The sequence below is a fragment of the Mangifera indica genome, unplaced genomic scaffold (genome assembly GCF_011075055.1).
Source record: "Mangifera indica cultivar Alphonso unplaced genomic scaffold, CATAS_Mindica_2.1 Un_0016, whole genome shotgun sequence".
NCBI classification, from domain to species: Eukaryota; Viridiplantae; Streptophyta; class Magnoliopsida; order Sapindales; family Anacardiaceae; genus Mangifera; species Mangifera indica.
The window spans coordinates 185776-295770 of NW_025401108.1; the positions used below are offsets into that span (position 1 = coordinate 185776).

The window sequence follows — 109995 nt, forward strand, 5'->3', positions numbered from 1 at the left end:
CATGAGCCTTATATTTCATTCAACTACAAAGCTAGTAAATAATTAAAGTAAAACCAAAAAGTCTTTTCCCAATATATATTCTTATTTCAACATATAAACCAAATTGCGTCAAACTAACTTTCTTTCACAAATAATTACACCATAAAACACAAAACTTAAACCCCACTTTTCTTTCACTTTCTTCAACTTTCTCAATAACCAAACACAAGCCAGAACACCGAAAATAAAAACCCCCCACAAACTTGCACCAAATCAGCAAATTTAATACTACCCAGATCATAAAAGAACAGAAAACACAATACTTTAGACTATTCGTTATGTTTTGGAGCAGAAGAACAAATGGGCAATAAAATTAAACACCACTACCTTGAACTGGACGCTTGAGAAGGTCAGAAACTGAGACGTCTTTCCGGGTAGTTATAGTGACAGTTGGTGTCGAAGGTTTAGTTGTGTCAGTGTTGGCGTTAGCGTTGTTGCTCTTGAGTTTTCTTGGGGCGTTGGGATTGTAAGAAAGTCTCTGCTGGGTGTCATAGGAAGCTCTTAATCTTAGTAATGGTGAAGAAACTGAACACGCTGTATTTAGAACACTGTTCAGCATTTTTGTTCGAGATGCTGCAGGCCCTGCCCCGGAGGACCGTGAAATAAAGAGGATGATTTTATCCCAAAAAAAAAAAAGAGGCCAAAGACTTGATCCCACCCCAGGTGTAGTGACATTCATTTATCAAAAAAAAAAAAAAAATTTTAATATATAATTCATCGTATTATTCTTTTTAAATTTTAAAAACTAATAATTTCATCTTAATTTAAAATTTTTAAATTTTAAAAAATAACATTTTTTTTTTTAAATTAGAGTTTTATTTCTCTCCACTCTGGCCACCAACTTCGATAAATGATAACTAGTCTTTCTTCCTCCTAACTATGCCTCTCGATTCGAGGCCCTCTCCTCATGGACAAAATCCAGATATCCTTTGCTTGAATTTTTCGAAGGAGCCTAACGACGAGACCAAGGCGTCGTCATCATTTGGGATGATACTCATCTAGATGACTCTTTCGTCATCTAGACGACGGGGTCCTTCATTTGGATTTTTCAATCCAGATAAAAGAAATTTGGATTTTTTGATCCAAACAATGTCCGAGGGCTTCAGACCGAGAGGCATCACCGGAGAAAGAAAGACTGGCTGTTATTCATAAGAGATGGTGGCTAGAGTGGGGAGGAAGAAAACCCTACAGGGGCCTTTGATTCAAGGGATAGAAAAATTACTTTGGTAATCTAACTTGTATTACTTACATTACTTTATTTTGTTGATAAGTAATAAAAGATTTCGATAATCTTCTATTACTAATAGTGATGTAGCAGATAATATAAGAGGTAATCTGATTAATACATTCACCTTAAATATTAAAATATTATCAAGGTAATTTTGATTTTATTATAATTATATAATTTTTTTTAGGGTAAAAATCATCTCATTTTTAATTAATACAACAAATAACATAAAAAATATTTTAAAATAATTAAACTCAAGGGCATTTAAGTAAAATAATATACTAGTATTTTTTTATTCAATAAAACTATGTATACCTATTTTTGATACACAATTTATGTACATATATGAGGTGTTATCATATGATTGGATGTTTCTTTATCATATGATGACACATGTGTTAAAATCACCTAATTACATGATGACACATCACTGTGTATATGAATTGTGTATCAAAAATGGGTACACATAGCATTGCTCTTTTTTATTATATCTAACCAAATACAATAATTATTTATATCTATCAATTTTTCTCAAATTTTATTAAATATAGTAATAATTTATACTCAGTCATTTTTAACGTAATTTATCTTTAAAATAATCTTCTAATTTTAGTAATAAAACATTCTCCAAACTAAACAGCCCCTAAGAGAAAACTTTAGGTAAGAGTAAAGTTGTTAGTTTTTAAATTTTATAGGAAAATATTTCAAATTTTTTATTCAATGATGATTTTACCCTTAATTTTAATTAAGTTTTTTAACGAAATTTTGTTCATGGATAGATATTTGGGTTTTGAAAGTTAGAGGAGGCCACTTGGGTGGGTTTTTACTATGCCTTATGTGAGAACAAGTCTTTTGGCCAAAAAATAATGTGATAATTCTTGAAGATGGTCAATTTAAGAATGGTTACTTCGGAAAATATGTACATGTAAAATTATATATGAAACGGTTGTTCCCGAAATTTGAGTTTTAATATTTTTTGAAATACAAGGGTAATTAATAAGTCATTTCTTAGGGTTGATAGGAAATAGCCAAATATTGAATATTCCATTGTTGCCAACATATTAGAGGCTCTTTGATTCTTAGTAAACAAAAATTTTTTTGGTAATCTATTTTTTATTATTAATATTATCTTATTTGATTTATCAGAAATAAAATATTAAGATAATTTTTTTATTACTAGTGGTGATGTAAAAGGTAATATAAGTATTAATTTGATTATTACATTTACCTTAGTTATTAAAAGATTATCAAAATAATTTTAATTTTGTTATAATTTTATTCTTACTAATTAATTTTTTAAGACTAAAATACCCTTAATTTTAATTAATATAACAAGTAACATGAATATATTTTAAAATAATTATACTTAAAAACATTTAAGTGAAATAATATTTTAGTATTTTTTTTATTACCTATAATTAAACACAATAATTTTTTATACTTACAATTTTTATCAAATATAGTAATAATTTATACTCAATAATTTTTAAGGTAATCAATCTTTATGGTAATTTTTTATATTTGATAATAAAATATTACCTGAACCAAATGCATGTAGGGTTTGATGAGTCTACCCTTGCATAAAGTAAATTTGGACTCACTTAACCCATTTGCAAAAATTCATCTGAGACTCTCCAACAAATTTTTCGACAAAAATCCAACCACTCTCAGTGTTTCATGCTCTCTTTCTCATCTTGTGGTTCTTCTTCACACTAGATGAGACAATTGTTGTTTGCAATAGTCATTATCATTAACGTTGATGTAGATCTAGAAGAATTAAAGTGATTGTAGTGTTCAAAATAAGAAAAACAGTTAATACAAATTTTTTTTACATACATTGTAGAAATCGAATGATAATATGATGTTAATCGAGATGTTAGGTTCAAAGACTTTTAATGAAGTTTCGATTCTAGGGTTAATTATGTATTTTGTTGGAATTTATTGTTGTATTGTTGAGTTACTTGTGAATGGGATTGTCAATGAAAGGAGTAAGAGTCAAAGATAGAGCCAATTGGACAAGATTTCAATGTTTTCAACAACTAATGCTTTTTACCTAGTTTGAAAACCAATGAAGGTAAGGGGTTATATGTAATTTTAACTTACTGTTTCGGGGGCCTTATATATACATATTAAAATATGCGTAATACACTAAGAAGCAATTGAAACTTTAAATAAGCGATGTGGCCCTTGTGGGGGTTCTATGTAATTTTTACCTAGAGTAATATACCAAGGGGTACTTGAACATTTACTAAGTGTTGTGGGGTTATATGTAATTTTCAAAAAAATTATACCCTAAGGATGTTATTGAAATTTTATTAAGTATTATGGGGGTTACATAATTTCACCAGAAGTAGTATACTATCGATGTATTTGGTTTGGATAATATTTTATTATCAAAATTGAAAGTTAATATTACTATATTTGATAAAATTTGATAAGTATAAATAATTATTGTATTCGGTTAAAAGCAATTGAAACTTTAAATAAGTGATGTGGCCCTTGTGGGGGTTCTATGTAATTTTTACCTAGAGTAATATACCAAGGGGTACTTGAACATTTACTAAGTTTTGTGGGGTTAGATGTAATTTTCAAAAAAATTATACCCTAAGGATGTTATTGAAATTTTATTAAGCATTATAAGGGTTATATAATTTCACCAGAAGTTGTATACTATCGATGTATTTAGTTTGGATAATATTTTATTATCAAAATTGAAAGTTAATATTATTATATTTAATAAAATTTGATAAGTATAAATAATTATTGTATTCGGTTAAAAGTAATAAAAGAATACTAACATCTTATTTTACTTAAATGTCTTTAAGAATAATAATTTTAAAATATTTTTTATGTTACTGATTATATTAATTAAAAATAAGGTTAATTGTGTCCTAAAAAATAATAAATTATAATATAATTATAATAAAGTAAAAATTATAATTAAATTATCTTTTATATTACCTGTTACATTACTATTAGCAATAAAAGAGTATTGAATTTTTTTATTATTCCTAAATAAAATAAAATAATATAAAAATAAAAAATAAATTATCAAAATAATTTTACCTTTCCTTAAGGGGGTAATTAAAATTTTACTAAGCATCATTGGTGTTATATTATATGTAATATTTGCAATACACTAAAGGGGTGATTGAAACACTAGCATAATATGTTAAGGGGGTAATTGATAGTTTCTACACAGTATAGTAGATATGTAGCATAATATCGATATTGATACTCTTTATAAATGTATTTAATAGCAACTATACTAGATTGTATCAAATAATACAATAGACAAAAGTTCAAATTTCGATCCCACAAGAACTAATTGATCAAAGGTTGTGACAAAAGTTCATACGCAAATAATGGTTTTGAATCACTAAGGCAAATGTGTTAACCTAACTATATAATGTAAGTTATAGATTTCTTGTAATTGAAAGAATACTTTGATTTCGTAATTCATTTGTTACTCTCTCTCTAGGGTATAACTAGTATATTCTTATTTGACAATTTTTTATATTTTTATCAAATTGGATTAAATGAAATATTTTTTGTATTTTCAAAACTTTTAACTTATAATAAGACTTGTGGGTCATCTTATTATTAAAAACAAAACAAAAAAATTGAATTTTATCTCTAATCAATTTTATTTAAGTTGAATGATAAAATTAATGTTAAATCTTCCTTGAAACAGCCCAAGACACGAATCTTGTAGATCTAGCCTCCTTTTATCTTTACAAGTCCTTAGTCCTTGAAATCGAGCACAAGAATCAAATAAAAATATAAGAAAATTTTCATATTTCGCAGTCTAAATTGGAAAAAAAAAAAAACAAAGTGTGAATAGTTCAATATATAGCCCGAATGGAAAATGCGTCTTTGGCCATTGAATCTCATTTAAACTTTATTAATATTGAAAGCAGATCTCGATGCCCATAAATTGAAGTTGCAGTGGAAATCCGACATGAAAACAAACAAGAACAAGACCCAAATGTCCCTAGGATCAAAGACTTATAACACTTATAATTATATTGAATTTAGAAGCAATACTTATGCTTGGAGGCTCTACCAAGTTGATTTTTACCCTGAATCCATTTAGGGGGCGTTTAGTTTTAGTAATGTTTCATTATCAAAATAGAGAGATTACTTTGAAGATAGATTACTGAGAAGATTATTGATATAAATTATTAATTAATGTGTTTGGTTAACTGTAATAAAAAAATACTAATAAATTATTTTACTTAAATGTTATTGAGTGTAATTATTTTTAAATATTTTTTATATTATTTATTATATTAATTAAAAATAAATAATATAATTATATAATTATAATAAAATCAAGATTACGTTAGTAATATTTTAATACCTAATATAAATGTAGTAATTAGATTACTATCTATATTACCTGTTACGTCAGTATTAGTAATAGAAAATTACTATAATTTTTTATTACTGACAAATCAAATAAGGTAATGTAAATAATAAAAGATAGATTATTAAGATAATATTTAAAATACTCCAACCAAATGACCCCTTATAATTTTCTCGCAAATCTACAAGGTTCCCACTCATCCACACAGAGGAACTATGACACCAATAACAATGGTGGTGTTAGAAATGTTGCATAGGTGTTAACCTATGAAATTGGGTGAGTGATTAAATGAATTGGTTGTGATTAAAAGCATATTGGAAATATATAAATCCTATAAAGGCATCCTATATAAGGTTTTATGGTATACATGTTTGTGATATAGTTGTATAATGTTAGAATTTTAAATATTAGTTTCGTTGCCTCTTAATGTATTTTAATGCCATAAACCCTAATAGGTGTTGAGACTAAAAATGTTTTCTAAATGACTGAGTTTAATTAAGAATTTTACATTATCAAAACTTAAAGTTTGACTAAGTTTAAAGGGGACTAAGTATGAGAATGAAACATGATAAGTATTAAATGTATAAGACTAAGTCTTTCTATTTGTCATTTGTAAATTGTTTTATGTTTATATTAAAAATAAAACTATATATACACATTTTTTAGTACACAAATAGGTATACACATGATGTATCATTATGCGATTAGATAATTTTAAATTAAGAATAAAATAACATTTAATCATATGATAATACTTTATGTGTGTATTTATTTATATACTAAAAAATATGTATATATAACATCACTCAGATATTAATAAAATGACATTCTTCCATCATTGTTTTACTCCATGTAATCAAATAAATGCTTTTAGAATGATAGAACTATAACGAGGGAATCAATGTGTAACACTGATCATGAAAAACCTATGTGTACACATGATAACCATTCTAGAAACATTCATACTCTATGTATTACTCTAAACCAGGGCACAAATAATGCTACTTAGAGTATCATACTGTTAAACGATTTTTTTAAAAGATAGTGGTAAATCTCATGTGTCAATATTGTTGATTAACAATCTAACGCAATACATGAGTGCATGTTAAATAGATATGTTTGCCGAACTAACTTGCTAAAAAGATTTTATATTAATGATAATTCTAATGTCTATAAAACACATCTTTTAACAAAAAATAGTATATGAGATCAATAATCTTTTAACTTAAGAGTATCAGGTTGTTTTGTACAACGATCGATATAACATAATTTTCTTTCATTAATGTCAAATAACCACAAAATAGTTTAGATGTTATCTAGAGTATCAGAGTTTAAAAATTATTGCCACATTTAGTAGATAAATATCCTTTATACCTGTAAGTATTTCTTCGATCAAATGATTATGTATTGCACGTGGTTTGATAAAATGAAAATTCTCACTTTCAAATTTCAAAAAATCAAATTCTCACGTATTATTCATTTTTGTTAATAAATTTGTATCTTTAAAAATGACTATTTTGCCCTTTTAAAAAGTTACAAAACAATCATTAACACTTAATATAAATATTAAATTATCAATATATTTGTACTAATTATCAAACAAACTTTAAAATATTGTATTTTAGTTAATTTATTAAGGACATAAATATTATTTTTAAAACTATTGATAGATATATTAAAATTTTAAAAAATTTGAAAACCCTTAGGAACGCTGTCATTAATTTCTTTAATATTTTTAAAATTACAATTTGACCTTCAAAAATTTTGAAAAGGGCAATAAAAAAAAAGAGGAAATGAAAAATAAAAATAACAAAGAGAAAAATAAAAATATATGTAAAATGATTTTTCTATCCTTTTACTTAATATAATTCATTAACAGAAGGGGATAATAAGTAAAAATTTTGTTTTCTGAAGCTTATAGGGTGGAAAATGATTATTTCAAAAAACCTTTGGTGAGAACTAGTCTTTTGGCCTATTTTCTATTGTTACATAAATATTTGTAACAATAAATTATATACACCATTTATATATATAAATAATAATATGTTATTTTATAATTAATGTTAATTTATTTTTATTTTTTAACGCTCTAAATAAATAATGAGGCGGGGCTAGTATTACGCTATTTGTAAACTCTACTTCCAATAATATCAACTAACCCGGTAACCCCTCCGGTTTCATTTTTAAAAGGATTATCATTTAACACTTGTCCACTTTTCACTGGACCGTCTTATCGGCTTGTGCAACGAACAGCAGGCACCCTAAAACGGCGACTTCGCCCCCTTCTTCCTCCCGCATTGATTGCTTTCACTTCTTCACTCTTACAGAGCTCTCTTTCGGAACCAACTCTACACTCAAAAGGCATAAATAAATCAAAAGCAGATTTGTTTTTTGGGTTTTTGATTAATTACAGCTGATAATTTCTCTAGGTTAGCGCAAACTCAGAGAGACACGTCATGAGCCGCTACGATAGCCGCTCGTCGGACCCCAGCTCATATCGTGACCGTCGAAGGTATGCCTCTTATTTTATCTCTTTCGCTGTTGTTTTATATGTTTTTTTTTAGGTAAATATAGGTTTTTGTTGGGTTTTTAGGTCTAAGAATGTACACAGAGTGAACACAATTGAATGTTGCATTAGTTTCGGTGGATTTGATGTGAATTTGGTTAATTTTGTTGAAATATTAGTTTTTTATTGCTGTTTGTCCATCAAGGAAATATTTTGTAGAACTAGAGTTTGGATAAGTGTAGGAGTATTTGTAATGTGGTTCGAGTGCTTTATGTTAAAAATATAATTTACGAAAGCAGTTTTGAGAGCTTTCTGCGAAAGTATCTATCCAGTGATATGTTCAGAAATAGTTCAAGTGCTTTTCTTATTTAAAACATGCTTCTCGGGAAATCTCATCAGGTGCATTTTTAATCTGAAAGAGCAGTTAAAGCTAAGCATTACAAAATTGTCCATTATGGAGGATGAATTAATTGAAACGAATTTATGTTGTATGTTATCTTAATTGCCTTTGGCAAAACTCGGAATAGTGGGGATACAAATCTTGATTAAAATTACGAGAATGTTGCCTTTGTTAAGCTTTAGAGACCAATTCGTTTATGGTTTTCATTTGTTGTTTGTGAATGTTGTGTTTTTTTAGTGATACAGGGTTTGGTGGCTCTTCGGGCTATGGCAGCTCAGTGCGGTCCTCTTCAAGCAAGAGCGAGCATAATAGTGCTGAGCCACCAAGGAAGTTAGATTTGGATGGATTGACTCCTTTTGAGAAGAACTTCTTTGTCGAGTCATCATCAGTGGCTGCAATGTCACAGAGGGAGGTGGAGGAGTATCGACAACAGAGGGAAATTACAGTTGAAGGCCGTGATGTGCCAAAGCCTGTCAAGAGTTTCCGTGACATGGGGTTTCCAGGTACCTTTTGTTTGATTTTGAGATTTTCTTATGTGTATCTTTTTTTTCTTTGTTTATGCATAAGTTAGAAAGTATTGTGCGGGAGAGGCTTCAATAATGGTTGTATCTGCAAATTGTTTACAAAATAAGTGGGAAGTTAAAATTTGCTGCCATGTTTTTTCATGGCATGAGCTCTGATTCGGTTGTCTGTTTACTCTATAAGCAAACACACTAGGTTGCTATTTATTCATTTGTAAATTTGTTTGGGACCCAACACAAATATTATTAATATTAAATAAAATAACAATAAGAGGTGTCAACTCTCCCCAAAGGTCGTAGCCTCCCTATTAGTCAAAGGTTGTCCAAAATACCAAAGTAACAATACTTTTCTCTTCCTTCAATCAATCACCTCTATGTATTCTATCAATATCTAACTTTCAAATCCAAATAATATTCAAATCAAATGTTTTATCCTAATATCAAATATCATATCCTAATCTCAAAGATCTTATCCTAATTAAATATTTTTATCCAAATCATATATTGTTTTAATTAATTATTATTATTATTGAATCCTAACAAAATGCAAACAGTGATGCATGTGACTGGTACATGTTACACGAGTAGTAGTTCAAGTGCACTTTTTCACACCTTTGATGAACAGAATACAGTTGATTCCTTGTTTATAAATTCGAAGTTATGCCTTTGTTAGCAGTAGTTATTAATGGAAATTTTCACTTGTAGTGTCTTCTAGGCATTCCATTGATAAAAGAGTATTTCTAATATCTGACTGCAACATTATACGTGATCTGTATTTCATAGTTTATAAAAATAAAATCATTACTCCAAGGCATATTATGGTTAAGTTTTCATTAATCTATCATAATAGAAGAAGTTAGTTAACTTTAATTGTTGAAAAGTTTCTCTATCAAATAAAAGAATATTTTCTTAAAGGCTGTTCATTTGAGTGCACCTACATGGCTGCAGATTATGTTATGCAAGAAATTACTAAAGCTGGCTTTGTTGAGCCAACAGCCATACAATCTCAAGGATGGCCTATGGCTTTGAAGGGTCGTGATCTTATTGGAATTGCTGAAACAGGCTCTGGAAAGACGCTTGCCTATCTTTTACCCGCAATTGTTCATGTTAATGCCCAGCCATTTTTAGGTAAGCTTGTATCTGAGATGGCAAGTATCTTGAATGCTTTATTTCCTTTCATGTTTTGTTCATTAGGTAGGCATAAATGTGGTTATTTTCCCTATATTTTCAGCTCCAGGAGATGGCCCTATTGTGCTAGTTTTAGCTCCAACTCGTGAACTTGCTGTTCAGATTCAACAAGAAGCTACTAAATTTGGTGCATCATCACGGATTAAAAGTACATGCATCTACGGAGGGGTTCCTAAGGGACCTCAAGTGCGTGATCTCCAGAAAGGTAGGTGACCTCTTCATTGTATTTAGGTTGCAACTTTCTTGCATTATATCCCTTAATACATTCTAATTCAGTTAAAGCTGACTTATTAAAATTTCATGTATGAGTTATTGTCTTTTGTAGTTCTTCTACTTGATGGGATGTTTGTGGGGTGTTGATACCATTATTATATTGATTTTTGGGTTCAGGTGTTGAAATTGTCATTGCTACTCCTGGGAGGTTGATTGATATGTTGGAGTCACACAATACAAATTTGCGAAGAGTAACTTACCTTGTCTTGGATGAGGCTGATCGGATGCTGGACATGGGGTTTGAGCCTCAAATACGGAAGATTGTTTCTCAGGTTTTGTCTTTTTCATCCTAAGATTTTCTTCCCTATATTTATCTAAGTATGTTGTGATGTCTGTCATGGACATATATTCCGCTCTTATTCATCTATTTTCCCTTGCCTATCCTCTTTTTGGTATGGATATTAATCTTATGTTTCCCTCTGCACAGATCCGCCCTGATCGTCAAACATTATATTGGAGTGCCACTTGGCCTAAGGAGGTTGAGCAACTTGCTAGGCAGTTCCTTTACAACCCATACAAAGTAAGATACGTTACAACTCTAGTAGTATTCAATGGGCAACTCTAGTAGTATGTAATGGGCTTCTGTTTTTTGGAAACATCTTCTGTTAAATTGTTTTCAATTTATATTTCAACATCAATGCACTTTCAATCATGATATACCATCTGTATTGTTATTGGGCTTTTAGTTTTAAGGTATTTAGGCCTTTTTAAAGAGATAATGTTCTTGTCTATTTCTACATGATCTTGTTGAGTGGTGATTATTCTTCACAACTGTTGCTTTTTTGGAATTCCGCTCAATTGTTGGCAAAGAGCACTTATTTGTCTTTCCGTTGGCATACCTCAGGTGATTATTGGTTCACAGGATTTAAAAGCTAACCATGCAATTCGCCAGCATGTTGATATTGTTTCTGAGAGCCAGAAATATAACAAGTACTGTGCCCTTGATCTTGTTCTTAAGGGATTTTTCTCCTTTCATCACTTGTACATCACAGGGGGCTTTTTTTAATTCTGAATGATCTATCTTGTACTCTAGATTGGTAAAGCTGCTGGAGGACATCATGGATGGTAGCCGAATACTGATTTTCATGGATACTAAGAAAGGTTGTGACCAAATTACCCGGCAGCTTCGCATGGATGGATGGCCTGCTCTCTCAATTCATGGAGATAAAAGTCAAGCAGAAAGGGATTGGGTCCTCTCAGAGTTTAAAGCTGGGAAGAGTCCAATAATGACTGCAACAGATGTTGCAGCTCGTGGTTTAGGTATTTACTATCTATCAACGTTATGCTACTGTATGTTGGTTCTTTATCTTACTATTGGACCCTTATTTTTAACTTGACTATGAAGTTGGGTTAACAACCAACAAAAACTTAGCATCTTCATCTTTTGTGCCATTGTTCAAGCCTTCTTGTGTCTTATTGGATGGCTTCCACATATTTCTCAACCAGTCCAGTAAAACTAGGCTTCACTGGTTCTTTGTGTGTACTCTTGGGTGACCAGCTTTAACATTCGCATTCCTCATTGTTCTGGTCTGCGGCAGATGTCAAGGATGTAAAATATGTGATAAATTATGACTTTCCGGGATCTCTTGAGGATTATGTTCATCGCATTGGTCGAACTGGAAGAGCTGGGGCAAAGGGGACAGCATACACTTTCTTCACAGCAGCAAATGCTAGATTTGCTAAGGAACTGATTACCATACTCCAAGAGGCTGGACAGAAGGTCAGTCCTGAATTGGCAGCTATGGGTCGTGGCCCACCTCCTCTGTCAGGTCAGTTGATGAGTGAATTTATTGTTACAATGCATGTGTAATCAATATAGGTTGAATTTTTTTTAGTGATTTTCGATGAACTTGAAGTATAAACCCAACTAGATTGGCATTATGCATGTTTAAGTAATCAAATGAGTTTACAGTGCTTTAATTTTTGCTCCCTATGTGATAGCGGATGTTCTCTTTTGTGGCTTAATTTGAGGGGAAAGATTTTTGTTGTATAATCATGGATGATTAGTGCAATACATGAAATGGTCACTTTTGACACTTGTGTGATTTTTGCCTATGCTTTCCTAGCTAATAAACTCTTCTTCTTTGTTATGTTCTTTATGAAAGCAGGGCATGGGGGTTACCGAGACCGTGGGAGAGGTTACAGTGGTGGTCGCTCATGGAACTAAATTTCTTAAGAGGGCCTGTGAGTTTGGTTACCAACATAAAAAAAAATCGTGGCCATCACAGCATGCAGATGGGGGAAAACTTGTATGTTTAGAGGATAGATTTTAGATGATATTATTCCTAATATTTGAGGATTTGTTTTTTCCCAATTACTGTTTTATTGGAACCAATGCCTTGTAGAATCAGAGGCCAGATTCTGTAAAATATATAAACCGTCAAACTCTCTGTACACAAGTGGTGAAAGACCATTTTTGTTTCATCAAAGAATCTTGACTTTTGTTATCAAACTATTTTCTTGGGTTCTATTTGTTGCCATGGGGATTTTCTCTTTATAAAATGGAATGCATCACAGAAAAGCAAAACGGTAGGTGAGGAGTTGGGGTATATTCACACAAAATATGAGGTTCAATTTTGCATTGATAGTTATTAGTTGGTATGTTGATGGCAGATATGCTAAACCATTTAATATTTTGGACCAAACACTTTTGGGCCTAAAGCAATTGCTATGAAGGTAAGCTACAAAATTTGTGATGTGAGACCAATTAGAAGGGATTTTCCAATATTTTAAATTGCTTTCAAAGAGTGCAAGGTATTTTTCAAATCAGAAATTGTTTTTTTTTCAATTCAATCAGGAAAAATGACTTTTAATATTCTCTAGAGAAACACTTATGGGTTATTACTATTGAAAGCACATTAGGAGCTACTAGTTTGAAGCTCTTTTGATACCCAAAAAAATGGGGAGTTGCTTGCAAAATTTCAGTCCACTAACATCTTTAACAAAATGGGTGATAATAGAAAAAGCAAAATAATAGCTCAAAATATGTCACACAAAAAAGGTTGTTTTATCATGTAGGACCAATTGTGTCTTGGAGTTTTGGATATGGCTCCCATTAAGCACCTTATTGAATATGTGGCAATCCAGTCCCTAAATTAAGATAAGTGAAACCCTTCTCTTTCTATCTATCTATTTGCACTTGGCAAGCTTGTGGGCAATTTTATAATGTCAAACTAATTCAATTTAACTGCTTATCGAATTAGGCTACTTCTTTTGATTTCATTAAAACTCTATTAACAATGACTATTATTAATAACTTATAATTCTATAATTAAGTTATTTTAAATTAATAATAAAATAATATCAAATTATATGATAACACGTATTTTCATTTATATGTAAAAAAGAATTTCATGTTTGTCTTCTTTAGCCATAAAAACATAACAAAACTAATTGTTATCATATACTTTTATGTTAAAAAAGGGGCAAGCAAGGTTGTTAGCTATCTCTTTCTTTTATTCTCAAACAAAACAACAAAATAAAAAAATGAGTGGTAATAGTATTAAAAAAGCACAAAGTACTAACAATATTGCATGCATGTAAGCAAATCCATAAAAAAAAGTGATGAGAGGAAATGGATAAGGTGAGGTGTCATACTCATCCTCCACATGAAGCTTGTTCTAATGAAATTATTTCACAGTTACAAGCAATATCAATCATTCATGTGGGTTTATCCATTTTTCAGTAAATTTCTGTGCAGAATACAATATTTTTTAGATTTTAATTCATGGTTAATCAGTATTCATTGTGTTATAAAATCTGTAAAAGTTTAAGAAAGTTTGAATCTAAAGTCACTCTCTTAATTATAAAGAACTGTCTTCTTGTGATCTTGAAAGGGATGCTCTTTGCAGAGATTGAAAGGTACCCAAGGTAATCTAACAAACGAGAGCTTGGACCCATGTTAGTTATAGTGGTCCAAGAGGAAAAGGGCACCCTAATTTGCCTCCCTAAGTTGCTTCAAAGATGTTCAAGTGGAGTCCTAGTAAGGACCCTTTTGCAGGCAAATTTGTACTTGATGCTACATTGATTGTATCCTTGACCAAAAGAGGGAGAGGTGTGTGGATGAGGCAATGGGTGGACCCAAAGGGCTCTTGTGTCCTTTACGTAGGTGCAACCATGTTAAGAACATGGGTTTGGTCCCATCCCAACCAGCATCAGCATTAGAGATACCTTGATGCCAGATAAATTTGGTCATACAAGTTGAAAGGCAAACCTTTGTGTTTTTTTGTATAAGCATGTGTTTGTTAATTTTTGTGGTAGTAGCAGGTGAACAAATCATTCATCATGGCCTCAAGTGGCAATAAATGGATCTCACACAACTACCCTTGCGTTGGGGGAACTCAAAACATATCTTATTAGCTAAAACAAACTTTCAGTATAAATTATTTGATTAATAATTTATTTAATTTTAAGTATCTAATTAAATATTTAAATAAAAAATCATCATACGATTGGATGAGTTTAAATTAAAAATAAAATAATATTCGATCAATTAGATATATATATAACATTACTCTATATTTATTGTCAAAACTAATACTTTTTTAAGATAATAAACTTGTTTAAAAATAAAGATTGGTGAAATATCTTGATCATAAATTAAGATACTTTATGTTGTTAGTTAAGTTGTCAAAATTTACGGATTTTACGAAGTTTAAGATTTATTATAAAGGCTTAAATTATACATTTTTATGAAATCAATAAATTAACGATGTTGATGAAATTGATACCAACTCAATATGAGCCATGAATTAATGATAATATAAATAAAAATTGAATTAAATGATGAATTGGGATTGGTTGAATTGATATTACTTTGATAAGGACATGAAATGATGATAATGAAACCCATAAGAATCCAAACAAAAGTTGATGCATGAAAGCTGAGAAGAACAGTTTGATTTGAAGACAATCACAAAATAATCCCTATTGTTAGTGACAAATTATCAATTTAAGTTTGGTAGGAAACCAAAAGGAAAAAGGCCTTTACCCAACACTTAAGAAAGTAATTAGTTAGTGAAGAAAATCATTATTAAATTCATTAAATAGCCCTGTAAAACTTGTTTACAAGTCAATAATTTCAGGTTTGTTAGGTATTTTTCGGTAGAATGAATAATGACTCTCTCAAATTTGGACACTTCTTGTTGTCGATCTTCCACTCAAAGAAAAAAAAAAGTGATAAAAGATTTCTTTCTTAATCATAAAACAATAAAACTATATATACTTATTTTTAGAATATAAATTAATAGATATTTATATGTGTCATCTTGTGATTAGAGAATTTTAAATTAAAAATAAAATAATATTCAATCATTTGATAACACAAATAAGTATGTACTCATTTATATATTCAGAATAGGTACACATAATATTTATCAATATCAAATGGGTTTGTTTTTCTAAAGCAAAATAAATTTGGGTATTCGATTTCATATATATATATATATATATAAAAAGAAAGAGTAATTGAAATTTTGATAATTAAAAAGACCCACAAATTATCACTTTTAGAACCCACAAATTCTCTTGAAAAATTCCACTATTGCAATGGATAATTGAAGATGGATCCAAAAAAAAAAAGGAATCAAAAAGATAAAATATCAACATATTCCTAAATTCATTGAATAGATTTTTTTTTAATTTCAAAAAATAAAAAACCATTTTTATTTAAAAATAATAATGAATTTGTGAATCATTTAAAATTGCATGAATTATGATAAGTATCCAATGGATTGGAGAGATAGAATCTAATAAAATAAGATAAGGAAGATGAAAATTGAAAGGTGGTGGTGACAAGTGACAACAATGGCTAGCCAACATATGTGTGTGTATGTGTGTGGCTTACTCATCCACATCATACACAAATAAAATGCCTTCTCCACATTTCATCTCTTTCTCTTTTTGCTATTACATCCAATTAATTTTGGTATCTTTTTATATGGTCCTGCTTTTTTTTTTTTTTTGCTGACGTGTTATTTTCTTTTTTTTGGATTGGATAAAATAGTCCCACTTTCTTTGCTCATGTGTCATCTTTATCTTATATTTTTAGTCCATTTTACATGGGCAATAATTAATTTTTAATATATATATATATATGGCCTCATGAGACAGAAAATATTATTTGAAATTTCTTAAAAATAAAGAAATTATTAATTGAATAAGAAGCAAAGCGTTTTAATTATAGAAATTGGATTCTAGGCCCAAGTGAGTCCAAAAGAGCAAGGAGATTGGCCCATGAAGCAGGACAGGTTATAAAGGCAGCCAGCTGCAAGTGTCGGTGACAAAATAAATTTTAACTGTCCAATGGGATTCAAAGTTTCAAACAAAGGACCCACCAACATTAGAGGCAGAGAATTAAGAAGAAAAAATTGTCAGCATGATGTGATTAAAAAGTGAGACTGAAGATTGAGGATGTTGGTGTTGGAGATTCATTCGGATTTTCTCGAGAAAGTGCTGGAAAATTTTGACCCAATTTTCTCTCTTTCTCCCCTTTCTTCTTAGGCTTCGATTTATGAGAATTTTCATTCTATAGGTTTTTATAAATAATTTTAATTTATCGAAACTTACAAATTCAGAGACAGATTTAACATTTTACTTTATGGTAACATCCAATAATATAAATTAAATAAATAATTATATATAATTATTGAAGATGTCGGTGATAATATTAATAGATTGAGACATGACATGAAGGGCATTAATATATATAAATAAATAAATAAATATATTAATATATATATTAACCAAAGTTTGTCCTCATCTATGGCTTTATTGCCCATTGACAAAGGGAAAAAAACAGAATCAACACCCAAATATAAAATTTTAATTTTAATTATATAGATAATATATTATTATATAATTAAATATTATTTTATTTTTAATTTAAAATTATGTAATTATATAATAATATATTATTTATATAATTAAATTATATATACATAATTTTATTAATTAAATATATATATTAAATAATTCCTTTTAAATAAAAGGATGATGTCATATATAAAAAAGGCAGATAAGGGATTATGTAATCAACTTGAGTAATATGTATACTTCAAAGCATCCATGATTTAAAGGTGATTGTCCTTGTTGCCGTCTTAGAAAAATATTCCTAAAACATAAAAAAAGGTGAATATATAAAATAACAATAAATATTTTTTAATACATATAATAATATATTATCATTAATATCTAAATTAATAATGATGAAAAAAAATATTTACCCAATTCCACAAAAAAAAAAAAAACTCAGATAGATTTAGAACAAATGTATATTTTACATTGTTTATAATACAATTAAAATTGGTTTTCATATAATAAAAATATTTTTTATTTTCCTTTTTATGGTATTTGGGTATATATAAATGACAAAAAAAATTCTTTTGGGACAGAAAATTATACCACATATTACTTTTAAGAGTTATTTTAAGGAAGTACTTTCAAGTACTTACTTTAGAAAATGAAAAAAAAAAAAAGTCTAACATACCAACTTTAGAAAAAATATATAATATATATATAATTTTTATATTAAAAAATTACACAAATTAATATGATATTGATGTAAACTTGACATGCTAGATATTTTTGACCGATGACATCTGCCATATCAATGTCATATTAGTTTGTATAATTTTTCCGTGTATGAAAATTATATATATAATATTATTGTTTGAAAAAAAAACCCTAAATTTAATTACCAAATTTTCAAATCCCTTTGTGGGTCTTTAAAAATTATTTATTTGGGTCAATGCAAATTAAAATTTCTCAAACTATCTATTAATTGACCTTCTATCATTTGAATTCAATCAATAATCAAAGCAAATATTGAATTTTGAAGCAATAAAATACAATAATTATTATGATCCTTGCTTTGAATATTCACCTTGTCTTATCCATATTCCAAAACATTAAAATGAAAACAAAAATTCCCACTCAAGTTTGTGGTCAATTTTTCACATTGTAGAAAATAATTAAAACAAGATTGAGTTAGTGGGGATGTTGCAATGCTCCTTCTCCTCTAATAATGTGAAAGGGCTTTTTGACAAATCAATCTTGCTATTATTGTTATAGCTGTGATGAATTGAAAGACATTAGCTGGCTTTGTCATGTTTTGAAAAGTCTGCCTGTGGAGGTGGCTCAAGAAGTGGGTTCAAGGTGGACAATTCATATAGGCCAAAGGGCTATTTTCCATCAAAGTTTATATGTATTTTTAAAATTACATTCATAAAATTTAAGTAAAATCTCAGTCGAAATTAAGAGTAAAACTATTATTTAATTTTAAAAAATTTAAAAATTAAAGTTTTATTATGTTTATCCCTTTAATTTGAAAACTCACAATTTTTTCCATCAAAAATTTAAAAAATCAATATTTTTCCACCTTGTTCACTCTCTCTCTTAGTTTATCTCTCTCTATCGATCATTTATATATCTAAATTATATATAAAAATGTGTACGTATAGTTTTATTGAATTTATTTAAATGTTTAATCACAACTAATTAATAAACATAATTAAATTTGATTAAAAGAACAAAATATCCCTTTTTAGATGTTTGCTTAATGTTTGGGTTATTTTTTGGTGCAAATCTTGCTACAATTTTTTAGATATTGGATAAATGTATTTGTACAATCAAGATTGAGGGAAAAAAAAATCGGATAATTGATACAAGTACTATCACTTGTCCAGAATACGTATACCTGTTATATGTATACATTTGAAGTATTTTATTGACTAATTATTTATACATTGACTTTGAATTAATGTTAAAAATGTGGATTTTCTTTCAAGTATTTTTATGATCTTTTAATAAACATAAAAATGTCTCCTTTGTTATTGGATCAATGAAATAGATGGAGAACATTTTATGGGGTTTATTTGAAAAACATTCAAAATGCTCGACATGTTTTCTATTTTCCCTTTTGTACTTCTATGAGAAGCACTTTCAACTAATAACACCCTTTTTTTTCCAATAAAATTACGGATAACCATTTTGAATATACAAATAGATACATATATAAATATATAATAATTATATATATATATATATATATATATATATATATATATATATTTATTTATTTATTTATTTATTTATTTATTTATTTACATACTCAAAAATAAATACACGTAGCTCAAATTGGCCATAGCACAACATTAAAAGTTGATTTGGACTACTGAGCAAAATGTTTGCATCAATGTTAGTTAGAGAATTAATTAATAAGATGCTTCTAATCCTTGATTAAATAATGACATTGAGGCCATCATCAGAATACCATTTATTTTGCTCAACAAGTTTTATACACATTTTAATGTGATGATTTGTCCCATTTTCTAAGACAAAAGCCAGCAAAAAGAAACCAATTTAGTTCTTTAAAATTCAATTAAAAAAAAAAAAGAAAAAAATTAACCCATCACATCTTTCCCACAACAAGAATATTAATTAGATTAGTTGGTTGGTTGTTTGTAGGTTAAGCAATTTTGGTTTCATTTGCAGTGACAATTTGTTGTTATTTTTCCTCCCACTTTAAGGGATATTAATTGGACCCGTTTTCATACAACCATAAACTATATAGAAAGATCATACCTATATGGGCAACTCATTCATTTGTTTGGTTATTGGGATGCATCAATCTGCGCTTAGGATTGTGTCTTAGTATTTACATGAAACACAAACTCTAAAAAACTCAAATGCACACGAAAGGTTTGTCATCTCTTTATATAGAGACCATGCATAGTCATTCATGTTGATGTACAACTATACAACCAATATTTATCTTATTTGTACTATTTGTTATTATCTAAATTTCAGGAAAAATTAGATTATTAGATAATCCTTATTTAAAATATTTAGAATAAGATAATTCATCACCTTTTCTCAAGGATATGAGAGAGAAAACGAAATGTGGCAATGATGAGAAAAGTTTTAAAAAGGAGCAACGTTTGAGGTTTTTTTAGTAATGAGAAACTCTTACTTAAGTTAGAGTACTATTTTTACGTTTAATTAAGAATTATTCTATTGACCTAATCAAACTTAAATAGAATATATCTTAAATATCGATGGTATAATGATTATACCATATAAGTCAAAAATTTGATCTTAATATATTTTAAATAAGTTTCAAATTAATGTATTATTGTTTGAATACCCCTATTTTTATCACACGAATTACCATTTGAGGGTACACATTTAGACTTCTTTCCTCTATCCATACAATTTTTTTTATTTTTTATGTTGATTTTATCTAAATTTTATGGGCATCACGCAAAAGCACATTGGATATTTTTGCCCATCTGTCATACATATTTCGGTGGAAAAGGTATGGTTAATGTATTAGTGAAAAGGGTTTTTTTTTTTTTAGGTCAAAGCTTAGGTGGTATATGTTAACAAATCTACCAATAAAAATGTTGACCTATCACAATGGTGAGAGTGTCACATTTACAGGTAATGGAAAGAAGAGTGGTTAATGCAGAGCACATGCCTAACCAAAATATTTTGAAATCCATACTTCACTTTTCATATTAAAATAATTTGCCACACGCGTCCACTTGCGCCGTAGAATTACTGCACTATTCCCCTCTTTTGCTTTCAATAAACCAAATCCTTCACGTGAAACGACAGTGCTACATCTTTCGCTACCATTCACTTCACGCGCTTTTAAGGGTCCCCCGAACTAGTACCCACTTTTAGAGTTAAAATTCGAGTTAAATTTATTTGAATTTAAAGTCAAATTTAAATTCAAGTTTTAAAAATATTTAATTTATTAAATTTATAAATTTAAAATTTTTATATAAAATAATATTATTTTAATTCATATACATTAAAATGATGTTATTTTAGTAATAAATTGAGATCAAAACTCAAATGAGTTAAGGTATTTTAAAGCAAACCGAGTTCAAGGTTAGACAAGCTCGAACTTCACTTTGCTCAAATCTAATCTTATTTGTTATTAAAAAGACCCAAATAAAAATTTATATACACATAATACTAAAATTTTTTAAAAATTATTCAAAATCCTAAGAATATAATTATTCATTAATTAAATACAACATTTTTATTTTTATTCATTATATAATATATATTTAAATGTTATCTTTCATGTAATATTAAAACCCATCCCTTCTATAGTGGTTTTTTAAAATCATTTTTTTATTTTTCTATTTTAGCCAAATTTTTTTTTTAATTTTCAAAAAATCATTATTAACAATAAAATTTATTTATTTAATGATATAGCATAGTCTAAATAAATATTATTAAGTAATACAAAAATGATAAAATAGAAAAAAAAAAAACCCTCTTATGTTTTCCGCTTTAGGAAAAAAAACGAAGGTTAATTTAGTATAAATTGCATAATACTGGTTTAATTAATTTTTATTAATGGTTATTTTTTAATAAATATATTTTTACATATATAGAATTTAATTTATTTATTGATAATAAAAAGATGGAGGCGCGTGGAAGCAAAGTTAAGGTGATTTGACAAGTTTGCTTTTGTCGTTTGTACACTTGCTCCGAATGTCAAAAACACAACCGAAGGCATGTTAAGTTGCCGACGATTTCACTGTTTAAATCTTTTATAATATTTTATGTGTAATGTTATTGGTAGATAATGATATATTATTATATAATTTAATATTGTTTAATATTTAATTATATAATAATATATTATTATTTGAATATAAAATTATATATAAAAATAATTAATAAAAGTCATATTACAAATTAATTAATCATAATTTATATTGTGTAAAAAGGAGGATACGTGACTTCAAGAATTAATAAATTTAGTAAAGTATTAAAATTTTTTAAGAGAAAATCCGGATTTAAATTCTATCATGTTTGTCAAACATTGACTTACCTAGTCAGTTAGTTTAATAATTATGAATCTGATCATTATATTTTAAATTTATCTGTTCAATCAATACAAAGTTTTCAATTATTAAAAAAAAAAGATAACTTTGCCATACATGGAAGTGTTTGGTTAAAGTGAAAAGCAATAATGAAAACTTCTCCTTGCAAGATTTGTATTCCTTATTATAATCCACTTTTCTAAAATCACATGTACCATTCAAGCTTATCATAGATAGACTACACTACGGGCTTTTCCTTTTCTCTCTCAATCAATCTCTAAGAGTATATAATTTTTGTTTTTTCTTTTAAAATAAATATATTAATTTTGTATAGATATCGTAATTGCCCCATACCCACCTCAATCATTGAACATTAAACTATGATTTATCTGGATTCAATTTTTGATTCCCTTCTTTACTAACATGTTTAACACTTGGGTATTTAATGCCCCATTAGGTCATTATTTATATATTAAACATTATGCGTAAGACTTTTCTTAATATAAGAATATTAATGGTTAGATTCAGGGATTAGTAGATAATAAAACTGATAAAATATTAAAATTTTTAGAGAAAAAACTTAGATTCCATGTATATGAAATCCTGACTTATTCAATATAATAATTATAGATCTGATCACTATATTTTAAAGTTTATCCGTTTAACCAATTCGGATAAGATTCCTTGAGAATTTTCTAATTTCAGGGGGGTTAGGTGTTTGTAATAATGCATGCAAGTATAATCTTTTTTTTTTTTTTAAATATATATTTGATTGCTTAATTTAAAGGACTTTCAACAGAAATGCCAACAAACATGAAGAAAAAAATGCATTTTTTTTATAAGTTTTTAGATCTCTTTCTCCTCCCGGCAAGTAAACCATCTATTCTTCTTTGATTCTTGAAATTGAAAGTTTTCTTCTTTTCTCTCTGATTGCTCATGAGTTGGCAACAATCATCCGACATTCATGCATCATTTTAATTTTTTTAAATCTTTAATCAGGGAGTTGATGAGAAAAATCTTGATTTTGTTCATATTTAATTTGGAAATTGACATGATAATTCAGTAATAATTTATATATATATATTTGAATGCATATTTTCAATCACACAATAAATATTTAATTTATTGACAAAATATTTACTCTTAAGAATACATTTTTTAAGAATAAACCCAAGATAAGTCCATCATTTTGTTTATTTTATAGCATTTGTCGTTCAATCAGAACGTCTCCTCGATCTAACTCACGGATATGCACTTGACAATGATTAACAATCAATAATCAATGAACAAATATCGTTTTAGCTCACAACCTATAAGATAAGCTTCGACGTCATTTCTTCTTGCTAAAAGCTATAAAACAAGATGTAAGGACCAAATCCTTCGTGATCACAACATGCATCTCAAATTAAATAAAGGTATTCTATTGTAGGAGAATTGTATTCCTTATTTTTGACCACTACAATTGAAGTATAATTATTTTCTTACCACTTTAGGATCATGACGATACTCATTAAGTTATTAAGGTTATATCCTATACTTGTATAAATGTAACTCCCATTGTTATAAATTCAAAATAGTGAAAAAATGGATGACACGTTTGATATATGCTTAAAGAATTAAACGTTGGACATTGCATCCAAATACATTACTTACACATAAGCACACATTATTTCTATTACTTCTTGCTTAATTTGTAACTTTGTATTATTATGACAATAACAACACAATGAACGAAGATTATTGAGTTTTTCGTCAAACCATGTAAAAAAAGTTTGTCTACTATTTACGTCATTATATATTTTTATATCCTTGTATTACAATCATCTAAATTAGGGTTAAATTCGAAGTAAACTTATTCGAATTTGAAACAAACTTTATTCGAACAAGTTCAAATCAAATTTATTCTAAGCAAGTTTAAGTATGAACGTGAGTCTAGATTTTAAACGAAAAACGAGTTCAAGCTTGAACTCGAACATAGGTTGAGAGAGTTGAGCTCAACTCGCGAGCCACTTGCTCAAAAGAAAAAATGATTTTAACTTGGAACAAATTTACAATATATATTTTTCATAAAGAATATCATGAATAATCCAAAATTTGATATGAGCCTAAAGTTGAGCTACTGAGCTTGAAATGCAAGCCCAACACTGATCAAAACGAATCCGAATCAGAATATATAAGCTCGAACTAAGTGCGAGTCAATTCCAAACACTAAAATTATGAAGCGAATTGAACACAAACATATATTCAGTGAATTCGATGAGTATAAACCTAAGCTCGAGCAGAACTTATTAAAAATAAGTCAAAAATGAGTTAGGCTCTGTTTAGACTCAATTCGATTCGTATCCAACTCTAATCTAAACTTAATATATTTTGTATTAGTGCAAACTTTCATACCGACAATATTAGACAAGAAAATTTATAAACTAGATTAAACAATAAACGCATCCCAACAACCATGCACAATATAAATTAATAAACCTATAATAATATTATTACATGGAAGTGCTTTTGACACTTTTTCAAAAGCACTTCCAAAGTTTCTTAAATCATAAGAAACCTCAAATGACATTAGTAGGCTGTAATTTATGACATGCATAATATTTGTTTGATTTGAAGTCTATGTTTCTTGATTCTTGCTTCATTTGCTTTCACTTTTTTGAAAACATTTCCACCAAACATTACCCATTTTGTGTGGATTTAAACATCGAGTAACATTATATTATAATTTTATGTATAAACAACGATGTGTCATTATGTAATTGGATAATTAAAAATTAAAGATAAAATAACATCAAATTACATGATTACATATAATTATTTATACATAAAATTATACGTAAAAATTGTATACATAATTTTATTATTAAACATTGCCCATGTTCTTATAATAACATTAAATTGGTTAGATCCAAAATGAGGGAATCATTAGCACTTTGGTTTTGGCAGGCACTCTTTCATTTAATAAATATAAAGAATTATTAAAATTTAAACTTTATATATCTTGAATTTCAAGCAAAATTTAATGTTAGATTAGTGAGCTTCCTTCACAACCATGCCACCAAACCCTTCATTTGATTTCATAAGAGTAGTTTTGTATGATTTTTTTGACCAACATTCTAATAATTAAAAATGACTTGTAATTTTGATGAAGTGAGAATTAAACTATTTGATTAACATAATTGAGAATTTGGTAGGGTTTTCTGGATGATGCCCCATATCCCATATGTTGGTTGGCAAGTTTACAAAGTTTAAACATGGTCATTTAGTAATTAATTATCTAATTATTGAACCAAAATGATTGTCATAATTATTTAAATATAAATATATTTAGAAATAATTTTATGTTAATTTGTATAATTTGTTTTTAGAGATAAAATATTTAAAAAAATGGGATAATAATATCTATCTCTTTGTTTCAACCCTAATTCTGAGTAATTAGTATGAACAAATACTTGACGCTATGAGATATTTTAAATAATTAGGGGCGTTTGGTTTGAAAAATATTTTATTATCAAAATTAAAAAATTATTTCGAAAATAGATTATTGATTATAAATTATTACTATATTTAATAAAATTTGATAAAAATAAATAAGTTTAAATAATTATTGTGTTTGATTAGAAGTAAATACCTTAGTAAATAATGATATATTATTTTTGTCTTAAAAATTTAATAAATAATGATATATTAATAATAAAATCAAAATTATCTCGATAATATTTTAATAATTGAGGTCGAATTGATACTCAAATTATCTCTTATATTATCATCATATCATTATTAATAATAAAAAATTATTAAAATATTTTATTATTTATAAATAAAATAAAATAATATAAATAATAAAAAATAAATTACTAAATTTATTAATTAAACGCCCTTAACACAATAAAATATAATTTCATTAAATGAAAATACAAATAACAATCGAAAATATAAGCTCATAGGAATCCGATTATATCATTACAATATTTTTATATCATATATAATAATTAATATTATAAAAATAATTTTTTTTAGTCTAAAATAAATAAATTATTTAAAAAAAAAACTTGAATTTAAACCTCCGGACATATTGGTAAAATCCTAATTTAAATTTAAAAAAAAAAAAAGACGGCGATAATTAATTTACAATAAATTACTAACCAAACCCACACGCGTAATTGTAAAAGCCCCATATAAATGTGTAATAATGACATTCAACAAATTTACCTGATAAAAAAAATTCAAGTTCTTACATCTTTTCTCCTTTAACACGCGCCATTATGGAGCGTGGTAACCACCGTCTTTGCCATGCCGACGATGTCGGAGCCGACCGTACGCGGATTGAGTTTCGAATCTTTGTGTTTTTTAAAACAGAAGGAACCGCAACCGCCGTCCCATTTTTTATCAAACAGCCAATTAATTATTATTTTTATTTATACAAAAACCAAATTTTATTTCTAATGGAATTTCAATATTAACTTACAAATAATAAAAAAATTTAGGAAAAAAATAAAATTTTAAATATTTACAATAAAAAAACTTTAAATACTTTCATTTGATATATGGTTTGATTACATTTTTTAAAATTTATTTTTGGAAACAAAAAATAGAAGAAATAAAAAAATTATTTTTCCAAATACTCTTTTTGAAAACATTTAATGTAAAATCAGAAAATAATGATATTTTCCCCTTACTTAGTTCAAGTCCAAGTTTTGGATTTGGATAATTTTTTTTTTTCATAAAATCACAAATTTTAAATTACCTTGGAAACAAGATTCAAATTCGTGATTGACATTACCCTGTCAATAAAATTATGTATATCTATTTTAAATATATAAATATTTTACTTGATTGAATAATTTTAAATTAAAGATAAACTAATATTCAATTATATAATGACATATATAAGCATATACATATCATTATATATTTAAAATAAATATATATTATTTTATTGTTAACCAATTATATGCCACCAAGAAGAAATGTTTTATTAGGACAAGAAATTTTAGTGAGAAATATCTGAAAATTCTTTTTAATTCAAATAATTAAAATTTTTTTATTCAAATTAGATCATTACTTTTGATAAGATTGAATTAATCATATTAAATATAATAAATTTTGGATTCAATAATTGATTACATAATTACTAGATCAGATAAATTAAAAATTAATTTTTATATATCATTCGAAATAACTTGAATTTATTCTCTTGCATACATTTTTATTTTATCATTTAAATTACCATTTGGTCCAATACTATGCAAAATGGGTCCGCACTCATCCTCAAAACTTCTATTTTTCTAATCTATAAAAGCAGCTGCAAAACACTTGTTTTGGGCAACGTAAAAAAATAAAATAAAATAAAAACACTGGGGCAAGGCGGCACTTTGAAACCTCCGCTACCAGCACTATTTAGTAGAGTGTAAAAACCAAAAGAGAGAGAGTAGAAGAAAGAGAACCAGAAGGAACAGCTAGCTGGGTTGCTTCTGCTTTGCCTTTCTTTTCACATAAACAAACAGAGAATAAAGTGTGTGAAAGAGAGAAGAGAAGGAATAACAAACAAAAGGGCTTTTTCCTTTGTTGCAGGCAACCCATAGAGACGGCTCATTTACTCCATTTCATTAAAATAAATGGTGGTGATGATGGGGTTCTTCAAGAGAGAGAGCCCTGCAATGTGTGATGCATTTTTGTTTCTTCTTTTGTTGGGTTGTTCTAGCCTCCTTTATAGTGCTGTTGAAGCCTCCGTGTCTTATGACTCCAAGGCTATTACCATTAATGGCAGGAGGAGAATCCTCATTTCTGGATCCATTCACTACCCCAGAAGCTCTCCTGAGGTAAATGTGCTTAAGGGTGTTTCTTGTTTGCTTAAAGTTCTCAGCTTTTCTGGGTTTTTTTTTTTTTTTTCCCTTTTTGCCATCTGGCTGGGTTGGTGTAAATTTTGTTCCTTTTTATGTTGTTGCAGATGTGGCCAGATCTTATACAGAAAGCGAAAGATGGAGGCCTGGATGTGATTCAAACTTATGTTTTTTGGAATGGTCACGAGCCTTCTCCTGGCAAAGTAATCAAAACACTTTCACTTTCTATTTTGGTAAAGATATGTTTCAGATTTGTTAATGGTTCTTGATTTATTGTCTTTTTGGTTGCAGTATTATTTTGGGGGGAATTATGATCTGGTGAAGTTCATTAAGCTGGTGAAGCAAGCAGGCCTTTATGTGCATCTCAGAATTGGTCCTTATGTTTGTGCTGAGTGGAACTTTGGGTAAATGCTTACATTGATACAATTTTTCAGAGAAAAAATAAATAAAGGAACTCAATTTTTGAACTTTTGGGAAATTAAAGCAAAACTTTCCCTTTTTGTTCTCAGTGGATTTCCTGTTTGGCTCAAATACATACCAGGAATTGATTTCAGAACAGATAACGGACCTTTTAAGGTTTGTCTCATTCATCCTTACACCTGCATTTTCTTTGTGTCTCATTTCATTAATGTGTTTCTTCTTTATTGTATTGGTCCCTAACATGGTCTCTGAATTACTGTAATGAAGGCACAAATGCAAAGGTTTACAACCAAGATTGTCAATATGATGAAAGCTGAGAATTTGTTTGAGACTCAAGGCGGTCCGATAATCCTATCCCAGGTAGTTATATAACCATGCTTTAATTGTTTCCCAGTCTTGAAGCTTTCTCATTATTTATAAAACATGGATATTTTCGTGTTCTCGTTCTTTATTTGATAGCATAAGGTAGGGTGCTAAGCAGAGTATCTTCTCTATCATTTTTTTTTTTTTTGATAGATAGAAAATGAATATGGACCTATGGAGTATGAAATTGGTGCCCCAGGTCAAGCTTACACCCGATGGGCAGCTAAGATGGCTGTGGATCTTGGGACTGGTGTCCCGTGGGTCATGTGCAAGCAAGATGATGCACCTGATCCCGTGGTAAGTATCACTGAACTTTTTCTTCTTTTATTCTCTCATGGTATGTTGCATATACAGTGTTGATGGTTCTGATGCTATTTTTCTTATTCTCAGTGGGGTTGCTAGTTTATAGTTTGTTGTCTCTTTTCTGGACATGGATGAATCAATTATTATTATTCCTTGCACTCACATGGATCAGCTTTGGGCTTTCTCACTCACATCTGTTACACTTTGTCTTTATTTTATTCCCTTTTGCCAATGAAGATTTGTAATTATGGATACATGGCCTTGTCTCCTCCCTATTTATTAAGTCATACTGTTCTTTACTTCCATCAATACTGCTGGATGTTAATGCTAATAGTAATATTTTTCTTTGTTGCTTTTGGGATGCTAGATAAGTAAACTATGTTTAACCCGACAATGCAAAATCATATCGATTAAGCTTTTTGGCTATTAAATACATAAGGTCTTAAGTCCTGTCATTTTATTATTTTTCCCTCTGGCATATGCTTCTAGTTGTTATATTTTATTTCAACAGATTAACACCTGCAATGGATTCTATTGCGATTACTTCTCACCAAACAAGGCTTATAAACCCAAGATGTGGACTGAAGCCTGGACTGGCTGGTAAATTACATGTTTTGTAACTTGGATTCCTCTTTGTTTGTCTTCTTATTCTAGAACACAAGTTTATAATCTACAGGTTATTTGTGGGTTAATAATCCAGCTATTCCTTTATTCTCCCTGAAGGTATACTGAATTTGGAGGAGCAGTTCCTCACAGGCCAGTTGAGGACTTGGCTTTTTCAGTTGCTAAATTTATACAAAAGGGGGGAGCATTTATTAACTATTACATGGTAATTCAATTGGTTGCTCAATTTTGCCTAGCAGTTAAATCCCTGGACTAGTTGATTGAATTTTCACCTACTGCATTTGACTTTTCAGTATCATGGGGGAACAAATTTTGGCCGGACTGCTGGTGGTCCTTTCATTGCTACTAGCTATGACTATGATGCTCCTCTTGATGAATATGGTATGCCAGAAAAATTCATATGTTATTTCCTGAAGTTATCCAGTTCAGCAGTCTAAAATCATAAATACATGATATGAATCTTTTAGCTTCCTAAGGTAAGACAACCCTTTTGATTCATGTCCAGCTTCTGTGGATTAGTGATATGGCCAGATTGCCATAAGGTCACCTTTTTAGTTTCTCTTTTTTGGTTATAATTTTTTTTAGAATTTTACTAGTCAAAATGGTATCTAACTGAAAAAAGGTCTCCTGTTATACTGATGAGTCCTTCCATCATCAAACTAGAAATCTGCTGTTACAATACAATTGAAAAAATTAAATGTCTTTATTAATGAGGCTTTTAAACTATTATACTATTAAGTGTTTCCCACATTAACGTGTGTCTAGGATTGTCTTTTTTCCTTCCCAAATATGTTTTTGAACCATCCTTGAATTGTCTCATTTGCAATAATTAAAATGTTTCGCATGTGTGAATAATCTCTATGATTTTATCCTTTATCCAGGACTATTGAGGCAGCCCAAATGGGGTCATTTGAAAGATTTGCATAGAGCAATAAAACTGTGTGAACCAGCTCTAGTATCTGCTGATCCATTTGTGCTGTCACTTGGAAACTATCAAGAGGTCAACTTCTCTTTTCCAATTAATAATGTATGTCCTCTTTCTAATTGTAGTATTGTTTTGGAAATTAACCTTACTCCTGAATACAGGCTCACGTATTCAAATCAAATTCTGGCGCTTGTGCTGCATTCCTTGCTAACTACCATCAGGAGTCTGTTGCAAAAGTATCTTTTGGAAATCAGCATTACAATTTGCCTCCCTGGTCTATCAGCATTCTACCCAATTGCAAGAACACTGTTTATAACACTGCAAGGGTGAGATAGCTTTTGATAAATTGAGTTTCTGTAGTTTAGTTAGCTAAGCTTGCCCACACTCGTTGATCCATTTTAGCACTTCACGATAAACCATTTGTTGACAATTACAACAATTCTCTGTCTAGGTTGGTGCCCAAAGTTCACAGATGAAGATGACTCCTGTACCTATGCATGGAGGATTCTCTTGGCAAGCATTTAATGAAGAACCAGCCTCATATGATGACAGTACATTCACAGTGACTGGGTTGTTGGAGCAGATTAATGCAACTAGAGATCTTTCTGACTATTTGTGGTACACAACGGAGTAAGTGACCATAAATAAGTGCCCCTTTCTATTATTTTCTTTTTTCGTGCATTTATAACTAAATATATTTTTGTTTAAACTTCTTGATTACATTTGGTTTTCTCGTCTTTTACCACTTTATTATTCATTTACAGTGTTAAGATTGATGCCAATGAGGGATTCTTGAGGGGTGGAAATGATCCTGTTCTTACTGTCTTATCAGCTGGCCATGCTTTGCATATTTTTGTCAATGGTCAATTCTCAGGTGGGTGCATATTTTGTTTTAATGGTGTTCTTGCTTGTTTTTGTCCTGGAACCATCTCAATTCTGCTTTCAGGATTCAGTAAAAACTCAGAGTCTATGAATTGAAACATGACTAAATTTTTGATACACTAGTAAAGCATGCTATAAAAGTTTAAATTTCTTTTTCTGGTAATCATGTCGTAGGGCATGTACTACTTTTTACTCGTTCAATCACCTTTTCTTCCTCATTTCCTGTCTTAAAATGCGCTTTCTTTTGGCAGGAACTGCATATGGGAGTCTAGAATTCCCAAAACTAACATATAGTCAAGGTGTGAAAATGAGAGCTGGAATCAACAAAATTGCACTTCTAAGCATTGCTGTTGGTCTCCCGGTATGTTTCTCTCTTCTCATGCATCTTATTTCTGTTAGCAACATCCACAACAGTTTGGATTTGACTATACCATTCTTGCTGCTGCTTGTGCTTTGAGTTCAGAATGTTGGTCCACATTTTGAGAGATGGAATGCTGGCATTCTTGGTCCTGTTACACTGAACGGTCTCAACGAGGGAAGGAGAGATTTGTCATGGCAGAAATGGTCCTACAAGGTTTATATTCAGCCACTGAACTGTATCTTCTCTCTTTGCTCCAACACCCTAGATATCTCATAAAATTGCATGTTCTGGCCCAGGTTGGCCTTGAAGGAGAAAGGCTGAGTCTTCACTCTCTCAGCGGTAGTTCTGCAGTTGAGTGGGCACAGGGATCATTTGTGACTCGAAAGCAACCGCTGACGTGGTACAAAGTGAGTGTCTTAAATCTCACCCAAAGCTAATTTTTTAATTCTATGGGATCAAACTTAGTTTATACAAAGCAAGTCACAAAAGACTGTCAAGTCACCAATTGATGTCTTCATGCCCTTTTTCCAGACTACCTTCAATGCTCCTGCCGGAAATTCTCCACTAGCTCTAGATATGCGTAGTATGAGTAAAGGTCAAGTGTGGATAAATGGACAGAGTCTTGGACGCTACTGGCCTGCATATAAAGCGTCCGGTAATTGTGGTTATTGTAGTTATACTGGAACTTATAATGAGAAGAAATGTGCAAGCAATTGTGGAGATGCCTCTCAAAGATGGTAGGGGAAACTACTTTGTATTATAGCTTTGTTCATATGGAAGTTGATTTCACCTTGTTTTTTCATTAAATTGTTGATTTCTTCTGGACTAACTGGTCCATAATTTCAGGTATCATGTCCCTCAGTCATGGCTAAACCCAACAGGGAACTTGTTGGTTGTGTTTGAAGAACAGGGAGGAAATCCCAATGGAATTTCTTTGGTTAGGAGAAAAATAGACAGCGTATGTGCTTATATGTACGAGTGGCAGCCAACCCTTGTTAACTATCAGATGCAAGCCTCTGGCAAAGTAAACAAACCCCTAAGGCCTAAAGCACACTTAATGTGTGGCCCTGGGCAGAAAATCTCATCGATAAAGTTTGCTAGCTTTGGAACACCACAAGGGGTTTGTGGAAGCTACCGACAAGGAAGCTGTCATGCTTTCCACTCCTATGATGCTTTCCAAAGGGTATGCCATAATATTTATTACCTTATGCATAAAGTCCTTGTGGTTTTTGAGTCTGAGATACAGGGTTCTTAAGTTTCTTTGTTTCCTTTTGGCATAAAATTTCTTGTTTACTGTTAAGGTCCTCATTGTTATTATTTCTAGGCATGAGTTTCAAAACTCTATATGGTTGTATCTGCTGGTCTTACTGATTTTTCTTTTTGCCTCATTTTCTCCAAAGATTTTAAATAATGACTTTGATTTTATTGCTGCAGCTTTGTGTTGGACAGAACATGTGCACTGTAACTGTAGCTCCTGAAATGTTTGGTGGAGACCCATGCCCCAGTGTCATGAAGCAGCTGGCCGTGGAAGCTGTTTGCAGCTGATGAGCTGCTTCATCTCAACTTAATGAAATGGACTAAAGAAGGTTCCATTTCTTACCCTGCAATGTAGCATTTTTGGGTGCAGTATTCTTTGGTAAACTTACTTTACAAATCCAAGATCAGTCCAACCATTTGATTTGGCTTCTTCCACGGTGAAGTTGTACAAATATACAACACACCACGTGGTTTAAAGCCCCAGTTAAATTGTGAAAATGATTGAGGATAAGCTTAATGTATATAAACTGGCTTGCTTATTGCTGCCCTGCGTATTTTATTCCAAAAGTAAAAGAGATGGAAGAAGATTTGTCCTAGCACATTGAGATGATCCAATTGAGTCCATGTGCCAATCTTTTAGATTTAGAATATGGAAAACCTCTGGTTCCCAAAAATTATAATACATTTCATGTTTGTAATGTTCTTGGAGGCAATTAATTCTTTCCATTGCTATGTTCTTGTAAGAAAGTACTCTGAAATGGTAATAAGATATCAAACTTATCCAATTTCTCTCTAGTTTTCTTTCCATTGGCACAACCACTTGCATTTTTCAGATATTTTTAGCTTTGAGCTATATAATCTGTAGGGATATAAAGAGCATTCACTGAGAAAGTAAGATTTGTATATCTTGAACTCTCCTAGTTCTCTTACACTATTAAATTTCACTCACATGGCACATGGTGAGCGTCAAAAGGCATATAGATATATCAACACCGCGTGTTCTAAGGATTTAGAATAACAAGTGGGAAATAAAATACCATTGTCGGCATGCAGGAGAGGAATGTAGGTGAGCATGTGCAGCAATAGTCTTAATTTCTTTCACAGTCGAAGCCTCTCTGTACTTCAAAAATGGGCAGTAGTTGGATAGTGTTTTGGTCATTTGGACATCGTATAGGTCAGTTTTTGTCGTATTATATGTTGATAAAGTGAAACTGTCTAATTTTGTCTTCCTCTTGATCATTGTCAGTGTAGTGACAAACTTTGTCAGAAAGAATCGTTGATCATTCTAACACACCCAAGCTGTGCCAGCATGATGGTACAGAGAAACCAGTATTCTGTTATAGATGTTTGGGTAGGATTAGTTAAACCTTATGTTTCATGTGTTGTCATTCAACAATATGTATTGATTTGGCCTATTCAATAACATCATCACATCCATATTATAACCATCCTCGTTTATAATGTGACAGATGACATTTTATAATGTTATGTATGTATGTATGTATATACAAGTCAATGTGATCCATGAAAAGAATACAACAATAAGTGACAAAATGGACCATATGGGAATCTTGCTAAAATCATTCATCTTCCTTGACAAAATTTGCATTTTCTAGTACTATGAAAAAAATTGACCTTTATCTAACTCTGGTATTGTCACCTAACACTTTATTCAGACTAGAACTGTAGGCATCGTGTGGGAAAGAATCATAAAGGAGGAGCAACAACCCAGCACAGCCCAACCAAGCCCATGGAAAATTTTCAAAGAACCTACCTAATGCCTTTACCGACTTTTCTTTTGGGTAAGATTTACTGATATACATGGGTAAGATTACTCATATATTATTTAAAAAAGGGAAAAGGACTATTTCCCATCAATTTTTTAGGTCATTCTCAAACCTATACCCATGAGAGATCAAAAATCTTTTTTTTCACCTATGACCAAACTGTCGTCTAATTTTTCAGTTAGAAATATGGGCAAAATCATTATTTTACTGTTTATATTAAAAAGTTATAAAATTTATTACTTTTCACCCCCCTTAGGTTTTAGAAACTAACATTTCACCTTTATCTAAAGTTTTTAAACTTTGAAAACTAACATTTTCACCCCCAAACATAGGATTTTCATATTTTTCAAAACGCAGCTGTCCCCTATAACTTTCAAAACTAGTAGTTTCACCCTCATTCTTCAACTTCATCTTCCGACGTTGTCTCCGGCGTCGTCACTGACCTCTTCCTTTTCCTGGTGCCATGACAATGGTGCGATGAGGAGACAGAGATCTCTTCGTCGCACCACCGTACGACGAAGAGGTCTCTTCGTTGCTCCACCCAGAGAACGAAGGACGATGCTTCATTGTCCTTCGTCGCTTGTCGCGTTGTCCAGACGTGACGACGAAACGTTGTCCTTCGTCTGTTCTTTCAGATCTGGACGACGAATCGTCGTCCAGATCTGGGCTATGAATGCGTCGACCATCGGTGGTGGCTGAAGAAGGAAACAAACTCTAGGGGTGAAATCTAAACTTTTCAAACTTTGAGGATGGGTTAGTTTTTAGTTTTTAAAATCTGAAGGGGGGAAATGGTGAATTTTAAAGTTTTAAACAATAAAATAACGATTTTATCTCTGTCCCTAACTGAAAAATTGGACGGCAGTTTGGTCATGGGTGGGAAAAAAAAGTTTTTGATCTCCTGTAGGTATAAGTTTGAGATAAGCCTAAAGAAATGGGTGGGAAATAGTCCTTTGCCCTTTAAAAAATGAGTAATTTTGTATGAGTAGTGTTATATACATAACTTTTGTATATAGACAATGACGTATCATCATATAATTAGATAGTTAAAAATTAAAGATAAAACAATACTATGCACACAAATAATGATATATCACAATGTGATATATGGTGATACATCGTTGTTTCTACATAAAGTTGTACATATAGTATTATTAAATAATACTATACACACAAATAATGATATATCACTATGTGATTGGATGTTGTTTTATCTTTAATTTTTAACTATTCAATCACATAATGATACGTCGTTATTTGTGCACATAACATTACACTATTGAATCATACCCTTATCAAAATTTTATTAAGATTTTATATAAGGCAAGAGTTAAATTATGTCTTTAGAGAATCATAATCTAATATTCTAATTTAATTCTTAATTCTTAATTTATAAAATCATAAAAGGTTAGTTCCTACTTTAGCATAGGATTATTCTCCCTTCCTATCACGTCAGCCCTTTTTTTGGATTTGGTAGCCCTTATAATACCTTTTTTATTGCAATACTTTAAAATCATAAATAAACACAGAGAATAATTATTTTTTATGATTTTTTTTTTTAATAATTGAGGATCCAATACATATTAATTGGATGAGTAAACCCAAGACATAGTTATTAGAGACAAAAACTCGAACCTAAACTTATTTTTTTGAAAATTTTAATATTTTAATCTTTTTAATAACTCTTAGAATCATTATTTTTATTTTACAAATAATATTTTAAAAAGTAGAGCTATTAAACCAAGGTATAACATTTGACATAGGCATAATACATTCTATATTGACTTGACACTTAATTTTCCTATATATAGCATTCTAAGTTGACTTTCCTCTTGAAACCCTATTTTGATTCCTTTAGATTAAAAGGGTCACCCATTTTTAGCCATAATAAAAGAAGCCCATGAATTTTATAATATGATAAAATTATGAAACACAAACAATTGTCCTAAGCAATTGATTGAGACATAATCTTGACTTGATGACCTTATCATCGATGGTCTATTGAATAAAATCTACTTTTGATTTTTGTGTACCATATCATATAAATGTAATGATAATCTATCATAAATTATGGTTCCTCTGACATTTTATAATATCATACAAATGTAAAGACATTTTATTTATTTATTCGGATCAATGAATACTTGAATACAAGAATGTTTTTATGGTTTGTAATAATTACCATTTATTGCATAACATCAACTAAAATTCAAGGTTAAATTATAGGGTTAAGATAGAATAAGGGATATTAATTAAAACTGACAATAATTTTTTCGTCTAAACTTTTTTAGGTAAATGTACAGTGGTTTTATTTTTATAAGCAAATTTAATTTTAACTCTAAAAATACCCTCTCAATTAATTATGTCACTTTCCGTTAATTACGTTGAATTTGATGTAATTTTTTTAAAGATTTAATAAGTTATGATTCGAAGATTTAGTAAGTCATATTTTAAGGATTCAAAATATTTTTGAAAATTGATAAATTTTTGCTCAAATACAGATAGAAATGAAAAGATTAGCATAAGTAAAGAGAATGGTGAGTGCAAATGAGCGGTGCATAAGGTGTGTAAAAATTATATATAATATATAAATATAAAAAAAAGACAAACAAAGATGCAAAGAAGTGCATGCACCCGCACGCACCTCTTTCGCACCCAACATATATATATATATATCCGGTGCGAAAGAGGTGCATGCGAGTGCGTGGACTTCTTCACACCTATGTTTGTTTTTTTTAATATTTATATATTATATATAATTCTTATACAACCTTTGTACACTCTACGCGCCCGTTACTTACCTTACACACCCTTTATGTATTCTACGCACTTTACGTATCACCCATTCACACTCACTATTCTCTTTGCTTATGCTAATCTTTTCGTTTCTATCTGTATTTGAACACAAATTTATCAATTTTCAAATATGTTTTGAATCCTTAAAACATGACTCATTGAATTTTCGAATAAGAATTTATCAAATTTTTGAAAAAATTATGTCAAATTTAACGTAATTAGCCAAGAGTGATGTAAGTAGCTGAAAGTAATCTAATTAGCCGAGAGGGTACGCTTGAAATTAAAATTAAATTTGTTTATAAAAATAAAACCGCTGTACATTTGCTTAAAAAAGTTTAGGCGAAAAAATTATTGTCGATTTTAATTAATATCCCATAAAATAATGTTATATATATATTTTTTGAGTATATAAAATAAGTATATAAATGATCAGTCATTATTGACTTAGAGGTTATTTTATTTTTAATTCAAAATTATTCAATCATATAATGATATATTATTAATGTACTTATTTTGTATAAATGATCAGTCGATCTCTTCCTCCCAACAGTCGATCTCTTCCTCCCAACAGTCTCTCTCCCTCTCCCTCCAGACGTCATAGATGATGACAAACAACAATTGGATTTGAAATCCATGATTGGGACAAATCATTGTTACAATTGGGTTTTATTCATCCTCTACCTTAGTTTGTGTGTCGTCTGTTGTTTGTTGTCTGTCGTCCTCTTTCATGTGTTGTCAATTTGTTAATGATTGTTTATCGTTGATGATGGAAATTGACAATGTTTGGAGGGAGAGAGAGAGAAAGTGTTGGGAGGAAGAGATCAACATTGACGATGATGGAGAAGCTCTCCAAAAAATCTAAGAAAAAAATTAGAACCTTAAGGAGAAAATAGTCACTTTTTAAACTTAAGTGAGGAGAAATTGTTAAATTTTCAAACTAAGAGAGAGAAAAATATAATACATTTTTAGTTTTTTAATATTTTTACTTTTAATCTTAACAGTGAATTTTAATAGAAAAGTGAGTATTTAGATTTTTAAAAGTTAACAAATAGGAATTTCAAATTTCATCAAACCTTTAGTGGGATTTGGCCTTTTATAAAAGGAAAATAGTCAAAAGACCAAAAAAGTAAAATATATTATTACTAGAAATCACATAAATAAAAAAAAAGAATTTACCATGGTTATGACAACTCCATAAAAATAATATTTATTAAGGAAACATAAAAATTATATACAAATTCTTCTAATAAAATATTTAATGTCACTCTATTATTCATCTTTGTTAATTTGATTGATGTGGTATATATAAGATTTATTTCTAAAATTAGTTTTACAATGATAATTAAAAAAAAAATTAAATTAATCATTTTAGTGGGTTTATATTATTTTAGCCAACCCATTATGAGTTATATGAAGATAACCAAATATTTCAAACAATATTGAGATTGCCTTCATCTCTAACCTTTGAATACTATTCATTGAATCATTTCCAACTCCAATAATTAAAATTTGACTTAAAATCATGAAATTAGTGAGAAACTTGAATGAATTGAAGGTATGAAAATGTATTTTTGGTTATTTTGTTATTGGTATTAAAGATTTTGTATCACCCCTTTGAAAATCTTACCTTTCTAAGGAAGCTTAATAGACATACAAGGTAATAAAACTTTCAGCATAAACCATAAATACTCTCAAATAAAACAAAATGTAAAATAACCTCAAATGTTATAAACGAATTATCAAAGTCAATTTGAGGAAAGTGTGTGTACATAATCCATAAACAAATGTTAATAACATCATAAAACATAAAATATTTTAAAAATCCTCATACTTCTACCTGAGCTGAATTGTCGCCACACAACCATCAATCATATCTCACCTACAAAATCAAATAGAGAGGGGTGAGTGACAAACACTTAGTCATTACACAACTACCCCATATCTCATCCCTTCTACATGGCGTTTATTATATATCAACCTACGTGTTACAAATGGATGCATGAGTCCTCTGTACGATCACCCTTCGGCCATTGGTATCTATAACCTAATCAATGAATGGTTGTGCATGCTTTATACATGACCATTTATTCGCACTTAAAATTCATAACAAAATCATTACACAATTACCCTATACCATGGTATAATTGTGCAGGAACTTGTCATGCATTATAAGAGATTAGAACGGAATAAAAATAAAAATTTGTATGAAAAATCCGATCCTTAGAATCAAAGGTCAAATTATGCATGTTAAAAAAGGATAGAAACCTACATACATGTGTTTGGTAGCTCATTCTCTTCAAATCTACCTCAAATCTATCCCATATTGAAAACACTTCCTTCATAATCTCTACAAGGTCTTACTCATCCACACATGAGCTCTACGACGACAAGGGGTCTTACAGGTGATAGTCTATGGAAACTTGTTAAATATATTGAAAGATTAGAGAAGAAATTTTGAAGAAATATAAAAACTAAAAGAGCGGCTAGGATTATGTTATGTCATGAATTTATACTATAACCCTAATGACTCCTTCATACACTCCAACCCAAATCATTGGATATTTGCACAATTGACCCAAACCTTTTAATAATATTATTGAGCCTTTAATTATGTTTTAAATATTTATTTCTAAATATTTTTAAACATAATTTTAGATATCTAAATTTACCAACCCAAAGTGATTCACTCTTTGTGTTTTACACTTTAATATTTCAAGTCATAACAAACATTCACTTATGTGCGTGACCCCTAGGTTCCCTAATATACTAGTAATGAATAAAATTCACGATTAATTTACAATTAATCATCATTTTTATTCATAAACCACAAACAATCTTTAGCAAAACATCATAATCTCCTAAGATACTAAAAGTCTATATTAACTAATATAACCTTTTAGTGGTAGAGTTTATATGTAGTCAAATATCTTATATGTTGATATCTCATCAAGACCGAGGTACAAAAGTAATGTCAATATTAGTTATCTTGACTTCCAAGACAACGATTGGGTTGAATTGGATTTAGGCATTGATCCTTATCAACACCGTGGCCATATATTCCATTGGTTGTAGTTGTCAATCAAACATCATATGATATCTTTTTCCTATACTAGGGGTGATGAATCCTCTAATGATCCACTATAGTCTTACTGCACTTTTCGACATAGTTGATCACTATTGCACTAATAACTCTTTGAAAAGATTATACTAGAGTAGTGTCAAACTAAACTAATTGGTCTATGAAATATTTCAATAACCTCAAGTCTAGGGATCATATGGATTACTATCTATTAAAGAATATATTTCATAAATACTAGGGTTACCATCAATGTGGAATCATGTTGGGAGGTTTGTTTAGTGGACATGTAGTCAACATGCACTCACGTATTGTTCCAAATTGACACTGACAACATTTATGTATGATTGTTTAATATTATAATAACCTTATTGTGTTATTTGTGTCTTTGTTTAAAATAATACTAAGATAGACGTTTCCAGATTTACCATCATATGTACTCATAGGATTTTCACAATCAAATGACACGTTAATCCCCTCGTTATAATTATACTAATCTAAGGGCATTCATCAAACATATATCCAATAATACAAAAGACTAATAAATGAATAACTACCTTTTATTAATGATAAATAAGAACATCCTAAGATGATAATTACATAAACAACCTAAATAGACTGACTTTAAAGCATATACTCTAACAAGTCATACATGATGGATTGGAGATAGGTTTTAGGCCATTCTCAACCATTTCTCTGTAACTTGATTATACCAAATCAATTCCAGGATGTTTATAACATGTTCTAACATCACATAACATATAAAAACAACAAAAATCCTAATTCTCTTTCAAACCTTTAACTAGGGGTTTGATCGGGGTGAACTATAAATTGAAGTGTTATTTCGCTCTGACTAACAGTTGTTTAAAAAACATAAGAAAATCCTAATTTTGACTCTCAAACCTCTTCCACTCACAATTAGTCTAATCCTAAGGATTGCTAGCACTTTCCTTGTGTCCCTAATTACCTTTTCCTTGATTGTAGTAACTATGGTACCCCGGACAAGTAGTGGCTTTCCTTTCCTTATGGTAGATTTTATCACAAAGAGATCTTAGAGCGGAGACAACAACGTGGATAGAGTTTTCTAAATCGTGTATGTTTCTTCTCAATTTCATATGCATCGATTCATTGCCTTAATTTAAGGTTTGAATTTTGTGTGCTTTGTATGAAGTTTTAAATATTTATTCTTATGCATTTATTCAAATTTTTGCACCAAACCTAACAAAATACCAATTTACCCTCTCAATTTGATTGCATTAAAATTATATTTTGCCCTCTTTTGTTGAAATCTCGCTAGTAGATATGATTTGTTGCATATTAGTTAATTTATGCCTACCAACAAAAAATAAACCATTTCATAGCCAAAATTTGAATTTCAAGCCAAATAATGCACCTTAGCCTTACCAATTTCAACTTAATAAACACAACATTCATAATTAAAAAATTAAAAAAAAGAATCTTAAACACCACCTTGGAGTAAAACACAAACCTATCCTTAAAACCATCACAACAATTATAAAAAAAAAAAAACTCTAAAAAAATGAATTATATACTTTCTACATGCCTTTGAACCTATTTCAAGCGAAATGTGATTATTGAGTGATAGATTTTTTGCCATAATGGTTTGGAGTTTGGCTTTAAGTGAAGTTTGAATATAAACAACCTCGATCAAAACATCCTTTATATATTGGGGCAAATTCATCAAACTTTATTCTATTGGTATAACCCTTGAAATATCATCTAATTTCATATACACCCCCTTAATTTTGAATATTTTAATTAACTACCCCAATATCAATATGGAATATTCAATACAGAATATTAATATTTATTTCTCTATATGATTTTTAAAACTTTAATTTTTAGTGTTGGTAAATATTATTCTTCCAAAGGATTGTAGTAAAATCGCTCAGGTTTTAACATATAAAATTTTTATTCAATTTCAGGAGAAAATTGATTCCTCAAACAATGTTTCTATTTTTTATTTTTACGATTTAGAAATCCAATACACTTGCTTCTCAAAGAAGTCTGTTTTGGAGTAATATTTGATTATTGTAATAATCTATTTATTATTATTATTATTATCTTATTTAGTTTGTAAAATAATAAAATATTTCAATAATTTTTTATTATTAATGATAGTGTGACAAGAAAGATATGAGATAATTTGATTACCACATCCATTTTATATATTAAAATATTATCAGTGTAATCTTAATTTTATTACTATTTTATCCTTATTTATTAGAATTTTAAGACAAAAATACCCTTGATTTTCAATTAAAATAATAAATAATATAAAAATTATTTAAAAAATATATATTGCTAATTGGATAACAACTAGAAAATAATTTAATTTATTTATTTCATAATTTGATAATATGAAAAAAAAAATTAGACTATATTATTAATATGGAGAATATTTTATAAAATACATAAAACAAATATTTTAATATAAAATATGCTAGTTTAATTAAACATAATGCTAATTTATACCTAATAATCTTTTAAAGATATTTAAGTAAAATAATATATTAATATTTTTTTGTTACTTCAATCAAATATAATAATTACTTTTACCCGTCAAATTTATAAAATGTAGTAATATTAAATATCCAGTTTTTTTAGATAATTTATTTTGATGAGAATTTTCATTTTTAGTAATAAAAAATAATCTAAATCAAATGTACATAAATTAGCATACTACAATGTTTGAAAGTAAGAAACAAACAATGGTATTGAACCATGATAGAAATCTGAAGACATTTTTATTAATTAAATATAATATATATTGAATATATATTTTTGGCTAAACTAATTACTATTTTTAAATTTAAAAACATTGTAAAATGATGATTCGATGTAAAATACTAATGGTGTGTTTGGTTTAGATAATATTTTATTACTAAAAATAAAAATTCTCATAAAAATAAATGAACTGAAAGATTACTAAGTATTAATTTATTATTATATTTAATAAGATTGGTGTATATAAATAATTATTATATTTAGTTGAAGGTCATGAATAATAATATATTATTTTTCTTAAATACTTTTAAAAGATTATTGAATATAAATAAATGTTGTATTTAGTTAAACTAACATATTTTATATTATAATATTTGTTTTGTATGTTTTTTAAAATATATTTTATATAATAATATTTTATAATATTTTATTAAGAAATAGAATAATTAAATTATTTTTTAATTATCATCTTATTATCAATATATTTTTTTATGTATTATCTATTGTATTTATTATTTTAATTGAAAATTATAAGTATTTTTGGTTTTACAATTTAATATATAAGGGTAAAATAGTAATAAAATTAATATACCTTTACTAATATGTTAATATCTAGCTGAATAATATGGGAAGAAAAGTTATTTTTCTTAGCGATTAAAGAAGTGAATTGAATCACTCTCGGGTCTAAGACTACTTAGTGGGAGGAAGGTCAGTGAATAAATCAAGTAGGAGTGCAACTACTTGATTAGAGTTTAGAGTTTAGGGTTTAGAAGTTCAAATATTATTTATTATATTATCATTAATAATATGAAAATATTGAAATATTTTATTATTTTACAAGTCAAATAATTAAAACAATAATAATAATAAAAGATAGAGTATTTCAAACTGAACTCCTCTAATAACATTGATGACATAAGATAAATAGCAAAAAATGTGGATAAGTGAATAATCAACATGACATGATTATGTGGTAAGGTGACGTGACGTGACATGATATGATAAGGTGAGATAGTCTGATGAGTTGAAGTCGTATGTATATGAAATTTCTAAATCGTATGAGACAATTTTAGCTAGAGTTTTAATTTAAGTTTTTTGTTATTTTTTGAAGTCTTTTTTTCTAAAATCAATTTTCTATTGACATAGAGTTTCAATGAATAGAATAATATTATATATATAAACAAATAATTCAAATTTATTTGTATAAATTGAGATAATATTATCTAATTAGGTGATTTTGAAGTAAGAAAAAAATAAACAGTCATATCACTTAATCATGGGTTATCACTTTAACTTATACAAATAAGTTTATACAATTTATTTGTATATATAATTTTATTCTAAAACTAAGTCTTCAAAGAGTTTTAATTTGATTTAAGAAATCAAGAATTTTTAGGATTAATTATTCGAGAATTTAATATTAGTAAAAGTATATTAAAATTATTTACTTTTAAATATATATTATTTAATAAAATTAATTAAATTATAAGTAAAACTATGTATAAACAAATTCTATAAACTAATATGATAGTATCTAATTAAGTGATTTTTATATGAAAAAATAAACAATTACATCATTCAATCATAAGTTATCACCTCAAGTTGTACACATAATTTTACTCATAAAATTAGAATTTTCTCTAACATAATATAAATATATAAAATAAATAGAGAATATATATATATATATATATATATATATATTAAAAAATATAATTTATGATTTGATTTGATTTAAAAATTATAGAAATCATAATCCAAACTAAAAATTGTATTTTAAAAGTTTATCAATTTAAATTAAATTATTTTACAAATAAAATTAAATAAAACTATAATTTTTAAATAATTCGATTTGATTTTACTATTATAATCAAATTTTACAAAGTTCTCATTGAGATGAGAGGACAATCAAATTATGTTAATCCATGTCTAATCAAAATCTTTTATTGAGATGCTTAAGGCATATTATTGGTGTTGAGTGGTCATGAGTCAGCCATTAAACCTAGAGTTTTATTTGATAATATAATTGATTCGTATCAAGATAATCCGAGTCAGGGGTAGGACACTGAAAAAAATAAAAAATGAAAAACTACCGGGGAAAAATTAGTGCGAACTTTCGATTTACTTTCACCTGCACCTGCCCCAATCTCCACTCCACCTTCCCCAATCTACACTCCACCTTTCCCATTTCGCCATCAACGGCCATCAACAAGCCAAACCACTCACCAAAACTCATCTCATTGTAGCATCATTATCATCTTTTTCTTCATCTGCGTCTTCGTCTCCGTCGTCTTCCTTTGCTTTCTTTATAGAAAAACCTTTAGCCAACACAAACAAAAACATTTAACACAACCACCTCACTTCCAACACAAACAAACGAGCTCCACCAACCTCCACTACACTTTGGTGTTCGTGATGATGGGTGTTGTGTAAAAAGATTGTATTTTTATATTTATATTTGTTTAAGTCAAGTTACTTTTGGCCCTCATGTTGTTCTTGCTTTTAGTTTTTTCTTTCTTGTTCTTGTCCATCATCTTCGTTGTGTGTGTCATTATTACCCTCAAGAAAACTGATTGTCTTGAACAAGTGGAGAAGGAGTATGCATTAGCTTTGAAGAATGCTTCGGTCAGTCAAGAGCGGGAAAATGACCAGAACCCATTGGCAGCACAGCTGTTGCTTGAGATCCTGCCGGCGAAAACTGCTGCCAAATGGGCGAAATTTTTTGCCAAGAAAAAGTGTGAGAATCCGGACGGGAATGGGTTGGGTCACGAGAAGGAGGTGGATGAGAGTAGTGACGGTGCAGGGTCAGGTGGGGATGATAGTAAGATAGTGAAGAAGAAGAAGAAGAAAAGTAAGAAGAAGAAATTGGATTCCAAAGGTGAAGAAGAAAGTAATGGTGAAGAGAAGGAGGGTGAGGAAAAAGATAAAAGAAATTCGGATTCGGATAATTTGAAACACGAATTGGTTTATTTATATCCATTTACAGGATCAAGTAGTGCAACTCAGAGGAAGATCAAGCAACAGTATGATCATCTTGTTCAGTGTCATGAAAGCAAAAAGTTGACACTTGCCCAGGTTAAATTTTGTTCTTTTATTTCCTTTTTGTTTCTGTAAAGTTTATGTTTTTGTTTATTTATTTTGGTTAAATTATAAGTTTATTGAGGGTTGGAAACTGATTTTGTTGAATTATTATTATTATCGTGATCATCATTATTATTATTATTTTAAATTTAGATCTGGTTTGTTATGCCATTTGGAGAAAAATACTCATTTAAAACGTTTATTTTTCCCTCTCTTTTGGCGTGTGGGGGAAGGCACCTGGTTGAGAAATTACTTGTTCATGCTAAGCGGCTGTTAACATAATTTGCAGAACAAAAACTTTTGTTTTGAGTCCAGGGTCCATTAATGAGTGAGTTTTTTTTTATGAGATGGTGAGCTGATCATATCCAATAATATGGCTCATCAATGGCACATAGAGATGAATTTGTAATTAAACAATTAGAGGTGTGCAAGAAAACCTTCATGCTACAATTAATAGTGCTTATCTTTTCGAAGTGGGTTATGATTTTATACCAGTGGTTGTTTGACATGATAGATTTAGAGATCAAGCACCTTTACCTGTTTGACAATGACCTTGTAACCGTAGAATTTATGAATGGAAGTGCACAATGACATTTTTGTTAGTAAAGGCTTTATTTGTTGCATATGCTAAGGGGACATAAGGAGGATTTCTTTTACCAGGTCTAATGCTCTGGAAGAAGGCTGCTTAAATTATATGTGAATCGTGCTCAGTGGACTTGTTAGGTGTGTAGAAAGCATGATTAGTTTTCTTTTTCGTAAAAGTTGAGGGGATAGAGTGCAGCAGTTAGTTCTAATTACTTGGATTACAAAAGGACTGGGTAGAGAGGAGAAGTGTTTTCTGTGGATTTTAGATAAAAAAGTAAAATATTAACCAGTGGCATCTATGGGCTGATGGAGGGAGGAATAGTATCACTTTTGTCATAACATAACGTAGATTTTAGGTCACACTATGATCTCCTTTACTAACTTACGATGGAAAAGGGGTTGGGGAGTGGTGTTGGAATTCCAGTCTGTTCTAGAGTGGTTCACTCTGTTTCAAGTGGTTTTCTTTCTCCTGTTTTGTGTGCATGCATGTGTGTTTGCTTTTCTTGGTTTACATGTACTAATACTAATGAAAAAAATATGCACCTTTTGTTCAATGATAGGATTGACCTTTAATGTTGTAAATACAAATCACAGTTGTAGTTGATTATCCTGTTACTTTGGGGCTTACTGATGTAAAATTGATATTAGGTGGAAGTTTGAAATGCATTCTACTGATAGGATAAAAGCCTTTAATGTGTTACACATACAACTAAAATACTTTAGGACCATTTACTTGAAAACTTGTTAATGTAAAACTGAGATTAAGTGAAAATCTAAAATGCCTTCTCCTAAAATTTTGGATCAGACTATCTGAGCTAAAAAGCTGTACCATGTTGAGTCTAGATTCAACAGCGAAACTTTGCAGGCTTATAATTTTTAATTTTCCCTCAAAAAGTCATGCATGAGGCAGATATGTGCATGTGACATCACATGTTTATGAAACAATTTATGGTGAAACTTTCCTGGGAGAATTGAGATATAACCATTATGAACTTGTTGTTTCCTTTTTCTGATTCTCTTGTACTGCTTGATATAAGTAGACTTTTGAGTTGTCCTACCTGGAGAAATGATGATGAAAATTTGATAAGGTTTGAGTTTGTATTGTAATCACTCCATGAATCCCTTTCTATCTGTTTTTGCTTGAGCTGGTGCAGCACAAGAAGGTGATGATATGTTGTATCACAATGCAAAGCACGTGTTTATAATCTCTTTGTGCAATTTGTTCTTTTTGCTATATTTTATTTTAATAAGCTAAGCCTGCAATTTGGCTCATGCTGCACTCTACTAGATATCAGAATGTGCAAATTTAGAAGAACTTTGTAGTTCAGTTTGTTCTTGTCTGATGGATAGATTGATCACAAAGTTATGTGAATTGTTCTGGGTATCATAATTAGAAAATCCTTGCATACGTAAGCTGTGTGGCGTTTGGAAAACTAAATATTGCTATTATATTTACATATTAATACTGTTACATCTGCAACATAACAATTCTTTATTTTATTGCATAATACAGGTGGCAGAATTTGCTCATTGTTTGACAGAGGCCAAAGATGATTTAGAGCACAAGTCAGTTTGAAAATAATTTTCCGAAAGCAAAATATCTATTTATTCTAATTTTTTAATATTCGTGACAAATCACCATCTTTTGTTTCTTTTGAAGTCTTTATTATATTCTATTTCCTCATTGCAGTGAATAATTTTCTTTTCTGCTGTTTCGTTGTTTGTAACTTAATTTTCTGACCTAATAGGTCCAATTAGTTTTTGATCGATTGTGCTTACATGCTTTGTGTCTCCTATGTGACCTCGTACTACAACTTTTCTGTCCTCAAGACTTCCATTTAAACTTTAAAATTTCTTTATCCTCTGACTCCCTTGTTTTACGTTGTAGTTTTCTACGAATTTCTGATCTATTAACTAGTCCTATCTAAATTTCACTTCCCCAAGCTTCTCCTGAATCAGAACTTAGATAATTCTTCAAATTTGTATTACAGGTCTGAGGCCATTAACCGCAAGTTTACAATAACAAAGGCTCTGTTAAACAAGGCAGATAGATCATCAGTTGATCGCATTTGCCAACAGGTGATTTCTAGATTTTATTTGATATAGTTGTAGAATGGAGTAGGTACCATGTTTATTGGTCTTTTCTAAAAGAGGATTACTTCATTGATCCCATTAGTTATTCAAGCTAGAGAAGGAACAAAAGAGATTAGAGGATGATGCATTTGTCTATAATTGGCTTCAACGACAGCTTAAGCTTTCACCAGTATACAAGAAGGTAACAAGTCAAACAGTTAAGCTGGGATTATAGTTGATTGCGGGCTTTTAATCAAAGTTGTGCTTGTTTTGGATGCTTTCTTGTGCTTTAAGAATAAGTTCTTCATAAATTTATATGCATACAGATAATATTGAATAACTGTAATTACAACATGAAGGAACACCATCATATTTATGTATTTCTGTATCTGTTGCTGTAAAAAATATTATCATAGATTGTGAGAGATGAGCTCAAAACTGGACTTGTCATTTTTTTTTTTTTTGCATAACAACAGCAACACTCATTTAGAATGATGTAATATACATGGATTTTTGCAGGTTGGTGGTTTTCATCTCAGATACTATGCACAAAAGAGTAAAAGTTAATATTTTGTTTAACGATTATTTGATTAGATTGTTTGACTGATTCTGTCTTCATACTTGCAAATATCTCTTTCTCCTGTATTCTCATAGTTGTGATCTATTTATTAAAGATGCTTGAAGTTCATGCTTCCATGGAGGAGAAGGCCAAGTCCACTGAGTCGACAAAAAGCACAGACACAGAAGAATTTACTGACATTTCTTTTGAGGAACTATTAGCACAAGAGAAGAAGGATTCGTTTTGGTTTGTTGCTTATCTGAAATTCCTATCTGCTAACAAAATTTTGATTTTATTCCAAATGTTCTTTTCCCATTGCTTATCAAATTACATTTTTCTTAAATTTCTACACTCAGGCAAAAGAATGGGAGATCGAGATTGTCCCCCGGCAGATGACATTGTTTAGCAGCTTTAGTTAACTGTACTTGTGGAATCAGTTTTTGTAGTATGTATTTCTAATACCTAAAACTATGCATCATTGCAGTAAATTTTCTATTTTCGGTTGCCTATATGCTTCCTTTGGTTGTTTTGTTGAAGAAAATAATGGTCTTGACATCTTCTTTTGATTTTTCTGTTTAGGTTTTTGAGGCGGCAACTACTCAATCCGATACACAATGAACCTTGATGTAGTATACCATGTTCTTATGGATTTTGGCATCTATAATTACTAACCATCACAAAATTGATTCAGCATCCTGCCAAAACCCTATTTACATAGCTTCTGATGTATAAAATGTTTTTCATGGAATTGCAACTTGATAAAAATGTTTATCATGACAATAGAACTCCAGGGCCATACCGACCGAAGCTTTGAACTTGACAGGGTGGTGCTTTCTGCTGTTATTAGAGGTCTGAGAAGTTTTTGCCGAACTACCAGGAGCCCCTCTTTGTTTCACTTGTGGGTTGGGTAATTTTGGCTATAGTAGAAGCCAATTATAACAAGTGAAAACATTCAACCATTGCAACAATTCCCCGTTGGTTGGTTTTGTTCTGTACTTCTTATGATTTGGCATTCTTGTGTTGATCAATCAGCAGGAAAATCTGTGTTAGTTTTATTGGTTCCTCGAATGAAATGGTCGTACTTGGCCCATGTTTGTGGGTAATGTTGCCAAGTGAATGCCCACAAAAACTGATATGTCTGTGCCCAGTATGTGCTTTAACCCAGTGTGTGCTTATCAGTGATATGATGAATGCAGAGGCGGGGAGCGAGTTGTTCAAATGAATATGACTGCATTCCTTGTCTATTAAGTCTGCAGTACTAATTTCACTTCGGAAATCAACCGTCATCCACTTGCTTCGATATCTCCAACAACTAACTTTCATCATAATATCATGCTGAAACTTACTGAAATGAAATTAAATGTTAGTGAACTTCAAAGGTTAGTTTGAGTGGTGAAAGTAAAAGAGACCGACTGATGGTGAAAGCGAAAGAGACCGATTAGCTTGACGGACCAGTACCCTTGTTATTACTTGAACCACATTTAATTTTCTTGGTTCAGCTGCCTCTGCAACATCACATCTTATTAAATTAACATGGGATCTACTTGCCTGAATTAATTCTTGTACTGCGCGGTGGGTGATTACTTCGGTCAGTAATGACCACAATTTTGTGGCTTAGAAAATTTCCCAAAAAGTGGCAATTGATTTTTTTTTTTAATTTTTTGTCGGACCAATACATTATCTTATAATTAATTACATCGAACAGAACAAACTCTAAATTCAATAACTGATTATATAATTATTAAATCAAGTAAGTTAAAAGATTCATATATTTTTATACATGAAACTTTTTCTTTTACTATGCAAACTATCTTTTAGAGTAATGGTAATTGATTTTTTCTTTTTTCAGTACATATAGACAAAAGAAACAAAATAAAGCATATGTATAAAGAAAATTTGGATTTTAATTAGTCGGTTGTGGTTTTTATACTAGTTCTTTTGTTTTTCATGCTTGTTAGGATATAAAAAAGTCGTACTTTTTATAATTTGAATATTTATACAACTTTGTGTCTTAGATGATGGTGAGATAGGGGATTCACATCAATTCCTCATTAGAGGGTCAAACTCTAGATACTACAATAAATACATAAGGAAATGATACTATGGAACTTGATGAAATACAAGGATCAAGTAAGTTGGATGTCATAGTTGTAGGAAAGAACAATGTGCCAAATAGGTCTCAGGTAGGTATGTCAAATGGTCAAGACAACTCGGCTCGCACAAAAAAAGCACGACTTGCATTGGCACAACTCATTGGTCGTGTTGGGGGCCTTTGGGTAAGGCCCACAAGCTACTGTAACATTATTCATAAAAAATAAAATAATTTTAAAAAAATAAAAATTATATAATATGGTTAACTAGTCTGCAAAGCATGTGGGTTGACCTATTAAAGGTCTACAAAGGCACAATCTATGAAACCCTTGTCATGCCCCAAGCCCTGCCATTCCAATAGGATAAAACATCCTACAAGGCCCATCCTTTGGAGGGCCTCGGCACCACACGAGTTGTGGTCACGCTGAATTTATCCATATACATGTTTGGTCTCAAGTTTGGAATTTCTTTGATGCAATTTCAAAGATTTCCAAGGATGGTAACAAAAGGTGCAAATGTAGAAGTGTAAAGAAATATATGTTCGTGATGAAAAATATGGACCATGTAATCTCATTAGATATTTTAAAACGTGTGTTAGGAGTCATATTCATGACATTGCACTAGAGGTGGCAAAGGAGTTTGGCCGAACTGGCCCGAAGCTTAGCCTATGATCTTTTTTTTCACCTTGGCTTGCGAGAGCACAACTCATTACTGTGACAGGTCATAAAAATCCTAATATGACATTATTGATAAAATAAAAAGTTTTCTTTAATTAGAATAGATAATAAATAATAAAAAATGATTTTATATCATTTAAAAAATAAATACAAAATATAATTTGAAGGATTAGGTTACCATTTACAATAATTGGTTGTATCAATTTGAAAGTACATATAAATTTGTAAAATTTAATAATTAATTTATTAACCGAATACAAAAAAATAATTAAAAAAATAAAAAATTGTTTAATAAACGGAACTAAGTTGCTAGATAGAATTAAAATTTAGTTGAAATTTGAGAGAGTTTGAAATTAAAATTGAATGAAGAATATGTAGAGATAGATTGAGAAATTATATTTTGGATATGGTTTCGAGAGTGGGAGAGAAGGGTTTATATAGAAAATAAAAAAATAAAAAAAAATTCAACCCAACGACTAGAGACTAAGCAAAAGCCAAGCCAAGAGATGTTTTGCTAGTGTAGGAACACATTTTAAATTTAAATTTTTTTTATTTTTTGGCACGTTTCGTATAACAAGGGGTTTTACTAGCGCGTGGTATAGTCTATCTAACCCACGAGCTTGGCACAACCTATTGCAGTAATGAATCGTGTTCTCGTAAACTAGGCTAAAAACAGAGGGTCCAGGGCAGCCCAACCCCCTCCCACCTTTAGATTCACTTAATCTCAAAACTTGCATAAAGTACATTTTGTGAGAGGGCATCTTTCATCAAGCTTTAACATTTCCTGTGCAGGCTCCTGTATCAGGCTCCAAAAGCCAGCGAAAGATGGACAACTAATATTTCTTACTGCCGGTAAGCTTTTGTCACTCATCACTAGTATGATTTAGTATTATTCATTTGCCCCGAAGTTAGTTATTTTGGTCAGAAAGTAAGGCATTGGCTTCAATTTTTCAGGTGACAAGTCTCTCTATGAAACAGTTGAGGACTCGATCAAATTTACCAGTTGAGGTAGTGTCACAGGGTGCCATCAGTGCTCCAATGTACTCACTTAAAGGTCCATCAATGGCTAAATCACTCTACCCTACTGCATTTCCTTTGAAGCATCAGCAGAAGGTTTGTAATATCCCTGAAATCTCAAAATCTCTGAAACATATGCTATATAATCTTACAATTATAATGTTGGCAGGATCTGAGGATTGCCTTAGGATTCGCAGAATCTGTTTCTTAGCCAACTCTGATTGCAGCAGCTGCGAATGAACCATACAAGATGGCAAAATCTCATGGCCTTAGTGATCGGGATTTTTCAGCAGTTATTGAAGCATTGAAAGCTAAAAAGTGACGGCAAAGCAACGAACAAAGAAGATTAACGGTCCAATTTTTTTCAGAATAAAAGGTAAGTTTTTCAAGAGCCATTCATTGCGCCTCAATTTCAAAATGGGGCTACTTGAAGCCCCGTGAAAATAATTGTGTTTTTATGTGAAAGACAGCTTGGTCTTTTTAAAGCAGGCATATCACATCCTTTCTGGTGATTTTGCAGTTATTCTAAAGGCTTGTCTCACAGTGTTGGGAGCCAGAGGCTTCTCTTCATTCACGTGCTTGTTACTCCATTTATAAACAAATATTTTAGCATCCTTTGAGATATCAAGAATACCGAAATCTTTCAGCATCTATGGGATATTAAGAATGCTGAAATCTTTTAGAATCTAAAGGCATGAGTCGTGTACATATCAGATTCAGATCTAGCTTTTCGAGAATTTAAAATCATCCAATAACATACCGATAACACAGTTATACGCACAAATTAACACAAACTAATGCTCAGTTAATAAAACCCAAATCAATACTGACTATTAAATCCTTTCTAAGGAGTCAAAAGTACCACATGAATTGGCTGTTAACATAAATGCAGACCATTCATTTCAGTGTTACAGAGTACTAGTAACCAAGCCACAAACAAGAAGTCAAAGAACTGAGAAATTTAAGATTGTGACAGTGAGAGTTGATATATTGATTAGTACTATAATGACATGGCAACTAACTCAACAGCTCAACTTCTTGCATAAAAACTAATAGATGTACGTACACAAAGTTCATAACTTTCATATTTGTAAGCATAACAACATATTCAGTGCTAATCCTACTCCAAAATATAAATGTTTTCACAAGATCGGGTAACAAACTCCCACGGTGTAATTCTCCAGATACAGTCAAAACAGTAACTCCTTTGTTTCATCTATTTTCATCTAAAGTTTCATAGTAGTGCTCACCCTTTTTCTGCAATATTTTGATCAGTCGATTTTCACAGAGGAATAGATTTTCCGTACAAACCAGAAGCAGGCATAGAAGCCGATAGTCCCAGTCAAGACAAAGAAAGCATATGAAATAATGATCATGTAACCAAAGTAAAGGATGCCAGAAACAAACTTTGTGATCTCCAACTTGGTGAAGAAGTAGAAAATTGAGTAGAGGAAAAGGTACAGCGCTGAGGAGCCAGCAGTAAGGTAAGATCTCCACCACCAGTTGTAGTCTTCACTGCATAACTGGAAGTAGCAGAGCACTATAGTAATCTCAGCGCAAGTGATCAATAGGATGATAAATACTATGAAAAGGAAGCCAAAGATGTAATAGAACTGGTTCAGCCATATTGATGTCAAGATGAAGAAGAGCTCAATGAAGACAGCTCCAAACGGAAGAATGCCTCCAATTAGTATGGAGAACACAGGTTTCATGTACCATGCCTGCTCTGGTATCTGCCTAGGAATCTTGTTTGTCTTAACTGGATCTTCAATGGCTGGCTTTTTGAAGCCTAAGTAACTACCCACAAAGACCAAGGGAACTGATATACCAAACCATAAGAAAACAAGAGCAAACATCGTTCCGAATGGTACTGCACCAGAAGATTGTTCTCCCCAGATTAAGGCATTTAGTATGAAGAAGATAGCAAAAAGTATACCCGGGAACATAAAGGCAGTTTTCAATGTATTTCTCTTCCACTCTGTGCCCTTGAACATTTTGTACAATCGTGCTGATGAGTAACCAGCAAATAAGCCCATGAAAACCCACAAGAGAACCATAGCAGTCATAAGCCCTCCCCGGTTGGATGGAGATAGGAACCCCAGTAAAGCAAAAATCATTGTTACCAGTGTCATCCCGAAGATCTGGACTCCTGTACCAATATAAACACAAAGTAAACCAGCATTGACTGGTGCCCTGAAGACATCTCCATGAACAAGTTTCCATCCTGTTTCTTCTTGAGCCTCATCTTGGGTTTCCAACTGATTATAGTTTGCGATATCTCTGTACAGAGTTCTCATCATGATCATGGCCACCATACCAGAAAGGAATAAGACAATCATCAGTGAGTTTATGATGGAGAACCAATGGATCTGATCATCATTCATGAGGAGGTATGTATCCCAGCGAGATGCCCATTTGATATCACTCTCCTAAAATGTTCAGAGTAAGCTGAGATAAAACTTGCCAATATGTTGGAGGAAGAGATGAATCAAAGAATTTATAAAGACAGTACCTTGAAGGTAACATCATATGTGAACACAACTTCCTTATCTTTGTCAACTTCTTGTGGAACAGCAGTTCCTTGAACTAAATTTTTGGTGTCTTTATTGCAAGTACTCAACTGAGGATTCTTCTCATCCCATTCCTTGTACTCATGATTAATACTGATTGCAAGGATCAATGAAAAAGCAAATGCATGAATAAGCTAATACTTTGACAACCAAAAGCAAATGAGCATGTGGCAGAAAAGTCCCTACTTTCTCTACATATCACAAAGTGCAACACATGCACAGTATACAGCGATGAACAATAAACACTTAACAATTTTAAAGATCACATAAATTTACATAACTCCCCAGACAAACAAATTAATGAAGACAATTAACCGAACACCAAATTACAACAAAATGCCAGAATTAAACAAAAGCAACGTGAAGGAGAACAGTACAAACCTGTTTGGAGTAACTTCAAACCCAACAATTCGTGCAGAATCAGTTTCAGGATCCTTGTGATACATGACTCTGAAGCTCAAGTGGTTATTGATAAAGTATTTCTCCTCCTTGCTCTGTGATAATTAAAAAAATAAAATAAAATAAAATACTAAAAAGAAGATAGGCAGAAAACTATTCTACAGTAGCTATTGCTTTCTGCTTGCTGCATACCCCTTGGTAGTTTCCTTTGAACCCAACACGAAAACCATGGTCATATGTGGTAGACTGGCTTCCATCCCTTCTTTGTCTACGTACTGCAACTGGAAGGTTGTCAAGAATCCTGCAAATCCATTATGGAGCTTTCAGTGCAAACAAGCAAGATTTTTTAGTGAACCATTAACAAAATATATGTCCACTGGAAAGATAAATAATTAGTGCATAACATGGACAAATAGTATATAAAATATCCATCACTTACAAATTAACCCGATATTCATCATCAATCTTTTCCCTGAAATTTTTTGTGGCTTCAGCATTAAGTTTCACTCGACAGGCTACTTTGCAGGGCATATCCTCTCTCATTTCAAACTGCAGTACAATTACGTACTTAGATCCAAATTTAAAAGGTAAAAGAATGATGTCAACAACACAAGGTGTTTTCATCATTTCAGTTTGCTATTAAATACAAATAAACAATATAACACAAATGGGATACTTGCTCACCTGATATACAGAATTTTCAATCCTATCACCACGAAGAACCTCCCCCAAATTTTCTGCACTGTTCAAAATCTTCTTGGGCTTACAATATTTCAAGAAGTAGTAGTCATATGGCAGTTGTGTCTTTGTAGAAGACAACTTGTTAACTTTGACGTTGAGTGGATCCCTCTGTTCAGCACAAAATGCATCAAGAATAGTCCATCATGACAGGTTCTAGGATAACAATTGCACCATATCATCTCCAAAATTACAAGCTAAGACAACAGAATCTAAAACACAGAAGCAACAGAACTTGAAAACCAAACTAAATCAAGCCCAAATCTTTACACACAAACACAACCCACAACAAATAGTAACCAACACACAAACAATCCCAGATCCAAAACAAACCCAGAAACCATAAACCAAAACGACCACGTATCACAACAGATCAAACACTAAAAACCTCAGATCCAACTCTACACAGCAGAAGGAAACAAAACACGAAAAGGGCAGAAGCAAAATCACAAGACAAACAAAACCCACCAAGGAAACGAACAGTAAAACGACAATGATGGACTTAAAGACGACAAGAAAATGTAAAAGAGAGACAGGTCTAGAGATAGCTTACTCGTTGAAAATTACGAGGGGCAACACCGGGAAGATAAAAAGAGTGAGCAGAGGAGATAAAAAGGAGAGTGAAGAAAAGTGTTGCCATTATTTTCGTCGTTGGGGAGACTTTGGGTTTCTCCATTTTTACAGAGAAAGATGAGCCAAGAGAAGAAAGTGGTTTATGGAGTTAGAGTGGGGTCTGGGTCTGGCCTTTTATCTTGCATTTCCAAAAATAAAAATTTCATTTTTTCAGTTAATTTTCGGGTTAATAAATTGATAATTAAAATATTCCTAAAAAAAATATTGAAACTTATTTTATAAATAAAAATCTAATTTTGTAAGTAACAAAATTAAAATTCTAATAGTACAAGTTTTTTAATGTAATTTTATAAATCAATATTATTTCATTAAATAATAAAAAAAATAATGGCCAAAAGACATAATCCCACCCAGGGTTTATTGCAAATCCAATTAGTATTTGTTAAAAACTGAAAATCAAAATTCCCATTTATAGAGTATTAAAATTAACAAAAGTAATTAATTTTAAAAATAAAATGATTATTTAACAAAAAAATATATTAAAAATAATAAAATATTATTAATTTCTCCTTTAAATTTAAAAAACTAATAATTCTACTATCGCTCCTAACCTTTAACCTTGTTCTCGAATTAAACTTAAAAAAAAAATCATATTTTCCTTCCTTTAAGTTTTGTATTTTTAAATCCTCTCACCCCCCTTCATCTTCTCCGACAACAAAGCCTGGATCGTCTTTGTTAAACTCTTCATCTCCAACGAAAAGGGAGAAAATCACTAAAGGGAGAGAAGGTCAAAGAAAATTTACCCAAAAAACAGAAAAACATAATTTAAAAAAAAATTATTAATTTTCTAAACTAACCAAAGAAATAAATAATATTTTCTTATCTTTAATATATTACTTATTAAATAATGATTTTACCTGAACCTAATAATTTCTATTAATTTTAACACCCTATAAATGATAAGTTAATTTTTTATTACTTAACGAATACCAATTTATACTTATAATAAACCTTGGGCGAGAATGTCTTTTAGCCAAAAATAATAAAAGTATAAATACATATTTTTAATACATAATTTAAATACACAAATAATATATTATTATATGATAAAATAATATCAAATTAAAGATAAAAAAACACATAATCATATGATAACAAATCATCTGTATACCTAAATTGTGTATTAAAAATGTGTGCATATAACATTACTCTTTAAAAAAAAAAAAAAATCAGTCATTCAATTTCCCACTTTTTGGTTTCCCAATTTGTAAACCTTGAACAAACACACCTTAATATAAATACTTAATTGACCCTTCTAAATCCTAATTAAAACATTCAAACCCCCACAAAATATGAACTTTCTAATTGCGAGTGTCTAGAATCTAAAGGTTGAAAAGCATTAGCACAACATACAACGAAACGACTTAATTTTTTTCACAACTGAGAATGTGAGATTTGAACGTGTCCAGCTCTGCCAAAACCTCATCCTCCGGCCGGTAGATCAGATCAATCATCCGCCATATCTGCACAGCAACAATGGCAACACCAATTAAAAGAATGAAGAACAACTTTGCGCTGTTTTAGAAAAAAATTGGAGAAAATTTGTTACCTGAAGTGTGCCACCTCCTCCAGTACTCTCACAATCATCAGACACACTGACGATTGTCCATGGATCAGATGCATTCCAGTTGAAGTCGACAACCTTGTCCCTGAATCATATACATGAAAATTGTTAATCATATGAGAAAATCTTGTTTGAATGTAACAACGATGAATGTTAACAGTTGCAAACAAACCGGATATGTTACGTCTGGTATACACCAAAAGATAATAACATGTCTGAAAGATACAGGATCCATTACCTATGCCCAGCATGTCGGAAGAATAAGCCTGGTGGAGAATTTGGCGTTCTTGATCCAGTAGAGTCTTGCTTTTTACCAATCTGAGAAACAAGAAATTCAGGAAGGCATCAGGCATGGCACTGGTTGCTGGAGTACATAGAATGGGGTGGAGACCGAAAAAGGAAATCCAGAAACATGAGACATAGATAATGTACAAGTGGACGATTGTGATACATCAACGATGGTCCAATTGGCAACTTAACATTCATAAAACACGCTATAACATGCTTAAATGTCAACACTTTACTCTGAAACTCATGATTTAAAGAAAACTGTAATATAATGCTAATTTATACTTAATGAAATAGTCTCAGTCCAAAGTAGGCTCACTCGTGAATGGAATCCAACAAGGTATACTAACGGTACTGATTACGTGCTAATTCACATTTTATTACTTAAGTCTCATTGAAGCTTTTGAATGTTGTAAACAAAACATTTAAAGGATTAATATATCAGTAATATAAACTTACACTTCTTATCACATTCTAACTCAGCATTTCTCCTCTGCCTTTAAAAATTATTATTCTTAAAAGACACCATTTTGCTTAGTCTAGTTAATTTTCTAGTTTATTATCCATTTCAAATGCCATTTCTATAAATGTTCACCCACAGGAGAAAGAGATAATATCGTTGCCATGGACAAAACTTCATTGCTTCTCACCTTCTCATAATCCCAGATGTTTAAAATTCCATCCTCTGCTGAACTGCCAAAGACGGATGACTTGTCTGGTGACCACTGGAAACAAATGCATATATGTTAGACAAGAAGAAAAATAATGGACTACATTCCTAAAGACATAAAAGGAAAAGCAACTGGAGTTACCTGCACACAAAGGACAGCAGCACTGTGACCCTCAAATACATGAACAGGAGTCCCAACTCCACCAGACACGATGTTTCGACGGTCAAACATGTGAATTGTGTTATCAGCAGACCTGCAGTAAAAGCAATGTGCATTAAAGACAACCGAAAGAAAAACATAGACCGCATTTCCTGAATATTAAATTATCAGTTCAGAAAGGTGAATAAATATATGTAAAACAAAATGGCAGAAAATCAATATTCATTCTGTTAATTACAGTTTCACAAAAGGGTACAACCAAAGAAAGAATGTCTCAGATTTATTACCCTGTCAGAATGAGATTTACATCATGAAGGTTCCAGTCAACACAATGAATATCAGCATTATGAGCTTTTTCAACCTGCCCTTACAACACAATAGAGCCAATACAAATCAAAGTCAAATTTGAAGATGTGGGAGAAAAACAGTATTCATTTGTTAGTGAGGACTTCTATTCTGGGTCCCCAAGACACCACATTCTCTTAATAAATCCCTTCTCGAAAAGATAAAATTAATATCTAATTCTCTGGAAGAAAAAGATCAAAACAGAGCAGAAAACTAAAAGAAAATGGATAGATACGCAGCAAAGAACAGTTACCTTCAAAGCCGGAGTAGAACCAGTTCTGGCATCCCATAGTACAAGGCAAGAATCATCACCTACACTGCAGAACTCCTGTGCACTACAAATACAGAATATACAGAACATATTCAGTAAACATGGAGAGATTCTTTACTGCTTCTACAGAATATTGCATAATAATTTCAGTGGCAATTTCAGCAGATCACTTAAAATAAAAAAATTTAACACATAACCCATGCATTTTTAACAAGATCATTCCAGTTACCTTGATGGGCAGAACTGAACATCTTCAACAGTGTCCTCATGCCCTAGGAAGATACCCCGCGGTCCAATAGAGCGGCTCTCTGTAGGTTTATCAGTACTCCCACCACCCTTAGATGAGCTTTTAGTATTGGCACCAGCAGATCCTGGAGATTTTGTAGAAGCTGGTTCCGCCGCCAAAGTTGAGACATAATCTTGAATACTCCATAAAACAACTGACTTGTCCTTACCTGTCAAAAAATTCTCAATCAACAAGATAATTTGGCAAGATATTCCACAGGAATACACAGTCCTACAATATTGACAACCAACCTTACCAATAAAATACCAAAAAATAATACAACATATATTACTGCTGGCAACTTTAGTGATTAAATCACACAAATACAATAAACCTAAAGAAATAAGGAAAAAAACCTCCAGAAAGCACAAATGGCTCAGTTGGACTCATAGCAAGAGCAAATTCAGCATTATCTTGGTGCCCAGTCAATATCTGCAAGATGACATGCTCTAGGTTAGCAAGGCTCAATTTGGAAAGTGGACAACCAATACCAAAGCTATGGGAACAGCTGAACTCTCTCTATGTCTCTGCATATGTACACTTTGGGATTAAATTCTAAGTGGCCAAATACCAGCTAAACGCTTAATTTCATATAAAATCATAATTGAAAATAAACAACGGTGATAAGAATCATTCATTAACAAAATGCACCAGATCAGGACGAGACTCTGTAGCTCCCAGGACAGCATGACGGTTGGGTTGAGCCTCAACATCCCAAATGAGTACCTGTTTTGAATATCCAAAGAACTTTATTTACATTTGGCTTCATCAATTTACAAACCTCAAATTCAAATAGAATTTAGACCCTTGATTCTCTTAAAGTAACACAAGAGATGGATGCTTACATCAGGACTGTCAGTGTGTGTGGCTACTATTTTACTGTTTTGTGGGAGTTCCCTGATTCTGTTCACCTGTGAAATCATAACCATAGATACTAATAAGCTTCTATTGAAAGCTAAATTACCAAGTCATGCTTCCCATTGAAGTCAACAAATTACCCATGAGAACTCATAGAGTCACAAAGACCAGAAAATGACAAAGAAGAGAAGGTGATGATACCTCGCCAGGATGAATAATTGTTTTATACTTCTTCACAAAGGGAGAGCGTGCTTCTTCATTGAACTATAATAAATCAAGAGAGAAAAGATACCACAAGTATTCAATAGACCAAGCAAAGCCAATGCAATAAAATAGGGAATAAAATGATTAAGTGGGCAGCCAGAGGGGAAAAATTAACAGCGGTTATTTATAAGAACATCACCTGGGCTATGTGCTCTGCAGCAGCAACCCTAGGTTTAACAATCTCACAGTTTGCTATTACAAGTGTATTTGGAACACTGCCATCAGTCTAGGTACAAAAAAATGAAAACAAAACAAGAGGAATAATCAAAATCCCACAAACAGAATATGAAGAAAGCTGTGCAATGAAAAAAACAAGAGACGCATTTATATAAATTATGCCACCTAAATAAGGCAGGCATTACAATACCAAAGAACACAAACATGGCAAAAATCAATGCCAAGTTCAGTAATGTGAAAATTGCAGATTGTGTCTACCAACATGCCACATATTATTGTTTAGCCGCACAAGAGCACCACATTTCCAATTCTTTGCAACTAGATCTGGCTTTATGCACATCTAACTCTGAAAGCCACAAGTTTTCAAAGAGGACAAGATATTAACCATACTAAATGAAATTTCTGCCAGGTTCTTTCCATTCACAGTATAAATCCTGAGTCCGAAGAAGACATCAAGCAACTAAACAATAAGCAAAAGTAGAGTTAAGTGCTTTTCAAAAAGAGTCGCTTGCCTGTTCAGAAAGGTAAAGACGCTGACGATTCTTGTAGGTAGCTTGATCAAGTTGTGGACCCCATCTATTGGTACAAATTTAGACAATGATTAGATATTCACTTTAAGAATGAACTTCCGTTAGAAAGAATATCAAGAATTTTCAAGTGTACCACCACCAAAAAATGCATATATACAAATATAAACACACAAATCAATTAAAGAATGGCCAAATGATATCTAGGGGGAAAAAACTTCAATTCAAGTTTCTTCTCTTTCCATCAATATGTTAGGAAACAACAGATATGTTAAAGAAATAATTGAAGTTTGTATTGATTGTGGCTGTGTTTAAGAAAGACAGCAAGTTACAGATTAAGAAAGTAGCAAAGACACTCCCTAATCAGTCTCTTCAAAAGGCTGGAATCTCTCCCAGAATTGTTTAGCTTTCGAGATGCTAAACTCTCTCCCTCAATCAGAAAAATAATCCCACTCTCCTCTCAGGCTCAGATTCCCTTTTTATTCTATTTCTCCTCTAACCACCAAGATTGCTTCTGCCACATGTCTACCCTTTTTCAAGTACTCCTGACTTGTTTTCCTGCCCAGCTTTTGTGTTATGCCACCATGCCAAGAATATATTCCATAAATTACTAAGCAAATTGAAAACTGAGATCAAGAGTATGTTTTTCTAATAATTTTAAAGAATAAACCATGTACAATATATGGAGCTATACAACTCTAGGACCCTAACAGAACTCTTCCACTAAACCAGGAAAGAAACAACAGAAAAAACAAAGAATAGAATAATCAAATATTTAACCTATAACTACTCCTATACAACTGAAATTGGATAATGGAATAACAAGATAATATAAATATGAATAAAAAACAAATTTTGAATTTGAAAACTTTCCAGTTTCCAACACTTCCCCTACAGTTGGTGAATAAATACTAAACAATCCCAACTTGTCAACCAAAGCTTCAAAATCTGAAATATGAAGTCCCTTTGTTAGAACATCAGAAACCTGTTGCTTTGTAGAAATCTTGCACACAACCAGAGATTCAATCTTCTCTTTAATAAAATGTTTATCCACCTTCATATGCTTCGTTCCATCATGATACACAAGATTATGGACAATAATGTCACAGTATAACTTTATAGGACCCCGCTTAATCACCCCAATTTCTTCTAAAACTCTTCTTAGCCAAATTAATTCACACAACCCAAAAGCTAAAGCCTTGTATTCTGCCTCTGCACTACTATGAACAACCACTAATTGATTTTTGCTTCTCCAAGTCACTATGTTGCCCCAAATTTTGGTACAATAGCTAGAAGTAGATCTTTGGTCTCCAATTGATCCAACCCAATCAGTTTCAATAAAACTTTCTACATTTCTTTGAGAAATCTTCTTGAATTTCGCTACCTCAAGATATGATTACAACATTAAGATGTTCCTGTCGAGGTGAGTGCATGTATTGACTTACAGTACTTACAACAAAAGTACGATCTGGAGTATGTGAAAGGTAGATAAGTCTTCCTACCACATGTTGATAGCTCACCTTATCCACAAAATTTCCTTATCACCCCTTTCCAAGCTTAGAGCTCAGGTCTATAGGAGAGAATGTCAGTCTACAACCAAGCAATGTTTTTTTCTTTCAATAGATCAACACTGTACTTCCTCTGAGAAATTACAATTACATTTCCACCGTTACCCCTGGCAACCTCTATGCCGAGAAAATATTTTAATTGCCCTGAGTCTTTTTTTTCAAATCCCTTCCCAAGAATCTCTTTTAGTAGCTTCACTTTGTCTTCATCACATTCTGTCACAATAATATTGTCTACATACACCATCAAAACAAATTTTTATCACTTGGTGAATGTTTTAACAAAAAGAGTATGATCAACTTGACCTTGAGCAAATGAATGCCTTTTTAAGAATATGGAGAACTTGTCAAACCATGCACAAGGTGACTATTTAAGGCCATAAAAAGACTTCTTTAGCTTGTGCACCTTGTTGTAATCCTAAATAAAACCTAGAGGAGGATACTTATAGACTTCTTAAAGATCTCCATTTAGGAAAACATTCTTTACACCAAGCTGATGTAATGGCCAATCAAGATTTACTGCAATAGATAGAATAACCTATATCATGTTTAGTTTCGACACCAACGCAATTGTCTCTATGTAATCTACCCTGAATGTCTAGGTAAAACCTTTTGCAACTAAACGAGTCATGTATCATTCTATCTTACCATCTAAATTGTATTTGATGGTAAAACCATTTGCATCTGAATGTCTTCTTTCCCTTGGTAATCAATAGTTTCCCAAGGATCATTATGAATCGAAGCTTTCATTTGATTCAAATTAAGCTAGCTTGAGCTTGATTTCCAACCTAGCTTGAACAAGTCCGAATTGAGCAACCATGGCTTGAGCCTGAGCTCAAGTCATAGTTTTAAAATTTTAGTGAGCTCGAGCTTAGGGCCGAGCACAACAATTTTTTTGAATTTTAAAAAAGATATTATAAAAATCATGTTCTCTAATAAAAGACAACATGTTAAGAAATTGAATTTTTATTAGAAAAAAATGAGACTTATTTATAATGAGTGAGGTGAGTTAAAATCAATCTCACCTATACAAGAGAGATACAAATTTGAAAGTTGATATTTGGTTAAGACTTGAGTCTTTATTTATAGTGGGTGAAGGAAGTTGCTATCTTTCTAGTGTGGGACTCTTGCACTTCAACTTCTCTCATTATAACTTTTCATGTTTTCTTTTATTAGAACACATAATTTTTAAATTTATTATTAAGTATAAAATTTATAATTTATATATATATATATATATATATATATATATATATTTAAGCTATAGTATCGAGCTAAGTTGAGTTGAGCTCAAGCTTAGCTAATCAAATCGAGCTCGGCTTTGTTAAAACTCATCAAGCTCAAGTCGACTCACATGACTCTAGCTGAGCTCAAGTAAGCCCAAGCTTAAACTTAACTTGGCTCGAATCCACCCTTACTTTTCTCCAACACTACTGCTTGCCATTAGGATCCTTAAGAGCATTCTGGATAGTTGATGGACTTTTTTCTTCTTCAATTCTTTCGGTCATAGCATGAAAGGCACCACTCAAACAATCAATGGTCATGAAATCGACGATTGAGTGTTGGGTACAACTTTGGAGTTCTTTTCTTAGTGCAATTGGCAAATCAAGATCCTCAACATCTATTCCATCCTTCTCAATCAATGGTACAATTGTTTCACCTCTCTAGATTATGGGCACTATAGGATTTGCATTCAGGTCCAACTCTTGACTGTGTTGTTAAAGATTGATTACTTTGGCTTCACCTTCCATGAATGAACACCTAGCTTTACAGATTTGAGATTACGGGAATTTGTTCCTGTTTCCAATTCATTTTCTACTTTTGGCATATTCAGAGATGATTAGGTAGACAAGGACAAAGGAGGACAAGGTTGAAGTAGGATTAGGGAAGACTAAGATTGGAACAAAAGAGATGTTAGGACACAAGAAAATTGCCAAACACTATTTTCCAATGAATTATCCCCTTGAATGCTCGAAAAAGGTGACATCTAAGGAGACAAAAGATTTCTTTAATTCTGGATAGAAACATACATATCCTTTTTTACATGGAGAATAACCAATAAAACACATTTAATTGATCTAGGTTCTATTTTGCTTCAAGTAGGATTGGTATTACAAAGAAAAGCAATACAACCAAAGATTTCAATGGAAAGAGATGAGGCCAATCTATCTTGTGGAAAAACAGATAACAAGGCATCTAATGGAGTTTTAAATTGAAGGACGCGACCATTTCTAACAGATGATAGCTTTTTTGTTCTTCAATCTCATTTTGATAAGGGGTAAAGAGGCCCAAACTTTGATAAATAACCCCTTTTTTCTAAAAGAAAACTACTAAGGATGGATGAAAATATTTGAGGCCATTATCTTTTCAAAAAATCAGTATTTTGGTTTCAAATTATGTTTCAACCATTCTGCAAAATTGTGGAACAATGAAACAAATATCAAAATTTTCTTTCATAAAGAAGACCCAACATACACATCAATAAAAGTAATACACCAATGTGCCCCTATAATATTTTTTTCATGAGAAGGTCCACAAATATCACTATGGATCAAGCAAAATGGTTTAAAACTTTTGTAGGGATGACTGGGATAAGTAGTACACAAATGTTTTGCAAATTGACAAATATCATATGACAAAGATTGAACATTTTTATTCATAATTTTATTTGAAAATATGGAAACAAAGTTCTTAAATGAGAAACACTAGGCTGACCAAGATTATTGTGCCATAACAGGATTTTATTGAAAGTAGAAAAATATTCACTTCCCAAAGTTAGTGCTTGTTTTTTCACAGATGATGTCTCCAATAGGTAGTATAAACCTTCTTTTTCCTTAGCATTGCCAATCATCTTCCTTAAATGTAAGTCCTTGAATTCACAGCATAAAGAAAAGAATTTAGCAACACTATTGAGATCCTTGGCTAGTTTATTGATTGACATTAAATTGCATGTAAGCTTGGGAACATGTAAAACATAATTTATTGTTATATTCAAAAGTCTAGTAGTGACATTCTGCAACTAAAGAAAGTGAACCGTCTGCAATTTGAATCTTAAAGTTTCCAGAATATGGGGTTTATGTGCAAAACAGGTTATGGTTACTAGTCATATGATCCAAAGCTCCAAAATCTATATTCCGTAAACAAGCCTTTCGTGAAACAACACTTAGAGCTGAAGAATGTTTACCTTTCTGAGCAACAGTACGTGGTAGGATTGGGGTCCAAGAGCCTTGGCTAGGCGTTGTTGATAAGAAGTTATACTTGTTCAAGTAATTTTGTGGTAAACACGAAGATTTATGATTAATTGTCTTATAACATAGCTTTGTAACCTTTGGTTTCATGTTAATTCCATTGTGGATTCTGACTGCCTTGGTTCCTTGTTAATTCCATTGTGGATTCTGATTGCCTTGGTTTCGTGTCAATTCCATTGCCAATTCTGAATGCCTTGGTTTCTAGGCTTTTCCATGAAGTTTCTAGCATTTATCTTTATTGTGATTAAATTGTTAACAAGATCACACCGCATTCCTTTTTTATTCCACTGAGTATCACCGCCAATCTGCTTAGTATTCTGTAGTCACATTGTCTTGGCTCCCACCAAGCATCACTTCTTTCAACTGTCATCCCAACAAACCTTTATAAAGTTCTAAATATAGAGAAGGGGTTTGGTCCCAAAGATCCACCCTTCTACTTCATCAAGGTCCTTGTGACCACGGAAAAAGGAATGTCTTTTTTCTTGTACTAGCACATCTTGTTGTCTACAATACTGTGCCAATCAATGTTGACAAACGAGTCCATCTCTTGCCACAATCCTATTAAAGTGTGGTAATAATCTGTTACGATCTTGTCTCCTTGTTTGCACTCCTTAACTGCAGATTTAATCTAAATAAACTATGTTGAGTTTTCAAGATCAGAATACTCTATCATTGTGTTTCAATTATCCATTGCAGATTTGTAGAATAAATAGTTTATGCTGATTTTAGGTTCCATGGAGTTCACCAACCAAGACATCACTACCACTAGCAAGTTCTTGGTCAACCAAACAGTACATCTAAGTTATCCTCACTAGTCTTTGCTATTGCTTCAGTGAGACAATCAACTTTTCGCATGCCTTTTATCACCGACAAGACTGATTGAGACTACTCCAAAATGTTTCCTTCATGCAACTTATGTTGAGTAGTTTGTATTGAGCAGGACTCATGCACAATAGAGGGAATAGGGGTGGAAGATGAAATAGTTGAAACATAGGAGGTAGTGGTCACTACCAAACCACTGAAATTTTGAGTGCTTCTTGTCATTGTTGCATTTATCATTGGAGCCAGTAGAGAAAAACATTGGAAAAGAACTTAAAAACGGACGGAATGAGGAGGAAAAAAGATGACCAGTTTTGTGCAGACAAAAATAGTGTAAAGGAACAAGAATTCTGTGTTTTTGGCAGAGTCAAATAAATTATAAAAAAAGTTGCCAAGCAAAGAGAAAGGTCGAGAAGGAAGACCTCAAGAGATAGTAAAAAGCCGAAAAGAGACACAAAAAAAATTCCCGCCCTAATACCATGAAAATTGATATCAAGAGAATGTTTTTTCTAATAATTTTATTGAATAAACTGTGGACAACACATAGAGCTATACAGAAAGAAACAAGATAATAGAACTCTTCCACTAAACCAGAAAGAAACAACAGAAAGAACAAAGAATAGAATAATCAAAATAATTATCCTATAACTACTCCTAAACAACCTGCCTAAGATAAAAGAATAACAAGATAACATAAATATGAATAAGAAACAATATACTATAAAAGAGAACTTTCCAACAAAAATGTATGAAAATATAAGCCAAAAAAAATTATAATAATATTCTTTATAATCAAATTTTCAATAGTTGAAGAGAACAAAAACCTCTATGCAACCTTGCTTCATTATCTAATAACAGAACAGTAGTGAGATGACCGTGAAAAATATAACAATAAAAATGAGAAAGAAGAAAAAGTGAATCAGAAGGACAAAAGATGTCGCAGGGAGCAAAAAAACTTGTTTGTATATTTTTCCAGAAAAGGACATTTAATTATACATGTTGTATTATTTTCCCTTCCAATCTTTTTCATCATCCAAACATATCATTGACTAAAAATTAATGAGCCTTTTTCTTTGTAAAACCTAAGAGATTGAAAGAAAACAAAAGAAAAAGAACTCACCAAAAGAACATTTAGCATGGTTAGGAGACCCTTTTTCTTTCTATCTAAACCCCAAAAGAACATAATCCTGGACATAATGCATACAAAAAATATATTAAACTCTATTATCCTTTTGTGCCTACATTTTCCCAACCATAGAACAGGATAACCAAGAAAATCTAGCCACTTAACAAAACCTCACTCTTTTTCTTTTCAAAAAGAAAGAAACTAACAACTCTTCTACAAGAAGTTGTCTACGAGGAGGAATCAAACCCAGACCTGGAAGCAAAGTAAAGCCTTGGCCACTAAACAAGCCCCAAGAGTTTCACTTAACTAACTTAGCCTCCCATTGGCTGAAAACAAAAAAAACCTACAACATTAAATCCGTAAAAAAGCATAAAACAGAAATAGTCCTTATGCATAAACATGCATACATACTACATTCCAGCATTACCACACTATTTTCCCTTTTACACCACATTTCAAAGAACCATCAAAGAATAAGAGTTGACATGCGCAAAAGTTTGCTTTTTTCTCCTTCTAATCACAAACAGCAGCCATGAAAATCATAACCAAAATTATAGAACATGCAGCAGAACTTGGTGCTGAAAGAAACGAGAGAAAGAGAGAGAGAGAGAGAGAGAGAGAGAGAGAGAGACAGCACCAGCAAGAACATAATCCTGACAAAACAAAATATTTTGTTTTCTTTTTTCCCGCACTTTTTCCCAACAAACAAAGAGACCATCTAGGAAAAGCTAATGCCAACACGCTCACATTCCAGCATTATCACATTGTTCATCTTTTCCTCCAAAACTTCAAATTGCCACCTAACAAAAGGGGCCAAAAACCCTAAAACAGAAACTTTCTTCTCCTTCTACATTGTATTTCCATCAAAAGTAGCCACGAAGATCAAAACAAAAGCACAACACATGCAGAAGAGCTTGTAGTCCACATAGAAAAGCACAAAACACGTCTATATTCCAGAATCATCGGACACTGTCCACACTTTCCTCCAAAATTCCAAACACTCACCCGAGAAAAGTGAGTCAAGAAAGCTAAAACAGCAAACTTTCGTCTTCTTCAGTACAAAATGTCCATACAAAAGCCAAGAAGATCAAACCAAAACACAATACTCTTAGAAGAGCTGTCCGCCAAAAATAACAGAACAGAAATGGAAAAACAAGAAATAGAATGAGTATGTGTACACCCAATGTCTATTTTTTCTACCAAAAGTCCAAACAGCAACAGAAGAAAAAAGGGTCAAAAAACCCTAAAAAAGCAAACTTTCTTCTTCTCCAACACTAAATTTTAATTATGAACAGCCATGAAGATTAAAAGCAAAACCCCAACACTCTAAGAAGAGATTTTCACCGAAAAGAAAACAAGAAAACAACAGTGTGAATAAGAAAGAGAGAAAATGTACGGACCGGCAAGAGAGGGAAGGCCAAACGAGGTTGTGATTGGCAAGCCAATCGTAGAGGACAGGAACTAAAGACTTCCATTGAGTGTATCTTTCGTCTACAGATCTTTCCATTCCTTTCGTTCTTTCCTTCATTTTCTCTTCGATTTTATTTTTTTCTTTCTTTTTCTCTCGGTTTCCCGCCGTTTGTGTATTTGGGTGAAAAAGTGAAGTAAATGAGAAGTGAAATGTGTAGAAGACAAGACAATAGTGTGCAGAAGACGTGGACCCCTGCGAAGAGGGAGCTGCCTTTTGTATCCTTGGATTCGAAAAATGCTGGCTAGAGATGGATTGTCAATTCGGTCTGAAATGGCCCGTACCAAAGGTTCGGGTGAAGGTATATTTTGGGATATTGAATATTTTAACCCTTTTTTAATAGTATATATATATATATAAAATTTATTCACTTAATAAAAATATCATAATAATATTTATTTTTTAAAATACTTTCATTAATGTTATTTATATCGAGAGATTTTTTCTTTTTTTTATCATACGTCTAACAAAATAAAAAATATCTGTAACTTTAAAAATAATTAAAACAAACACATATGATTGAACAATAAATAACATAAAAGAAATTTAGAAAAAAGAATTAGTAATCATTATAAAATATTCATATAAACAAAAGGAGAAAAATATAAAAATTGTCAAATTTCTTTATAAAATTCATATTTCTTACAAAGATTTCAGAACAAAATCATCTAAATTCAAGTTACTCTTGATTCAAGATCTTATGTTTTGTGTTTTTCTTTTTATCAATTAAAAATCAAATAATGTAAAATAGATTTATGTTTATTACTTCTTGTTAAATATAATTTTGTTATGATTTCATGTTGTTTATATTATTTAATGTTGTATTGATGGTTAAAAAATGTAAAATTTTAATTCTAAATAAAAACTAGACAAAAAACAAATTGGTGGAAAGCCAAGGGTTTGTGGCAATATTAACCCTTGGTGTTAACACTAGGGTTGGCATTGCCACCAACCTGTTCTTTATTTGATTTTTATCCGTAACTGAATCTTTGTATTTTTTTAATCATCAATACAACATTAAACAATATAACAATATGAAATCATAACATTAAAAATATAAATAACATGAAATTGCAACAAAATTATATTTCACATGAAGTAATAAATATAAATCTATTTTACATTATTTGATTTTTAATTCTTAGAGAAGAAAACACAAAACATAAGTGTTTGAATCAAGATTGACTTGAATTTGAATGATTTGTTATGAAGTTTTTTCAAGAAATGTGAATTTTATAAAGAAATTTGACAATTTTCATCTCTTCCTCCATTTTGTTTATATAAATCCTTTATAATGACTAGTGATTCATTTCTCTAAATTTTTTCACGAGATTTATTGTTTAATCACATATGTTTGCTTCAATTATTTTTCAAAGTTACAGAGATATTTTGTTTTGCTAGAAGTATGATGAAAAAGAAACAAAATCTTTTTACATAGGTAATGTTAATGAGAGTATTTTAGGGAAAAGAAAATACTGTTGTAGTATTTTTGTTAAGTGAATGAGTTGTGTGATATATATGTATATACTATTAACCCAAGTTCTGGTACAATCATGGTATTTTAAAAACATAAATAGTTACTTATAGATTAGTTGTTATTAAAATTTTTTTGGTTAAAACTAAGAGTACAATTGTTGTTTTATTAATAATAGTAAAAAATATATAATTTTATTTTATTGTCTCTCTTAGATTTTGAAAACTCGTATTTCATTGTAACCTTAACTTTTAAATGTAATGTTTTTCTCCCAAATCTCTAAGGTTTACTACAAAATCTGACAATGGTGATGGTGGCGGTTAATTTGTTTCGATGTTGACCAGTCTTTTATACGTCTCCCTCTATTACTGTCGATGACACGAGGTGAAGGTTGAGGAAGCTTGCAAATGAAGAGGTTTTATCGAATTAGCTCTAGATCTAGACCATTGTTAATGAAGACCCATTCTTTGGCCACGAATGCATTTGTCACAGTTGGAGAACGATGGCCATGTCTTCATCCAAGCTGTGGAGGGAGAGCCGACAGATAGGAGGTTGGCCAGAGGACATTGCCAAAGAAGGAAGTGAATGAATGAAAACTTAGGGGTGAAAAGATAGCTTTTCAAACTTTTGAGTGTGAGAAAAATGTTAGTTTTTTAAACTAAGGAAAAAGAATGAAATAAAATTTTAGTTTTTTTTTAATATTATTGTTTAATGACAATTTTACTCTTATAATTAACAACAAATTTTAACAAAAATTCTATGATGAATAAATATTTGGATTTTTTAAAATTTTGTGGGTGTGAGTTTGTCTTAACATTTAACCTTGGGTGGAAACAAGTCTTTTGGTCAATATCAAGATTGAGTCATAGGTCGTTTGATTTGAGAAACTCACAAGTCACTTGCTTTGATTTAATCAATGTAAACCAATATCAATATCATGTTGCATTAAGGTTACATATGTACTATAAAATAACATCGTTTTACTATCTAATTGAAAAGTTAAAATAACTTTGTTTAACATTAAAATTTACGTTATGTAAGCTTGATATTGATTTTCATTTAGTTTAGTAGACACAGTTTCTTTCTTGTTCACGCAATGGTAAGATCTTCAAATGCATCTAAATCTCAATGGAGAAACCAAAATTACTCAAATGAATTTACAAGGTTTTCATTCTACTCTGATTCGTTACTCCATTTCAATTTTTGTTTTGACTCATTAACGTGTTTGTGATTATTTTTTATTCTAGTTGATATCTTTTTGTTGTTATAGTTAACTTAATGGTATATGTGTTAACCATTGAAGTAACCATTGAGGTTAGAGCTATATGTGTAACCATTGAAGTAAAACATACAGTTATGTAACTTAATGGTATCATAATGATTCCAATATTGCAAAAAAGTCATCGCACATAGTTATATGAAATAGTTCCAAGATAATAAAAAAATATAATTTAATATTAAAAAGATTGCAGAACTTATGGTAGAGTCTTATGTTTTCTTATAATTACGACTTCTAGATGTAGTTGTACACGTATATATGTCTTGTTTTAACCTATGAGTTGATAGGACAACTATTTATTAATCATTAATTATCTTTTTAAATGTTGTATTTATAAATTTAATCAAAAAACAGTTTTGACCGTATAACTACTAGCGAGTAAGGTTGTCAGCTTGTAAATTAGTAGTAGATCTTGTTTTGGTTAGTTTGATCTTCAATGCTTTCATTAAGTTTACCTAAGCAAACAAAAAACTATGGTGATGTCAAAGAGTTCAAGGTGACAAGGTCAGCTATGTGTGGACTCTGTCTTCGCGTGAGAGGCAGTGATAGATACTATTAGAGTTAGATTCAAACCGAGTCTGTTTGAGTTTAAACTTAAACTTGGCTTGAATGAGTCCGAAACAAGTCAACCTATACGAGCTTAGTCAAGCTCGAGCTTAAGCTATTCGTTAAAATTTTCAATTAAAAATTTTGATACAAAACGATGTCGTTTTGACCAATATGTATTAAAACGACGTCGGTTTAATAACGAAAAATGAATCGAATCAAATTTGATCCGAATTTGAGTTTGACTTTCACAAGCTTGATGAGCTTGAGCTCAAACTCGAGCTTAGTTATATGTAAACTGAGTCGAACTTGAGTTCAAACGAGTTTGAACTCGATTCGATTTGAATCTAGCTCTAGATACTATTTTTAGAATTAGGGCTGAATGATTGTATTTAATATAATAATATATATATATTAAAATAAATATTTTAAGCTATATAACAAAAAATTTAAAGTAAATATTTATTATGATTTGATTCATTATCTAAATTATAAATAGTTTTTTGAAAATTTTTTAGCTTGAATTGAACTGTTTTATAAGCTAACTCTCTTAACTATAAATATTTTAAGGTTTGAACAGAATTATAGGGGATGTGCTGGTCGCCATAAATACCCTTTGATTTAAATTCTGAAACTATTTCACTTTTCCTTCAATTTTTGTCAATGGAAATCTGTGGAGAAGACGGTTCAAAAATCGCACTAAAGCCCAATTGCAAGACCGTGTTTGGTAGAGGTTCAGGCATCAACACCAGTGACCGTACAGTATCTCGCCGCCACGCTGTGCTTTCACTGGAAGACTCCGACGAGAGTGTAATAGAGCCAACCGCTTGTTTTGAAGTTATAGGGAAGAACCCCATCTGGGTTCGGAGCGGAAAGAGCGGGAAAGTTGAGATTTTTAGGAGGTCAGAGAAGGGTTCCGTGACGGCCGGTGACTGGGTGTGTTTTGGCGGTCAAAGTCAAGGGCCTGTTTGGTTTTCTGTAAAGAGAACTGGGTTTGAAGAGGAAGAGAAGGAAAACGATACCGATTCAAGTGAGTCGAGTTTGACTTTGGAGAGTGTTGATGTGTCAAATATTGATCCTGTTAAAGGTATGAATTTTAGGGTATTTTTTGAAAAAACTTTAAAACATTTAAACGTCTTCTGAAGTTCTTATTTTATTTAATTTGTTTTGGCTTGGTCTTGATCATAGTGCTTAGAGAGTTAAAGGTAATTGTATTGGGACTTTGGGAGTGGGATTTTTTGGAAGCTCATTTGCTTGCTGAAGAAGGATTTCTTTAGGTGCTGTTTTGAGATGCATTCTCTGAAAGTACTTGAATTGATGCTTTGCCTTAAAAGTGTCTTCTGAACAACCAACTATCCACAGTTCACTTAGTATTATTATTTTTGTCCTGAAAACGTGAATTTTTAAAATGGGGTTATGCTTTTTGACAAAGCATTTTGAGGGAGAAGTGTTTCAAGTGATTTTCATGTGTTTTGTAGAAGCACTGTTGAATATGAGCTTTGAAATATTTCTTTTCTTATTCTTATCTCAGTATTTAACAGTAGATTTCCTTGTTTTTTATTTACTTTTCTGTTTAGTTTGAGTATTAAAAAAGATGTCTGCAAATGTGTTCTGAGATTACCACCCCTTGTTTTGGATTACTTTCTTATCACTACATATTTGTTGCAGAGAAATGTCCTTGTATATTTTATATGAACTTCCTGCGTTCATCGTGGTCTATTCTTATCTTGTTCATTTGTTGAAACAACTGAAGTTCTTCCGTTAGATAATAGTAAATCATATTATCTATTTTAAGATCATATTTTGATTTATTGGATGTGCAAGTGATAACAGAATTTGATAATTACTGTAGAATACATTGTGAAATGCAGAGTTTGGTTTTCTTGAAATTGGGCATGAATTTGATCAGTATCCCAAGGGAATGATCTGTGATATAAGTAAATGGGACTGGTTCCTTGAGGAACCCAGAAAAGATAGTGATGAAGAAGATGATGCATGTGATCAAAGATATAAGAGGGGTGTGAGAAGAAAGAGAGGGAAAGCTAAAGACAATGCTGATGATGAAGATGACTGGACAGGAGAAAGTGAAGAAGATAAAGAGCTAATTACGAAAGTGCAGAGGGTTCCAAGATCAACATATTCTACCAGATCAAAGGACCGCGGCAAAGCACAAAAGGGTACAAAAAATAGCAAAATTTTGGCACAAAATAATGGTACCCCCGCAATGGGAGATGAGACTGATGATGAAGATGATCCTACATTGGGAGGCTTTATAGTTGATGATGAAGATATGGAAATAGATCAGGAAACCAACTTGGACGAAGAAGAGGAAGAGGAAGAATTTGATGATGACGACTAAATAGATGATTTTGGAGACTAGAAATAGAGCATAGATTTTTTGGACTTATGCCAGTATACTTACAATATGGTAATTCTTTCTTTAGTGGTTTATCAGCAGAAACATAAAAAACTGGTATAGTTTCCACGTGTAATTTATGTATATATATGCATTCTCTGTTATGTATAATAACTCTTTGGTTTACCAGTTCACTAATGTACTTCTAACTAATAGCCTGTTTGGTTAATGATTTTCATAATTTTTTTATCTATAATTATATAAATAATATTTAGTTAAAATATTATTAAGTTTACCAGTTTTTGCTGAATTACAGAATCATTGAAATGTAACAAGAAAGATGCATGATGAAGAGAATATCAGAATTGCTTTGTGAATACTCTGATACCTGAACTGGCAAGAAAGCAAACTCATAAAAACAAAATTTGCTTGAGCCATCAAGTGAAGAATATCTTGGTTCCCTATGATCTTCAGTACAAGAACTCAATGAAAGGTAGAATTATGACAGTATAGACATAACAATCATTTCAACTTTCCATTTGCATTCAGTTCAATCTTTAGCTTGACTGTTGCAATTGTTGCTGCTGTCTTTGAGCAATTGGCCTCAATCCTACAGCAGCAGATATCTAAGGGTGGGCAGTACTTGGAGGAGTTGATGAAGCTGTCCAAAAGCTTAACATAAATTTCCAGGCCATCAGAGCAATACTCGACGAAGTAGGTGTTGGGACAGATTATGACATCAAAATGCATAATAGGTGCTGGGACAGATTATGACATCAAAATGCACAAACACAGCAGAATAACAAATTAAAATTAATTAAAACACACATGAAGCCCTAATCTTACCTTAGGATCCGTTTATAGGACTCATTAGACAATCATGTTATAAGATAAAAACAACCACAAGGGGCTTTAATGTTACTCTCATTGGTCCCTCCTTTGTCTTTATTAATCACTAGGACGTGTGAATTGCTCCCGATTCGAGTCTAGGACGACATTGAGGTATCCACACAAGCGACTCGAGGTACTAGAGGCTATGGATGGCTCTGGAGTGTGCTAGGACTATTGGTGAACAGGATGGATGCGCATGGTTATATAAAATTGACAAAAAAAAATCTCTACGGAATGAAATTTAATTTGTTTATGTAGAACACGATGAATGGTCATGTATAGGGTATGTACGGTTGTTCACATGAATTGTATCGTATCGTTATATAATCTAAAATATGTGATTATTTGAATTTTTGAATATACAATAAGATTATTGAATAAGATCAACATAATCATAGATATATTCAAAGACATTTTAGTCATTTTATCTATTCGATATATGTTTATGGATTGAAAATGGTCAAGCGTAGATTAGGATGTGAATTTTGGTTTGCTGTACAGTCGTGCATGAAGGGTGCATGCCTGTACATTAGCTTGCCACATGGACAATATGAATATTATCCTACGTTATAGAGTTTAAATCTAGTACATCCCTATGCATCAAGGGATGTACGGTTGTTACATTGATCATAAAAAGAAATTATTTAAGAAATGTGTATCTGATAAAATAAATTTTTTTCGTAGTTGGAGAAAGGAGAGAATTTCTATTCTTTTGGAGTTTTATTTTCCTGCCGAGGCAAACTGAGAATTACTGATATTTATTTACCTGCTTGGGTTAGTGTTGGGAAGTCAAATTGCTTGACAGAATGTGTTGCTATTTTAGGACAGTTTTGATTTCTCTTTTAGTGTATATTTTCTTTTTTCTATTTCACTTCCTAGTTCGTATTGTATTTGCTAGTTTGCATTGATTCTTATTAGTTTTAGTAACTAGATTGTTTGTATAAATCCTTACATTGTTTAATGAAAAGGTGACATAATTTATTCAAAACCAAGAGATCCACTGCTTCAATCACTCTAGTAAGTAACATCTCCTTCTTTAGGAATCCATCAGGATATGGTGATCCTCTTGCTGTATTATTTTATTGATTCGAGCTTCTTTCATACTCCAGGCACTGAGGCTTGTGATCTTTACCTTCTCAGTTCCATAATTGAAAGCATACAAATGGGTTTCTTCATCAATAGCTAAGGTTGGATAGACTCTAGCTGTGATGCAAGCTTTGCCTCCTGCGCCGAAGCTCTCCACTATAGAGTGATCGATCTGTGGAAAAGTGATGAATTAGATGTGAAGTAAATTAATTGCTGGATTTCTATTTATTTCAACTCACCAGGCTCCTTAATGACAGATTTTCATGAACTGGATCCACTTCCACAAAAGCCCCATAAGTGGTCTTATCATTTGCAGTATCTAAGGAAGACCTATAGTCAATTCCAAACATGAGATAAAATAGGACTCAAAAATAGATCAAATTTGTGATGTTTTGTTTGAAATTAACAGCTTTAGAGAGTAAAGATAGAGAAAAAAACCTGCTTTGGTCACTGCACATGAGCACTGCATATTTGTCCTGGTCTTTGAATATTCTAAAGAACACTGCTGTATATTCCTTTAAGTCATTTGAAGCCAAAACTAGCAACCCAAATGGACCTAGTGCTCCTTTAACTGATGAACCCAATTGGCTACAGAGCAACTGCGGATTAGTCAAGCTTGAGTCCAGAACTTCTGCTTTCTCAAACCCAGTTACTGCAAATGATATCTCAACATCTGCCTGCAAAATATGTCATAGTTTATATGTATATATATCATGTGAATAGATAGTTAAGGTGATATATGTGTTGCCACATTTCCCTCTTCATTACTTCTAAATGAAAAACTAACCTGTGCAGCTGTTATACCAGTGACTTCAAGCAGTGATCCTTCCTCTAACAATTTGCTTGGCAATTCAACTTGGTGTCCATGTAGCCTTTCAACTTCAACGATAGGCCATTGCATCAACTGTTTCCCAGATTTATCTAGCCAAAGGCTGCGAGGAATCGCCTGCAAAATGAATCCAAGGAAAAAGTAACAATGACTTGAACATGACTTGCCATTCAACCAGATTAACTAATCTCTAAATTACCTGTAATCCAGACCAACCCTTCTTGATATCATCAGCCTCACTGGATGATTCATTAACCCATGCCCACAAGATCCTCCTGTTGTTGGCACTATCAAAGAAAGTCTTTGAAGCATAAAATTTCCCATAATCATATCTTAATCCTGTAACTTTATCTATAGAACCCTCCTCAGGGATAAACTTATCAGTGTTAACATCATATGTACCAATAATGTAACAATCAAATTTTGTATCAAATAAACTAGCCTTAATCACATGTTTAATGTTGGGTCCAAATTTTGATGTATCCAAGCCTGTTAGACTATCTGTAGAAACTGGGAAAAAATCCACGCACTCCCACATTCCAGTACCCTCTACAGAATGTAAAGGTTGTTCAGCTTTACTCCAATGCACAAAATCTTTGCTTCTGTAAAGAAATACTAATCCCTTATCATGAAATTCACTTCCTATGACCACTCTCCATGTGCCATCTGGGCCTAGCCAAGCTGTGGCAGGATCTCTAAAGGAGTTTGGATCAATATTTTCAGGGGGTTCCATCAGTGGATTTTCTGCAGACTTAACCCACTCTGTAAGGTAAGGATCAGAGGAATTTTTAGGCACCGCCAGGTTTTGAACTTGTTTGTTGTTTGAGGAAATGCCCGTGTATAAAATGGCTGGTTCACCTCCTGGTAAAATTGTGGCAGAACCTGACCAGCAGCCATTGATATCGGACGCCTCTGATGGGTACATGGCAGGATCATGAAGGGTCCAATTAATCAGATCAGTTGATGTAGAATGTGCCCACACAATACTGGCGTTCCACACTGCTGCTTGTGGATTGTATTGGTAGAACAAGTGGTAAATTCCCTTGTAGATCATAGGAGCTGAAATTAAGAAATTACATCAATCCCTCATTACCTTGCTTGACAATTTCATCAAGTCAACGCTTAACACAAACAGAAACTCCGAAATAACTTACACTCTTGATTATTTCTTAACAGAATTGGGGAAAAAATAATCAGTGTAAAGGCTGAAACAAGAGCAGAAGAGTAAAACTAACCATTAGGATCTGCATAAGGAAACCCGAAATTTTGTTCATGCCACAATCACGACATGTTCAAAGGATAAACACAAGAAATCATTAGAGATGTAGACAATAGCAACAAGATTAACTAGTCTTGAAAATTTTAAATAAAGAAAAGAAAAGAAAATGTTACCATTCATCCAATTCATGGCGGGCTGGAAATGATAACTGGTTCTGTAGGGTTGAGCAGTATGAGTGTTTCTGCAGGCGTTCTTTGAAGCTTCAAGCTGAAAAAGGCCATGGCCTAGCAGGAGAGTAAAGAGCAATAAGACTACAGAAACACAAGAGCTGGCCATGGTGGGTTTAGCATTGAAGAAGCCTATTGGTTTCTTTATAACAAGAACGAAAGACTTGAGTATGTTGTTAATCATTTCTTGGACAAAGTATATTCCTCAACAATATGCAGGGCCATTTTTGATTGGTCACTGAGCTGGCTTGAACATTACAAAATTAAAAAAGGACTAGAGTAAAAATATTTAAAGGCCTTGAAGCAGTGTGTCCCCACAATGCAAGAAAAGACCTCATTTAAGCTACGCTTATCTGTTTGTTCTTCTGGTAATAGTCAAAAATCATATCTGTCTGTACTTGCAAGTGGGACTTGTTTAGCTAAATATACTGTCAATATCATACATTAGTTGTTTTCTATATTTTCGTGCAACTGCAATTTGTCTTGCCACGTATTAATGGGCAAAAAAAACCTCCAATCACCCTCAAACCCATATTAAATTTTTTATTAAATATATTTAATAATAATATTAAAAAATATATTATTTTATTTTATTTTATTTTTTAAATTTTAAAAATTAATATTTATTTTTATACCTAAACTTAAAAAAGTGACTTCTCTCCTCTCTCAATTCTCTAAGTTTTTTTCTCACTTTTCTCTTTGGTTACTGGCGACCAACGTAACGTATTGCTAGATGATGACAATTGTCTAGGTCATCCCAACTTTTATACAATATTTAATGACAGCCCACCCCAAATTTTTTCCCCTTTCACCGGCCTATCCATCCTACCTTCAAGATTTCTCTTTACTGATTTTGACAATTTCAGCTCCAATTTTTTGTTTTCACTCAATTTCTCAGTCCTAATCATTTTCAAAATGGCTTCATAGGTTAATAATCATATCAATTTGTGTTGGTTTTTGGGTTTGTTTCAACATTTTTTAGATATTGCATTTTCTGGTTTGAAAATTTTTCTTTCTTGAGGGAAAATACTTCTTTGTTTGTTTAGTTTATGATTTAAAAGTGTGTACCGATTTTTGTCTTTGAAAATTGAAGAAGCCGGAGTTTTCCATCGGCTTAGTTTTGAATTTCGTTAAGAGAATTTATGCTTTCTTAGCTAGAAATGGTTAATACGTGTTTGAAATATTATTTTTGATGAATTCTTTAAGCGATTTATTGGTTGAAACGATATAAATATACTCTTTTTGTAACCATTGTAGTGATGGTAACGGGCTAGGTGCCCCGTGCCTACGACTGTGCTAGTCTTAAATGGTGGGTTCATTTTGAGTATGAGAAGTTTACAAATTGCAGGCTACTCATTCTTAAATAATTACATGCAGGGCCAAATGAGCCTGAAAATTAGGAGGAGGTGTAATTAAAGTTGAAGAGAGAATTATCCAGGAGGCAGTGTATGTGTCTTCATATTGCTCAGGTCAGAAGTCAAGCTGCTCAACTTTTTAACTTTTGGTGACAATGAAAATTGATACTTGTCTGTATTTTGGTTCAACTGGTCTTGTCCCATAATGGGGGGCGAATTGAACACACAAATTTTCTTTCTTGGCACAACATTAAGTAATATACTTAAGGCCAAAAGACTATTTCCCACCCAAGTTTGAATACAAAGACAAATATACATTCGAGGGGTTTTATGGGTTAACTATTATTAAAATTTTCTGTCAAAGACAAAAGTAAAATTATGATTTTATCATTAAACCCAAATCTATTTTGCATCAGTTTATTTGATTAAGTGTATTGATGATGTTGACCTCCGCAAGAGTACCTAATGTGACGACGGGAAAATTGGCAATAGATATATAAATTGACCAAGAAAGTAAATACATAGTGGGTGATATCATATCTCATATAGGAATAATTTATTTATAAATATGTAAATGTAGCAATCTGCATGATATCTCCTTCCATCGCAGCTATTCAGTTTTGCATCAGTTTATTTGAGCCTTTTTCATGCTCGAGGCACTCAGGCTTGTCACATTGATTTTCTCAGTTCCATAATTGAATGCATACAAGTGAGCTTCATCACCAATTGCTACAGTTGGATAAGCTCTGGCTGTCAGACAGGCTTTTCCTCCTCCACCGAAACTCTCCACTATAGAGTGATCAATCTACAAGATTAATGCAAGTGATAAGTAAACCATGGTCATCTTAGTTATATCACCGTTTCCGTTTGATAATATTTCCCAATTGAATCAATATTTGGAATTATTAAGTGTTTGATATCAACTCACCAGGCTTCTTAGTGATAGCTTCTCATGAACTGGATCCACATCCAGGAAAGCTCCAAATGTTGGTTTCTCATTGTCATTATCCAAGGAAGAACTGTCATGCAAAAAGAAAGGACTATATTAAGAAAAAAAATGTAAAAATATTAGGGGAAAAGAGAGAAAAGGAGGGAAAGAACCTTCTTTGGTCACTGCACATGAGAACTGCATATTTATTCTGGTTTTTGAAAATCCTGAAGAACACTGCCGTGTATTCTTTTAAGTCCTTTGAAGCCAAAACTAGCAGCCCAAATGGACCAAGAGCGCCTTTAACTGATGCACCCTTTTGGATACAGAGCAACTTTGGATTGGTCCAACTTGGGTCCAGCACTTCTGCTTTCTCAAATTCAGTTATCTGAAATGATATCTCAACATCTGCCTGCAAAACAAATCGAACCGAGAAATAATTGTATCACATCATTGTACGTCTGTTTAATAAGATCTTATGTCGTCGTCCATCCGGACCTTTTCTTTTGACTTTGATTATAAACATAAAATCTAACCTGTGCGGCTGTGATATAAAGAACTTCAAGCGATGATCCTTCCCCCAACAATTTGCTTGGCAAATTTACTGGATTTTCTCGTAGTTTCTCAACTTCAGCTATAGGCCATTGCATCAATTGTTTACCGGATATGCCTAGCCAAAGACTCCTAGGAACTGCCTGAAAATTCAGTTGAAAAAAGAGTGTTATATGTGGTTTAAAGATACTTGAAACTAAGCCGTTGAGAGATTGAAGTTAGCAAATTTACCTGTAATCCGGACCATCCCTTCTTAACATCATCAGGTTCACTAGATAATTCATCAATCCAGCCCCACAAAATCCTCCGGTTTTTGGCACTGTCAAAGAAAGTTTTTGAAGCATAGAATTTCCCATGATCATATCTTAAAGCTGAAACACCATTTATGGAACCTTCTTCTGGAATGAACTTGTCCGCCGTAACATTATATTTACCAATAATGTAACGGTCACTTGCCTTCACGCTTGCTTTAAGCACGTGCCTAATGTTCAATCCAATCATTGATGTATTGACGCCATTTCGACTATTATTCAAAACTGGGAAGAAATCCGGGCACTCCCACATTCCAGTTTTTCTTCAGAATGTAATGGTTGTTCAGCTATAGTCCAATTTACAAAATCTTTGCTTCTGTAAAGAATTGCCAATCCAGTGCCGTTAAATTGCCTTCCTTCTATGATCACTCTCCATGTGTCATCAGGGCCTAGCCAAGCTGTTGTAGGATCTCTAAATGAGTCTGGATCAATTTGTTGAGGAGGCTCTATTACAGGATTTTCTGTTGACTTAACCCATTCTATAAGGTAAGGGTCAGGCAATTTTTTGGGCAGTGCCAAGTTCTGGATTTGTTTGTTATTTAGGTCCCTTCCAGTATACAAGATGACTGGTTTGCCTCCTGGTAGAATTGTAGCAGAACCCGACCAGCAACCGTTCATATCATACGGCTGTGATGGGTTGATGGCTTCCTCATGTGGGATCCAATTAATCAGGTCCGCTGATGTAGAGTGTCCCCAGTACAGGTTACCAGAGCCAACCGTTGCACCGTGTGGATTGTATTGGTAGAAAAGGTGATAAATTCCCTTGTAAATCATTGGCCCTGAAAGAATTTTCCTGAGGTTAAAAAGAGTGGAAAACAAGTAGTTATTGAAGATTATTGTATAACAAAACATAGAACTAACCGTTGGGAACTGCAGATTTTAGTCCACGTAATTTCCAAGCCAGAAACGTAAAAAAACAAGAGATCACAGGAAGCAAATGTTAGAGAAATAACTAGCAGTAAATATATGAAGCTAAAGTTACCAAATCAAGAAGACTGGACCCAAAAAAAAATAAATTACCACTCATCCAATTCTGGGCAGGCTGGAAATGGTAACCTGTCCTGTAAGGTTGAAATGAAGAAGGTAGAGATAACTTAAGGTTTCTGTGAGCAGGGTTTGAGGCTTCAAGCTCAAAAACTGCATGGCTAAGCAGGAGGGAAAAGAAGAAAAATGGAAAATTACAAGACTTACTCATTTTTTGAGGATGGGAAGAGCACTGCATCGCGGGCTACTTATATATCAGAAATCATTTGCAGGGCCAAATGAACATTGAAAATTATGCAGAGAAAAATTCAAAGTCAGAATTCAAAGTGAGGTGTTTTAGAATTAGAACGAAAGTGGAATCGTCTTGCCCATATTATAAGGGAATAGAAATTCAAAATTTGATTTGATGGGAGTCCAAGAACCTGTTTTATACGGTATTGGAATTGGCCTTGTCCCATTTTTAGGGCGAAATGAATACAAAATATTCATACCCTTTATATCACATCTTGCATTGTTAGGAGATAAATTTTTGAGTTGATTCAACAAAATAAATGTGTATTTTTTGTTTATATATATATATATATTCAACTGAATAAATGTGTACTTTTGGAAAGATGATATCTAAGGTTCAAGAGGAGGACAAACTCTTAATCTCACACACAAAACTTATTTCAAAATTCATTTGTGGAAATCAATCAAAATCTAATTTCAAATTTGTTATCTTAATCTAATGGTGCAAGAGCTAATTGTACTTTGTTAAGATTAAGATGAATATTGGACGAAAATTTAAACCATAGGTTCTAGTTTAATAGGATTCCAATCCTTGAGCTAAAATACAAAATCTTAAATTGAATGAGTGTCATATGGTTAGGGGGATTTTTGAGCAGTTTCCTTTCCGTTCTTGTTCACTTCGTATTGGAGACTTGCCAACTAGAGTTGGCTTATTTTTGGTAATCAACAAATTATATTTTTGGCACCATTGATATGATATGTTTCTTTTCTTTTTTTTTTTCCTGTGTGTATGTGTGTGTTTCTTGTTCAAAATCCTTTGATCGTTTCATTGGTTCTTTCGTTGAGAGACATAGCGCAATTACAGGAATTGACTATAGCGCAATCTCATTCTTAGCGTCTGGATGCTATACAATCTTCCATGGGAACGTGACAACTGATAGTCATAGATGTGTTTTTGATGTTAACATTGATGGATGGAAAATAGATTAAGCTGTTAAGTCAATGCATGAATCATCACCTCCAAATAATCACTGTACAGTTGCATCTCCATCAATGGTGGCGAAACATCAAGGAAATCCATGTACAGATCAAATAATGGAACCTCTACAAGCTAGATCTCCTCGACTTGATTTTCCAATATTTGATTTAGTCGATCCAGTCTCATGGACATTCAATGCTGAACAATTCTTTGTGCAGTAGGCAACATCGCATGAACAAATAATGTCAATGGTCTCGTTTCATTTAGATGGAAAGGCTTTGCAATGTTTTTAGTGGATGGCAACGTACAACCAATTCACTTCATGGGATCAATTTACAAAATCTTTAAAATCTTGATTTGGACATACAAAGTTCGATGATCCTCAATGGGCACTATCGAAATTGGTCCAAACAACGATGATAGAGGCATATCACGACCAATTTGAAGAGTTGTATAATACAGCTATGGGATTGCCTATTTTCTGCTAAGTTGTTTTATTTCAAGGTTAAAGCCATATACTAGAGTTGAGGTAATTTGTCTAAGACCCATAAATCTAACCCAAATGGTGGGTTTAGCTCATTTACAAAAAAAAGAAAAAAATTACACCAGGATCATAAAGTCATCCTAGTCAGATTACTACACAAACTATTGTGCTAGAACGAAGACAAATGCAACTCCAATATTGCCAGTGAAAAAAAATCCCCGCTGTGGAAATGCAACATCAAAGGGAGAAGGGTTTGTGCTATCATTGCGGTGAAAAGTATTCTCCCAACCATCGATGTAAATCAAAGTCTCAATTTTATTTATTGGATCCAGATCCGGATGACAAAGAGTTTTGCTCAAGAGAAGAAGAACAAATGGTTAAACAATCTCGTAGGAGAAAAAACAGGATGTTTTGGGTGAGATTTCATTCAATGTTCTGTCTGGTACAACGTCCCTTGCAACATGGCGTTTTGAAGGTTGGATAGCAGGGGAAAAGGCACAAGAGTTGGTTGATAGTGGAAGCAAACATATTTTCATGCGAATTTGAGTTGCCTCATCCTTAGACCTTCTAATTATGCAAACTTAAAACTTTGCAGCTGCAGTGGGAAGTGGTGAGGAATTATTTAGCGAAGGTTGCATTCAAGAAGCAAAGATTCAATTAGCAAACTTTGAAGTTATTACTAATTTATATGTGTTACTCCTCTCTGGATTTAATATTGTTTTGGGAATAACATAGTTGGTTACCTTGGGTCTGACGATTCATGACTACAAAAATCTTACCACGTAACTCACTTGTAGGGATCCAATGGTGAAACTGCAAAGCAGGTCGCCATTAAACACGAGCTTCCTTCAGTACAACCAATTTATCATGACACTAAATCGATGACCTATTATTGTTGCCTAGAGATTCTAGCCATATGGGTTGTGTTGACCGGAAAGACCTGATTTGAGTTTGGGGAAAATGTCACAATTGAAGACATTACTTCAAAATATGTCATGATTTTTTAGATGCCTAGTAGACTTTCTCCTCTCCGAAGTTATAATCTTGATATTTCTTTGTTGATAGGAACTTTGCTTGTAAATGTGTAGCCTTACAAGTCTCCTCACTTTTAGAAAACTGAGATTGAGAAACTAGTTATTGAGATGTTAAATGAAGGCATAATACATCCCAGAACCAACCCTTCTCTTGTTCTTTGGTGGTAGTACATGCGGCTTTTTTGCAAAGATTTTAGAGTGCTAAAAGCTGTGATTGTTAGAGACAAATTTCTATTTTCGACTATCAAAGAGTTATTAGATGAACTAGGAGGTTTAAATTATCTCAATAAATTAAATTTACAAGTACGATGCCACCAAATTCATGTCAAGACTGAAGATAACTCCAAAAATACCATGAAGCCAAATTTTCTATTTTCACAGATTCTCACAACCCAAATTTATTTTTATAAAAAAATTACAACAAACTGTTAGGGCAAAAGTATATGTTAAGAAGAAATCAAAGGAGAAAGGAAGAATGACAAGTGGCAGCCAGATAAGGAGAGTACAAGATGATCAATCAAGCCAGGAAAGTAGTATGAGTCAAAGGCAGCAGGTAATGGAAGCTAGGAGCATGTACCAGATCCTAGGGAATTAAAAGATGAGGTGACATTCTCTGAGAGAAACAGCAGGCGCGAAGGAATGGAAAAGGAGTATAAAAAGACTTGGAGGACAGAGAAAAAAGGTAGAAGAAATTTTTGGCAGAAGTAAAGGAAGAGTAGGGAAAGACAGCCTCTCGAAGAGCTGGAGCAGGTTTGGGGATTGTAAAGGGAGCTGAGTACCTTGTTCTTTTGAATGTATTTTGCTATGGATATGTAACATTGACAGGAAACTTGATTGTTAAATGTAACATTCCATTAATGAATGAAATAAATTCATATGTTCTGCTGTGAATGAATCCTTGTCTGTGAATTAATTACATTGAATATATCACATTGGAGAAAACAATCTGGAATATCCTTAACGGCTTTGATAGTTGAACTGGTGGAAGACACTTCTGGAAAAGCTGCTGCAGGAATGCTTCAGTCATCAGCATAGGAGAGCACTGCAGTAAGGAGTAGTTCTGCTCCATCTGAAGGTTTGTATCACAAACACTACTATCAAATCCAACTACCATGGCTGCTATCCAATCTATTTAGACACATCCAGCTCATTTTCCTGAACAACAAAGTCATTAATGGGTTATTATATTTTTTGGGCAGATTGGTTATTCTGGATAATTATACCCCATGACAAGCCATACTTCAAGAATTTCATGCATCTCCATTGGGTGGCCATGCTGGTATATTACGTACATTTATGCAAATTAGAAGCAGTTTTATTAAGCCAAGTCTTTGCCAAGATGTCAAACAATTTATTGATTATGGCCTAATATGTTAGCAAGCTAAATCCACCAATTTTAAACCAGGAGGATTACTATAACCCTTACCCATTCCAAATCAAGTATGGGAAGACATATCCTTGGATTTTATTACTGGTTTACCTATGGTTAATGAAAATTCAGTCATAATGGTGGTGGTAGATACACGTTCAATATATGGGCATTTTTTAGCTTTACTGGCTAATTTTACTGTATCAATGGTTGCTACCAAATTTGTGGCTGAAATTGCCAAATTGCATGGAATTCCTCAATCCATAGTTAGTGGTTGTAATAAAATTTTCATCTGTTCCTCTTGGACTGAATTGTTACATCCTTAGGGGACCGCATTATCCATGAGTAGTGCCTATCACCCCGGGATGGATGGACAAACTGAAAGTCTAAATCACCATTTAGAGATGTATTTGTCTTGTTTTGTGATGATGAACCAAACCAATGGATGAAACTTTTATCATGGCGTAGAATTCTAGTATAATAATGCTTTCCATATATCAAGGAGCATGACTTCATTTCAAATTGTATATGGTCGGCCTCATCAGTGTCACAATATTTTGCAAAGTCTTCTTCTAACGATACCATGGTGTTACGTAAATTAAAAGCCAATTTGTATCAAACCCAAAATAGAAGTAAGGACAACGTCTTTTTTTGGGACCCTATCAGGAGGTTAAACATATTGGCTACTTGACTTATCGTATAAAATTACCTTAAGCCAGTAAGATACACGACATTTTTCATGTTGCGTTGCTTCGGAATTATGTTGGGATCCCACTTAAGTTTAGACTAGCTTACCATCATTATGATATGAACCTTAGGATAACTACATCTTAAAAATTAATTATTAAGATGAGAGAACTCAAGACTATATAAATCCATATTAGTTGTTTATACTTTTTAATATAAGATCTGTAACCCCAATGCTCATATAGGTTGACTGTACATTAGCTTTCTGATAATCTCGGGCAAACACACTGCAGCTGACTGTACGTTAGTTGTCTATATGTTAGCTTTCTGATAATCTCGAGCAAACACACTGCAATCGTGCGATGTGAGAGTGGTGATGAATCTGATACCAAATGTTATGAATATTAGGAGAATCATACTTTAAAAGCTAATTATTAAAATGAGAGAACCCAAAACCATATAAACTTCACACTAGTTATCCATATTTTTTAATGTGGGATTCAAGTCTCATACTTTATACTTAAAATACTAACATATTAACTTAAGATTCTTCACCAATTTCGACTCTTATGGAAATATAGGAGGATATAAGAGTTATTATGCGACAAAGAAAACCAGTTTCTCAACTACTAGTGCAATGGGACTTACTACCACTAGAAGACTCAACCTGGGAGGACACAATTCTTTTTTTAACGCAGGGATAATGTTATGACACATAGGATTAATGAGGTAACAACAAGGCATCCTAACCAGCTCAATGAAAGAGAAGAGTCAAAAGCAGAATTTACGAAGTCAAATTTGGTGATTACTAGGAGAGAGTGTAATTGAAGAGCGCTCGAATGAATGAAGCAGTTTTTGAATTAGTTATTTTCTTGCGTGTCCAACCAACTTGTGAAGATATTACGCTTTCCTGAGAATTAGTTCTATGTCTTCTATTTTTTAATATCAATAAACTAGCCTATAATATACCCAACTTAATTTCACTAGCAATATATTGTGTCACACATAAACTTTCAAATAGACTGATTGATATTTCGGTACACACACACACACACAGAGTCTGCAATTACTTGTTCCTTTTACATGCGGATTAGATGGGGATAAGGTTGTGCTCCAGTCAAATTTTGATTTAACACTCCTAAAAATCTTATGTTATTCCTACTTTCTGCTTCATAGGTTTCAATTACTTATCATAGGTTCATAAAAAATTAATTTTGTGTGTATTATATATATATTTTCAGTTTATTAAGGCAAGGGGTAAAGGGGACATAAGTTGGATGAATCTCCCTAGATATAGTGATGAATATATGAATAAGGTAAATAATTTTCTTAACTAGACATTTTCCTTGACAGCCCATAGGAACATAATTTTATGCCCACGCAAGAAGTTAGGGCAAACCTAAATCTTTGTAAGAATAGGCCCAGACTCACCCTTAAATTTATAAAATTTGCAAGTATATTTCTAAGCCCATGTAAAAAGTTTGAGAATGAACATAGAGACCTTCCCTGGTATCCTAAGCCACCAGAACAAATTATGGGTGAAACGAACTTCCCCTGGTAGCTTCAATCACCGGAACGTCACAGGCCACATGTGTGATTTCACATAATTAAGTAAAATTCTATCCTTATGACTTTAATAAATTAGGAAATGAAGGTCATCATCGTCATTTCCAAAGTTTCAATCTTACTTTATGCAAAAATCATATAATCAAGGTGAAAATTAATTAACCCAGTTTCATTCTTTTCAGGTCTTATAAAAGTTGGCACTTTATTGTTATTCGGACTTCACATGGTCTCAATATTTTCTCGTCAAATATTAATGACCAAAGAATTATTACCTTAGCCCAAAGACAGTAGTTGAAGCTGTAAATAAGAAGGATTATGAGGGTGAGAGTAAAAATTTAAGAGTAATGTTATGCGTATTTATTTTTGGATATACAAATTTATATACATTCATAACTATCATCACATGATTAAGTATTATTTTATTTATAGTTTAAAATTAGTCAATCATATAATAACACATATAAGTGTGTATATATTTATATATCTAAAATAAGTATCGTAGTTTTATTGAAAATTTAAATCTTTATGATGATATTTCAAGATTAATTTATTTACTTATTTTAAGATGATATATATCTAAAGTAAGGCCCAGACTCTCACATGAGCTTCAAATAAGAATACACATAGGCCTAGAATAGGAATACACACGGGTTAGAAATAATTTTTAGTTATAATTGAATGTCGATCATATATTATATTATATTAAATTTAATAATCTATTTAATACTTTTTATTTAAATTATTAACTAAAAAATCTAGGAAAAGTATTAAAATTAGGTGACAACTTTAATTTATTGAAACTTTATTTTACTTTATTGGTTTTATTATTAATATTATTAACGTGTTTTCTTTGTCATTAATTTGATATTTATGCTATCCAATTATTTTAAGATATTAAAGAAAAACTTGACGGAGAGTGTTGATAGAGACTTTATTAATATTGAGGTTAAAGAAATCTTATTAGAAGAAGAAACTCTACAATAATAACAGTAACATCAAATAAAAGAAGTTCAACCTTCGAATAAAGTGTTCAATTTAGATGAGCTAAGGGTTTATTATTTAGTGATCATACTCGGGTATCTATAAAAATCAAACAATTAAACAATTTTTACCATTTATTATAACAATATCTTATTTTCACTTATTAATAAATTACAAACTGTAATATATCACACAAATTTCTAAAGCATCACATGAACCAAATTATTTTTCAGCACTGCCCTATGGAAGCAGAACTGAATGATCAGACAATTGCCTAGAACACACCGGCACACACAGTATGATACAAATCTTACAACACAAGATCATTTATTCCCAAATAGCAATATTATTCTTCTAGGTCGTCGACCGTTTATTCAATTATCGTGCTGCATGCTTTCACATTTTCAATCTTCATGTTGGCCAAGTATTTTTGTCCATTGAGCTTCAGGGAGGAGGAACCTTTGACGTAATCTTCCGTCCTTATTTTCTTGAACAATGGTGGGTTTTTAGGGTTTACCAGGCTTCTCGCTGGTCCAATCTCTGCATCGAACCTTGGGTTGACGAAAAAGGCAACTGATATCCTCTCTTTCTCTGAGTTTATCGTTACCCTGTGCTCAATGCTTTGATAGACTCCGTTACTTATAATCTGTGCAGATTTAATGTTCATAGTCATATATACTCAACTTATATAAACAAGTAATTACTTCAATAATTCTCTTAAACAAGTTAGACTCCGTGGGAATTGTAATAAAAAATTTTCTGATATTGGTTAATATTAATTATGGTTTTGATTTAATAAAACCATTAATGAAATAGTCGAACAACAATTTTTAGATGAATTTAAGTGATTAATAAAAATAAGTTTAATATATTTACAAGTTATAATTTAGATAGATAATATTAATATAAGTCTTAAGGTTTATGAGATCTTTGATAGACGGTCTATTAATCTTATGTGTCTACTATAAAAATAATTAGTATATTTTTATTTATTAAAAATTACCATTTAAAGAGGTTTTAAGAGTAAAATATTAGTCATTTATATGTGGTATAATCTCGCTAGTATTACTGAATCACAACTTTACGAATTCAGCTTGTATTACATTCCAAGTATTTATAATCCTAAAATTTAATTAAGTATTTTATGATACTGTAGAATTAGCATTGCACCATTAAACTTATATGTTTATATATATTAAATCTTAGAAATTTATCCTGATCTTAAACTGTTATTTATATGCGTGTAAATATTTATCCGAAAGACGGATTGTAGGAGCGCAGTGACAGTATTTAGCAAGAAACAGTAAAAGAGAAAAGTTTGGCAAACCTCAAGAATATCTCCCAAGTTTATTACAAAAGCTTCAGGAGGGATGCTAAGAGGAATCCAAACGCCATCCTTTTTAATCTGAAGGCCGTCAACTCCATTAACTTGATGCAAAATAGTGATGCCAGTGGCATCAGAGTGAGGAATAATACCCATAACCACCTCTGGTTCTGAACATGGAGGATAATAATTCAACCTTACTAATTGCATGCCATCTTCAAACAGTTCTTCCATTTCTTTGATCTCCATCTTCAGATTCTTTGCTATCATCCCAAGCAGTATTTTGGACAGATTTTGCAATTCCTGGAAGTAACACTCTAAAGTATTCCTGCATGTGTATGCAAATAAATAAGTAAACTAATACTCATCAAATAGTAATCCATTCTTTCCCAGTTTATCATAGACAAATTAGTCACCTTAATGATGAAGGGAGCTCTGGAAAGAGGTATGGTTTTCTCCTGTGAACCGGGTTGGTTATCATAAGCAACCTGTCACCCCAATCAAGTTTTCCGTCGGATCGAACAAGGGATCCATACCCTTCAAACTCACCTGGTTTTATCTTGAATTTCATTTTGTCTTCAACAGGAAGCTCACAAAATTCTTGGATCTCAAGTTTCAGCTTCTCCAGCAGTGAAGAGCTGACTCCATGGTTCACCAACTACATCATAATAACACAAACCCACAAGAGTCAGGCTGTTTTTCATTTAACTTTTTAAATATATTATCTTTTGTGCCTAACACTCAAAGTCGATATATTATCCATAGCACTATTTTCACATTAAAATAACAGATAAATACGCGAAACCTCTTTGCATGTCCAAGAACAAACAATTTAATCATCTGTATATATTTAGGTTCCTGAAATTAATCTAAGTTATTAACTATATGAACCTTTCTCGTTCTAGCAACGTTTACAAACCTGAAAGATACCCCATTCTTTGCACGTTGCCTCCAACTTCTCTAGCTCAAGCTCTGTGTGTTCCTTGGAAACCAAACGTTCCAAGTCAATGGTGGGGATTGCAGGGAAGTGATCGTTCCCGTTTAAGAGTTTTAGAGGCTCTTGATCGGGACGATAGTAGTTGTTTGGCACAGTGATGTTGGGGTCTTTGATGAGCTCCTGAACGCTAAGCATGGAGAATTCAGAGTCCTCAAGGTGTGACTGAGATGATAACATTTTGATCAATGTCGCTTCAAGCACAATCTGCTGTACGTACCTCCATATGGCAGCATGGGTATTTATATACACAGAAAAAAGAAGAAAATTAATTAAAATTTTTGTAATTTGATTATTTTGTATATAATTAATTAAGTGCTGTTTAACTACAAGAAGCTAGATATTGACGGCCATTCACCGTTTGTAAATACTAAAAACTATACAATCAGATTTATGACTTCTGCAGAGGACGAAGATATATAGAATAAAAGGGGCATACCCTTGACAATGGTTGAAGGACCAAACAAAAGGCTTAAAAGCTCCCCCTACAATTATAGTGCCAAATCATGGGTGGGAGTCTCCTTAGACAATCCAACAAAAACAACAATCATAATTTCTCACATTTCGACCAATCCCAACCAGAGGACAAAGATGAAATAAAAAAACAGGAGTCCAACCAAATAATAGCCCAAAACGAACGACAAAATCGGTGTTTTTTTTATTTATATTTGTAGTAAGTAAAATGTAAAGTTGCATCTTTTTTGGTGTTGCATGCTTATGCAAAGCCGACCTCATATGAATCTCATAAAATCACTAATACTCTTCACTGGAACAATTCTTTGCTGTGCGTGCTTTAAAAAGATTTACCTTGGCATCTATTTTATCAATTGCAAAATGTGGCAACGCCGTTGAGATTATTTGAAAAGGTTTTCCATGATGCTTAATTATGTTGTTGCATCTTTCTTGTTTTGTCTCGCTTGGTCATTACTTTGTTGGCTTGTGGAAATCGATACCAGTCGAAGAGAAAGATAAATATGCTTCTCATTGTTTTTGTTTTTTAATATATAGATAAATTTGATCTATCTTTGCTTAAAGAAACTGTCTTACGAATAATGGAGGCTGATGTGTATTCCAGAAAGCAACTTACAGAGGCATAAATACGCTCCCTTTTGTAGAAAACTTACCAAAAAGTGCTTGAGCAGTAGACTTGATACTCTCTTTGTATGTAATTCATGATCTCCAAACTTCCTTGTCCAAATTTTGCACCTTATTTTCTCAAAGAAGAAAGAACTTTGAATTTTGCACCTTGTTTGAATTTGTGGCAATCCTTTTTAGTGGATAATTCAACTTTTTTAGTGGATACTTAAAATGTTGATTTTAAAATAAAAAGCATAAAAGAGAGAGAACTTTGAACAAAACTAACAAGCCAAAAGATTAAAAAATGGAATTGTTTCCATTGTCATCCCTTGGCACCGGTCGAAGTTGCGTAAGAGATCTGGCCATCTAAATTATGAGCGTGCTCAAATGTGTTATATTTCATAAAGTTGTCACATGTTGTTTGACAAATTTATTGTTGACAAAGTATATTCATAATTTATAGCCTAAAAATCACATTTCTATTTTTGACATCTCTAAAACTAAGTTCAAACGTATATTTAGTTCTGAGTAATTAGTTAAATATCGTCATCAGATGATTAGATATTTCTTTGTCATTCAATTAAAATCAGTCATTTATATAATATAGTATTACTCAATTAGAACCTCAAAATTGTATATGATTTTATTATTAATTTACCTACTCCGATGAATTTGAATGAGAAGATAATATCAATTAATTTTATTTTGAACTAAATGATTTTTAAACTATTAAATTACCACAAATTAATGTTCATGGATTTATATAAAAGTCTAATATTATTTGTACAAATAACAATATGTTTTTATATAATTAGATAGTTAAAAATTAAAGATCAAATAATACGTAATTATATGATAATACATTGTTATTTATGCATAAAATTGTACATAAAAGTGATGCATATAGTTTGATTATATATAAAAATGTGTTATATTAGTCTAACCCATGTTTAGATTATACATCATAATACAAAATTGGTAATAAACTATGCGATTTCAATTCATATAACTTCACAAATATTTATAAATAAAGAAAAAGAATTGTAAAATCAAGATACGTTCAAAGATTGATGAGTTATTTTTAAGCATGTATAGGTTAAATTATGTGTACAATAAAATTATATATATCTAGTTTTAAATATTTTATTGGGTATCTAAATGATATATCATTATATGTTAAAATTTATTTTATCATTAATTAAAAATTACTTAATCATATAATAATACATGATTTAAATATCTAATTAAGTATTCGAAACTAATATATTTAACATTGTTATTTCTTATATTATTGTCCCGTGTAAACAAAGCAATATGATCCTTAAGTAATCTTTTATAATTTCTTTTTGATTTCTATATAATTATATTCAAGTTGGTTGTGACATTAATTTAATATAACAATAAAACTATGTGTACCCATTTTAGATATACAAATATGTACACACATATATATGTCATTATATAATTGATGATTTTAAATTAAGGATAAAATAATATTTAATTATGTGATAACACGTATGAATATATATACATTTATATACCTAAAGTGGGTACACATAATATTACTCTTTAATATAATTATAAACATATTCTAAGGTCACTTGTATACCCTTTAGGGACTATTGACTCATATATTAAAATATTATTTTAATAATATATATTTTATTATTAACATTATTTTATTAGATTTATTAAATAATAAAAAAATTAATAATCTTTTATTAATAATGATAATATGTTAAATAATATAAAAGGGGATATGGGTACTACTTTCTCTTTAGTATTAAAATATTATTAATTTAATCTCAATTTTGTTATAATTATATTTTTATTTATTAATATTTTAGGATAAAAATAACTTCATTTTCAATTGGTGTAATTAGAAATATAAAAAATATTTTAAAATATTTATATTCAAAGACGTTTAAATAAAATTATATTTTAATATTTATTCATTTCTTTCAATCAAATGTAATAATTATTTTCTATTTACTAATTTTTATTAAATTTTAACAAATATATTTATAATTTATGTTCAATAATTTTCTGGTTAATTTATCTTTATGATAATCTTTTATTTTTTGAAATAAAAAATTACTCAAATTAAACGTTCCCTTCAAAGTGTATATATCACTTGACATGGTTAAGCATACATATATTGGCTTAATGTAATCTAAATTTCGATACATACTTTCTTTTGCATTAAGTTTCTACATTTAAAGATATGTCCCAGATTCGATGCTAGATGTTGGAACAGGCATTGGAATTTTATGTAATTTTGTAAAGTGTTATTTTTCAGGAGTTGGCTTCGCAAATTTATTATATTAATCTATAAAGGATGGTCTGAAAAACAATATGAAAGTTATTCAAACAAAAAGAGAACATGTTTGAAATTTATTGGCCATATATTAAAACCTAAATTTTGATTTACTTGGTATAATAATCATATAATTGGTCACAATTTCATATACGCCACTCGAACAACTCGTGTTCAATGATGAGAAACACAGGCTTTAATTTTATCACAAATATGCATAAAATTATATGCTGGGTCAGCAAGAGTGGCATGCACAAATATAAATAAATATCTAAATGTTATTCCTTAACATTTAGCTTGGCTCTGTTAATTGTTTTACAAAGTAATCAATATTAATCTCTTAATGAGTCGCGATTAGGATTTAAAATTTAAAATTTAAAATTTATATTATGAATATCATTTTCAACTACAACCTGTTCCGGAAGCCATGTATTTTATAATATTTATAATACTAATATCCAATGCAAAACGTTAGTAAATTATGTTTTTTTTCTTTTAATTGTTTTATTAAAGTAGTTCTCTATGAATATTATTTAATTAAGAGGAATCTAAATTAAATAATATTCATAGAGAACTACTTTAATATTTAGATATTTATTTATATTTGTACATGTCATGCTCATGACTTGAGTAGCTGGCACACCAAAGCCAAGCTAAATGTTAAAGAAATTATTTATTTATATTTGTACATGTCACTGTTGTTGACCCATCGTACAATTTTTTTTTGTATGTTTATGATAAAATTAAAGCCTGCGTTACTGATCAACGAACACGAATTGTTCTAGTAGTATCAGAGAAATTAAAACAACATGTGACAACTTTATGAAAATCAGATGGCTATAAATTATGAATATAGTTTGTCACCAATAAATTTGTCAAACAACATGTGATAACTATGTGAAGATGGCACGGCTAATGGACTATTTTTCATCCAAATTTTAGTCTAATTTCAAAAACACACTTATGATAGTTAAAATTTATTCATACATTAATTTCTGTTAAAATTTTTTGCTAGAAAAAAAGATAAAATCATTATATTTCCCTTAAACCTTAAAACTTTAGAAATTTATATCATTCCCTCCCTCATTTGGAAAAATAACATTTCTACTATAGGATTAAGTTTTAAAAAAGTGACATTTCCCCCTTTCAAATTTCTAGATGATTTTTTGGTGAACAACAACCGCTCTCTCCCTCATGACGATGACTCTCTCTTTGGTGTCTTCTCTCCATCTGAAGCTCTCTCCTTTAGGTTGGATTTTGTTTGGATTCAAAGAATCCTAACAAATCGTCGTCGTGTGGATAACGACGATAAGTCTAGACTAAGGGTAAATGCCAGAGATGATAAACCCTTGATTTGGATGTGTCATCATTGTCTAGAAGATGACAATTCATCTAGACAACACCGTAGTCATCCAAATGAAGAGTTTCATCTAGATTTGAAGAATTTTGATGAAATCCAGTCGAAAGGAGAGGGCTTCAGATGGAGAGAAGATGCTAGAGGAGAGTTATTGTCGAGAGGGAGAGAGGGGCCGTCATTCATTGGAAAATCACCAAAAAATTTGAAATTGACGAAAATATTACTTTTCAAAATTTAATCCTAATAAGAGAAATATTAGTTTTTCAAACTAAGGAGAAAAATGATATAAATTTCTAGGGTCTTAAGATTTAGAAGAAAAATAACGATATTAATTTATGAGTGAGTGTTTAGGCTTTCTAACTACTATGAGTATATTTTTGGGATTAGACTAAAACGTGAACGGAAAATAGTCCTGTGGCCATATGAAAATATAACACATTTGAGCACGTTCTTAATTTAGACAGCCAAATCTCTCACGCAACTTCGTGACCAAGCGATACAAAACAAGAAAGATGCAACAACATAATTAAGCATCATGGAAAACCTTTAAATCATATCAACAACGTTGTCACATTTTGCAAGCGATGAAATAGATGCTAAGGTGAATCTTTTTAAAGCTATTGTATTAGATTCATCCGAGGTTGGCTTTGCATAAGCATGCAAATTATAATAACCATATAAACCCACCAAAGAATTTGTGTGAGACTGGAAAATTAAAAATTCAAAAGGTGTCAGTTAATTTGTATAATTTATCTTGGCTATTGATAATACTGGTTTTGTTAATGTGCTATATATATAATAGTTATCAAAATTTATTTTTATTTTGATAATAAAATATTATCTAAATCAAACATCACTTAAAAAAAGATTTCAGACCTTTTATTTAATTAAAAATTAGATTTAAATTAAATTTATTTAAATTTAAATTTAAATTTAATTTGAATAAATCTGAAATAATGAAACAAGATTGATATAAATGAGCTCAAAGCTTTTTATGTTAATATAAATAATGCCCGTGCATAGTGGCCTTCTCTTTTCAAATTAATTATACAGAAAAGTCACCCTTCACATGCACATTGGCCGAAGCAAAGAAGACTTTTCTTTCTCCAATTAATGTACATTGGTAAATGGAAAACATTGGTAAAAGGAAAACGGACTTTCCCCCCTCCGATTAATGAACGTGTTTTAGCTTGTTCTTCAATCTTCTGGCCTCCTCTTCTCAGTCTTAATGCATGCATTTCAGCTTCTTCTCCTCCTTCAGTCTTCTGATTTTGGCCTTTCTCTTCTTCTTTCGACATACACTCCATCTCCATTTTCGTGCATTCACTCCGTGCTTTAGATTTAAGCATTTGATGACGTCAGTTTCAGTAGACAATGATGTCTTTTTAGTTCATTTTCACACGTTTTAAATTGTTTATTGGAAACTGTTCTTTTATCATTATAAAACTTTGATAATCGAAGAGGACCATCTTTTCTATTTCTTTTCCACTTTTTATTAGTTTATCTCTCTTTCTCGTGAACAAACACGTGCATCTGATAATTCCAATGAGCATCAAATTGAGCTCGCTAGGAGCTTACGAATAGTTTGCTTGTTTATGAGTTCGAATTTGAACGACTTTTTTTTGGCTCGCTGATCAAATTTAGGTTGGGGCTCAGTTATTTATTAACCAAATTAAATTTAAAATTGGTTGGATTTAAATTTAATTTAATTTAAGTTTAGGTACGCCCCTTGAATTCTACATAATTTTTTAATATGTAAGAAGACATGATTTGACATCTTGTAGAACCCTAAACAAATTAATATCCAATTAAAGTTTATACGGTGACAGAGCACATGCACCATGCGATGGATATATCCACATGTTAATTGACAGAAATTTTAGTTCCACGTTTTTATCATTCTACTTTTCAGTTTAAAATTAAATATATATAACATTACTTCCTTCATTCTTATTAGAAGTTAGAAGAATGGACTTGTTATTCTCAATGTGCTGCTCATCAAAGAGTTATTCATTAATTTAGCTACTTGTTATTAAGTTATTAACTTCATTTACCAAGTAAAAAATTACAGGTATCAAGCATAACTTGAAAATCATCTTTTAACTAATACTTCTGTTTATCTTATTCTTCTCATGATCACATGAAATTAATATAGCAAAGCTAGAAATTTTGTTAAAAATAAATTACTTCAATTACATTTTTGGTTCATTACACCTGCAAAAGAAGTAATAGTATATTGTATCTTCATCCTCTGCAGAAAACTCAGGATCATAAATCTGATAATATAGTTCTTAGTATTTACAAAAGGTGAATGGCTGTCAATGTCTAGCTTCTTGTAGCTAAACAGCACTTACTTAATTACACACAAAATAATCAAATTCATGAAATTACAAAATTTTTAATCAATTTCCTTCTTTTTTCTGCATATATAAATATCCATGCTGCCATATGGAGGTATGCACTACAGTTTGTGCTTGAAGCGACATTGATGAAAATGGCATCATCTCAGCCACACATTGAGAACTGTGAATTCTCTATGGCTAGCCTTCAGGAACTCATCAAAGACCCCAACATCACTGTGCCAAACAACTACTATCGCCCCGATCAAGAGCCTCTAAAACTCTTAAACGGGAACGATAACTTTCCTGCAACCCCCACCATTGACTTGGAACGTTTGGTTTCCAAGGAACACACAGAGCTTGAGCTAGAGAAGTTGGAGGCAACGTGCAAAGAATGGGGTATCTTTCAGGTTTGTAAACGTTACTAGAACGATAAAGGTTCATATAGTTAAATAAAATACGAATAAAAAAACAGCCTAACTGTTGTGGGTTTGTGTTATTATGATGTAGTTGGTGAACCATGGCGTCAGCTCTTCACTGATGGAGAAGCTGAAACTTGAGATCCAGGAATTTTGTGAGCTTCCTGTTGAAGACAAAATGAAATTCAAGATAAAAAAAGGTGAGTTTGAAGGATATGGATCCCTTGCTCGATCCGATGGAAAACTTGATTGGGGTGACAGGTTGTTTATGATAACCAACCCGGTTCACAGGAGAAAACCATACCTCTTTCCAGAGCTCCCTTCATCATTAAGGTGATTAATTTGTCTATGATAAACTTGGAAAGAATGGATTACTATTTGATAAGTATTAATTATTTATTTGCATGCACATGCAGGAATACTTTAGAGTGTTACTTCCAGGAATTGCAAAATCTGTCCAAAATACTGCTTGGGATGATAGCAAAGAATCTGAAGATGGAGATAAAAGAAATGGAAGAACTGTTTGAGGATGGGATGCAATCAGTAAGGTTGAATTATTATCCTCCATGTTCAGAACCAGAGGTGGTTATGGGTATTGTTCCTCACTCTGATGTCAGTGGCATCACTATTTTGCATCAAGTTAATGGAGTTGACGGCCTTCAGATTAAAAAGGAAGGCGTTTGGATTCCTCTCAGCATCCTTCCTGAAGCCTTTGTAATCAACTTGGGGGATATTCTAGAGGTTTGCTATACTTCTCTCTTACTATTTCATACAATTGGGAGATGTACTGTCACTGCACTCCTTCAATTGGTCTTTCGGATAAATATATTCAGACATACAAGTAACAGTTTAAGGTCAGGATTAATTCTTAGGATTTAATATACATTTTGCAGGTTATAAAATACTAAATTAAATTTTAAGATTATAAATATTTAAAATATTATGAAATTTGAATTCATAAAATTATGATTCCATAATACTATCAAGATTATCTACATAGAAGTAACTGTTCTTTCGCTCTTAAAACCCCTTTGAATAACAATTTTTAGTGGTAAGAATTAATTGAATTGGTTTTGAAGTGAACATAAGGTTAATAAACCTCCCATTAAAGATCTAATAAACTTTAAGATTTATATTAATATTATATATTTATATTATAATTTTTAAGTATATTGAATTTATCTTTAATAATCACTTAAAACTCATCTAAAAACTATTATTATATTATTCAATTATCTGATTTTATTAAATTAAAAACATAATTAATGTTAGACTACATTAAAAAATTATCTAATACAATTCTCTCAGAGCCTAACCAGTTTAAGATGGAAATTGAAGTAATGATTTGTTTAATATAATGAGTATATACGAGTTTGAACGTTAAATCTGCACAGATGATCAGTAATGGAGTTTATCAGAGCATAGAGCATAGGGCATCAATAAACTCAGAGAAAGAGAGGATATCGGTTGCTTTTTTCGTCAACCCAAGGTTCGATGCAGAGATTGGACCAGCAAGCAGCCTGATAAGCCCTGAAAACCCACCATTATTCAAGAAAATAAGGATGGAAGATTACGTTACAGGTTTCTCCTCCCTGAAGCTTAACGGTAAAAAATACTTGGCCAACTTGAAGATTGAAAGTGGTGAAGGCACGCAGCACGATAACTGAATAAATGGTCGTCGACGACCTAGAAGAATAATATTACTAGTTGGAAATAAATGATCCTGTGTTGCAAGATGTGTATCATATTATGTGTGCCGGTGTGTTCCAGGCATTTGTCTGATCTTTCAGGTCTGCTTCCATAGGGCAGTGCTAAAAAATAAACTGGTTCTTTAAAAATTTGTATGATATATTACAGTTTGTGATATATTAATAAGTAAAAATAAGATTAATAGTTTGATTCTTGTGAAAGTGACCTTAATTTACAAAGTCTGATCACTAAACAGTAAACCCTAGGGAGATTAGCTTAGCAACATACCGTTAGAACCTTCCACTTCAGTATTGAGTATATTCTCGGACATAAATTAAGTCTTTATATTTATCTACAGAAACTAAATTGCATATAATGTAACTTAAAATAAATATGTGGAATATTAATGTTAACCTCCCCTCATTACTTAGGTGAAAGATTCGACCACAAAAAAGATTAAAAATAAAATAAAATAAGTTGGCTATGTGCCTCTGGATTTAGGGCATTAAGTTACTTACTAAATCTCATGGGTCTCCATTCAAAAACCTCTGGATTGACGGCATGTTGTACACGAGTCTTCCATTAGGCGGCATATCATCCATTGCCTTTTGAGGAGAACGACAATTGTCATCCATGCCCTTTACTCAATCACACACCGATTGGCTGATCTAACCTAAAAAAGGAAGCAGCTTCGTCAGTTACTCATTTTCATGATGAGATGACGCGTCGTCTCTTGTATATAAACAAGACGACAAAGCGTGTGTAGGCCAACTGAGAACAAATTATAAGGCCCGAAGCCTTGAAACGAACCTAGCGGCCCACACTATAAAAGCGCATATAATTCTATTAAAATTATAAGCCCAAAAAAAGCAGAAGCAGAATCCCGAAAAAAGCCAAGAAAAGGCCGTGGCTGAAAGTAGGGCTAGACTTATTTTAAATTCGTTTACTTTGAATATACATCAAGCTCAAATTAAAAAGTTTAACTCGTTTTAAAATTGAGTTAAACTCGAGTTATAGAGAGTTTATCCCCATTTGGCTTGCGAGCTTGATAGATAGCTCGATTCGATTTAAACTTGACTCATGACTTGATTTGAATTATATTAAATAATTCTTAAATAACGTCGTTTTGACAATAAGTCACAAATTTAAATTATATATTTGAGCCACATACACTACAAAAAAAGGGTTATAATAAGAGGAAAATTAGTTGTTAAAAATCTATTTTTTATCGTTAAAGAGCTTTAACAATAGAAAAAATCCCGTAATTATAACTTCTATTGCTAAAAATATTGACGACGAGAAGAAAAGTCACATCGTTAATATAAATAATTAGAGTTGTAAACCCTCTTGTTAAAATAGTAATATCAATGATTAATATTCTCACCGTTTATATAATATCAATAATAAATATCTCTGTCATTATAATAATATTTATTGGTCACTAAATATAATATTTATGATAAATATCTCTATCGTTATAACAATATTTACTTGTTATTAAATATAATATCAAAGATGAATATTCTTATTGTTATAACAATACTGATAATAAGAATTTGATTATCAAAATATGTTTATTAACGTTGATTATGTTCTAATCACAATTATTTCAAAGTCTCAAAATGATGCACAATTATAAAAAATAAGGAAAAAGAACTATAAATTTCCTATTATCGTAATTTCTCCCTATAATCAAAATTAGCAGATTTTATTTAGATTTTAAAATTGTTACACTCAGATTTTCAAGTTTTGTCTAGGGAAGAATCACATATTTCAAGGCTTCTATTGTTAGAAGTGGACATCCTTCTAAAGATTACACTCACAATCTTTAGAAAGCCGGAGAATTTGGCTTCCATTATAGTTTAAGCAAATTAATCACCTAAATTTTCCTCAAATCAAACATAGAAAGGGCATTACAAAAATTTCGAAACAGAAATATGAAGCCTATCAAAGAGACACTGCTTTCCGTCCTCACTCGAAATTTTCATTGTCAGCAACCGGGAAGTTTAAACCTAACAAAGAGAAAGCTCAAATGCTTGACGTCTACACAATCATATGTAATTAAGATTAGCACACAGGTATGTTTCAAGCAGCAGAAGCTGATAAGACCAAATCACCGCTTAAACAGGAATCATATTACAAGACTGACCCCTGAACAAAAGGCAAAAGTAATCAAAATTCAAGTTGCTACTTTTCAGCCTCTACAGGCCACAAGGACCAAAAAACCCAGTTCTCAAATTAGCCTCAAGCTCACTAGACAACCAAAGTCACTCAGGAAATGCAACAATTCAACATTTGGATCACTGAAAACATAACCTCCCAAGAACCCATTAAACAAAAAGACAAAGCAATAATGCTTCAAGCTATTTAACTAAAAATAGTATATTGATCACTCATTATGGAAGTGCAATCTCTGAACATTTATCTTTATCACAGACTTGATAATATCATCATCAATGCCAACTCTCAGAAACTTACCCAACAATGAATTTTGATTAAACAAGAACACAGAATGAAAGAAAATTATAAAAACAGAGGAATGTCACTTGATATTTCCGAGCATATTGGAGTTTTCTTTTTTTTTTTAAAAAACACATTTACTTCAAGGTTTTCAAAACCGGACCGGGATAAAAACCGTTTTAAATACTGGTTTCGGTCGGACCGGTTAGACCGTTTGGACCGATCGGTTGGACCAGAATTATAGTTTTCAGGAATTTGGGCATTTTTACTGTAAACATATTAGCTAGCTCTCTCTTTCTTCCCTGTCTCTACCTCTCTCTTTTTTACTGTAAACATATTAGCTAGCTCTCTCTTTCTTCCCTGTTTCTACCTCTTCCCTGTCTCTATCTTAATGTAAACATATTAGGAGTAGATCTGAAAGTTTTGAGGAAAATACCAACAGTAATTCCTTATCAACATTCTCTTTCTTCCCAGTCTCTAACTCTTTCTCTCTTTTTTCATTAATAGCTACATCACCCCTGTGTTTTGCCCAGTATCTTCCATATTAGCTAGCTCCTTGGTATACGCATCAGCTTCATCCTTCAAATTCTCAGCCTCCTTACCAGGCTCAACATTTGCATTAGTTTTACCGTTTTCTTTATCGTTCTATAATAAATGACATACCCAAGCACGTGAAGTCAGAGAAATTCGACGGTTGCAGCAACTGAAGTTTTGCTTCTGCGTGCAGTGGAAGAACAGGAAAAAAATAAGTGTGTTATTTTATACTAAGCTTGAACCGGGAACCGGGTTGGACCGCGGTTCATGTGAGAACTGGCGGTTCGACCGCGGTCCAATCCGATTTCAACCTTACAATGGTTCTGTCTTCAATAATACTCGGCTACAGTACCAGTTCACGGTCCGATCGGTTCGACTAGTCGGTCCGGTCTGATTTTTAAATCCTTGATTTACTTAGGTGGCTGGGCTATCAAGGTAAAAACGAGACAATAATATATCATTTATATATGTAATTGTGTAATCAAAGTATAACATTGACCAAGAATGAATCAAATAAAAAGTCAAAACTAACATTTTCCTCTATTTTCACACTGAAATATGTTTTGAATCTTTGAAAACACTCTTAAGAACTACAATAAGACATAACAATGACAATGAAGAGCGATGGTGATACAAACTGTTAAGACAGAAAGATGATGCAAAGAAGCACAAGATAATTGAATTGAAGATAGGAGGATGATGTGAAGAAGCACAGGTAATTGAATTGAAGTGGAACGCACATGAAGGTCGTTTTGTAGATGTTGAAAAAGTACTGATGTTGTCGTTTTGTAGTTAAGCAAATGATGTAAAGCGTTGTCGTTTAGAGTACAATTTGTACGACATCGTTAATGCTAGGTGGAGTATAAAAATGTAAAACTTGGAGGGAATGACAGTTACAATTTTGTTGAGCAGAATTCTCGTCCCACATTCTTGTTCTTGTATTCTCCTTCTCTCTATGATATCTGATTCCTTCTTTCTTCTTCTCGATCAATTCTTGTTAATTAGTAAGTAATTGCATCAGTGGTATCAGAGCTTCATTGACTATGGCAGAGACACACAATCAAGAGCTAAAGAGGGAGATTACTCAGATGATAGCCCAAGTAGTCACAAAAGTAGAAATTCGACAACAAGGTCGATTACAAGAAACGTATGACAGATTGCAACAGTTGATGGAGGATCTTAAGAACATTGTTAGTGGCCTGAGTATTCAACATGCAGAGGTTATGAACCAAACGACCAATCGAAGGGATGAAGGGCATCCAAGAAATGTCCAAGAACTGAGACAACAATGGGAAAGACAAACACGTTTAGATTTTCCATGATTCTTTGGAGATGATTTTGAGAATTAGATTGTAATAGTGGAGTGTTTCTTTAAGGTGGATGGAATGTCAATAGTTGACCTTGTCAAGATAGCAGCCTTGCATCTGGAGGGAAGAACAATTCAGTGGCACCAAAGTTTCATGAAGTCTAGAAATGGTTTGGCAGTAGTTTGGGAAGAGTACGTGGAAGCAATGAGAGCAAGATTTGGAAGCTATGGGTATGACGACCCTTTAGCAAATTTACGTAACCTGAAATAAGTAGGTATTCTTCAACAATACTTAGACACTTTTGAAGAGCTGTATCTAAGGGTTGGCATTAGAGAAGACTAGACCCTCAACTTTTTTTTATCTGGTTTAATTGATCCCTTGCAGATGCCTGTAAGGATGTTTAGACCTAAGACTCTAACTGAAGCTTACTCCCTTGCTAATAGACCTGGCCACGGTTCATGAACCGTCGGTTTCGGTTCGGAACCGCCGGTTCACGGTTCGAAAATATAAGGACCCTGAACCGAAACCGTAACAGGACGGTTCGGAACCGCCGGTTCCGGTTCATGGCCCCGGTTCGGAACCGACGGTTTCGGTTCGGAACCGACGGTTTTGATTCGGAACCGACGGTTTCGATTCGAAACCGATATTGAACCATCAATTTTAATACATGATCTTGATTTAATTTTTAAATTATTAATTACAATAATTGAAATTTAAAAGAAAGGCTTGGACTTAATTTTTCAATTAAGCTTCCTACGTATCTTCTTGGGGTTTAGAAGAATCAAAGCCTACGTAGTTCTCTTACCTTTGCATATCTAATAGCTGGCAGTACCCCCTTACCTTATCATTCACCTCCACTATCTTGAGTATTATTTCCCGTCGTCATCGAACTATCTGTAGTTAAATCAAGCGATTCTTCATTGAAGTCTACTTTTATTTCTTGTTGTCGTAATTCGGCTCTTGTCCAATCGTCCATGCATACTTGAGCTTCAATAGATT

The 109995-nt window shown here is 31.7% G+C and overlaps 10 protein-coding genes, 1 long non-coding RNA gene and 1 pseudogene across 16 annotated transcripts in view; 6 read left to right on the top strand and 6 right to left on the bottom strand.

Annotated features, from left to right (window-relative positions):
• The window catches only part of LOC123205802, a 3108-nt gene extending 2423 nt beyond the window's left edge, over positions 1-685 (bottom strand). Inside the window, exon 1 of one of the 2 annotated variants that reach the window (XM_044622845.1) lies at positions 367-685. In XM_044622845.1, the coding sequence (XP_044478780.1) occupies positions 367-598 (232 nt within the window). In that variant the 5' untranslated portion in view covers positions 599-685. The remainder of the gene's footprint in view (positions 1-366) is intronic. The other variant, XM_044622844.1, reaches the window with a different exon arrangement.
• Positions 686-7801: 7116 nt separating this feature from the next.
• Positions 7802-12976, top strand: LOC123205781 (DEAD-box ATP-dependent RNA helicase 20-like). 3 transcript variants are annotated; one of them, XM_044622820.1, is made up of 10 exons: positions 7811-8148; positions 8780-9045; positions 10012-10191; positions 10295-10456; positions 10642-10796; positions 10952-11044; positions 11369-11454; positions 11558-11784; positions 12063-12293; positions 12633-12976. In XM_044622820.1, exons 1-10 carry the CDS (start codon positions 8093-8095, stop codon positions 12689-12691), a joined length of 1515 nt encoding a protein of 504 aa, XP_044478755.1. In that variant the 5' UTR covers positions 7811-8092; the 3' UTR covers positions 12692-12976. The 3 variants fall into 3 exon arrangements, with proteins under 3 accessions (XP_044478757.1, XP_044478755.1, XP_044478756.1); XM_044622821.1 differs by having other exon boundaries at positions 7812-8148; positions 8788-9045; XM_044622822.1 differs by lacking the exon at positions 12633-12976 and having other exon boundaries at positions 7802-8148; positions 11926-12065.
• Positions 12977-27722: 14746 nt separating this feature from the next.
• On the top strand, positions 27723-34133 carry LOC123205829 (beta-galactosidase 1-like). The gene is made up of 19 exons (XM_044622878.1): positions 27723-28192; positions 28321-28416; positions 28505-28617; positions 28723-28789; positions 28901-28993; positions 29150-29293; positions 29811-29899; positions 30023-30128; positions 30217-30304; positions 30805-30923; positions 31010-31174; positions 31300-31478; positions 31613-31722; positions 31982-32091; positions 32194-32304; positions 32388-32498; positions 32623-32828; positions 32938-33274; positions 33526-34133. The coding sequence occupies exons 1-19, from the start codon at positions 27989-27991 to the stop codon at positions 33634-33636; spliced, it is 2559 nt and encodes an 852-aa protein (XP_044478813.1). The 5' UTR covers positions 27723-27988; the 3' UTR covers positions 33637-34133.
• Positions 34134-45798: 11665 nt separating this feature from the next.
• On the top strand, positions 45799-51183 carry LOC123205791. Of its 3 annotated transcripts, none has more exons than XR_006499895.1 (8): positions 45799-46827; positions 48932-48984; positions 49410-49497; positions 49595-49693; positions 50011-50053; positions 50166-50296; positions 50407-50495; positions 50630-51183. XR_006499895.1 is itself a non-coding variant. In XM_044622831.1 (7 exons), exons 1-6 carry the CDS (start codon positions 46240-46242, stop codon positions 50444-50446), a joined length of 999 nt encoding a protein of 332 aa, XP_044478766.1. In that variant the 5' UTR covers positions 45802-46239; the 3' UTR covers positions 50447-50495; positions 50630-51183. The 3 variants fall into 3 exon arrangements, 1 of the variants encoding a protein (XP_044478766.1); XR_006499896.1 differs by having other exon boundaries at positions 50011-50047; XM_044622831.1 differs by lacking the exon at positions 50011-50053 and having other exon boundaries at positions 45802-46827.
• Positions 51184-53555: 2372 nt separating this feature from the next.
• On the top strand, positions 53556-54347 carry LOC123205813. The gene is made up of 3 exons (XR_006499897.1): positions 53556-53670; positions 53773-53931; positions 54005-54347. It is a non-coding gene; the product is annotated as an uncharacterized LOC123205813 (long non-coding RNA).
• Positions 54348-54853: 506 nt separating this feature from the next.
• Positions 54854-58266, bottom strand: LOC123205811 (transmembrane 9 superfamily member 7). The gene is made up of 7 exons (XM_044622854.1): positions 58096-58266; positions 57489-57653; positions 57244-57353; positions 56997-57105; positions 56787-56899; positions 56348-56498; positions 54854-56264 (listed from the first exon to the last, which is right to left on the bottom strand). The coding sequence occupies exons 1-7, from the start codon at positions 58216-58218 to the stop codon at positions 55107-55109; spliced, it is 1929 nt and encodes a 642-aa protein (XP_044478789.1). The 5' UTR covers positions 58219-58266; the 3' UTR covers positions 54854-55106.
• Positions 58267-59279: 1013 nt separating this feature from the next.
• Positions 59280-72064, bottom strand: LOC123205812 (WD-40 repeat-containing protein MSI4-like). The gene is made up of 15 exons (XM_044622855.1): positions 71744-72064; positions 63571-63634; positions 63021-63107; positions 62819-62881; positions 62605-62670; positions 62411-62485; positions 62116-62191; positions 61703-61928; positions 61456-61537; positions 61145-61218; positions 60840-60951; positions 60678-60752; positions 59978-60057; positions 59725-59824; positions 59280-59638 (listed from the first exon to the last, which is right to left on the bottom strand). The coding sequence occupies exons 1-15, from the start codon at positions 71869-71871 to the stop codon at positions 59540-59542; spliced, it is 1407 nt and encodes a 468-aa protein (XP_044478790.1). The 5' UTR covers positions 71872-72064; the 3' UTR covers positions 59280-59539.
• A 3607-nt stretch (positions 72065-75671) lies between these two features.
• On the top strand, positions 75672-77655 carry LOC123205810 (histone-lysine N-methyltransferase SETD1B-like). The gene is made up of 2 exons (XM_044622852.1): positions 75672-76197; positions 76982-77655. The coding sequence occupies exons 1-2, from the start codon at positions 75774-75776 to the stop codon at positions 77467-77469; spliced, it is 912 nt and encodes a 303-aa protein (XP_044478787.1). The 5' UTR covers positions 75672-75773; the 3' UTR covers positions 77470-77655.
• A 1581-nt stretch (positions 77656-79236) lies between these two features.
• Positions 79237-81952, bottom strand: LOC123205816 (beta-fructofuranosidase, insoluble isoenzyme CWINV1-like). The gene is made up of 7 exons (XM_044622860.1): positions 81665-81952; positions 81508-81516; positions 80472-81331; positions 80231-80389; positions 79882-80120; positions 79683-79773; positions 79237-79615 (listed from the first exon to the last, which is right to left on the bottom strand). Exons 1-7 carry the CDS (start codon positions 81900-81902, stop codon positions 79394-79396), a joined length of 1818 nt encoding a protein of 605 aa, XP_044478795.1. The 5' UTR covers positions 81903-81952; the 3' UTR covers positions 79237-79393.
• A 1746-nt stretch (positions 81953-83698) lies between these two features.
• LOC123205821 lies at positions 83699-86029 on the bottom strand (annotated as a pseudogene).
• Positions 86030-93295: 7266 nt separating this feature from the next.
• Positions 93296-95915, bottom strand: LOC123205820 (protein SRG1-like). The gene is made up of 4 exons (XM_044622863.1): positions 95423-95915; positions 94920-95161; positions 94507-94831; positions 93296-93825 (listed from the first exon to the last, which is right to left on the bottom strand). Exons 1-4 carry the CDS (start codon positions 95675-95677, stop codon positions 93550-93552), a joined length of 1098 nt encoding a protein of 365 aa, XP_044478798.1. The 5' UTR covers positions 95678-95915; the 3' UTR covers positions 93296-93549.
• Positions 95916-102692: 6777 nt separating this feature from the next.
• On the top strand, positions 102693-104916 carry LOC123205819 (protein SRG1-like). The gene is made up of 4 exons (XM_044622862.1): positions 102693-102997; positions 103098-103339; positions 103423-103747; positions 104401-104916. The coding sequence occupies exons 1-4, from the start codon at positions 102737-102739 to the stop codon at positions 104671-104673; spliced, it is 1101 nt and encodes a 366-aa protein (XP_044478797.1). The 5' UTR covers positions 102693-102736; the 3' UTR covers positions 104674-104916.
• The last annotated feature ends 5079 nt before the right edge of the window (positions 104917-109995 follow it).

What these genes read in the sequence shown, in the direction of transcription:
- LOC123205819 (XM_044622862.1), top strand. Translation starts at nt 102,737, where the DNA reads ATGAAAATGGCATCATCTCAGCCACACATTGAGAACTGTGAATTCTCT. An exon ending in GAGCTCCCTTCATCATTAAG is followed by an intron (nt 103,340 to 103,422) that starts GTGATTAATTTG and finishes ATGCACATGCAG; the next exon opens with GAATACTTTAGAGTGTTACT. An exon ending in ACTTGGGGGATATTCTAGAG is followed by an intron (nt 103,748 to 104,400) that starts GTTTGCTATACT and finishes AAATCTGCACAG; the next exon opens with ATGATCAGTAATGGAGTTTA.
- LOC123205820 (XM_044622863.1), bottom strand. Translation starts at nt 95,677, where the DNA reads ATGTTATCATCTCAGTCACACCTTGAGGACTCTGAATTCTCCATGCTT. An exon ending in AAGAATGGGGTATCTTTCAG is followed by an intron (nt 95,162 to 95,422) that starts GTTTGTAAACGT and finishes ATTATGATGTAG; the next exon opens with TTGGTGAACCATGGAGTCAG. An exon ending in GAGCTCCCTTCATCATTAAG is followed by an intron (nt 94,832 to 94,919) that starts GTGACTAATTTG and finishes ATACACATGCAG; the next exon opens with GAATACTTTAGAGTGTTACT.
- LOC123205811 (XM_044622854.1), bottom strand. Translation starts at nt 58,218, where the DNA reads ATGGAGAAACCCAAAGTCTCCCCAACGACGAAAATAATGGCAACACTT. An exon ending in TTGAAAATTCTGTATATCAG is followed by an intron (nt 57,354 to 57,488) that starts GTGAGCAAGTAT and finishes ATTGTACTGCAG; the next exon opens with TTTGAAATGAGAGAGGATAT. An exon ending in TCAAAGGAAACTACCAAGGG is followed by an intron (nt 56,900 to 56,996) that starts GTATGCAGCAAG and finishes TAATTATCACAG; the next exon opens with AGCAAGGAGGAGAAATACTT.
- LOC123205816 (XM_044622860.1), bottom strand. Translation starts at nt 81,902, where the DNA reads ATGATTAACAACATACTCAAGTCTTTCGTTCTTGTTATAAAGAAACCA. An exon ending in AGGGTTGGTCTGGATTACAG is followed by an intron (nt 80,390 to 80,471) that starts GTAATTTAGAGA and finishes TTCATTTTGCAG; the next exon opens with GCGATTCCTCGCAGCCTTTG. An exon ending in ATCTGTCATTAAGGAGCCTG is followed by an intron (nt 79,616 to 79,682) that starts GTGAGTTGAAAT and finishes ACTTTTCCACAG; the next exon opens with ATCGATCACTCTATAGTGGA.
- LOC123205812 (XM_044622855.1), bottom strand. Translation starts at nt 71,871, where the DNA reads ATGAAGGAAAGAACGAAAGGAATGGAAAGATCTGTAGACGAAAGATAC. An exon ending in GTTCAGTTCTGCCCATCAAG is followed by an intron (nt 61,538 to 61,702) that starts GTAACTGGAATG and finishes CTGTATTTGTAG; the next exon opens with TGCACAGGAGTTCTGCAGTG. An exon ending in GTAAATCTCATTCTGACAGG is followed by an intron (nt 60,952 to 61,144) that starts GTAATAAATCTG and finishes CTTTTACTGCAG; the next exon opens with GTCTGCTGATAACACAATTC.
- LOC123205781 (XM_044622820.1), top strand. Translation starts at nt 8,093, where the DNA reads ATGAGCCGCTACGATAGCCGCTCGTCGGACCCCAGCTCATATCGTGAC. An exon ending in CCGTGACATGGGGTTTCCAG is followed by an intron (nt 9,046 to 10,011) that starts GTACCTTTTGTT and finishes ACATGGCTGCAG; the next exon opens with ATTATGTTATGCAAGAAATT. An exon ending in TACGGAAGATTGTTTCTCAG is followed by an intron (nt 10,797 to 10,951) that starts GTTTTGTCTTTT and finishes CCCTCTGCACAG; the next exon opens with ATCCGCCCTGATCGTCAAAC.
- LOC123205810 (XM_044622852.1), top strand. Translation starts at nt 75,774, where the DNA reads ATGGAAATCTGTGGAGAAGACGGTTCAAAAATCGCACTAAAGCCCAAT. An exon ending in AAATATTGATCCTGTTAAAG is followed by an intron (nt 76,198 to 76,981) that starts GTATGAATTTTA and finishes TGTGAAATGCAG; the next exon opens with AGTTTGGTTTTCTTGAAATT.
- LOC123205829 (XM_044622878.1), top strand. Translation starts at nt 27,989, where the DNA reads ATGGTGGTGATGATGGGGTTCTTCAAGAGAGAGAGCCCTGCAATGTGT. An exon ending in CAGATAACGGACCTTTTAAG is followed by an intron (nt 28,790 to 28,900) that starts GTTTGTCTCATT and finishes ACTGTAATGAAG; the next exon opens with GCACAAATGCAAAGGTTTAC. An exon ending in CACTTGGAAACTATCAAGAG is followed by an intron (nt 30,924 to 31,009) that starts GTCAACTTCTCT and finishes TCCTGAATACAG; the next exon opens with GCTCACGTATTCAAATCAAA.
- LOC123205791 (XM_044622831.1), top strand. Translation starts at nt 46,240, where the DNA reads ATGTTGTTCTTGCTTTTAGTTTTTTCTTTCTTGTTCTTGTCCATCATC. An exon ending in AAAAGTTGACACTTGCCCAG is followed by an intron (nt 46,828 to 48,931) that starts GTTAAATTTTGT and finishes TGCATAATACAG; the next exon opens with GTGGCAGAATTTGCTCATTG. An exon ending in TTTCACCAGTATACAAGAAG is followed by an intron (nt 49,694 to 50,165) that starts GTAACAAGTCAA and finishes TATTTATTAAAG; the next exon opens with ATGCTTGAAGTTCATGCTTC.